Raw genomic sequence first — 101204 nt, 5'->3', positions numbered from 1 at the left:
CGTCTGTCTCTTCTTCCTTCTGAAGCATTTTCCCCAGCCTCCCGGGAAATTCTGTGTTGCCACATGATTGAGCTCTAACTATTGAAATGGGAACAGAAGTTGATAGAGGCCACTGTGAAAGCTGGTGCACAGAAATCTCCCGAAATGATCTCTCTCTTCTCCATCTAATAGCTCAGTGTCAACCCCAAGAGGAAGCCAGAAACCGTCCTCATCCCTTAGGGGAAAGCACTATTGGACTTTACATGAGTGAGAAACACACTTCTTTTGTGTTAAGCGACCAAGATTTGGGTCTTTCTCTCCTGTAGCAGAAGCATCACCTTCACTCACGCAGTGTGGACTCACAGAAGCTAAGGGACGAGACTGTTCCAAAAACGAAGGAGTGTAGTCAGCGGTGTCAAATGACTGCTGAAAAATTCAAGCAAATTAGGTACTGAAAAGAGTCTCTTAGATTTAGCAACATACAGGTCTCGAGTGACCTGCATGTCTCACTCTTTGCAACTGAAGATTTTTAGGATAAATGTAAACATATCTCTGATCTTAATGGTGGTGGTTGTTTTAAGGCATCTACTCACTCATAAATCAATTCAACTGTCTTGACAAATTCTGTGTATAAGTGTTTTAAATGTCATTTTTCAGTCAAATAAGACTTCTGCGATTGGTTGCACAATTGGATTTTGATTTATTGACTTGGTCCTTAGTCTTCAATGGACTGAGTGGATTATTTAATTCTCTTGACTCAATTTGGATGAAGAAACAGAGGCTATCCACAAAGTGTCTGAGCAAAACTTGGGATCTATAATAACCAATCAATCAATGGTTGTTTTGCTCGGCTGAAATAATTACACATATTGTGAAATCTCTGAATTTTCTAAGTCAGTGATTAAAGCTAAATTTTATGTATGTATAAAAGACATAGGTCTTTGTTACAAAGTAGAGGCCTAGAACCCCACATTGACTATTCTAATTCAGTAAGTAGATCTTGGCACCAAGAATTCACATTTTTGTTAACAAGTACTTCAGGTGATTGTGATAGGCACGGACCTCAGCTCACACTTTGCTCAACACTGATCTGCATCTACTGGGATGCTTTCAAATCCAAATTTGTTCTCAAAAGAGGAGCTATCACTAAGCCTCAGGTACTTGGCACCAGAAAGAAAATTTGAAAAAGAAAAAAAAAAAAACCAGAAGAACATTTTCGTTACAAAAGAATGAAAAGTAGAATTATAAAAAGCAATGTCACACTTTTTCTTTATAAATTTATAGGCATTATCTTCTCCATTTTTATACATTCTTGCCTTGTTGTGAAATTTCAAATAAAATGGTAATTCAGTGATGAAATTTGCTCCTTTCAGAGCCCCAGAATGCAATTCGCAGGAGACGCCGTGAGCTCCTATAGTACTCCGTTGCATTATGAACTCGTTATGAAAACAAGAAGGGTGTTTACTAATCTTCAGACAGCACAGAAAGGCAGCTGAGGATAATATCACCTATTACATTCTGCTAGTGACTGAAGCCCGTGCCTTAGGCAGCTTACACAATGCCTGTTTACCATTAAAATTTCATTTACTCTCATTAAATCAATTTCTGAAAGAATTTCTCTATAAGCGGCAATTTCATATGTAGAAAAGTAAGCAACTGAGCCTTTTAAAAGCTTGTGTGCAAGAGGTTTATGGGGTCTCCATTTTCCGTGTCTATTCTGATTTTGTGCTGACCTCTCAGAGGAAGGAAGGAGGGAAGGAGAGAGGGAAGGAGGGAAGGAAGGAGGGAAGGAGGGAGGGAAGGAAGGAGGGAAGGAGGGAAGGAAGGAAAATGGGAAGTTGCACTTAATCAGCTCCTCCCAGAGTAACCAGGGCACTAACTGTAGTCCATTGCACACAGCATGGCATTGCTTCATGTGGAATATCTATTGACAACTTGATTAAATGCTTGAAAAGAGTAATATGTACCTCACTGAGTTAAAGGGGAAATTGGATCTGTATATTAACATACGTGGAAAAGCCTGAAAGCCGGTTCTCATCAAGTAAGGTTATACGCTACCTGTGTATAATAGCCTCATTCTAACAGAATCTGATTTCCCAGCAAACTCACCTTTGGAGACAGCCCTCCCACTGGTATAACTTAAAGAATAGGACCTCTGGACCTCTCCCTCCTACCCCACCCGGATGCGTAGCCACTTGGAACACTCAATATTCCGCTCTCCATTGATTCTCTCTGGATGTCAGTTTCCTCCTTCGTAAAGACAGGATTGTAATAGAACCAACCTCATTAAGTTTGAGAATTAAATGAGATAATGCAAGTAAAATGCGTAGAAAATGTCTGGTGTTTTATAAGTCTTACACAAATGTTGTTCCAGAAAAATACTAGCACAGGTGTTTCTGCCATACGACCGTACATACGCGTTTTTCACTTCCTGCAAAAATCACACACTAAACCTAACAGCTCTCATTGGATAAAACAGGGTTAGGGGCAGATCCTCAAAAGCCATGGCACTTTTTAATGAGGTGCTAACAAAAATGATAAGAATCCTGAGGATACTAAGATGGAGCTAAATCCCCAAGAGCTTTGCCCTGAAAATCTGTCAGCCTGCCCTTTGATGTCTCAAAGCCTGGAACTCAGGCTTCCCCTGGGGAGATACCGGTCTTTAGCAGCAGTCACTTTGATACAGGACAGCTCCATCCAAACTAAAAGTATGACTCAGAAGTTTGTGGGGTTTTTGTAGTTTTGTTTTTTGTTGTTGTCTTGTTTTAATACCTGGGAAAATACCTTCCCACGTTATCAACTTCGCATTTACAGTTTCTTCGGGTAGTTTAGCCTAGTGGACAATATAGCAGGGACTTCAGGCTACTAAGCCAGCCCCTTTCTTCAACTGAAGGAAGATATTTAGAGACTTTCCAGCTTTTTTTTTTTTCAAACTCTTCAAATACCATCAAAGTTTTGTTTTATTTAACTGTGAAAAAGCTTACATGGTGGATCGCTTCAGACAGCGAACACACTGGGAAAAACCATGTTTGGTCCAATTTGTTTTCTGTGCTGTGCTGATATCACTCCCCTAATTACCAATTGCATATGAGTTGATTTGCATTTTAAAACACATGTTGCAGCAGAACAGACTGCAGATGTGATAAAAAGAAATCCAGAGGATTTGAGAACTGAGCTATAATAAACAGGGCCTTAGCGATGCAACGCCCCAGCATTCTTTTCAAAAGTGACTTGAGTCCAATTATTAAGGGCTAGAAACGCTGATCTTGTTAGAAGTCTGGAATAGGGTGAGCATCGGTGCACCCTGGCGGTGAGCAAAGACCATCAGGCTTGATGAATTTGGCTACTACATTAACCAGAGAAGGCAGCTCTACTGTTTAAACTCCGTTTCTATCTCAGCCAGTAGTAAACAGACAACTAAAACTCAGCTCTGAGCTTTCTCACAGGACGTTCTTTGGTTGGTGGTTTTTTCCCTTCCTTTGGTCATTACGCATTGCCTATTTTTTTCTTTTCTCATTTCTCCTTCAGAACAGGTGGAAAGTAAGTCTACTGTTGTGCTAAAAGCAAGAGCTGTTTTCCTGAAAGCCTGGAGGAGCTAGCTGCTTTGAGGGGAGTACTGGGAATGTGCCATTACAACAAGCAGCGTCCTCCAACGCCGCGGACCCGCTTACACTATGGACGCTCCTACGAACTGCTCGACACACCCGCTCTCCGGCGCTTTGTTAGGAGACAGCATCACCAGACAAAAGAGAAACCACAAACCGTTGTGGTTAAGGTGTCAGCTGCAGTGCCAGCAACAAGACGACGAGCCTTGTGATGTCGCCGCCGTTTGTTCTGTATCCACGTGGCGCATAATCACATTCTAAAGAGCCCAGTGGTAGAGAACTCACAATACAAAACCTAGCTCATTTACCCCATCTCTTCGTGGCCCCAGGTGACCCAAGTTCCTTTAAAAGGTGAAGTTTTCTGAAGTCCTGCATCCAGTCTTTGAATATATGAACAGTAATTAAGCGAAGTGGGGACTTGCTAAGTGGTACACTGAGGAAGTCAGTGGAACATTAGCAACGGGGGTTGTGATCATTAATGAAAGAGAAGGCAGCAGATCTCAGAAGAATGCAGAGTTGGATTCTTCCCCAAATTAGGAGAAATATGAAATATGTTTTGAATTCCCTCATCCTTGCGGCCGTCTCCCCCGGTCCCACTGGCTGATAGGATAAGTCATCAGTGTCTGTCATATTTCATTCACCTTGTTTTACACACTCTGTCATCTCAGAACTCCTAATGAGATGTCTAGACTCTGGCCACATGGCCTCTGAGACCGCATTCTTTCTGAGGTCAATAAAATCCAATGGATAAAACCAGGTTCTCACGTGGCTGACATGTCTACCACGTTTGGCCTAACTGTGCAATCCCACGCCCTCCTCTCAGAAATGATCTACCCGTGGCTATTTTCATGGGTCTCTATCTCTCTCTCACTCTCGATTTCATTCTGACTGCCTGCATCTTCATTTCTGCTTCTTTCAGTAGGACAGCTCCATTTTCTCGCCCACAGACTCTGTAAGTCCTGTAGCATTGCTGATGCCTGAGACATTTACTTGCTTGTGGCTCTGGCTTGCCAGGAGGTCAGAGTTGACCCCATGTCTACATAGCTCTTGGATCCAGGGTACGCTCCTTGTGATCAGGCAGAGTCTCCAATCATACCTCTTAAGGCAAATGTCTGAGATAGAGAATTTGCTTGATTACAGTCAAACCAAAGGATGAACTGACTTTGGGCCGGGTGTACGTCTCTGGTCTAATCAGTTGTGGGTGGCGGTGGTCATGCTCCCCACCCAGTAAGTCTCACAGGGAGCCCTGGGTGAAGGCCAATTGACTGTGAGTTCATGGCATAAGAGTTCTTCACTCTGTGCCCCCCACTCCATCTCTATCCATTTTTTATCTTTTGTTAGTCCCCTGCCCTCCCCCATCAGTCCTTTGCTACGTCCACAACAGAAATTTTGCCATTTTTGCCTTATTTTCCTCCCTTTGCAAATGTCATTCTCTCTGCCTGAAATGTCCTTTACCATTTCTTTGTCTGCAATTTTTTTTTCCTTGTCTGAAAAATTTATCTTTTAGCATCCAACTTCACGTTCTCTGGAACTTTCATCCTACTTCGTAGGCACTGCTGCTCATCTCTGAGTTCCCATTCTCCTTCATGCTTACTGCCATTTTAGCACTTTCTCTACCCTGGGGCCCTGTTTAGTAGTGCGCTTGTCTCCCCTGACTGAATGCTTGCCCTTTGAGGTACAGTTCTTCCTCTTAGTCTTCATGGTTTCTTCACCAGCGCTTAGGATCATGTGAGGAAAGCAGTAGGGATTCAGGAAAGGTTTCCCGAAGGAATCCATACATAAGTGAGTAAGGTACTTGAAGTGAATGTGGAAATAATAAATCAGAGATTAGTAAAAGGGAAAAAAAGGAAATGAGGGTACTCATTTTACAAATGACAGTCATTCTCTCTCATGCTTCTTGTCAAACACATACACCTGTGCTACGCCAGGCAGATTTTTACTGTTTCAATTGATTTTTCTATAAAAAGTAGAACTACATTTATGGGGAAAGAAATTGATGCTATAGCTTATATACCATGGATCCCATTAAAATGAACTTCTTTGCTGTAAAATAAACTGTAGCTTTTCTTAACGTTGACATGCTGGGGAAATTCTTACCATAGCAAAACTTCAAATTGCTCGGTACTATTAAATCTTTCTAACCTGTGTTAATCTGGGGTAAGAGTAGGAGGTAAGAAAAGAGTTTCATTTATAGAAAATGTAGAACTATATAACTTTTAAACAAAGAATTCAGTTACTTATCACTGCAAATAAATGACCCCAAGATTAAGTGGCCTAAAACAACAGTCTTTTATTATATCTTAAATTTTATTAGCCACAAATTCAAGTAGGACTCAACTGTGTGATTCTTCTGTTTCATGGGTTATCCACTGTGGTCACTTCGTGATAGTTAGCTGGACGGTTCAAGACTGCTCTCTCACACATCTGGTGACTGGAAGGGGACGCGGAAAGACTGGGCACAGCTGGGCTCCTCTTCTCTCTCTGTCGTCGCAGGACCTTTTCAGCACTGAAGCTGAACTTTATGTATGACAGCTACAGGCTCCAAGAGACCAAGGCAAACACCATCATCATCCTAAAGATCGGGACCAGAACTGACGGAATGTCACTCTCGCTGTGCTCCTTCGGTCAAAACAGTAACAGGCTAGGCTAGATTCAAGGGTGTGGAGAAATAGATTTCATCCTTTGATGACATGTCATACAGGCAAAGAAGAAATAAAGGTGATTGTCAAGGATAACCACAGAAATAGAACTTTATTACTTTTTTTTATCATGTCGTATTATCTTTAATTAAGTATAAAGACTTCTAATTATGTCATCTAGAGACCATTTCACCCACTGCTGTTTGGCTGTCAGTCTCTTGTCTCTCTCTTCAGCAATGGTGAGGCAGATACCCTTTCCACGGGGAAGAGAAGTCCACTGCTGCCTTTGCCAATAAAAAAAAATGTTGGAGAGTTGGGTGGCAAAGCTGTTGCCATTGGCATCTTCCACATGAACTTCATCAAAAGAACCAGGGTGTCTCTCTCTGCTGATGATCACACCAATTCTTTCCAGGTTAGCACGTCTGCTTATCAGATTACCAGTATCAAACTTGATGAAATCAGTGATCTTTCCAATCTCCAAATCAGTCTGAATGGTGTCATTCACCTGGGTGAGGGGATCAGGACAGTGGACGGTGGGAGCATCATGGATCACCAGATGAGAGATTCCTTTTGTCCCCACAAAGTTCTTTCTCACTTTGCACAACTTATACTTGGCCTCCTCAGTGATAATCCAATGAACAGCAAAGCAACCCTTGGTGTCATCAATCAGATAGAAATTCTCTCCAGTCTTGTCAGTGCTGATGACGTCCATAAAACCAGCAGTGTAGGTTGATAAGTTCTGGTAAGTTTGGGCCTTGCCATCAATCTTAATAAAACACTGCATACAGATCTTTACTTCAACCCCTGTTAGGGCATACCTAAGTCTATTCCTTAGGAAAATGATGAGATGAAGACACACTCTCAGCTTATGGGGACCAGCAGATGGGTGAGGGGCAAACACACTGGTCAGTTTATCCAGCATCTATGTTTTGGAGCTGCCGCACACTTCAGATGCTTCTTGGGACCACAAACCATGGCTACTCTAAGCACAAAAAGATAACATTATTACTTTTGAGAAGATATGGTAATTTGATTCAAGTTTAAATCAATTGATGAATAGCTATTGGATATTTATTATGTGTCTTGTTCTCCCTTTAATTTTATTTGGCCTACCTTAAAGTCCTTAAAAGACCTGTTTTCATGGAAAAGATACCATTGCCAATGATACTTTTTGAAAAAAAAAAAAAAACTTTCTCAATTTGGTCTTAAAAGAGAACCAGCCCTCCCTGGATTGGGTCTCAGAAGAGGCAGAAGCTCCAACCTAGCTCCCTGTGGGAGTTCAGGAAGCTTAGCTGACCTTTTCAGAGTTCCTGGTTCTTTATCTGCAAAATTTATTTCATTAATCTTTATTTAGTGTCTACTCTCTATCTGTACTGGTCTAAGTACTGATGATACAAAGAAACACAAGACTATTTCCTCAAAGAATGCACAAGGAAAGGGGCACATTCACAAATAATTATGATGCAGTTTTGTAACAGTTGGTACTGACTGCTAAGATCTCTTTCATATCTAAAGCCACGTGACCCTATGAGTTTTAATTAACTTACAGATAATTTATATGTGAATGAGCATCTTTGAAGAATTTATTGTCTTAAGGACTTAAAATATGTGTCTGTGCAATTTGTTTACATTTTTAAATTGTAATTAACTGCATTTTAATCTCTTCTTACAGAGTCATAAGACTCTAAGGCTGAAAGTGGTTAGGAATACATCCATTCCAATCCCTTCTTCTATAGACAAGGAATCTGGGAAACAGAGAGCCTAAGGGACTTGTCTTCCATCACACAGCTTGTCATTGGCAAAGGCAGGCCAGGCCAACACGCTCCACACTTCACGGACCTGCTTGCCTATAAAGACATTTTAGTCCAGCATCTCTCCCCCGACTGAGGTGCTAAATTCCAGAGCCCTGTCCCATTTATTGCATTTTGTTTATCTTCTGCAGAACTCTTGTGCTGTTTCAATAAAAACAACTTTAATCTGTCTACTTCACAACTTTCAGAAATTATATAGTGATATGTTGACACATACCTCTTTGGCCATGGAGGAAAGTTGAACTAGAGAAACACTAAGACATACTGGTACGAGTTCTATTTCCATTTGCTCTACGATTCTCAATTGGAGTAAGCTTAAAAAACACAATTGTTCACAAAGACAAAAATTTCTTCATTACTCAAACCATGGTATCATCCTAATTTTTTCATGACTTATAATGAACAAGACATGTTCTAGAGACATGGTTTTCTTTCTCTGAGCTGTCTGGAAGAAGCACAGATTTCTAGAATATTGGCACTACAAGGGATCTTAAAATACTTCTAAGTCAAAAGAAAAAAATCCTTCTAAGTGAATCTCCACATTTTATAGATGGGAAAGATGAAGCCAAGGAGTCAACAGCCTTTTCAAGGTCCCAGACGGCCTTACCCAAACTAAACCAGAGTCTAGCGTTCTGATTCCCAGCTCAGTGCCCATGTCTAAACGCAAGAGATTTGCTGAAATACTCTCAGAAAATTGTATTCTCATTTTTGATGAATGCAAGGATGGAATTCAAGCTGTTCTCCAAAAAGAAGTGTTAATGTTTGCTATACGTCAGAGAAAAGCTCCAAAATCTCTCCTGCCCTCTCATTCACAAAGACATTTTCCCCTCAAGCAGTTCAAATGGTCTACATAGAGATGCCCTGGATAATCAGTAAATATTCAATTTGTCTTAACGAAAGTCACACAAAAGGAACAAGACTTCCATGTTTGCCCAGGTGATTTTTGTTGGTAGCAAAATGGTTTGCTATGGCATGCCTTGAGCCATTGTTTTCTGCCCACAGATGTTTTCTTCAAAATTTCCCAAGTTAAGGAAACATCTGTGTAGACGCACTATAAACTAGAGCAGAAACGAGCAGGAGACAGCCACCCCTCACAGCAGCGCTGAGTGCATTGTTGCTGGGTAGTGATGCATCCATCTTTCTGCTGTTTCTCTTCTGTTAGCCCCAAAGACCATCAAATCTTCCTAAGTTTCCTTCATCTCTGTTCACACTCCCCTCTATATACCTACTCCTTATCTTACTGTGGTCTTTCTTGTGTTTTCTTTTTTGTAGGTATTGGTCCAAATCTATTTGAAGACAGAGCAATGTTCAAGCACACAAGCATTTATGTCACAGAAACAAATCATCTGAGGGAAAGAATGGATATTTCACTTTTATTCTTTATGTATTGATGTTATACACACATAGCTTGACTCCAGCTGGACTTTGAGTTGAATAGGAAGCCTTTAGTTTATTTTAAAAATAGGCCCCCACTGAGTAGGCTCACCTCTTTTGACCTAATTATGAAGAAAACTCCTAGACCTTTCAAAAATTTTCTTATTCTGACTCCCAGACAGAACTGATATTGGATTAATTCTGACCTTTGGGGCACAAACCCCTGAGGCTATTCAGTTACTCTTTTCAGTGGGATTTGCTGTTATTTTCCTCTGGTTCTAATGTAGCTTAAAGTCATGTTTTTAAGACAGCTTTTTAAAAATTAGAGCGGAAGCAAAAAGCTAGCCTCAAGGCAAAGGCAAACAGTCCAGACTCATCCCTTTGGCAGGCTGAGAAATCTCCATTTGGTTGTGGCAGCAAGCCTAATGAGAAGAAAGCCGTTCATTAAATAAACAAAACATTGCAGTTTGGTCAGAGGAGGGACATAGGTGGCCGCACATCAGCCAACTCCCGGCCGTTTCCAGGACAGAATTACACACTTTGTAAAGAGTTGGTTTTGTCTAACCTACTGCAGACACTTCCAGAGAAAGAACTTCAGAGTGTATGCTTAGGAATCGTCGAGCTTCTCCTATACTTTGGCTTCATCTCAGAGGCTAACGTTAACTGTAGTGTCTTGGTTGCATCCCTTCCACATGAGGAGAGACTAAAAGAATGATCTCAATGTCCAGGCTTTAGGAGATACATAGCCTAGAGCAGTCCTCTTGGCTCTTTGCTTAGATGACTTCACTTGCTGGCTCCTATACCCTTGGTGTCTCATGACCTACCCTGGGAAATTGGGACCACCCCACTCGGGGTCCTGTCTTCTCTCCACTGCACTAGTCGTGGGGAGCTGTATGATGAAAAAAGCCCTGAGTGCTGTTCTTTCTCTGTTATCTGGTCTCTAGCACAGCTGTGCTACCTCACTGGAACCTGGCCTAATGGTTTTATGCAGTCAGATAATTATTCACAGGACTTATCTTCATTGAGCACATGCTGGGGAGAAAAATAATAGCAGGATACAGGAAACATTATCTGCCTCAGATTCAAAATTGGCTTCCAATGACTTGATTCTGGTTTATGTTATGAGAGGGAAATGAATAGTCTTCCTGTTGTCACTATGAATGTTTTTGCTGAGTCCCTACCCCATAACTTCACAAGCATACGTTAGAAAACACAGGTGTTTCATGCTGTTTTCCAGTGATGGGGATGAATAATAGAACCATCTATATTGCCTCTTTTGGTCCTTGTTGGGAGCAATGGCATGCTTTTGTGCCACGATATTGGAGGAGGGGAGTCCCGTCTGTATTTGACCTTATGTGTTGTGGTTTCAGACGACCTTTGCTAAACATAGGAATATATCCTGGAAATGGGACGTACTGACCCCTAATGAGCACTGTAACAAGTTTGATTAAGATTAGGTAGCTTGGAGTAAAAAAAAAAAAAAAAAAATCAGGTAGCTTGAATCCAAAGCCATAAAGAGAGGCAAGATTTCGATAGAGGAGAAAATTAAGAAAGATTTCTTAGAAGTTGTAGGTCGTAAAATAAGGACACAATACTCTAAGGATCTATCACGCAAGATCTGGATCCCCAGGCAACACTTAGAGAGAAACAGCTGGGAGATCCTGGAGGAGCGGAGCCACGGGTAAAGTTGGGAGGGATGACAGTGATGAGAAATTAGACAAGACAGCGCCAAAGGCAAACCTTGAGGGAAGCTCACCCTTGATTTGAGTGTGAACTTGGAGGAATTCGTATGACCTTAAAACGAGTAAATATTGTTCCGATATATTACCTCAGATTTGTATTTAGACTTTTAAAAAAGTCAAATCATCTTAAAACAGCAAACATCTTGCAGCCAACTTAAAGTTTTGATTCATCCTTCTCAAATGAAACAGTGGGACTACTGGCCTGTACGTTACCAGCGCGCTGTCACTTGTTCTGTTGGTCCTGCCAGAACAACCGGTACTTCCGTGGTCACTGCGGGGGAGGTAACTCCATGAAACCGCCTTCGCTCCACAGCTCCTTTTCCAGCGAGGTCACTTTACTCCCTCGCTAATGACTCCATGCTTCAATTCAACCCCAATTACAAGAACAAAAACCACACTGACTTACATACTCGAACATTTCATATTCCAATAACATTCTTCCTTAGGTTGTGGCCAAGATGAAAACACTTTAGCCAAAATGACTTGAAAGATAAAATGTGTTATTTTACCTCCTGATCCATGGGTAAAGAATCAAGGACATCAGAGGAATATACTTCCATTTGAAGGAATGCTTTTCAGACAGTGGGCATAACTAATTCGGTTTACGTTTACACCTTCTACTGGGCATCCAAACATATTACCTGGTTAAGTCTTTTCACAATACTGTAAGGCCTGTTTTCAGAGTGACTCCAAACAGCAATGACGTATGAGGTTCAGTCATGACCAAATGGGTCACAATATACAGAGAAGTAAAATTTCTAATAATATCCATTGTCCTAAATCAAAGAATGTCTTCCAACTTTTTGGTGATTACCAAGAACGGGAACATAAAAACTGAATTTCATCCGCAAATTGGCAAATGAGTTATATGGGCCCTATCCAGCAGCATGCATGGTCTTTAAAATGGCTTTTTAATTCATCCCAGGAAACTCAAACTTCCTGTTTGCTATGTGTGTGCTCGGAAGTCCTCCAAGAGAGTGAAAGAGTAATAGAATAGAGGCCCTTCCTGAGGAGAAAGGCTGCAGGAAGCAGAATGTGGAACAAATGGAAAGGCAAATTGGATTCTGGTGGTGAAGGCCTTCCTGATTTTCACACCACAGAACAAACCTGGGCTCCTGCTCCATTTCAAATTACTTCAAGCAGCTTCCCATCTTGGGGTGGGAGCGTAGACTATAAATTCTCTGTTTGCTGTGAATCTAGCTCTCTTCATTTTCTGTCTGTAATTTCTTCCTCCTCCCTGTCCACCTTAGTTCTTCAATTCCAGTTTTGTGAAATACACTTTGGGAAAAGTGGAATCTGAGAGAAAGGAAGGACAAGAGAAGAAAGAAAGAAAAAAAAGAAAGGAAAAGAGAGAGGAAGGAAGGAAGAAAAAAGGAGGGAGGGAGGGAGGGAAGGAAGGGAGAGAAGAAGGAAGGAAGAAGGAAGGAAGGAAGGAAGGAAGGAAGGAAAAAGTGGAATCTGCTTGCTCAGTTATCATATATTGACAGGACTTCCCCCCCCCCACCCGGTTGTTTTTCTTGCCCACAAAGAACATGTCTTGCTTGTTACAGGCGTTAGTATGTTTCATTCAGTTGAATTTCTGTATTACCAAAGTCAAAAATAGAATTTGAAAAGTATTTTGAAAGCAGGAAAAGTCACCCTTTCTGGTGTAGTGATATTGCTATTTTTAAAAATCTCATTAAAAATGAAATAAAAGGTCCTGAAACTAATACAACACTGTATGTTAACTACACTGGAATTAAAAATTAAAAATTTAATTAAGAAAAGAAATAACAGATTTAATGATTTTTGGACTGGTAAGCGAGCATTAAACAATTCTTTTTTTTTTTTTTTTTTTTTTTTTTTTTTTTAAGTAGGCTCCACACTGGGTGGGGCAGGGCTTGAACTCACCACCCTGAGAGTTCTGCCCCAGCCAGTGTGGAGCCTACATTAAAAACACTGAGAACTAGAGTGGGACCCTTAAGCAACCAAGCCACCCAGGCACCCTGAGCATCAAACAGCTTTTAAGCTACTGTTTTTTACCATTTGAAAGGTTTTAATTGTAAGATAGATTGTAACTATTCAGACGCAACTCCAATGTTCTTTTCTGAATTCATGATCGTTAAAAATAGAAGTAAAAAGTTATTTCATGTTTAATTTGTATTTGTTGAAAACAGAAGTAAAAATGGTAGACAGAAAACAGAACAACAGAGTTGTGCCTCTGTCTGTATTGCCAAAGGTGCTGTGGGTGCTCTGACTTGTTCCCCTGGTCCAGAGGGACCCAGGGCTGATATAGACCCTCCCCTCCCCCTGCATGGAAGATTCACCTCTGCCCAGGTTTTCCTCACACCCTGTCCTGGAAGGAGAAGGCTGGTGGGGGCTGCTGGGGGGCCGGAATCACACACACAGACAAAACCTGGGCTGGATCTGGCCCATCAAGAGGGACTCGTGTCTTGTTCTCAGTCCTCCTTCCTAATTCTGCTGCTTCTGCTTTAATCACATTTAAAAAGAAAAAAAAAGTTTTAAGAAACTTACGTTGCAGGATTGGGGTGTTCTTGTCTCACGGAGTCAAAGAATGAATCTCGTGGACACAAAATGATGAAGTGAAGTAAAAGTTTATTAAGTGAAGGTGAGAACAGAAAGGAAAGAAAAAGCTCTCTAGACTGAGAAGGGTCCCGAATAGGTTGCCACCGAGGGCTTTCAGTGGCCGGCCGTGATTTACTGAGAAGTGATGGGGGAACTTAAATCCTGCTGACCTCTTTCCCACTGATAGTACTATGTTTACTGTTTCTTTGAAGTTTGGTAATTTTTAGTGGTCCAGCTGCAACTGTCATAGAGAAATCTGGTCTCTGACGTTGAAGACATATCTCTGGTTTTGAACGCCTCAGCATTTCTGCACATCTGGGATTTCTGTGAGCCTGGTCACCGTGCCTCCTGCGTGAGCCTCGTCCCGGGGGAGTCAGGGGCCTCCTAACTCTCCCTGCCTGGACCTTAACCCCTTCCCTACTCACCAGCCAGCACCTGTGGGCAGAAAGAGTATACTGGGATTGTGAGGAGTGACTGACTGTATCCTTTTTAACTAGTGGGGGTGAGGGATAGCGCGAGTTTCCAAGGAATCTGGGGACAAGGTTTTGGGACCCTGAGGGGCCAGCTGCTGCCAAGATAAGGTTACTTTTTAAACATAAAGGCACTAAGGCAGCCACAGTTCCTTGAAGAGGGTCACGCTCTGTATGTTTCAGGTATCTTTCAGTGGGCTGCCCCCCTAAGGAGATTTTAATTTAAGCTACATTTCTTTTGCCTTTGTTTCCCACGTCACTTAAACACGGAGACATTTTACCCAGGTTTAGAGTTTATAGAGATTTCTCGCTAAAATATATGTGAGTCTCTCTTAATTTTATCTTCAACTTAACATATATTAAGTTTTATTTTTTATTTTGTTTTTTTGGGGGTTGTATGTGTGTGTGTGTGTTGTTTTTTGTTTTTGAGAAAGAACATGTGCACGGGGGAGGGGTGGGGAGGAGCCGAGGGAGAAGAGAGAACTTCAAGCAGGCTCCAGGCCCAGCGTGAGGCCCTCCCAGGGCTCCATCTCATGACCCTGAGATCTTGACCAGAGCTGAAATCAAGAGCCCAATGCTTAACCAACTGAACCACCCAGGCGCCCCATTTTAAATTTTATTTTGAAGGCGAGTCTTAAAAACTAGGCTGTTTTTGAAGAGAAGTGCATCTCGCCTAACCATTTCAGGCCGGATTGAGATTCCTGATGAGAACCCATGAGGAACGCGAAGTTTCTTGCGGCTTGGCTGTTGAGCTGAAGTATGTGCTCAATTTCTTGAAGTATTTCTTCAAGTCATAGGTAAATGGTAAGTTCTCCACTTTTTTATTATTCTCTTTCCTGTATTGGTGGGCATCCCTATGAGGTTTGTGTTTCTCAGAATGGCTGGTTAAAAAAAAAAATTCTAGATTTAAATGGATCAAGTCAGTAACCAAGTGTTATAGACTATGTTTTATAGTACATCCGCACATAGCGTCCTTTCTAATACGAGCTGGCTGTGAGACAAGGTCTTACATGAGGGGAGTGGAGATTTTATTTATGCATTTGGGAAGGCAAAACTTCTCGTAGTATCTTGTCATTACTAACTGAAGTGCAATCTTGTTGTCAAATCTAACTTGTTAATATTTTCATTTGTTCACTCCGCTTCCCCTTATTCATGCTGTTCATCTTTAGGACTGGTGTTCGAGACTAGAGAAGCTGTGGAGGGGGGTCGTTTTGCGGTAGTGAACAATTCTGGGTTTACTGAAAGAGGAATTCTGAAAGTACTGATTAAGAGGTTTGATGTCATTATGTTTGTAGGCCAGTTTATCAGTATCCTTTTCCTGCAGAAAATTATGTAACCAAGTCACAAAGCTGTTGTGTGTGTGTGTGTGTGTGTGTGTGTGTGTGTGTGTGTGCGCATGCACACACATGCCAGTTCAGTCGCTTGGTAACCACATGGTAACCACTTCATTTGCCCAGACTGAGATTTAAAATATATCTGAGTTTTAAAATAAAATACATTTGAGTTTTAAAGCTTATATTAAGCTTGTGGTGGATTAAAAACAAAGTATCAGCCTGATACTTTTGAAAAAAATTAAACTATAGGAAACTTTGCCTATAACGTGTGAATAACCTAGAAATCATTATCTGGAAGTGGATAATAAACAGATGCATTAAAAAAAAATCAGTTTTCCTCTGAGGTTTAGGTTTTCAGCTGGGGGTTGCTCCCTAGAGGACATTTGGAAACGTGTAGAGAAGGGTTTTGATTGTCACAAGGACTGGGGACAGCCCTGGGCGTTTAGCGAGTACAAGGCCAGAGATGCCAAATAATCCTCGATGCATACGGGACATTCTGGCTTAATGAAGAACTCTCGCATCATCATTCCAACAGCAGCCCTGTTGAGAACTGATGGTGTCCCTATTCTTAATAGGTATGACATATGGGAAATACTAGGAAACTAGACTGGATAATCTTCTTTTTTTCTTTTCCAGCGCAGACTCGGGCCAGTAAAATGAACTAATTAGGAAACAAATTACCTCTTCCTAAAATTATAGTTAACACCCACTGTAAGCAATTGGTAATTTAAATTCTCAATGTTTGTGCCAAGGGGTTCGATGATTTTATGTAAGGTGGCAATGTACTGGAAACAGTTTAGATCTTATTGTAGGAAAATAGTGCTATTATCTAAGAAAACAAAAGATTTCTTGTAATTTCAAGTGCTCAAAATTGGGACAACTGGAGATTTAATCACTTTGGACCTGAAAAATAGGATTTAAAATTAAAGTTGAACCTGGGAAGAGCCTAGACATCATTGTTTATATCAATGATGGAATAAACATAAGAAACTCGAGAAACCTATACAAATACCAAAGAACAGGGTAAAATAAGCTATGTATTTTGTTCAGCCCTGGCCAACTAAACATTTTTGTCCTTTGTTTTCTCCATCAAGAAGAGCTATGGTTGGATTCATATCTTTTTAAATATTTCATCAAATGTTTAATTTAATAATTTTTAAGTTGAACAAATAATTTTTTTCAAGTCCATTAGAGCACTATTCCCTAAAGACAACATCATTTTATTACATTCTTTTTTCAAGTTTTTAAGATGTCATTCAGCTGTGATAATGACCCAGGCTCCAGTTCTTTCTTACTGAACTAAAACCCATGAACATCTTGGTTAATCTCGTATATGTGTAGATGTGTTTACTTTCATGCAACAAGTCCCTAGCTTTAATACCTGTTTAACATAAAAAGATCTCTTTTGAGCTTTCAAAAAAAATTTTTAATCTTCTGTGGTGCAGCTGGGTTTTAGTTGTGTATTTCTCTGTTTTCAACTTCTTGAGTTATTGCTGGAAAGCAAAGTAGATAATAGTTTTTAATTACAGTTGACCCTTGGGGCACCTGGGTGGTGCAGTAGGCTAAGCATCCAACTCTTGATTTTGGTTCAAGTCATGATCTCAGGGTCCTGAGATCGAGCGGCCTCATGTACTCAGCGGGGAGTCTGCTTCTCTCCCTCTCCCTCTTCCTCTGCCCCTTCCCCCACTCACACTTTCTCTCTTTTTGTCTCTCTCTCTTTCTCTCTAAAATAAATAAAATAAATCTTTAAAAAAATTACAGTTGACCCTTGATACAACATGGAGTTAGGGATGCCAAACCCCCACACAGTTGAAAATCTGTGTATAATTTTTGACTCCCCAAAAACTCCACAACTAACGGCGCACTGTTGACCATTGACCAGAAGCCTTACTGATAACATAAACAGTCAGTTAACACATATTTTGTATGTTATGCATATTATATGCTATATTTTTTCAGTAAAGTAAACTAGAGAAAAGACAATGGTGTTAAGAAAATCGTAAGAGAAAATCTCCAAAAAACTTTCCAATATATTTATTGAAAAAAATCTGCATATAAGTGGACCAGGCAATTATAACACATGTTGTTCAAGGGTCAACTGCATTTGAATTTTGGCTATGTTTAAGCTATTACATTACAGTTAATTGTATTACACTTCAGTTCTGTGTTAGAGAAGTCTTTGACATTATCTTAAATAATCCTCATAACAACCATCTAGGTTCAGTGCTATTATTCCCAAATTACAGCATCAAAGCACTTACATAACTGGGTCCCAAGGTCTAACATGTGGAAAGGAGCCTTCTAGTCAGAAGCTCTTCCTGTAACACTATATATTCTTCCTATTTTCATTTAAATGTGATTGCTTCATATTTTAGCTAATAAAAACATTAAATAAAATCATGAAATTACTACACTGTTGAAACGTGAACCTAAAAAAATTTTAAATAAGGGTCAGAATCCTTTTTCGTTCCATGTAGAATAAAGAAATTCATAAAATTTGACATTATAGGTCTCCTTTGGGACTTTAGGCTCCGCGAGGCAATGTAAAAATAATGGTTTTCAAATTTGTTTTATCTTTCATCTTTTGTTTCTTTTGATAATACATTAGTAAGAACTTTAAATCAAGATTTGGATGATACTATAAATATGTTCTAAAGTGATCAGGAGAATTAAAGCAATTTAATTTTTTGCTTATGAGAACCATCCCTCGTGGTGTTCTTTGTTTTTTAAAAGTCATATTGAATTTTATTTTTTTATTTGTTTTTTGTTTTGGGTTTTTTTTTAATTTCTATTCTTTTATTTTTTAATTTATTTATTTTTATTATGTTCAGTTAGTCAGCATATAGTACCTCATAAGTTTTTGTTGTAGCATATTGAATTTTCTGACTTAGTAGAAACTGTACTTTATAGAAAGAGATGTTAACATCTGTGGTGAAATATTTTCTTTTCTTTTTTTTTTTAAAGAGTTTTTTTATTTATTTATTTGACCGAGAGAGAGAGATAGCCAGCGAGAGAGGGAACACAGGCAGGGGGAGTGGGAGAGGAAGAAGCAGGCTCCTAGCAGAGGAGCCTGATGTGGGGCTCGATCCCAGAATGCCGGGATCACGCCCTGAGCTGAAGGCAGACGCTTAACGACTGAGCCACCCAGAAGCCCCTGTGGTGAAATATTTTCTTACATGAAGTCTTAAATCTGATTTAAAAGTTTTAGGCTGACAGTTTTTATGCTTGTTTCTTTTTTTAAAAAAAATCATTGTATCTGTCACAGATAAAAGATTGACGAAAAAAGAAAAATTGACATGCAAATAGGAGACTTTGTGTTTTGCTGAAAACATAATCAGAGAAATGGGAGGGTAGCTAGAGGTTGAAATAAGGGTAATTGTTTTCTTTTGGTTTGGTTTTAAGATGGGAGAAATGGGAGCACATCTATGTGTTGATAGGAGCCATCCAACCGGGACAGAGAATTTGGTGATTAACAAAGAGAAGGGAGATATGTCAGAGGAATCTTCCTGATTCAGACAGGAGCAGCAGGATCTGGTACACTTAATTCCACTTCGGATTTCTAGGAGACAATGTGGAGCACATCTCAGACTTAGTCCAACTGAGGGGAGAGAAAGTGTGAGTATCTTTTTACCAAATCCCCAGCTGTCCAAGGCTGAGGACTACTCCAGGAGCATTAACTCTCTGGCATTTCTGGCTTGACTCTTGCATTGGCTGATTCTTCCCAGGGTCATCAAAGGGCCTCAGGTAGGGAGTAGCAGAGATTTCATGAAGCAGGATTCTGTGTGTAGAGGTGAGCTATGGGGCTATGGCAGGCCACCCATAGCTATTGTCACACCCACACTCTAGACAGGAGATACACTAAGTAATAGCAGTCATGTCTAGTTCAGTACTAGTCATACTTTTCCCAAAAGAGCTTTATAAATCAAGAAGAACTTAAAATACATATATACCAACTGAATTCAGGACCTTCTATTTAAAAGCTTAATGCATTATTATGAAGTCCTCTATAAGCTTAAAAAGGCCAAGAACAAAAATTTCTTTAACTTAAGTGAATAGTTATTTGTGACATCTGTAATGCCACAAACCAAGAGAAAAACAATGTTCCCATAAATCATAAGATATGTTAACATGAAAACCATCCAATCCGTTTATTTTTTTATGAGACTGACGTGCTACCTACTGTGATAATGAGGCACCTTCCATTTATTATTTTATTTTTTTTTTTTTTAAAGATTTTATTTATTTATTTGACAGAGATAGAGACAGCCAGCGAGAGAGGGAACACAAACAGGGGGAGTGGGAGAGGAAGAAGCAGGCTCCCAGCGGAGAAGCCTGATGTGGGGCTCGATCCCAGGACTCCGGGATCACACCCTGAGCCGAAGGCAGATGCTGAACGACTGCGCCACCCAGGCGCCCCTCCATTTATTTTTTTAAATGACACTTAGTCTAGTTAGTGGTTTGCCTGAAGCTTGAGCAACTTCCGGCTCCATCACTCTTGGATATATTGGACTCAAAGATCATTCCTTTTTCTGTTGTGGGTAAAATATGTTACACTTTAAACAAACCCACTTAACAGCCTTCACACTTCTTTGTCTGCTGTCCTTAATAAAACCAGGCTCTCTCCTGACCTTTCCCCAGTAGTAGCTGCTACTTACCAGGTTTACCAGAAGGTCAGGAAATAGAAGTTGGTGTCCTTCCTCTCCTGCACTCCTGACCTCCTACCTTCTTCTTCTAGACCATAACTCCTGCTTTTCTTCTAAAATTCTATCTTCTTCTGGGGATTAACTCAGCCTCTAATCCCACAGATTAATTTTTAGGCCATTCCTTTTCTCACTTCCCAACGGAAACCTCCCTGATTCCAGACTCTCTGCCCCTGCACCTGCCATCCTGTCCTTTGCCTTCGTTACACTGTTAATGATTGCGATTATAATAAAATTACAAATTTATCTATATATATTTACTGTCGATACTTTAGATGGCCCTCTAAATTCCAGCAATTTACGTTTTTAAATTTGATTCTCATGCAAACTAATTTTATTCCAAGTTTACAAATGAAGAAAGTGAGGCTTGCTACGGTTAAGAAACTTGCCAGTATCATGCAGTTAGAAAGCTGTAAGCCAGTCCAGTGTCAACTCAGGTAGCCCAACTCCAGAATTTGCCCTTCTACCCACACTGCTTTACTGCTTCCAGGGTATTTTAACTTGTTTTCTCATTATTGTTTATCTTCTTGAATGACTCTAGGCTTTTGAAAGAAGGGATCATATGTACATTGCCACCAACCTAGGTCCTAGACTCATGCTCGACAAAAAACTAGCGTCTGATTTACATTTGCTGAGTAAATGAATGAATAAACCAGTTGATACACAATTCTGTATCACAAACTAACTATAGGGGTGGTTGATAGGTTGGTGGTGGGTCAGTCATTTTATTTTCCTGTGATAAAATCAAGCATATTGACTAAAACAGAATCACAAAAATAAACTACTTCATACTAATCCATAGCACCTGCGTGTAGATTTCTATTTTTGAAAATTGTCATTTGCACGTAAACATCTCCATTTAGACTGGATGGAAAAAGGCCAGTTTCAATTAATGCAGTATCCTTAAAGGGATAAAATTGTATTCCCCAAATGTATATTGCAATAAACCAAGACAATAAGATTTGCTTAATGGATGTAAATAAATAAATAGCTTTTTCAATAAATTTTTTCAAGTATTAACACATATGCCAAGTGTTCTAGAGAATGTAAAAGGAGAAGATCTAAACTTTGTTCTTAAGTACTTTACAATCTAGTTTGATATATGAAACATAAGGAACAGACCAAGAAAATGTCTACTCAATGATATTTTATATGATACAGATTATGACGTTATAGATATTCTGAACTAGAACTTGTGCTTGTGGGGTGGAGAGGTCAAGAAAGTTTAGGGGAGGAAATGCGCTTTGGTTGAGAGAATATAGGCTCTTTCTGAGTGGGTTGAAGGGATTTTAGGCCAAGGGCAGGGAAGGATAGAGAAATAAGCAGACAAGTGGGGAGTTGGAGAGTACAGCAGCAAGGCACATTGCTTGCCATGAAAACTGTTTGTGATAGGAAAGAATCACAGTGCTCTGTTAAAAACCAGCTGGCTGATGGAAGAGAGTGACGGCCAAGCTGAACATTTAGACTCAACATAAGAGAGCCATTGTGGATGAAGAGGTTACCAGGAAATGAAACCAGCATTATTTTAGAAGGATGAAGAAAGAGCAGAGGCTGAAAGTAGAAAGATCCACTAGGACACAAACATAGTTACTTAAACATGAGGTAAAAGGAGCCTGGATTCTAGTTAAGACAGGAGGAATCAGAAGGAATAAAGAGATATGAGAAAACCCATGGAGGCAGAATTGAAAGGGCCTGTTGACTGACTGGGCATACGGGTCTGCCAAAAGGAGGAGATAGATGGTGACATCCAGGTTGTAAGTCAGGAGAACTGGAAGCTTTAGACACACTGCTCTAGAGGTGACTGAAAGCATAAACATGGGATTTCTGAAGGCTTTTGTAAACACGAGAAAGAAAATGTAAAATCTTAGCTAGAAATATATTTGGGAATAAAACACAATATACAAATTATTATTTTACATAAATGATTATTGAAAGATTTTTTAAAGATTATAGAGAGGTTTTTGAAAAATTTCTTAAGTAAGGAAACATTCTCGTTGCAGGTATGTGCTGACTATGGAGGAATTGGTATTTACCTGCTAGAACTCAGATGTACCTCAAAAATGTAACTTTGTTTTCTGTGAGTTCTTGCCTTTCTGCCCCAAACTCAATGACTGAGGAAAAACATCTTAAATTATCAAATTAGTATTATTGTGCAAGGTAAACATTCAGTCAGTTCAAAATTTAAATTCCCTATCAATATTGGCTTTTGCTCTGTCATAAGATTTCTATTCTACCTTCTGTGTTTTAAGATTTATCCAAATACTCATAGAGGTGGTGGGGTGGAGCCTCTAATCCAGACTATCATTTCACACCATACTGGCTGCCACTGTGATGGGCTTTGTCGTACTGACTTGCTCAGCGCCTACCACTGGTATTCATTTTGAACTAGTCTTTGCATTTGGTCTTCTAAGGCTTTATGCAGATACTCACTATGAAATGTGTTCCTTGTCATAGTATCTGCTCAAGGCCTTTTCTGTTCTGTCAGTTTTCTTATTATCTTCTTGTTACTCTCTCTAGGCACACAAGAGCTATGGAGACCACAGATAGGCTTCCCACAGCTGGTAAAATGATCCCTACTCCATTTACTTCCTCCAATGCTGCTGCTTTCTTGTTGACCCACCATATTGTTTGTGGCACCATTCTGAATCCAGGGCTTCTCTGCAAGCTTTGTAATCTTTTCAGACCATGTCCAGGGTATCAGAGATCAAGGTCTATTATTTTTGGATTCCCCACAATGTATTTGGATATGTTTTGCTGTTCCCTGGGTTTCAACTCTGGGAGAGAGAGTGGTACGAAGATTTAGTGGTGTACTAGAGTCAATTTATTTATCCCAGCTCATGGAAGTTCAGAAAGGTTGCCGGAGAGTTGTTAAACACAGACTTTATTTAAAATTAAATTCTATGAACTTGCATTTAAGTTAATTAAAAACAAAGGTAATAAATACTCCAAATCATCACATCCTAATGATCTTAGTACATTTTTACTGATTTTATTAGCATTTTACTAATAAAATAGACTTTACAAATACCTATGTCTTTGAAGTCACTTATGTATATTTTCTCTTTCTAACTCTGCACTCAATAATATCAGAGTCATAGCTTGAAATTGTCCGTAATGTGAGTATTTACAAACAGAAACTGACAAATGGTACAATTGTTAAATGTTTACCGGCACACCACTACTCAGGAGGATCTCTTGCCTATTTACTTCCTTAAACTTTTCATCTCTTCTTCTCCTCTTCTTTTCAGTGGTCTAAGGGTTTTATTACTACTGCTTCCTGTGTGACAAGACCTGCTTTTGCATCTTCCTCTTCTACTGGGTCAAAAAATTTAATAATGACGTTTATTATTTATTAATAAAGAAGGGCAGGAGAGAGCCTAGATTTTAAAAACATATATTATCCTTATTGCTTGACTACTAACTTACTTTCCAAACTCTGTCTTTGTAATGACAGATCTCATCCAAGACTCCAAATCATCCCAAACTCCAAATTAATACAGTTGCATTAGTAAGGATTTATTACAGCAACAAGTAGTAATAAATTGTCTATCTTGAGTTCTGAATAATTCACAATTGCAAATGTGCTTCTATATTTTACTACCTTGGCATTCTTGAGTTCTCATAACTTTCCAAGTTTCTCATGGTAATAAAGCTGATTTAACTAGTAATTAATGAACAGAAGTAATTGTATTCACTTGGCATCTTGAACAAATGGAATCACCTTAGTACAGCAATGTCAAAGCAGAGGGAGAAGATTTTCTGTGCTTCTTTTTCCACAAATGGTATGAAGGAGGTAGAAGATTGCTTCATTAGTCACTAATAATCATTTATAAAATTGGAGAAACCACAGGCTAATGAATCTTTCAGCTTCTTCTAGTTTCTACACTCAGTCCTAGACTAAGTCTCTATTTTCTTACTCTGTTGATTAAATGGCCACTTTGCCAGATAGAATTTAAAAGAACAAGCATTTGGGAAATATATTTATTGCCAAATTCTCTGATGAAATGATTCTAGTTCCAGAGTAATGCAACATTTTCCAAACAAAAGAAACTTAGAATTATAAAGTTTCACTCTTGGGAAAATACTAGAACACCCCCCTCCCCAAGAAATTAAGGGAAAGTGGAATTTCTGTTATGGAGACATGGAATCTAGTTACTTTGGTACTATATTGGTACCTTGCAATTATATAGTGGTATTGTTGGGGTTTTTTTACCTTAATTCTTCAAAATAAATAATGTAAAGTTTACCGGAAGGATCATTCTTGAGAGAGGGCATTATGTAGGTGATACTGTTCACCTAGTTTTGCAAACTCTGGCTACCAAAACCTTGACTCTAACGGTTAGGCAGAGCCTACTTATCCAGGTATCACATATAGCAATACTTGAAGGTTTTAATTTAATCTCAAGAATTTATCGAGAAAACAGAAATATTTGTGGTAACAACTGAAGCAATATTCAGTGGGGATAATGCTGCCATATGTGTATGATAACCAAAAGAGAAAAATAAATGAATTTAATGAAAGAATTAACTAAACTGGAAAAGTATACATTGATCAGGTTCTCATACCACCTGCCGATAACCCCGCATAGTTAGAAAAAATGATCTGATCGCATCTGGATTTGTCTCACAGTGATTTTCTTTCAAATCTTGTAAGATACGAGAGCTTTTTTCCTTCTCATCCCTTATTAATAACTGCAATTATTTCTTTTTGCCCATGCACTCACTTAGAAGCAACGGAGTGTTTATTACAGTTCTGCAGATGTTTGCCTCCCTCTAAAGTGCTCTACAAAAAGCTAATTGCCTACTTTTCTGTAATAGAACAAACTGCATCTTGTTTTAGCTCTATGCTGTTTTCTTACCTAATCGCTCTATGACACTCATCCCTCTGCCATGATGTAAACATTCCACGTGGGAAGAACTTCTCTGGCCATGCAGTCAATAGAAAGCATTACATCTTCCTTAGAGACCTGAGGTGAACCTGAATCTATCACATCACATATGGTCCCAGTGGTCTTTTTGTAGACAATTGACCACGCAACAATGGTAGCAATAATTTAATCCCTCATTGCTTAACTATTTCTTGTTCAGTATCTTTTATGCCATAATTTCCCTGCAGATCTGTGGGCTTATTTACTTTTGACAATTCTCCACACGAGTAGGTAGAGCAATTATCATCTCCTTATTTTATAGATGAGGAAACGGAGCCCTAAAAATGTTAAGTGACATGCCGGAGGTCAAATAAGTGGTGACTGAGCTATTATTAGAAGACAATCTTCATATGGAGAAATGGTTATGATATATCATCAAATGAATTTTAAAAATACAGAAAATGGAAAATGCATATCGAGATTATATGCATAATAAAATATTAATTGAAAATATACACATATATACATACAAGAAAGAAATACTGCCAAAAAGCACATTTTATAAATATCAAATAGGCGTTAATAGATACTATGTTTACAGACAGTAGCAGACATGGTCCGTGCCACACTAGAACTAATAATCTAGTGAAAGAAACAAATGCTAATCAAATAAATACAAAAATAAATCTATAATACCACATCGTGGAAAAAAGTGTAAACAAACAACAACAAAAAACCAAGGTGCTATGAATAGCATCTAATTTAATATAAATGAGGGTTGATTAGACTCTGAAGAATTTAATTGAGGCAGAAAACAGAAAGATGACTAGGAAGTAGCCAGGTGAAGATGTTGGAAGATTTTTTTTAATTTATCTTTTTACCTCCTGACTTTCAAATTTCTATAAAACACAGATGTTACTTTACCAAACAGAATCTGTGCCTTTGTGACTTTGATTCTCTCTCTGGCAGAATACTTGCTATCAAACCAAACCTCCTCAAAAAACAACTCTAAATGCTGAAATTACAAAGAATAATAAGGACAAGAAATACTTAAGCAACAAAGGAACCCAAGAAAAGGAAAATCCACTGTAGTAAGAGAAATTCTCTGCCACTTTTCCTTTTAAGGACTTTTCTGATATGTGAGTGCTGTGGGCCAGAGCCCTAAAAAAAGCAGCAGATCAGAGCTTTTGCTACTTTACAGTGCTGGGGGGAGACAAAAGCTCGGAGGATGTTGAAAATAGATGGAAGTCAAGGAATGGGTACTGCCGTTGGAAGATTTTAATGCACTTCTCAACAGTGACAGAACAAGCAACCAAAAAACAGTAAAGACCTGAAAGATTGGAAGGACACTCTTAATAAATTTGGCCTAATTGAAATAGATAAAAGACTACAAAACTTCTTCATACACACTTTTCAAGTGCATGCGAAACATTTACCATATGCTGGTAAATGACCATATATTGAGCCATAATGCAAGTCTCAATAGTTTAGAGGGATGAAGATAGATAAACATAATTGCAAACAGCAGTGGAATTTAGCTGTGCATAAGTATTCTAAAATAGTTGGAAGCAGAGGGCACGCATGCGCAGTGGGGTGGGGAGGAGCAGGGACCTGACCGCAGGATGCGAGGCTGCCAGAGAGCCAAGAACCCAGCGGGCAGCGGGCGTGCGCACCATGCAGGGAAATCAGGCACCAGAGGCTTCAAGAAGTCAAGCCCTAACTGCAAGCTCAAGGTGTACCTGGGCAAGCGGGACTTTGTAGACCACCTGGACAAAGTGGACCTTGTGGATGACATGGTGATTGTGGACCCCGACTACTTAAAGGACCACAAAGTATTTGCGACCCTCACCTGCACCTTCCGCTATGGCCCTGAGGACCGGGATATAATAATATCCCAGAATCTGCCCTGCTCTGTCACTCTGCAGCCAGGCCTAGAGGACACAGGGAAGGCCTGTGGAGTAGACTTTGAGATTCGAGCCTTCTCTGCCAATCACTAAAAGCGAAAAGCCACAAAAGGAGCTCCATGCGTCTGGTGATCTGAAAGGCACAATTTGCCCCAGAGAAACCAGGCCCCAGCCTTCAGCAGAAACCACCCACCACTTCATTTCTGACCAGTCCCTGCACCTTGAGACTTCCTTGGACAAGGAGCTGAACTACCATGGGGAGCCCCTCAGTGTCAACGTCCAGGTCACCAGCATCTCCACCCAGACCGTCAAGATCAAAGTGAGACAGTATGCCGACATCTGCCTCTTCAGTACTGCCCAGGACAAGGGTTCTGTGGCTCAGATAGAAAAAATGACCAGGTGTCACCCACTTCCACGTTCTGAAGGTGAATACCATAACCCTGCTGCTCAGTGACAACCGGAAGAAGCATGGTCTTGCCCTGGATGGGAAGGCTCAAGCACGAGGACACCAACCTGGCTTCCGGCACCGTTGGGAAGGAGGGTGCCAACAAGGACGTGCTGGCAATCCTGATGTCCTACAGGGTCAAGGTGAAGCTGGTGGTGTCTTGTGGTGGGCATGTCTCCGTGGAGCTGCCTTTTGTTCTTATGCACCCCAAGCCCCACGACCCCATCACCCTTCCCGGGCCCCAAGACAGCTGCTCCTGAAACAGACGCCCCTGTGAACACCAACTGTGCCACAGATGATGATATCGTGTCTGAGGAATTTGGCCGGCTGTGGCTGAAGGGGATAAAGGATGAGGACTACAGATCAGTTGTGCTAGAAGGGGGCTGCAAGGAGGGGTGGGGGTGGGGAGAGAGGGAGGGTCTCAGCCTCTCTGCCCTCCCTCCACTCAGCAGCTTCCTCAGCCAACCTCCTTCCCTCCCTCGCCCGTCACCTCCAGACATGCACTGAATCCATCTCCTTGAACGTGGGCATTACTTTTTTGACTCCAGCTGTGCCTCCTCAACCCCCCAATGGGTCGCAAGCTGAGTTCAAACCTATAGTTTTGGAAGGGGATGCTGAAAAGAGGAGTAACTATACAGAAAGTAGGGAGAAAAAACTCCCACTTTCGACCTCACACCAATAGCCACCCCCCCTAACACACACACTTCCTCCCTTTTCCTTCAAGAGGAGATCCTCTGGGGGGGAACAAGGCCAATTCTTTGTTTCTGAGCATAAAGAAGAAAATAAATTTTTAATAGGAAAAATAATAATAAAATATTTGGAAACAAGTAGTACATTTCTAGGTTATCTATGGATCAAAGGCATAATAAAAATAGATATTAGAAAATAATTTAAATAAGAAATGCAACCTATCAAACCTTATAAAATAAAGTGAAATCAGTGTTCGAATGGAAATTTAAGAACTTTAAAATGTATGTGTTAAGGGGGAAAAGGCTGAAGACAAGTGATATAAGTTTATTAAACATTTTTTAAAAATTTAACCTAAACTAAATGAAAAGAAAATGATAAGGTTAAGAGTAGAAATCAATAAAACAGAAGACAAACACACTAAAGAGAAAATACACAGACCAAAAATTAGAGCTTTGAAAAAACTAACAAAATTGAGAAACCTTAAGACACAGAGAATAATTATTAGTTATAAAAATTTTAATAGGAATAATTTTAAAAGATACTAGCTTTGAAAAAACTAACAAAATTGAGAAACCTTAAGACACAGAGAATAATTATTAGTTATAAAAATTTTAATAGGAATAATTTTAAAAGATACTAGCTTTGAAAAAACTAACAAAATTGAGAAAACTTAAGACACAGAGAATAATTATTAGTTATAAAAATTTTAATAGGAATAATTTTAAAAGATACCACTAGAGAGCCTACAGAATCTAAAAATACCTTAGAAGCATATTTTGAGCAACTTTATGCCAAAAAAAGAAGAAGAAGAAATAGACAAATTACTAGGAAAAAAACAAAACTTAACAAAAATGCCACAATTGAAGAAATAGATAATCTAGAAAGTCCTATTTCTATTAAATTGATTGTATATTTTATTAAATCCTTTACTCCTTAAAAACTCAGATTCGTATTGGACTTACTGGTAAATATTTAAAAATAACATCAATCTTAAACAAACTCTTCCACAATATAAAAAAAAGAGCAAACAACCTCTTTAATATGGCCAACCTAAGTTTAACACTGAAATTTGACAAACACATTTCAAGAAAGAAAAATTACAGGCTAATCTTTCTCATGAACATAGAGACAAAAATCCTAAATATATACTAGCAAATCAAATACAGGTATTCCCAAAATGCACTTCCTCTCAAAATGCAATGATGATTTGAGATTCAAAAACCAATTAATGTCATCTCCAGATGCGACACTGTCAGACAAACCCAAAGGGGTGAATATTCTAAAAGTAGCTGGCCTTTATTCTTCAGAATTGTCGATGCCACTAATGACAATGAAAATGTAAAAATCTGTTCTTGTATCAGGGGAGACAATGATGACTAAATGAAACGTGATCCTGGGCTGGATTCTGTACTGGAGAGAAAAAAAAAAGCAATAAAGAATAATATTGAAACAAGAATAATGAAATATGAAAAATGTAAACTATATACTAAATGAAAGCACTATAACAATTGCTTCTCAATTCGGTAACTATATTGGATCAACGGTAGACTGGATACAAACTCATAGAGTAGAATGGTGGTTGTCAGGGACTGAGGGAAGGGGGTAATGGGCAGCTATTAGTCAAAGGGTACAAAGGTTCAGTTATACAAGATGAATAAATCCTAGCGGTCTGTCCTACAAAGTCTACAGCATAATGCCGTAGTGAACAATACAGTATCGTATACTTAAAATTTTGCTAAGAGAGTAGAACTTCTGTCAAGAGTTATTATCACACACAAAAAATAAAAATGAGTGTGGGAGGAAACTTTTGGAGGTGATGAGTATGTTTATGGAATAGATTGTGGTGATAGTTTCACAGGTGTATACTTCCAAACTCATCCAGGTGTAAACATTAAATACATACAACGTTTTGTATATCAATCCTGCTTCAATACATTGGCTTAAAAAAAGAACAGACTCGGTAAAATGTGAAATTCCTATGATGGGATTTATCTTTGTGCTCCTTCATACTTCTAAGCCTGAGACAACACTGTTTTTATTCAAATAGACTGCTTCACCTTTCCTATTAGAAAAGATAGAGCCAATGCAATCGCTCGAAAGGTCAATTAGGCGTATTCCATAGTGTCAATAAATTTTGAAGTCTCTTTTCCTGAAGCGTGGGGCTATGTCCACACCATCTTGAGGGTTTTCCTTGGTAATCTAGCATTGGGCATTGCTTACCCACCCAGCCTATTTTGTAATTTTTGTCCCCCACGATTTCCTCTAGTATCACTGGAAAGAAGAGCAGAAAAAGCACTTTTATTCAAGCACAGTTTCATTCAACCGTCTAGTCCTTGTAGAATAATGAAATCATCACAGTTTTGTAACTAATTTTCTGTTACCCTCTTTGTTTTCCTGCCTCCTCTGACATATATCTCCCCAGTGCCCAGTGGGGTAACAATACCTGTTAATCCCTGAATGTCAGCTTTGGAGAAACCATAAAACCAAAGCATTTGTTTATCATAATAGTACTCCAGGCAAGTTCGGCTCCAAGCCAAATACAAATCTTTCCCTCACAGTCTCATAAATTGTATTCTTTGTATCTGTTATCAAAATAGATTGGGAAGCTTAATTTACAGAAGAAATTCAAAAGGATTTATGCATGTTAAAAATTTTTTAAGATGGGGAAGAAGGCTAGGGAAAGTATCGGTTAAATGAATATGGTTAAAAGATTATATTTGTTCCTATCTAGGAAGCTACATGAATTTCTACTGAACATAGCAATTGGCCATATAAATTTATTTCCTCTATCTCCATTATAACAGGAAAGAAAGACAATATTGTAAATCCAAAAGGACAAGAAGAACAAAGACATCAGTAGACATAATATTTCAATAACTTTTGGAAACAGAAAGCAGATGGACGAATAGTGTCTGACTTAGAACAGAGCAAGCTATATGCTAAAAGGCACCTGGGGTGAACACTCAAGAGTCACTTTTCAACCTGCTGGACACTGTGAGGCAAAGGCTTTGGAGGCATCAGGTTACGTCACTCCAGACAAGCAACCACCTCCTCATCTTCTCCAGGTGAAGACACGAGGCCTGGATAATCAAATCTTACAGATCGAAGATCAGAAATGATAAAATTGTGGATATACATAAAGAAGGAATTATTTTTTCCTTTTAATTTCTTTGAAATGCATATGATAGTTTAAGTTTTACAACCTTTTTTTCATTATCCCTCCCTACGAAACTTTTTCAATTATTTTTTCCAAATCACTCATCCCCTGCAATGAAATTTTAATACCCATGATATATTGTATACCTGCTGATATGTTGTATGCATATCTATACTTTATACATAAAAAGAACTCTTTTTGCTCAACACAGGTTTCAGAATGACTACGCTTTTAAAAGTTAAAGTATTAAAAAGCTAGTATCATGTAACAACTTCAAAACTGTGTGATTATTGTACAGTAAACTTTAATATAACTTTGGTTCTATAAATTATAATGTATGAAATTTATATGCAAATTAGCAACATACACAATACGCAGTAATAAATTTTGAAACTACAATTTTTTTAAGTAATTTATAGTTGACCCTTGAACAATGCAAGGGGTAGGGGTATCGACCCCCTGCACAGTAAAAAATCCATGTAGAACTTTTGATTCCCCTAAAATTAACTACTAGTAGCCTACCATTAACCAAAAACCTTATCAATAACATAAGCATTCAATTAACAGGTATTTTGTATGTTATATGTACTATATACTATTTTCTTATAACAAAGTAAACTAGAGAAGAGGAAATGTTATTAAGACAATCAAAAAGAAGAGAAAATACATTTATAGTACTGTACCGTACTTGTAAAAAATTTTGCATGTAAGTGGACTCATGTAGTTCAAACCCATGTTGTTCAAGAGTTAGCTGTAATTTAAAAATTAAATTTCTTAATTATTTTTAGTGAACTCAACTTTTAGTTTTTGCTTGATATGAGAAAATAACTTTTAAATATTCATTTGGATATTGTCAACATTTTTTATTCTTTTTAGCACTTGGTATAATAGACTGAATAACTCATAGAATTGAATGAAAAGTATAAACTATTTTTATTTCATTCTCAAGACCTAAGTCACAAATTAAAAACACTGAGGATCACACATGAACATCTCATGATGTTGCCTCCTCTTGCAATATGCCTCAAGACAGAGCAAAGAATCAAAGAAAAGAAGTCACCTGCTCACCACAGGTTTTAGCAGTGACCTTGTATACGTTCTTCCATAAACTCCATGTCAGTGCTGCTTGTGTGATTCCCAAAAAACCCAAGGAGAGAAGCTAAATTCTAAGGAATAAGATTCTACCAGGTAGAGCTAACCTTTACAGGGCTACAGACTATTGTAATATCTAAGAATTTTTCACCACCCCCACCAACAATCAATTTCCAACCTCTTGAGGGCAATGTTAGCCCTCTTATGAATGCGTAGTTTACAGCAAAAATTATAACAGTGTATTATGGAGTTTACACGAAAGCTATAACAAAGAGACCTGGGACTGGGAAAAATGGAGTTATATGGGTACTAGTACTAAGAAATACAAAGGCAAAAAACAAAAAAGAGAAGAAAAGAAAAGAAAAACAAACCAGCTCTAATTTGAAAGTGACTGGTCCTGGAGAGAAGACAAGAAGTAGGAAAGGGTAAAGTAGTGGCGTTGTTTTGCTGCCTTAAAACTTTGAATTCTGTTTTTTTAAACAATATAAATAGATTACCTTAATAAAATAAAGAAAATAGTTTAACTAAATATTAAAATTAAACTGCCAAGAATGCTTATTAGATCCTTGTTCTTTTTTTAGATCTAGTTTATAAAAAGGCTTTTTTTCTGATTATACTCAAAACATTAGCAAGTCTATTAAAGTAAAATAAGCGGAACAGAATGGCTTGGGTGGCCATGGGAGTACTGAAAGCTGATAAAAAACAAGGGGAAACAAATTCCACTAGAGAGCAGAAGACCTCCAATTTCCCTTTTACCATTTATTTGTTGTATTAACTTGGCTAATCGCTAACGTTCCGAGAGACTTAGATTCTCCTTTATTAAACATACTTTAACTGCATAAAGACGAGAGCTGTACAAATGACCAACAGACACATGAAAAGGTGTTCAACATACTCAACATCAGGGAAATGCAAATCCGAACCACAATGAGCTAACCACCTCACGCCTGTCAGAATGGCTATTATCAAAAAGATGAGAGATGACAACTGTTGGCAAAGATGTGGAGAAAAGGGAACCTCGTGCACTATTGGTGGGAATGCAAACTGGTGCAGCCCCTCTGAAAAACAGTATGGAGGTTCCCCAAAAAATTAAAAATAGAACTACCCTATGATCCACTAATTCCACTACTGGTTGTATATCCAAAGGAAACGAAAACAGAATCTTGAAGAGATATTTCCACCCCCATATTCTTTGCAGCATTATTCACAATAGTGAACATATGGAAACAACCTATGTCCATCAACAGATCAATGTATAAAGTGGTGTGTGTGTGTGTGTGTGTGTGTGTGTGTGGTGAAATATTATTCAGCCATGAGAAGGAAGGAAATCCTGTCACGTGTGACAACGTGGATGAAACTTGATGGCATTATGCTAAGGGAAACAAGCCAGATAAAGACAAATACTGCATGGTATCACTTATATGTGGAGTAAAAAGAAACAGTCAGACTTTTAGAAGCAGAGAGTAGAAAAATGGCTGCTAGGAGCTATGGAAAGGGAACAGGTGTACCTTACGGAATTCAAGGGAAGGAAGTGTACCTGAGCCTCATCAGGGACAAGATTTATACTCTGGGCACATTTCTTCAAGTCCCCACTTCATTCTTCTGTCCTTTGCAGAGAGGTGTTCTCTGCTTCTCTTTGCATATGGCTGAAGTAAGGTTCACGTTATGTCTCGCTGGAGTTCCCAACCGTAACCTGGGCACATAAGATCCAATTGACTCCTGCTCCATCCTGGGCCATCAGCCTTGCCCAAGAGGCAGAATCATGAGACCTGCAGCAGGTCCTGTAGGATTAGATTTTCTGAGACGACACTGGGCAGATTTCCTCTAAGAAAGCTTAGGGGCAGGAGAATGTATCCTTTTAGAAGGATACAATATTTTAATAAATATTTAAGAAATGCTACTAAAAAACTATATTATTTGCTCATTTAGTTTGTTTTCTCTCTCTTCTGCCCAACAGATTATAAATTCTATGAAGGCAGGATTTTTTCCCCCCGTCTAGTGCCTAGAACAGTGCCTTACAGTAAATTTTTGCTGAATGAGTGAACAAAAAACTTTAAATAATGATGATGGTAATTATAATAAATGCGAGCTAAAGAAAAGAGAATAAATGGCTACATGCAAAAAAGAGTTTATGATTTCTGGGATAAGTTTCTTATAATTTTCAGTACTTCTCATATTCATTTTTTCCATTATCTTAATATAACAAAATATTAAAACTTAATATAACTAAATGTAACTAAAATATATATACAATATACTAATATAAATATAACTAAATATGTGTATATTAATATATATTATACTAATATAAATATTACTAAATATGTTTATATTAATATATTATATATTATAATATATTATATTAATAATATAATACCAATATAAATATAAATACAACTAAAATAAATATAACTAAAATAACTATTATTATCTTTTAACTAAAGTTCTTGAAAAATTAACCAAACTCATTCATCTTTTTCTCTTTAAGTCTCAACGTGTCTGGTGTGTAACAGATGCTAGGTAAATATTTATGCATTAATCAGAATAGGTGAATAGATGTCACTGCTCCTATGGCACTTTGAAAAGTGCTTTGCAAGCCATAAAATGCTACCCAAATATCAAATTGTTATTTTCTATCGTGATGGAGCTTTAGAGTGAATGTTTACATCTCCCCAAATTCATATGTTGAAACCTAATCCCCAGTGTGATGGTATTTGGAGGTGGGGATTTGGGTAGTGATTAGGTTGTAAGAGTGGAGCCCAATGAGTTGGATTAGTGCCTTAAAAGATAAAAGAGATCTTGGAGAGCTCTCTTGCCCCTTCTGCCATTTATGAACCAGGAAGTGGGCCCTCACCAGATTGTGCACCTGCCAGCACCCTGACCTTGGACTTCCCAGCCTCCAGAACCGTGAAGAATAAATCTCTGTTGTTGATAAGCCGCTCAGTCCATGGCAATTTTTGTTTATGACAAAAAACAGATTATGACAGAAAACTTGGTAATAGTGTTCAAGATGCATGGGACAACTGTAGGTCATGGAGCAAACAAGGAAGCCAATTCAAGAGTTTGGTCAAGACTCCTTTGACCTCAGTCACCTTTTTTCTTGCCTTTTCCCCGAACGCCTTGAATTAAAATCGAATCCAGATTTCTCTGTAACCCTAAGAGGGGCAAAAAACTTGCAGAAGTTTGACTTGTTTTATCTCAAACTATATTTCTATTCTGATCTATATTAAACCAATTTTAGATTTAAGAGTCTAAATAGCAGTTCATTTTCTTTGCATTCGAAAGAATCGCCAAAAGGTTTTTTTCAGTTTAATGTCATCATTATGCATTGCTCAACAAGTCAGTAACTATGTAAGTAAAAACAATTTTTGAAGCCCTCTGTTAGGGGAAAGACTGTTGGCTCTTATGCCAGATCAATGGGAACCTGCATAGTGGAATTTAACTAAGGGCATATATGTATAGACATACTGTAAAATTCAGCAATTTTCTTGCAAATTCATTGTGTGTAGACAACTCAATTCAATCAACATTTACTTCTTTTTTACTCAGTTATGAGGATGAATATATTATTCAGGCCCTGTTATTAAAGAAATTTGAACATATCATATGGAGTAAGAGAGTAGGTGATAATACAGCAAACGAATAATCATAATGCCTGGCAATAACACCTTCCATACAAAAGGTAAAAATAAGAGCTATGTAAGCTTGGAGGATAGAAGAATCATGTAGTTTCTGATCTTAAGAGTGAAAGTGTTTATGAAATACAGAAAGGTTTAAGAAAGAAATACATTTGGAATGGCCCTTGAAGAAGAGATACATAATACACTAATATTTCAGAATACAAAACTGGGGAAGAAAACGTTTCAAGAAAGAAGAACAATGACAGAGGATGCTGTAGCCCATTTTGAGCAATTGTCCAATTTGGCTGGCTAATGGAGTATGCAAAAGGAAGGAGAGAAAGTAAGTCTACAGGGATAATATGGGATCAAATTGTTCAGGGTTTCAAATATTAGGCATTAGGACTCTGTTCCTAATTCAGTGGTCTTCAGAAAAGAGCAGCATTGACATTTTGAGTAGATGTGCCACTGAGAGATGAGCTCTAGACTGACTAACCAGCAAGAGTAATTTAGGAGGAACGACAGCACCACTTAGGCCACTGAAGGAATCTTCTAGTTGTGAGTTCATCAGGGCTGGAAGTGGAGCTGTCGCTATAGACATGGGAAGAGGTGGAAAAGATGAACGTGCATAGACAAGAGACACTTCAGAGAGCACGGCACAGGATTTAGCACCTAGTAGAATTCAGGAAGTGGGGGGGGGGGGAAGGATGCCGTTGCCGTGATGTGGTGTTCTATTTGGATACTATTAGTAACATTTGAATATAGTTGACCCTTAAACAGCATGGGTTTGAACTGCACGGGTCCATGATATGTGGACTTTTTACAGCACAGTACTGTGAATGTACTTTCTCTTCCTTATGATTTTGTTAATAACATTTTTTCTTTAGCTTACTTCATTGTAAGAATACAGTATAATAATACATATGACATACAAAATATGTGTTCATTGACTGTGTTATCAGTAAGGCTTCCAGTCAATAGTAGGCTTTTAGTTAAGTTTTTAGGGACTCAGAAGTTATACGTGGATTTTTGACTGCATGGGAGATCCACACACCTGATTCCCATGTCTTTCAAGGGTCAGGTGTACAGACACTGGTGGGCTAGGATGCGATCAACACAAAGGTAAAGGATAAGCCCGTGGAAGTAGATGAAATATCTGGTGAAAGAAAAGAGGCTGAGGATAGAATTCCAGAGAGGAGTAAGAAGAGAACCATAGAAAGAAAGAGGAATTTCCTGAGAAAAACAGGGATCGTAAGATACCCCAGAAGCCAATAGCAGATTGAAAGGTGGTCCTTCGGTCTGACAATTAGGTTCCTGGTGGTCCCTGAGACAATAGTTCGTGTAGGCTGTTGTATTTGTAACTCCAATTGCAAAGAGTGACGTTAAGGAAGAATAGCCATTAGGAAATTAAATAAAGTCATTTAGACTATCCCTGAAATAATTTTAGTCGTAAAGGAAAAGACAAAAAGGGGGTGGCAGCCTGAGGTCCAAAACTAACTTCTCTTTCCTCCATTTGAGAGTTTTGATCTCTGATTCCCTGAGTGAAATAATTCAATTTGTAATTTTACTTTATCTACTCACACACTGACTGACAAAGTACACTCGAAAGGGCTGGGAAAATACATGGGGTCGTTAGCCTTGGCTCTAATGAGAAATTATCGTATTTTTCCTATAATGATAAGTTGGCATGTGAATACTTAGCATATGAAAAAGCCTTCAGATAGTCAGCAGCTTCCACTGTTCATTATCTTATGTTTTGGGGTTATTTTCTTGGCAGAAAATATCATTTGGCTGTGAATCTATCATCATTAAGAAAGGAATAAAGATTTTTAACAGGATACATATTCTCCTTGTGGAAAAATTATAATTGCTCCATTTTAACTTTCCATGTCCTGGCTCTAATTTCCTCTACACCCTTCTGTTCCTTTACAATAAAGGCTTTTTCTGCCGGTCAGTCTACACACTTAAGCTCAGTAGCAAATTTCTGCTTTATACAGATATAGAGCATTTTATTGAAAAAGTATTCCATGTCACCAGCCAAGACTTTAGAAGGCCTGCAGGTGCTGGAACAGTTCAGCTGGCGAATTTCATAGGATGCTTTGTTTCCCCGCAGCAGGTGTCCAGATATTGCTTAGAGAGCACTCGCATTTTGCTCAGAACCATACCTGGGCATCAGCGCACACATGCAGGTCGTAGCGCTGGAGCAATCACCCATTCATCAGTAAAAAACCTATTTCTACCTCTACTTCTCAAAGCCAGTTGGACACTGTGGCTGTATTGATCAGACCAGAAATCTCTCCCTCTGAGTTTCAGGGTTCGGAAAACTTTTTCTGTAAAGGGCCACGCAGTAAATACTTCAGGCTTTGCAGGGTATATGGTCTCTTTTGCAATGACTCAACTCCACTGTTCTTATGCAAAAGGAGCTGTAGACAATGACTGATCGTGTGGCTTTATTCCAATAAAACTTTATTTGCAAAACAGGTCGCAAGCTAGATGCGCCTCTTTGGCTGTAGTTTGCCAGTCACCGCTCTAGAAAAAGACCTTGAGTGCGATGTGTCATTTGGCCATCCCTAGAGACTCAAGATGGAGAACCCGCGTACATCCTTGAAAAGATACCAGCTTCTCAGTTGATGCCGGGTCAGTTCTAGTATTTGAATCACAGACGTTTGCACTCCATCTCAACAATTCCTCCACACCACATTCAACTCTCACCACCTGTGTTTTTCCTGCGCTGTGGCACATGACCTTCTCATTTCTCTGTCCTCCTCAAGGCCCACATTACTTAACAACCCCATTTAGGCTCATCCTATTGGCTTCTGACTTTTATCTCTCAGGTTATGACTGCTAGCGTTTGCCCTTTGCTCCAAATACCATGACCATAAGAAAAACGTATTTAATTTTAGGGCCTCAAAGAACTAACTAGAAAAAGAAATGTATATACTTAAATGGTGTATTTTCTTGCCCACTCACCATATATTTTTTCTCCTACTTATCTTCACAGATACTGAAGGGTGAAACCCCTAAAGTGTGTTCAACAGAGGTCTACAGCACACCACTCTGTTTTCCTTCTTAGCCTGAAATCGCGAGCTTCCAAGTGTCAACACCGTACAGGAGAAAGAAAACAGACTGAACCAGGTACCTGTATTCAGGTTCTAACTTACTGTGGTGTTGGCTAAGTTACCACCGTGCATGTTAAAGCATGTTACCTCGGAGCAGTGGTCTCCCCACTGTACTTCAAAGAATCTTTCGACCTGCTCGGATAATCGTTTTTCACGTGGGAATATAAGTTGTTTGAGAAATATTTATTGTAGGTGTTTTGCATATTTGGGATATAATTAATACTTCTTAAAGTTTTCTACCATTTTGAAAAATTCTTATTTTCAAAAGAGAAAACCATTTCAATGAAGTAAAGTGATTTGCTGAAGATCACAAACTTGCTTATTGAAGAATCAAGAGGAAAATAGAAGTCTCCACATTCTCCATCCCCATGGTTTTCTTTTTTCATTGCACTGTTTTGTGCGTCACCTTAGCATAAACTCCATGTTAGCCCATCTCAAGCTATGCTGTGAACTTCTCGTAGAAGCGTGATCATCCTGATGTAAAGAGTGCGCTTGCCGATGCTCTTTTAAATCTTTGCAGGTTAGATTTTATATTTGCTTTTGCTGGTTTAGAGACATTTTTACTATACTAAACATTTCTATAATAAACTACATCCAGGAATCTTACCAAAGTCATTTATTAACTTCGATATATCTCTATAGAGTCTTTTGAATTTTCTATAGACAGAATCATGTTGTCCATAAGTAATACCATAGGATCTCTAGTACAATATTGAAAAGAAGTATTTACTCCAAATATTGGAGTGATTTTTGTCTGCTTATTAAAAATGATTTTAATCTCACTCTTCACACTTTTCCATATTTTCTAAATCTTCCTCAATAACTATTCTAGAATCAGAAAAAAATAAGAATCAATACATATTTTGGGGCATCTTGGTAGCTCAGTTGGTTGTGTCCGACTCTTGACTTTTGCTCAGGTCATGATGTCAGGGTCGTGAGATGGAGCCCCACATGGAGCTCCATCCTGGGCATGGAATCTGCTTAAGATTCTCTCTCCCCCTCTACCTCTGCCCCCCACCCCCTGTCTTTCTCCTTCTCTCTCTCAAAAAAAAGGGAAAAAAAGAGTCAATACATATTTTAATTAACTGGACACATTCCTAAAGGGGAAGGCAATTTCAAGCAGTTTATTCTAAATAGTTTTTAAAAATGGAGTCAGAGATTTCTTTTCTTTTCAAGAGCAATGCCTATTACAATCCTTTTAATGGGAAAATCATTGAAAATTCAGGACCCTGTGTAATATCTCACTCAGCTTCAGGGTTACTGCTGATTGAAGCAATCCTTTGCAAAATCCAGAGTTTCCACAGAGTGTTTATTTTGACAACACTCTAGGTATTGTTAGATCTCTGGGATAGGGTCATGTGTTAGTTAGCAAGAGGAGGGGAACGCTTGTTTGGATTATCATGTAAACCGTTTTCATTCTGAGAGGGACCTATTGTTTTTTCAGCCATTTGCAGCAAAAACTCTGTTTAAAGGTGACTGATATAATGATTTCATTCATAATCTTAATATTTCAAAGCTGTGGTTCGAGTTTCCAACAATCTTACCCTTTTGTGCATGAAAATACACAACTCAGATTATAGCCATTTATTTGCCTTTTTTTAAAATAAGAAATAACTACTTTGCTTACATCTCAAAAGAACTAAAGTTTCATGTTTCTTAAAGAACTGTCCTTCCAGAGAACTACCTTGCTGAGATCAAGTTTTTTCTATGAGTTAAACTAGAGTTAAAAAGTAAAGCAAACATACCCTTTAACCGAAAGATGAGTCATGTGCCTGGACTCCCCAGCCTGTCCTAGCAATGGTAAATATCATTTTTTGAGACTCTGGGGCATGCGCAGAAGAAAAAAAAAAGAAATAAAGAGATTCAAGAAATGTACAAGGAGATGGAAAGGAAGGACCTGCCTCTGGGGGCAAATGAGAGCGTCCTCTGAACTGTCGGGTAAGAGACGCCCATCTGCCTTACAGACGGACGGTTCCTGTGAGGCAAGTACATCGGAAGGTGACAGATCAGAATGAGATGGACCTCGCTCTACACTAGAATTCTCGAAATGCTCACAAAGCCATCTGCAGTGGGATCCTGATTTCCAGAGTCCAAGAGAGCTGCACAATTGCTGCTCTTCCACGATGGCAGCCCCGCAGAGGAGTCTTCCTACCTTTCCTACTTTTCCTACTTTGTTCCATATTTCTATGAAAACTGTATGGTAATGGGTAAAACGCCCACCTGTCATTGTAGATATTTTCGAGAAGCCTAGAGATGTTGAAAATTAATAAATAAGGAAACATTTGATATTATATGCTGGGTCATGGTAATAACAAAATGAGAGAAATAATTATCTTTATTTAAATGAAAATTATCCTTTTAACATAAAACAATTTTCCTCATAAAATCAAATGATATAAAAGGAGAAGATACCAATTAGTTCTTTTATTAGCATCTCCTCAAATAAGAAGCGTTGGCATTACCATCTTTATTTATAACATTTTCCAAATCGCCTCAGAATAGTTACAGCCAGAGAAGCGATCGGAATAATTTTATGAGGGTTCTGTTCTTGCAGTTTTTGCTGTAAGATGGATTAAAGTCCATCTATGCTTTTCAAACTTTTGGAAGTGGAAGGAGATATTGTTTTCTGAGAACTGAGAACTGGTAGTCTCTTGTAATTCAGCTTCCCCCAGTCATCCACGTGCTGATGCAGCAAAATTCTTTAAGAATTTGTTTTCTCTACAATTGAAGGAACCCTTCTGGAAGAAAAAGATCTCTTCAAAATCTAATAAGAAAAATAAATAAACAAACAAACAACAACAGCAGCAAACCCTCTCCTGTTTAGGCTTCCTCGTTGAAGCAGTTCCTCTATGGGAAGATCCCAGTTTGGGGGTTGGAGGTGGGGAGGGGGTTGGTCTAGTGGCTGCTTACCAGGGAAACTTCACGTTGTGTAGCAGCCTCGCTCCTCAACCAACCCTGAAGCCAGTGAAAAACCACCCAGTCTGGAGTTTGGGTCTGATGTTTAAGACACGCTATTCTGTCTGATTACAGGCTAAATTCTGTCCGGACACTCTTTGTCTCAATGTCCTATGGTTCCGTGCTGCTCAGGAAATCCAGGAAAGGTGAGTTCCTTACCAGTGAATGAAAATCAGCAGTCAAGCTCAGCAATCTTTAATTTTTATGATTCAAATAGCGCAGGGCAGTAGCAGCCTAGAGATAAGTAGCGGCTTATCTATGCATTGCAGAAGAAAAGCTTGGATCAAAAGCAAGGGAAGAAGCTTCAGTTTTTGTCTACCCTCCCCAGACAGCGATAATGGGTTCTGTTCTTTCTATCTCACTCAATGCCTAGCGGTACACAATGGATACTCAAATGTATGTCAATTCCATTTTAAATTGAAGGACATTCAGTCATATGTCAATGGTTTGGTTGCTTTTATTCTAGCATTTTTCTCTGAGTTTGTAGGGAAATGCAAAAATCTCACTGATTTATTAAGAAGGAATGCTGTCAAGTCTGAGCATGTTGGAGAAACAATTTTTATATCTGATCTCATACTCTTGGTTTGAATGAAGACACTCTATTTTGGGGGCGGGGGGGCTGAAGTATTTTTTTTTTTTTTACCCCAACTGTGAAACATAAAATGACCACATTAAAATATAATCAGAAACTTGCCCTCTGGAACATTTGAGGGAGCCATATTTCAGTAGGGCAATTTGGCAATACCTATTAATATTTTAAATTTCATATCATTTGGCTAAGCCATCTACTGCTAGGAACACACCACTGATCCCATGGATATACAACGAAAGTATATGAAGATACAATTCAAAGATGTTTATTGCAGTGTGTGTGCACACTAAATGTTTAAAATTAGGATAATAGTTAAATCCAGTGTAATACATCCAGAGGGTATAAAAATGTGCAGCCATTAAAAGAATGACGAAAGATCTTCAAAGTGTATCAATGTAGAAAGATCTTCAAAGTGTATCCCGCTGATTATGTGACTATGTGTGGGAAGAGTTTCCAGCTACAGGTAGAAGCGAACTCCAGCCTTATATCTTTCTTTCTGTTCTGTTTAAAATTTTCAAATATAGGCATGTGTTATTTTTGCTGTTTTTGAATGTCAGCAGGAATTTTCTGGTTGATGAAATTATAAACCATCTTAATTTTCTTCTTCATACATCTTGATACAGTTTAGAACTTAATAAATGTTATCAAAGAAATAAGAGGAGGACTAACTAAATGACAGGTGTTTTAAAAAGAAATCTGAATCTCAAAAGGTGTAGAAAAATATTTTTTATTTCAATCAACTATTCCAACAAAGCTGAGATAAAGCACTTATGCTACAAACCACCGGTCTTGCTAAAACAATGGAAGACAATCGAACAGACAAGTTCATTTCTAAAGTCTATGAAATACCTTTAATTTGGCGGAAATTTCAAGATAGTTTTACAAAAGTGGCTGTAATTATAGACTCACGTTATGATATTCATATTTCATAAAAACTCATTTCTAAACTATTTCCTAGACTCAATTCAAAAATATTTATTCATTATATGCTATTCTGGCTCTCATTCTTCTAAATGCTGAAATGAATAAAACAGACAAAAGAGATCAAGCACCACCGTGTTTACATTCTAATGAAGAAGGAAAGAGGGAAGAGGAGATATTTATTTGCACTTCAGTAACAAGTTGTATATCAAGAGGGGATATATAATGAAGAAAAATAAAGCAGTGAAGGGGATAAGAAACACTGGTGGGAAATTACAATTTCAAATAAAATGGTCAGAGATCTGATTTTATTTGTAAGATGAAAAGTAACTAAAGCCATATTTCTAAACCGTTTTGAATGTGAATAGCCTTATTTAGTATCAAAACATAACTTTGGCCTCACATGATCCTTGCTTCAACTGAGGAGTCCCTAATTTTGGAAAATGCGTGAGCAACAGCTACACTTAAATTTGTAACACTCTTAAATGTTATTACTAACTTGAAAAACCAATTTTTATTGAGTGATGATTCCATGCCAAGGATTGTTCCAAGCACTTTGCATGGACTTTCTTACTGAATCCTAACAAAAGTCTTATGAAGAAGGTAGAGTGTTGTTGCTGTTTTATAGATAATGAAACTGAGACAGATTATCAAGTGAATGGTGGGCCTTCTGGGCAGCTCAGTCAGTTAAGCGTCCAACTCTTGGTTTCAGCTCAGGTCATGATCTCGGGGTCGTGAGATTGAGCCCCGTGTCTGCTTGTCCCTCTCCCTCAGCTCCTCCCTGCCACTCTAAAATAAATAAATAAATCTTTAAAAAAAAAAAAAGAAGATATTAAGTGAATGTCTTTAAATGAAAGTTACTCTATTAATTACAGCAGCATTTTCTCCGTGTATTTAATCATGTCGCACATTTTGTTAAGCTATAAAGACCAAAATAGCAACACTGGGGGCAGAGGTGGTCTTGCAAATTCCTTTCAGTAGCTCACAGATCCTCAAGGCTCCAAGGCGCACAGAGGGGAACCGCTGGGCAGAGTTTTCTCTGGCAGTCAGCTACATCTGGAAAAACCCTCCTGGGGCCTGCGTGGTGGAGGTCAAGGCATCTAGATGCTCCAGTGACACAATCATTAGTGTGATCAGAAATGCAGTGAAGGGTCACACCTCATCCAAGAATGACGACGCCTGGGCGCCTAGTTGTCATGCAGTCTCAACGTTATTGCCTCTCCTTAAGGCCCGGTTTCATCATCCATAAAATGAGGGGCTTTAACCTGGAGATTTCAAAGGTTCATTTCAGCTCTAACTTCTATGACTCCATAAGCAGAGATAGCTGGGCACTGAACTTTCTCTTTAGCAGTTTCTAAGATACCAGGAAACTGAATACAGCTTCCAGAAAAATGCTCCAAACTCCTTCTCCAGCCCCAATCCCTGAAAAGTATGAAAAACTGCAATGTAATTGAAGTTATTGCCCACACAAAACGAGCAGTTGTTTTGAAAAGTGGAAGATTAGAGCGTCTGGGTGGCTCAGTCGGTTGAGCATCTAACTCTTGATTTTGGCTCAGGTCATGATCTTAGGTCATGAGATCCAGCCCCACATGGAGCCTCACGTGGATTCTGGTGATGGGCTCCATGCTCGCTGTGGAGTCTGCTTGTCCCTCTCCCTCCCTCTGTGCTCCTCCCCCCTGACTTGCAAGCTCGCTGGCTCTCTCAAATAAGAGAGCTTTTTTTTTTTTTTTTAGAAAAAAAAGAAAAGTATAAGATTATATAAGAATTTCCATTTTGGAATGAAATGTGCTACGAATGTACACTACGGTACTTTGTCTTATAGCCTATCACCAATGGTCCAGAGAAACTTACTAGAACTGGGAGCTGTAACTCTGGGAATATCCACTCTAAAAAATTTAAAAGTAGGATTTGTAGTCATGAGTATGTGAATTTATAGATATTAACTAGCCTTAAGGAAGTCAGGGAGATGCAAATGTTCCCTAACGTCGTATCTGATTTTGTAACTGAGAATGACTTGTAAAGTTTTACTCCCAACAAGGGTTTGATATGTATTATATCATTCCTCTTCAGGGCTTAGAGGCTTTCAAGGCATGGCCAGACACTCCATCTTGTATTTTATCCTGCTGAGTGCTCTGATTGACAAGTGCCAACCCTGTTTCTGTGATCATTACCCGTGGGGTCAGTGGTCCAGCTGCTCAAAGAGTTGCAATTCTGGAACCCAGAGCAGACAGAGGTGGGTATGAGCTATGGAGATTGTCTTTGTGCCATGGGAAACCTCACCGACTGACTTAGCAGTATCAAAAATGCCACACTAAGCAGTGGGGCGGGGCGGGGGGGCAGGGGAGAAAGTGTGTGTGTGTGTGTGTGTGTGTGTGTGTGTGTGTCTCAAAGTAAGAAAAAGTCATAGAATTTGATTTGGATGGAATTTGAGGTCTTTTCCACGTAAGGTTGAAACGCAGTCTACATTTGTTCTCTCCATAAAATCAAGGAGCTTCAAAGAAATTTAATTAAGAATATGTGCAATATTTTCTGTTGACTATTCAACTTACTAAGAATCACTACTCAAGTCTTTTTTCAATCAGTGTATAACTCTGCTTGCCTACAGTTAGTGAGTTAATTATAGAGAATTTTCTACTCATTAAACTGAGTCTAACAGGACCTCAATTGAGCAGCACTATTAGCTATTAGCTTGATTGTTGGCAAGTATGAGAAGGCAAAAAAACTGTTTACTTGATAACATTCAATAATTCAGTCTTCTCACCGATTCAGATTATTTATCCCCCCCAGTTTCTTTAAATCTGCTGGATGTTTCTGTTCCATGGAGATGCTCACATAACTTGGGAAGAAAGTCATATATTTAATGTGTTTTAATTATTATAGCTTTTTAGAGACCTATTTTAGAAAACTATTTTTACATGCACAGTGTGAGTCTCATTCAGGTCAACAACTGACTTCCTCAATAAACCATCCACCAACTATGTCAAGACTTTTAAGACTCCTTCACTCAAAAATCCCTCTGTAGCTCTCCACTGCCTACCAAATAAAGCACAGCAATCTATCTGGCTCGTCTCAGCCAGGCCTGCCCAGGCCCATCCCACAAGCTCCACCAGGGACATGTCCTGCTCCTCCGCGTCTGATCTTGACAAATGCCTTTCCTTCCACATGCCCTTCCTTTTGATGCCTGAGGGAGTTACATGAATTTTTCAAGATGTATCTCTTCTATTATTTTCCCTTTGACTCTTTGGCCCCACAGCACTCCGCTCTGTCTCGTTCATGATACTTATCAAACTGTGTTGTCATATTTTAAGGAATTTGCAGGAACTTTCTTTTTTCTTTTCTTTTCCATCCAGTCCCTTCCAGGAATTCCCTGAGGGCCGGCTTCATGGATGTGTGACCTATGCAGTCACACAGGGTCACACTGAGAAGGCTTCCATGCTTGGCTTAATGCTCTGCCATTAGTGTCTTAAAATTCTTAATAATTTTTTAACAAGAGGCCCCTCATTTTCATTTTGCCCTGGGCCCCACAAATGATGAATCCAGTCCCGAGTTCCATTAAGCAGTAAGAACTGCACAGACGCCAGCCTGCCTGATTTTCCATGAAAACCTTCTTTCCTTTTATTCGTTGTGGTTAATGTTCAATGATATTTTTCTTATGGGGCTGGAACCACAGTGAATATATTTGTTCTAAGCAGCTTTCTCCTCACTATTACAGAAAAATAGTAGTTGATCAGTACTATCTGGATAACTTTTGTGACCAGCTTTGCACCAAGCCGGAGACCAGAGAATGTAACTGGCAACATTGTCCCATCAACTGCCTCCTGGGAGATTATGGACCATGGTCAGACTGTGACCCTTGTGTTGAAAAACAGGTGGGTGACCCATAGGCATCTTCAGGAAATCTGAATCACAATGAAAGACTTGGAAAACCTAGCAGAAATGCTCAATTTCTTCAATTTCTAAAAACAATCCATCCAAGCTTCCACTGAGGGTAAATTCCATTTAGCAATCCTTTTTTTTTTTTTTTTTTTTTTTGCGGGGGCAGGGGGAAGACTCATTTACATGTTTTACTATCATATGAGCACCAAAAGGAAATTCTGCCCCAATATTGGCATTGTACTTACTGAGCTCCGAATTCCACTGCCTGTTCCCTCTGAGAGCTCAGAAAGTAAAAGCAGATGCTAGAAAATGGGGATTTCAGTCCAAGGTTTAAAATCAGAAAGGAGGGACATTAATCAAAAGACTGACTCTTGGCCCTGCCTCTATGTTCCCTCTCCCCACAGGAAAGTCCCTCGATTTGTTTATTGTTCCAAGCTGTAGTATTTACCCACCTCAGCTCATTCCTGTAAGGGCATCGGCCCACATAAACCCCAGTCACAGCAGCGCCGAGCGTTCACACATGAGGGGGAAACAGAAAGGAACTCATTATGGACTACCCCCTCTCTGAGGGAAACTGTTCTAGCCCCTTTACTTATATCATCTTATTCAAACTTCACATCAGAGTGTGTTTTCCTACCCTGTTTACAGATGAGGAAGTTATAGCTTCCTGGGGAGTAAGTAATTTTCCCAAGAATATACCTCTGATGAATAGAGGCGCTATATTTTGAACTTGGATTTTCCTGACTTCAAAGTCAGTACTTTTTGATCCTATCCTATTCCTATTCTTCCCTGACTCCCTGTTTTACTGTTCACCATTTAAAATCCTTTAAAATGTGGAGAATGTGTCAACCTTATTTTCCATGCTGACTTCCTCATGCAGAAGCACCCCCGAATCCTTTCAAATTGATCACTTCACACTACCTTTGAGATACGGAAGTGCTAGTGTGGGGTGCCTGGGTGACGCAGTCAGTTAAGTCTCTGACTCTTGGGTTCAGCTCAAGTCATGATCTCAGGGTCGTGGGTCAGGCTCTGTGCTCACAAAGTCTGCTTGAAATTCTCTCTCCCTCTCCCTCGGCTCTTTACACTTGTGCTCTCTCTTTCTCTCTCTCTCTCTCTCTCTCTCTAAAATAAATAAATAAATCTTACAAGTGCTATTGTTACTGCCTGGAATATTTGCTGCATGCATGATACTCAGTAAATATTTGTGCATTTGATTTATTTTCATATGGTTTCAGAGTTAGAAGTCTTAGAAATCTATTGTCCTGCCTTCTCATTTTACAGTTTGGAAAACTGAGGCCCAGAGAGGTGCTGACTTTTCTAAGGACACACAATAATGGAATTGGAAAACTCATTAGTTAATTTAGGAAACATCACTGGAGGAAGAATCACTCCGGTGATTGAAAAGCCCAGTTTTCTTAGATACATTTTGGCTTTGACCCTGCCTCCGAGTTCCTCACTTTTCTCTCCTTTCCTTTCAGTTTAAGGTTAGATCCATCTTGAGGCCCAGTCAGTTTGGAGGACAACCGTGTACTGAGCCCCTGGTGACCTTTCGACCATGCATTCCATCTAAGCTCTGCAAAATAGAAGAGGTTGACTGCAAGAATAAGTTCCGCTGTGACAGTGGTAACGTACACCAGAAGATGTTCAGTCTCCACTAAGAATGACTGGACTAAATAGAGTTATTCCAGTTGACTACCAGTAAAAGCCATGACTGAGAAGTCCCACTATATGTTAAGTATGGGGAGACAAGGGTGTTATGGTACCAACTGCCAAGCCATTCATGTATGAAATTATAGCTTTCAAGCTATAATCATCTTGCCCGTGCACCTGATCCATTTGCTCTTGAAGTACAGGTGCCCAGGTCCCTACGCTGTGATAAAGAAGGATGAAGAGAAAGCAGGAGGAAAAGGAAGAGAAGGCAGATACTCTTAAACATCAGCTATTAATAAGTACAAATCCACAATCAGAACCAGCAGCTGAAAATGAATGACAGATTTAGAAGATCTTCAGTACAGTTTATTAAGATAAGAATATTAATATTAAGGTATTATGTCAGGGGGATACTAGGATAATGTGACGGAGTTTCTTGGGTGGTCCGTTGAATGGTTCCAAAGGTAATTCCAAAGGAAAGATTGAAAATGCTTTAAACAGTGGCGACGCTCCCTTCAAGTCCATTACTCATTCAGTTATTTAAGTTTCATTAGATTATGAATGAATATACTTGAATATACTACTTAATCATATGTAGTCTCTTGCTAATTAATAGCTCTTCAACACCATCCTTTTGAACTCTCTATATCTGACGTCTGCAAACTTTTTCAGTGAAGATCCAGACAGTAAATATTTTAGGCTTTTTGGCCATACGTTCTTTGTCGCAGCTGCTCAGCCCCGGCACTGTAGCCTCAAAGCTGCCATAGACAGTATGTAAACACGCGGGCGAGGCTGTGTTCCAACCAAATTCTACTTACAAAGACAGGCAGCAGGTGAGTTTGGGCCCTGCTTCCTGCCTTCAGCCATAGTTCACTGACCTCTTCTCTAAATAGTCAATTTGATGTTAAAATTGGAATTCAGATTAATAAAATCCATATCATTTTTCGTACTCTGGAATACAATGAAAAGTAAAGTATTTATAGCTAAATAGCAGATTTCAAATTCCATATAAAATTGACCCCAGACTTTAGGTCTAATGCTTCTCTCCTCTTGCTCCTTGTTTCCTGCCTTCAGCTTTGCCGACCTTTTCTGAAAGTGGGACAAGAATGCTGGCATCAGGATTTTCTCTCTGTGGCCCCCACACCTGGGATATGAAGGTGGCACATGGATAGGGAGATGCACTTCATGGCTACGTGCATAAGGTCATGTCACAAGTTGACAGAAGAGGGAATACGAAAACAATCTTGCTGGCAATGCCTGAGTAGAATACAGATGCAGGCGTTAAATCCAGAATATTAAGATAGAGGTTTAGAATTGAGGGGCAACTATTTGAAGCTCGAAGAATAGTTTTGGAACCAATTATGAGAAAAAAACCCTTTATACAATGGATGTTAAATCTATGAAATTTACTACAGAAGGGTTTTGTTTGGCCAAAAATATTCACAAGTTTGAGAAGGCTTCAGATACATCCATGGCCCACCCATTCATAATGAGCGATTTCAGGAAAGCTAGTGGCGTAAGGACAGGTGATCTCTAGTTCATCAGAAAGTGATAAAATATATCTGCTGCATGGGGCACCTGGGTGGCATAGCGGTTAAGCGTCTGCCTTTGGCTCAGGGCGTGATCCCGGCGTCGTGGGATCGAGCCCCACATCAGGCTCTTCCGCTATGAGCCTGCTTCTTCCTCTCCCACTCCCCCTGCTTGTGTTCCCTCTCTCGCTGGCTGTCTCTATCTCTGTCAAATAAATAAATAAATAAATAAATAAATAAATAAATAAAATCTTAAAAAAATATATATGTATATATATATATATATATGCTGCAAGTGATGGGAAAAAAACAAGCCATCTGACTATTGATATGTATATGCAATGTTTGGTAAGCACCTGCTACCCTGAGCTCTCTTAGTGACCCTTGCTCTGCTGTCCAGTTCCCTTCACCAGGAATCCCTAGATCTTCCCATGATCCAGCCTCTAAGTGGCTGATCCCTGGCAAAGATGTGGTTGGCATCCATTTTGATCGGATGGTGACATGACCTATTGATTGTTAAATATGCCACTGAAGATTGTATACTACTTTGTTCTTCTAAAATCACCCATTAATGCCACTCTCAAAAGGAATTAAAGGTTGGATAGACCATTATTTGATTCCATAAGGATGTTTGGCCTTCAATTAGCAAAGAACCATTTATCCTAAAGAGAGTTTCTCTTTTCCCTTTCCTCCCTCATGATTGCTGTTCTAGTCCCCCAAGACTAAATATATGATTTTAATGCATACATGAATCTTTGAGAATTACCCATGAGGCTAATAATCCCCACATGCACTATGCCAACTCCTTTCTCAAAGTCCTAACTTTAAGCATAAAGAGTAGAGAATTTGTAGCTCGTTATAAAGATACCATACCATTGCAGTAACACAAATTAGTTCAAGTAAATGGGAAAAACAGGTACAATTTCTTAATGATACATAGCTCCAGATATAAAAATCTAGATTCATGCATTGGCTAAAACACGGTGACTTCTGTAAATCCTGCACTATCCAAACTGCCCTTACCCTTCTGGTTCCTTCTTTGGTATGGAATATATTTACAGCTTACAATATCTCTCCCCTTGTGATTCCTATTCCATTGAGTTTCTGTGGCCTGGAACCATTCTCAGCTGTGTCCTCTCAGACCTATATCACTCCTGCCACCCATTTCTAAACATCACTCAAAAGACGTCCTTGCTTTCTTCCCTACCCTTGCTAATAGGTCCTCTTCAATATCCCCAGAAGTACCAAATGCATAGAATTTCTTATATCCAAACATATCTGGTACCTTGCTCACAAAGCCAGGCTAATGAGAACTATACCTGGCACGTACATCCCTACCTCTGCCTGATAAAATGGGATTTCCTTTTTTTTTTTTTTAGTGTAACCATATCAAAACTTAGATTTGCTGAAATTTATAAGTGTGAGTTTCAAAACTTTTTTAAAATGTAATATTTGTTCTTTTTTTTTCCTTTGGAAAAAGCATCTGTATTTCAAACTAAATTACACATTCTTTTCTGCCCTGAAAAAAGCAAACAAATGAAACACTAGAGATGTGCTATTTTAAAAACAGAGCATCTTTCAGGTTATATCTTTGGACTCACAGACATCCAATTTCCTCAATATATTCAGTCTTGTTTGATTATGGTGCTCATAACTATAACACTTTATAATCATGGTCCAGATACAATACAAAATTTTGAATAATCAAAGAAGGAGCCTCAATTACTTTCATTTTTCTCTACTTTCTTATTGAAGATTATTTACCCAAAGAGTTGAAACTAACTGCTTTCTAGGAAACTTTCTATTAATAAAAAAAAAAACTTAATTCAGCAGAATACCTAATTTTCCCAAGCATTTTGGTTAGTCAAAATAGTTATGCACAGCTGCAGTGAGATGCTGATCACAAGTTAAAGTACTGAACCAGATAATCTTGAGTAACACATTTAATTCAATCTCCTTGTCAGCGAGACCTGTACGTAATTGTACAATGCCAGCATCTCTGATTATAGACGGGAGGCCGAGGGACAGGAGAGGAGCTGTCATTGTCCATAAGCCATTTCAATTTCTGTAATATATCGATATCCATTGATTCTAAGGATCCTTATGAAATTCAGCAAATTTACAAATAGGAACTATCTAAGTAAATGGGGTTGGTGCTATTTTGCAAATTCACTCACTTAACCTGCTACCTAACACTATAGTGCCTAGTAGTTAAAAAAAAATTGTCTTTTTAACTTGTTCAAAAAACAATTAGATATAATAAATTTATGTTCTTGAACATAAGATTTAAAAAATCGCATAGCATGACTCCTAGGTGTCTGGCTTCTTAATAGAAAATTTTAGAGATGCAATAGATAGTATCATGTGTATCTGTGTGAGTGTATGTATGTGTATATTAAATTATAGTTCTTCTTTTTAAAATTAAAACAATGATCTTGAGTTTGTTGTTCTGAATCAAAACAAAAGTCTGAACCTACTGTTGATTTTTTCCTACAGAACATGATTTCTGCAGCAAGCTCACTGTAATGGGAAGGGATTCTAGAATTACCTCTCCTATTTAAGACAATTGGCCCAATGGTGACTAAATAATTCTACAGTGACTCTTGTAATCCTACAAAAATAGGGGAAAATATTGGTTTGGCATCCATTTCCCTGTTTCCTAAATCTGTATCAAAAATAATGAAAACTTTCCCTCACCCCTCTCCCTTGAAATTTAAAGCACTCGCTCGTTTCAAATCAATAACTATCTTCTCAAATAATCATGTGTCGTTAATGTCCGTTGCTTTTCTTGACCAGGCCGCTGCATTGCCAGCAAGTTAGAATGCAATGGAGAAAACGACTGTGGGGACAATTCGGATGAAAGGAACTGCGGAAGAACGAAAGCCGTGTGCCCAGGAAAGAAGCAGCACCTTCCCATCCCCAGCGTACAGCTGATGGGCGCTGGGTAAGTAATGTCTTTTCATCGTTTGTGGGAGTAAAGTCATCTCAGGAGGAATGAGGGGAAGCAGCTGTGAAGCCACGAGACACATGATTGTCCACATTCCTCATTAACCTCTTGTGACTCCCGCAGCCCAGTCCCCCGCACGTGGCTGCCCGGCTCACGCAGTGTGTAGCCATGAGCCTCACTCCCGGGGAGTAAAAGAACTTGGCCTTTTCACCCTTAGTCTGTACCAGGCAGTGCTAGGGGCGGTTCATAAACGTGGTTTGTTTCCATTCTCATCTGTCCTTCTGACAGCTCGGGAGTGAATCAGGCAAACCAGTGCAAGGGTGGGTTCCTGGGGCTGGGTCTTGAATGGGTGAGTAACCAATCAGAAATGCACAGTTTCTTCATCTGTATGTTGGATGACTGCAAACCGATTTGAAGTTCTGTCCTAAGAATTCCTAATTAGAGTTGATTTCTGTGAAAGTGCTTCAATATCATCTTATCGATGTATAGAAATGGTTTCCTTCTTTTCCTTTCCCTGGAAGAAAACTTCAGCCCCGAACTCCCACTGATAGTGGAGAAACAGGGTATCAGAAAAGTAGGCTTGTGACTATAGTGAAACTCAACACACTGAGGAAGGAAAACCAGTCTGCAAGCAGGAGAGGCAACCCCAGAGTCAATATGGGAGACCAAGCCAGAACAGAGGGGCGAGGCAAACATAAAAACCGAAGGTGATTCGAAAAACAATAGCAAGAAAAGTAAGAGGGTAAGAAGTGAAGCGAACCTGACAAAGGCATTCAAACCTTCTCTCTCACACGGGCCATGTGATGCATGGGTAGGTCAGGACAGTTTAAAAGCAGGAATCAAACCTGCATTACCATCTGGTCTATTTGCTCAACTTACAAACCAGGAAACTTAGACGCAGAAAGGTTAAATAACATGCCTACCAACTAGTAAATGGTAAAACCAGAATTCAAATCTAGATTTCAAAACGCAGGTCATTTCTACCATTACATTCTGGTTTAGGACAATATCCACCGTAGAAATGAGAATATACTGGAAGGAACATCAGCAGACCATGCAAACCTCCTTCCAGGCTTTAAATAGTGCTCAGAAATTCTGACATTCCTGTTTTGGGTCATGAGGACATTGGAGGTTTGGCAAGGGATTCTAAATTCATTGGACTGAGCCAAAGTCTTTGAAAACTTTTGGAAATAAAAAGAGAAGTCAATGAAAACAGAACTAAGCTTTAGTTGGAAGCATGAGAAAAATCAGTAAAGGTAATCTCCTGTACTCTCTTGTTCCCATGATCAAGAATTCTCCCATCAATTTTTGGCCAGAAAGCAAATAGTTTTGCTATAGGCTTTTATTGCTTTGTATCGGACTCTCTTTCTAAGTCTTCACTTATGCTGCCAGACTTGCATAATATGAAACCTTGAGGCACCAAAGATGAACAGCAGCATTGCAAATACAACCTCATTTGAGATTAGAATGAAAACCAGAAGCTATTGAACTAAACTCAAGGACAGCAGTAAAATAGAGCAGCTACTAGTCTGGAAGTAGGGGAGCCAGGTTCTAGAACTAGTTCTGATAAACTCACTACATCATAACTAAGTTATCGAATATTTCTGGGCTACAATTTCCTCATCTGTGCATTGGATGACTACACACTGTTTGAAGTTATGTCCTAAAAATTCCTAGTTAGAGTTGATTTCAATGAGAGTGTTTCAACAACATCTTCTTATCAGTGTACGGAAATGGTTTCCCTGGAAGAAAAACTCACCCCAGAATTCCCACTGATAATCACACGTCCTAACGTTCTGATTGGTGAAGGGTGACATTACAAACTCACCTCTTGCTCGGTTGGTCTAGACTCTAGAGTTGCAGAGGGGGAGGACCACATGCTATGTGTACTTTGGCAGAAAGACCATGTGGCCTTCTGCCAACCAGAGCTGTTATCCCAAGGTTTCTCGGAAATGAGCAAAACCTGCTGGCTCAGGGACACCCAGTCCTCTCCTCGCCTCTCCAGGGACCGAGAATTTTAAGAGCTGCTTACTGGAATCTCTTTCTAATCTGCTGGCCTTAGAATCTCTGCCCCTTCTCTAGTACATTTCTACCCAAAAAAGGTAGCCTCCTGGGTAGCTGTCCCTCTTTTTCATCAGCATCTCTCCAAGAAAGAATTTAACAAGACATACCAGCATCCCTACATGGCCAGCATCAGTCACCAGGTCTTAAACCTAAAGCAAGGATCAGGCAGTAATAGCATGCCTTTTGTTTTTTCTCAGGCTCAACCAAGCTACAAATTTATACACACACGTATACATACAGGCACACACATGCAGATTTGTGTATGTGCGTGTGATTTTTAACGAAATTTTATAAGTCATAAAATATGATACATTAAGCCAAATTACATTTAAAAACACTTTAAACACTTAAAATATGAAAGACCATGATGTATTTGAAAGACCAAAATGTTTAAAATCAACTTAAACACCACAGAGGGGAGGAAAAAGAATAAAGCTGAAAACTGCAACATAGTCGACCTAACTCTTGAAAGACTCCGCAGCCATGCCCTGGTAGAGCTGCTTCCCAAAAACTATCTGCGGGCTCTCTGCTGCCTTCACCCATTCCTCGTGACCTGGGAGCCATTTTTCTCAAGCGCTTTCTTGTTTGTGACAAACTCGTAAGTACATTGTATTAAACAGTGTGAGGTCAACAGTTCTTTTACCTCATAGATCCCTCTCCACTTGGAAAACAAAAATGAATGAGTCTTAAAACACCGGTGTTTGTCATGTTCCCATAAGTAGTTGGGAACACTTTTTCCAGACCAACTCCTCATACTTTCTCCCTCAAATATCCCTTGATACAAATTCAAGAATGGATGAGAAGAAACCTCAAATTGTACTTGCGGCTATTTGAGTATGAGATGTACCTTACAAAACCCACAAGAATTGGGCCTTTTTTTTAAACAGCTTTATTGAGGTAAGTTCCCATACCAGTTCCCCTGTGTACCTCTTTTCCTCACGCACAAGCACCCTTCTCACAATACTCTGACACCAGAAGTCTGGGCCTTTCCCCAAGTCAATCTCTGTGACACCAACTGGGTGTCCTACAGTTTAACTCAATTCTGACACTATCCACCTAAAGGTAGTGTCAGATGCCACAGGTTAAGGGCTCAGTTCTACAAGACCAGCCCCCCTCCAATGCTAATCACAAGTCCACCAAGGAGGTTTTCAGGACCCCCTCCTTTTTGCTTTATTTGCTAGAATGGCTCACAGAACTCAGTAAAACAATTTACTTACTGTTGTTAAAAAACAAAATTCAACTGAGTAAGTGAAGATCTAATTGGCTTTATTCAATGATTCGTGAATCAGGCAGCATCCCATCTAGCAGATAGAAAAGAGCTCCGAGGAGCTATACAAAACTGAAGACTTTTATGGGCAGAAGGAAGCAGAGCAAGGAATTTTCTACAAAGAGTGGATTATTTCAGGCAAGGTCACATTCCTTTGAGGAAAGGCAGGGGTTGATCGGGCAGATTACCTCACTAGTGCTGACCGGGTAATTCCACATTGCTGGTTAAAGGTCACATTCTTGGGAGAGAAAGTTAAGAACTGCAATTAGGTGAAGCATTAAGGCTTGGTTTGCTGACATGAAGCTTAGCCCAAGTGACTCCATTTTGTTCTTTCTTTCTTTTTTTAAACAATGTTTACCAGTTTCTTATAAAACGATATAAAAAAGAATACAGATGAACCTCCATTTGGGACAGATAAGTAAAGCAAGGTGTGTGGGAAGGGGCATGGTGCTTCCACACCCACCCCCAGGCACACCATTTTCCCAGCACTTCTGTGTGTTTACCAACTCAGAAGCAATCTGAACCCCATAGTTGTGGGATTTTTATGGAGGCTCCATCATGTAGGCATGATTGATCATTGACTCCATTCCCAGCCCCTTTCCCCTCTCTGGAGATGGGAGATAAGGCTGAATATTCCAAGCTTCTAAAGATGGGTTGGTCTTTTTGGTGACCAGCCCCCCACGCAGGAGCCTACCAAGAGTCACCTCATTTGAACAAGACCCTCCTATCACCCAGGAAATTCCAAGGGATTTAGGAGCTTTGTGTCAGAAACTAGCGTCAAAGACCAAATATTAGAACAAAAAGATGTTCTTAGTGCTTATCTCTTAGGAACCTACAAGGGTTTTAGGAGTTCTGTGCCAGGAGCTGCGGAGCACAGACCATTATATATATCTTCTATTGTCTTATCATATGTAAGCCAGCATTAACAAACTTTTCACAAAACCTTTTTTCACAGAATACATATTAATATCTATAAGAATTTAGAAATCTACTGCAGCGTCTTGGAAAAGTTTTTCATCTATCACAAAACAGTTTCTTAATTTCCATAATTTCTTAAATATTTGACTTGTGCTAAGCTAATGTCCTTCAGTTTCCTCATTTGCAAAATAGGTAAAATAATTGTATCTATATCTACATCACATGGTTATCATAAATATTAAATAAATATAATAATAATTAAATATAGATCAAACAGAGTTTGATATAGGTATATGTATACATGTATATGTATATGTGTAAATATGAATGTATATTATATATATAATGTATGTAAATATACATATAGTAAATATATGTATAAAAATACACACATAGTAAGTAGTATGTAAGCATTTATTAAATAAATTTAAATATTATTACAGTTACTAATAAAAACAATAATACTACAATTTTATTAAAATACTGCTATTACTATTTAATTATTAGCTCTCTGTAAAAATTCCTTTACTGTATCACACTGAAGAAAGTGAGCCCGGAATGGCATTAATTATGTAGTAATTTATTTTATAATCTGCTTCCAAAGTTTGCACTGGTGTGGTAAGTCATGAAATAAAAATAAACCTAAAATTTATTTTATATTGAAAGCCCAGAACAATTAAGTGAGTGGAATACAGAGAATCTAACAGAGCCAGAGGGGGTGAGTTTTGGCTTCCAGCCCTTTCCGACTGCTTCACCATAAACTAGAAAAAAAATGGGCTTTTCTTTTTTTTTTTTTTTTTTTTTTTTAAGATTTTTTTTTTATTTATTTGACAGAGATAGAGACAGCCAGTGAGAGAGGGAACACAAGCAGGGGGAGTGGGAGAGGAAGAAGCAGGCTCATACCAGAAGAGCCTGATGTGGGGCTCGATCCCAGATCGCCGGGATCACGCCCTGAGCCGAAGGCAGAAGCCCAACCGCTGTGCCACCCAGGCGCCCCAAAATGGGCTTTTCTTCAAGTCATTTGTCATGAGTCAAAAATGTCTAAGAAAGGAATTTCTTTCATATAAGTATGGTAAATTTTAAAGATTGCTCTACATCTATTGAATTCTTGAAAATTACTTTGTTTGCAGGTATCATTTTCTAGCAGGAGAGCCCAGAGGAGAGATCCTTGATAACTCTTTCACTGGAGGCATATGTCAAACTGTCAGAAGCAGTAGAGCAAGTAATCCATACCGTGTTCCAGCCAATTTGGAAAACGTCAACTTTGAGGTATGACAGCCTGTCGTGGCGGCCCTCCAATGCTGATGGTGATTATAAGCTAAACTTCCAAAGAAAAATTATTGATGAATGAAGGGACAGAATACAAAGGTAATGAACATTTTAAATCACCTATTATGGGTTGGTGTTTAATCCTTCCACAACCCAGGGAGGTCAGTGTTATTATTAATCATCACTTTACAGACGAAAAAAAACGAATGTAACCAAATTGCCCATAGTCAAACAGCTCATAAATCAGGGATTAGAAATTCAAGGTCAGGGGCGCCTGGGTGGCACAGCGGTTAAGCGTCTGCCTTCGGCTCAGGGCATGGTCCCGGCGTTGTGGGATCGAGCCCCACATCAGGCTCTTCCGCTATGAGCCTGCTTCTTCCTCTCCCACTCCCCCTGCTTGTGTTCCCTCTCTAGCTGGCTGTCTCTATCTCTGTCGAATAAAAAAAAAAAGAAAAAGAAATTCAAGGTCAGGTTTCCCAAGCTTCAGAGTCCACGCTTTCTCCAATGAACATTTAGCTGTACTTTCTCCCACATAGATAAATGGTTTGCTTGATTCCAAATTTCCTCCTACCATAGCTAGCTAGTTCTCTCAGGTAACCACAACACTTAGACATAAAAGAGTGGCTGGCTTCTTAAAAAATCAAGATGGAGCTAAATGCCATAGGGGTAGTTCTTCTTACGTTTCTTCCTATTTTATTAGTTGATTTGGTTTTCTGTTTGTTTTCCTAAGTGTAACAAGCGATATACTACATACTCCCAGAATCTAGCCCAGGGCCTTACACGCGATAAGTGCTCCAAAATTGTTGAACTGAAGTAAACAATCTATTTCTTTTAATTTGTGATAAGACAAACAGGGAAGACAGGATTTTAATAGTAACATCCAGGCATACAAATTTGACATGCTAGAGAGAATTTCAGGGGGTCCAATGATTTCTGACCCTGCTTTATGGATAATATAAGTTCAGCAAAAATCATTTAATCCTTCCTTTAGAAAACCTGTTACATATATATAAATACAAGCAGTTTTCCAATTTGATCAGCTCAATTTAAAGCCATCTAATCTTTACTAATGGGCATAGGGAATGAATGCCCTTGTGGCCCAAAGGCCAAATTCAAACACCTTCTGGGAGACTGACCCTGAGAAGTCCGCTCTCTGCCTGGAGATAGAAGTGACAAGGGTTAGCAATTGACCTCTGCCCAAGTAAAGAAACTATCCACTATCTCCGCACGGATCCAGGTGCTAATTCCAGAGGGTCAGGCACCACCCAGGGAGGTGGAAAATGTCTCATTGGTATGCTAATTAGGAACGCAGAAGAGTCTTTGTTCCAAAGAAACAGTAATTCTGTCAATAATAGCCTTACTCTGGAGATGTACTGAATAAACTTTGCAGACAGAGCCAACACCCAAACATTTACATATAATACTGTTCTGTTGGAGGATGTCTTCTAGCGCCTAAACCACCAACCCATACGCTTACTTTTATTTATTATTTTTGTTTTGTTTTGTTTTTAATTTTTTATTATGTTATGTTAGTCACCATACAGTACATCCTTAGTTTTTGATGCAATGTTCCAGGATTCATTGTTTGCATATAACACCCAGTGCTCCATGCAATACGTGCCCTCCTTAACGCCCATCACTGGCCTATCCCAGTCCCCCACCCCCCTCCCCTCTGAAGCCCTCAGTTTGTTTCCCAGAGACTATGGACTCTGGGAAACCAAACGCTTACTTTTAAAATACAACAATCCTCCTCCCTCCACAAATGCTGCTTTTATTTTCAGCAAGCATCTATTTTATGCAGTTTTACAAATCACATGTTAAACTCAGCTCATGAGAAGAGGGCAAATTTGGGTAAATTTATTATCCAAACATTTTATACTTAACGGTTTTGAAAGTACTTGCCGATAGTGTTTTACTCAATTCCCATAACAACCTTCCCAGAAAAATAGAAGATTGTTTATATCTGTCATCCAATAGAAGATCCAAGTTAGACAACTTTCTCGGAGTTACGCAACAAGTAAATGGCACATCAGAATTAGAACTCCTGGCTCCTAGTGCAGTGCTGCTTGAGCTAGATGAGACCTTGACAGCGAGAGCAAGAAAGACATTAACAAACACCCCCGTGCAATATGTGCCTTTCGTAAACTGTCATTTAAAAGGTATCACCTGTGAGGTTCACCAGTGGTGTGCTACAGCGAGCTCTTCCAGCTTACGAGAGTCAATTGTTAAATTTCTAGGAAGTTTGCAAGCCAGTTTATGAATGTAGCCATTACTAAATATGAAATATATAATCTTACAATTAAATAAAAATATTAAAAACATAGGTGATAATTATTCAAAATTTGTCAATTCTCCATTATTTTGCTACATTTTCCCATCTATGCCCTTGAGGTTACCTACATCTATTGTATCTATGTTATGAAAATGCTGTATAATAATTTGCTACCGTACATCTCTTTCCAAGTTTGAATTAAGGCACCACGCAGGTAGCTTGAATCAACTGTGGTAGGAATATTACGCCATAGCCAGGGGCAAGCGTTATAGCAAATCATAGGTTTTTCCCCTCCCCGAGAGTTGGTTTTGAAACATTTACTAGCAGACCACTGGATCTACCCACATAACTCAGTAACCCAAGTCTGGGTGGCTCGTTACATCAGGAAATACAGCCCCCAAATCCTCATTCAGAATAAAAGAGACTCTTTTCATTATCAATGTAGATCCAAAATTGTTGAGCCTTCAGAAGCTACCTGAGCTGATCTCGAACCATACGTCATTGAGTTTTAGGTAATATTCAACTGCTGAGGAGGGTCAATAACCAGATCCAAGGTCACAAGAGACTGGTTGACTTTTCCTGATCTCCGTATTTCTCTGTTCTTGCTGTTAGCAGGCAGCTGTGCAAATCTAAGCTGTACCTCAATGAAAACAGTAGAGGAGGAGAAACTCAGCAGGCATCTGACTTCCCTTCTCCTATAGTATTGGAGATCATTAAGACAGATGAAATAACGAGCTGACTGATACACAAAGATGAGAGGGGCTCGTGAAAGGAAGGGAAGGGAAGGCATTGGATAGGAAGTCAGATTAGAAGACCATAGGAAGAATTCTGCCCCTCGGGGATCCCCCAGCTGCTAACTGCAGAGCTCGGTCACCCTATGCTTCCTGCACCAGCCCCCAGAGTTGTACCGCTTACTCAGGAATACTCCTCTCTTTTTCTAGGTGGTGCTGCTTTGCTTCTGGCCGTATGCTAAGCATTTGCTGTGAGCAGCCAAGTGCAGAGTGTGGTTACCACTAGACTTTGATTCTTAGCAATACACTGACCTACCTAGCCATGGCCTCTTGCCGCAGCCCAAAGCCTGAAAATCTTCATAGCTCTGTAATCCCTCAAATCCTCCCCCAAATCTCTTGTGAAATTCACAACTTCAGGTCCTGTCTTTAACCCTCACAGCACAGGAAACTAGGTGCCACCAGTGTCCTCCATTCCCCCAGTCCCTCTTATCTCTCCTCTGCTCCTTTCTACAAACCTATCTTTCTTCAAACTCAAAAGTAAAAGTGTCGACGCCCATCCAGTCCCAGGTCGTCAGCGCACTGGGTCTACAGACAGCGTGCATGGATGGGCTCAGCATGTACGTAATGATATGTAAATGAGGAATACAGCCTTTTCCCCAGACTTTGGTTAACATCTCTTCCCAGGGAAAATCTATACTTTCAAAAGTTGCCTTTGCTTTCTATATTCTCTTTCATGGAACAGCATTTCCATCATCTCTGTCTCTCTCTCTGTCTCCCTCTCTCTCTTCCCCATATCTACTTGGTCAACAACTTCTGTGAACTTACCTCCTAAATATCTTTCAAATGCCCCCCACTTTCTCTCCACCCAACCACCACTCCCCTAGACCTGGCCATTATCCTGTCTCACATGGCTCTTTGCAACAGTTTTTACAACCACTCTCCTCGCCTCCACTTTATTAACCATAGTTAATTTGATCTTTGCAAAACACAAAAGTGATGGTAACACTCTCAATTTTTCATTCACTCAGTTAACATTTTAAAGACCCTATTACATGCAAAATCTTCCTTTAGAAGTCAATCCAAATACTTTCTCAGGGCATGCAAGGCCGCACCCCAGTTTCCCCGTTCAATCTAATTTTTCAGCCCTGCTCACCCGTAAACCTGTTCTTCCACCAAGTTAATATACATGGGCAGATTGTCTCTGAGCTTCTGCCCAGGATACCTGAGCCCTCTTCCTTCCATTCTAATATTTTTTCCTTTAAGCTGACACATCTTTTCTTGTGTAAGAGCTAATTCATAAACAAAATATTTGTAGTCTGAGCTTTTTAGAGAAATGGTAAAGAATGTCAGCAGCTATATTTAAATATGATCGTATTGCTTCATCGTTAACTGAAGAGCTTCATTTGTGGGCCCTTTAAATGCTAACTAGCATGCACCATAGTATCGGAAAGTAGCACTAAACTTTTGACTGTATCTTACTGTTGAGCAAGACTCTTTTGCAGCTGGGTTATTTTGTCTTTCCTTCACTAATTGTACAAGCTATCTGATTGTGACATGCGGTTTGCCTCACAGTGCATTTTAGTACTGAATATTTTAAAACAAGAAAATTTCCCATTGCAAACCAGACAAGCACCTTTAACATGGAGTATTCTTCAATCAATTTACTTTGCAACTTCTTCTTCTTTTTTTTTTTTTATATATATAATTCTTCCATTGTCTCTTTTTACCAGTATAACCATAGCAGGGTTTTAACTTGTACTTGGAAAATTTCTGCTCTACTTCTAGTTCAAGTCAAGCTCCTCTGGTTGTGTTTTTCTCCTCTTCCCAGACCCGGTCAGTGAAGGCTGGTAACCACCTGCCAGGCAGAACCAATCGATTATTTGGCCTCTGCCCACAGACATAGCCAGTAGAGTGCTGATGCCCAACATCTAGAGCAGGCTAAGTGGCGGGAATGGAACCAGAGCAGGGCAGGACAGATCTGTCCTCCCCTTTTATAGGCCTCAGTTTTCTGGAAGATACCTTCAATTAGATTGCAAAGAGCATCACATTCACAGGCAGACTAAAAATAGCCCTTGTTGCTTATTACCCTGTTCAGTTTCAGTGCAGAAGTAGTTTCCGTGATGGAGACCTACCTGGTGTGCCCTGTCTGGGCTTTAGGGTTATTTATGCCAATCCCATTAGCAGCACAACACTTCCCATATTGAATTAAGTGCTGGTGATTGTTTTTCTCCCTAACTAAACTATTGACTTCCTGAGGACAGGGACTAATTTTTCCTTTATTTCTAGCAAAATGGGTCTTTAACAAATATTTATTGAATGCATAAAGGAATGAAGGATCATTGCATTAGATCTTCACAAGTAGCTCTAGTATTTCCTAAGTTATGTCTTATTTCATATGGATTTTTCTCCAGGTAAAAACTGAAGAAGATGATTTGGAAACAGATTTCTACAAGGACTTAATTCCTCTTACAAAGAACGAAAATCAACAAGCTTTATTTTCGAGGGAAGAGCGTGACAGTTTTCATATACCAATTTTTTATTCCTCAAAGAAAACTCAAAGCACCACCCATAACTCTGCCTTCAAACAAGCCATTGAAGCCTCCCACAGAAAGGTAATCAAGATGGTTCCCAATCTTTTTATTCTTTTTGAAAAATTAACACCAATTCCAGCAATCATGCAATGAGAAGGGGAGAGGTTTTGACATCAAATCAGTAAGATTTCTCACACAAATTTAAATAGATTTACCTTGTTACCTCCGATTTCAAAAGTTATAGAGCTAATACATACAATGATGTATATATTTGGCTGTACTTATGGTCGTGTTCTCTTTAAGTTTTCTTTGTCTTAGGGTTTTATGTGTATTGTTTATTAACTACATGTAACAGAACTTTGCTTTTTTAGCATCATCTGACAGGCCTTTGCTAGAGAAATTTTGTCTTCTTTGATTTAATATACTCACTGAAACACTTGATCATATTTCTTCCATTTTTAATTTTTCTTACTCAATTTATTTTGTTGCTGTTTCCTATGTCTTTACTTTTGCTGTCTTTGTCAGATTTCTGTTTACTGCTTTTTGTCCTTGGGGTCATTCTGGAAGTGCTACTAAACTTTTAAATTCTGCTTGTGGTTATCTTTCTGTAATTAACCAGCATAATTAACCTATGTTTTTCTTTTACCACATGAAGTAATATAGCCCCCTAAAGATGTTTTACTTCTCTACACCCCATCCCCATTATCTCCTTGAAGACGGATCTACCTTTCTGTTCCCCCACCACTATCATTACAGGCTTCTTCCAAAACCTCAGTTTTACTGAGATAATTCAAAACCTTTGTGTTCCAAGTCCTTCCTTAGGATTGTTTTGTGTTCATTTTTATATCACATATATTAGTTTGTATTTTATTCTGACTCTTGTCTTCTCTATCTAAAGATTCCTCATGTAACACTTACAAATTCCAAGTTCATAGTATTTTACATTTGTGTTATATTTTACATATTGTGTGTGTGTGTGTGTGTGTGTGTGTGTCTACATTTACTCCCTAAATCCTTATATATCTAAAATGCCTACATTTTCCCTGAGCAATAAAGGAATAGCTTGGCCCAATATAGGAGTATCGGGTCACGGTCTTCTTTTCTTGGTAGTTGGTAGCTGTTATTCTACTATCTTCTTTTCATTGTTGCAAAGGAAAAATCACATGCAGAGCTGATTTTCTTTCTTTTATTTTCTCTCTCTGGAAATTTATAATTTTTATTGTTGTTGTTGAGAATTTAGGTTGTATTTAAGTATTAGACTTCTTCCATTAATCTTGCCAGGAACCAATGAAACTCTTTCAATATGTAAAGAGACATCTCCACCCATTAACCTTTCTGCTTCTGTTCCTTTTTCTTTTATTATTCGTAGATGAAAACTCCTGGACATGTTTTCCAATTTAGGAGATAGATTTCTTTCTTTTTTTTTTTTTTTTAATTTTATTTATTTATTTGACAGAGAGAGAGGCAGCGAGAGAGGGACCACAAGCAGGGGGAGTGGGAGAGAGAGAAGCAGGCTCCCAGCTGAGCAGGGAACCCCGTGCGGGGCTCTATCCTAGAATCCTGGGATCATGACCTGAGCCGAAGGCAGACGCTTAATCACTGAGCCACCCAGGCGCCCCTAGGGGATAGGTTTCTAGTGGACATTTTTAGGCATTTACAAATGTCTTTTAAAATTGTATCTGTTCTTCACTACAACCACTACTGTGTACTATTTGTTTTTTCCAAAGAGATGAATGGGAAAACTGAGCCCTAAATCATAGAACCTGAGGGGGGGAGGTATAATGAGTTACCCACACTGGAACAAATGGGACCCGCAGCTGGAGGGCGCCATTTTATGGTTCCTCCTGCCTTTACAACATAGTGCCTCTCATATTTTTATTTATTCATCCATTCATACACTTTCATAAATAAGAGATTTTAAGCACTTTATAGACAATTTTCCTAGGCATTTCATTTATCTTCAAAAGAACGCTAATAGGGAATCAGAATAGATATTTTTAATAACATTTTACAGATGAGTAAGTTAAAGTCCATACATTTATTTTTAATGCAATAAATATTTATCAGATATCTTCCATCTGTCAAGTACTACACTGAAGTCCAAGAAGCTAAGTGATTCCTGTGATCTTACAGTGAGTAAATGCCAGAGTTGGGCATTGAAATCAGTTTGTCTGAGTTTGCCCACTCTTCATATCTACTACATTACACTTCAGGCTATCTGCTTATTCACTCATTCATTTATTCATAATTTCAACGAACTGTGAGAAGAGTAGAGCTCTGGTGATATGAACACATAAAAGAAAAAAGGAGAATAAAATAGATTCCTTTTATAACATAAATTGTTAGTGCATTTTAGAATGGGCTATAGGTAGCATAGTCTCCCTCAAACTTACCAAATTATATGCTTTTACCTTTTAAGTTTTTATTTTAATTCCAGTTCGTTAACATACAGGTTATATTCATTTCAGGTGTTCGACACTTCCATACATCACCCATACATCACCCTGTGCTCCTCACAAGTGCACTCCTTAATCCCTATCACCTATTTCACCCATCCCCCTACCCATCCATCCCATCCCACCCCCCCACCCCCCACCCTGCAACATAAACTTGTTCTCTGTAATTAAGTGTCTGGTTTTTGATTTGTCTCTCTTTTTTCCCCTTTGCTCATTTGTTTCGTTTCTTAAATTTCACATATGAGTGAAATCATTTGGTATTTGTCTTTCTTGGACTGACTTATTTCGCTTAGCATTATACTCTTCTAGCTCCTTCCATGTCATTGCTAATGGCAAGATTTCATTCCATTTTATAGTTGAGTAATGCAAATTATATATTTTTTCCTTCCAAGATTTTATTTAAATTCAAGTTAGTTAACGTATAATATAGTATTGGTTTCGGGAGTAGAATATAGTGAGTCATCACTTACATATAACACCCAATGCTCATCACAACATATGCCCTCCTTAATGTCCATCACCCATTTAGCCAATTCCACCTCCCCCCACTCCGCAAATTATATGCTTAAAACAAGTTAGAATCAGAATTGCTAGGGAGTAAAAATATATATCTCATGGCCCTTCTCTTAACTTACTGATTTGGAATATCTGGGGTTGGGCATGTGATTCTGGCTTTTTTTTTTTTTTTTAAGTCCCCCAGCTTGCTCTAATATCATACCCAGGATTGGAAACAACTGCTTAAAAATATAGTCCATAATGAGCAAGGAAATGGAGATGTTGAAAGAGACATGGATATATACATGAGTCTCAACGCTAAGATTTGCTTCACAGAACTGGTTTATAAATGTTTCAGATAAATGTGTTAAAGGCAAGAAGGGGGCCAGGGTGGAAAGGAGTAGGGGAGAGAGAAAGGAAAGAGAGAGGGAAAAGTGTGAATGGTGACTCTTTTTTAATCTTTGTGATTATTTCTTTTCTTTTGTGTTAGCAGCCATTTTATGCCATAATTATAGCACACAGGAACATAGCTATTTAATAATTTACAGCTGCGATAAAGTTCTTTTGCTAAAATACGCTCCTCTCTCTGCTATTACTCAAACACTACAATTTGCTAAAATTGAGAGGTAGGTAAAGTATGTGAAATTTTTTAAAAGAACGGTATATGTGGATATACTCATAAAACTCAGTGGATATGTGGAAGGACAATTTAATGGAATGAGACTTGGGTATAATACCAACCAACAAATCATAAATTAACCTGACATAACAAGAAACAATTAAAAAAAAAAACCAAAAAACTCTCAAACAAATATTCCAGTTTATGGGTAAAGGAGAGAGAATATAAATAACGTTGATTCATTTTAACCCTAAGTAATTTTGAATCAGCATTTTAGAGTTGAAAAGGGTGTGGTGTGTCACCCACTGCAGGGCCTTCATCTGTGCCCCAGGTGACATTGCACAGACACCTCGGACCTCAGAACTACAAATGCCTTTTCTCAGTTAGGGACAAAGCTGTGACTTGAATCTCAGTTGCATAACTTCCAATGAAAAATTTATGCACTCCTTTCTCAATGTCCCGCATTAGCAAGGCTTTCTAAATAAACACTAGGGACACAACCATGACTGACAATCAAGAGTGAAAGGTTTACTTTTCCGATCACTGATCTCTTTTTGGTAGATCTTGCTACCAAACCTAAGCCTCGGTCACACAGTTCACATTACTGAGATAGTCTTACCTGTTCAGCACTTTGACCTTCTCAGGAAAAAGTCCTGAGAAATAAAACAAAAATTCTAATTGTGTGTGTGAGTGCGCGGCACGGAGAGTGGAAGTTGCCGTGCTGTGGCTGGGATGAGAAATAAAACAAAAATTCTAATTGTGTGTGTGAGTGCGTGGCACGGAGAGTGGAAGTTGCCGTGCTGTGGCTGGGATGAAGCTCGGGGTAACTAGATGACATTTAAAAGCTTAACACTTCAAACTGCCATTACCTTTAATCATCTTGGTTTTTTTCTTTTCCTTTTTTCTTGTTTTATTCTTTTCTCCTCTTCCATTTAGGATTCTAGTTTTACTAGGGTCCATAAAGTGATAAAAGTCTTAAACTTCACCATGAAAACTGAAGATCTGCAGCTTTCTGATGTCTTTTTGAAAGCACTTAACCACCTGCCTCTGGAATACAACTTTGCTTTGTATAGCCGGATATTTGATGACTTTGGGACTCACTATTTCACCTCTGGCTCCCTGGGTGGTGTGTATGACCTCCTCTACCAGTTTAGCCTGGAGGAACTCAGGAACTCAGGTAGGCTTTTTGCAGCCCTCTTTTTTTTTTTTTCAACTAGATTCTATTGCCTGCAATTCACTTTTCTGTTACTCTTTCATTTTAATTCTTCTTTATCAACTTTTAGACTCCGCTTTTTTCCAAAATGATATGAAGAACAACCAAAAGGTACACACTCAAGCAAATAAAGTAAAAATAGAAAATTAGGACCAAAAACGAAGGAAAAATAAATATACATAACCTCTTTGATTGGACATGAGGTTTGTTTCTGAATTTCCTGACATCTGGGACCATCATAAGCTACACAGTAGTGGTAACCTAAAAGAGAGATGCATGCTATTATCTCAAGAAAAATGAAATTTGTCGTGGAATTAAACTCTAAAAGATAATTTACTTATAGCATTTTTATAGGAGATAATAATTTTGTAGAAAATAATTATAGGAAATTCTCTAGCAGTCTTTTTCTTTTAATGGTTTTTAAGTAAAAGCCAAGGGCATAAGATAAAAGAACAATTAAGGACTTGACAAGGTACTAAGTTAATGTGGGCTAGATATGCACCTACTGGTGATAAAACTTGAAGCCAGATGAGAAGCACTTTTTGGGAGGAAAGTTTACAGCTTTATATTTTGGGATATAATCAGGGGTATTTAGCTTCTTACATGTAAAATAACAATATAAGCCTTGGTTTATAAATAAGCCTTGGTTTCTTAACTATTATCTTGAATTGCCAATAGTAATTATTATACAGCTTAAGCACCTTTGGATAAATTTGTTTTCAGACTCTTTTGTGAAATGACACAAGGCCCTTGGGATGATTCTATCATGAGTATCTTAAGGACGTGGTTAGGAAACTGTAGGGTAACCAGAACTCAACTGACCAATTACCCCAGATAAATAAGACTTCTCGATCATGTGACTTTTATACAAAAGAAACCAGGATGTGCCTGAGTGGTGCAGTCAGTCGAGCAGCCGACTCTTGGTTCAGGTTCAGGTCATGATCTCAGCGTCCTGGCATAGAACCATGACTGGCTCCTTGCTCAGCCTGGAGTCTGCTTCAGGATTCTCTTTATCTCCCTCTGCTCCGCCCCATCCCATCCCACTTTCTCTCTCTCTCTCTCTCTCTCTCTCTCTTAAATAAATAAATCAATCTTTAAAAAGAAAGAAGGAAAGAAAGAAAGCAGGAATTTAATTAAAAAAACAACATCAGGCCAACCGTGGGGTCAGTAGAGTGTCAATTCCTCTCTTCTATCTCATGATGGCAAATGCTAATGTTTAATGTGGCTGCCCTCAGTTATTCCAAATTTTAAGTGACCAGCTATCCATCATGATCTACTTACCTAAGAGAGAAGATGAGCTAAATGTCGTTGAGAAGGACTTTCAGTAAGAGGGCCTAAAAATTGTACGTGACGGAGTTACTGAAATCCGAAAGATTTATGCTGTGCTGGGCTCTCCACATTGCCTAACCCTCGTGCTCCAGTTTGGTTATCCTTCCTACTGGAGCAATGTCCGTATGATGAATTTGATACCTTCTGCCACGAGGTTACCACATTAATGCTGAGCAAAAATGGTTGGGGGAAATCTCTGGCCCTTAACTGGTTTCATCTCACCCCTGGGATGAAATTATTTTGGTCCCTTGCTGCTATAGCCCAGAGAATAATTTCTCACTTGATCAGCTATACTCATCATGCATTCTGAGCAAAGCCTCTAAAGGCTTAGAGATCAGATCAAATAAAGAACCATGTGAATCTTTAATCAACCATCCAACATTTTAATAGTTGAAGACCCATGACCGAAATGGAGCGATGAGCTATACTTTCCTACCAAAACATTCTCATCTTCCATCTTTTTCTCTATAGAGGTAGAAACAGGTGCACATAATAAGGGAAAGAAAGGAGTTTGAGATGTGATAGGAAAAACTGGAAATAAATGACCATATACACCTATGTACTCATACACCCATTTATATATAGTATGTACATATAATACTTATATACATTTATAGTACATATAGGTATATTCAATTAAGTGTATTTCTATATTTAATATTATTATATGTAATACATGTTCTTATATTCAATAAGTGTGTGTGTGTGTGTGTGTATATATACAATAATAATATTGGTGCACAGTTTTAATTGTGGTTAAGATGAAGCACACCCAGGGGCGCCTGGGTGGCTCAGTCGTTGGGCATCTGCCTTCGGCTCAGGGCGTGATCCCGACGTTCTGGGATCGAGCCCCACATCAGGCTCCTCCGCTGGGAGCCTGCTTCTTCCTCTCCCACTCCCCCTGCTTGTGTTCCCTCTCTCGCTGACTGTCTTTCTCTGTCAAATAAATAAATAAATAAAATCTTAAAAAAAAAAAAAAAGATGAAGCACACCCAGACAGAAACACATCTCAATAAAATGGAATTCTCTGGTGGGTACGTGTACCTGTTTTTGCCCACTCTCTAGATGAATATATTTTCTGGCGGCCTCCTCTCTTTTTTCCATTTCTTCTCTCTTTGCTTAGCCATAACATGGAACTAGAGTATAGGCTTAGTTTAATTTGTGTTATTCAGGAAGAATTGTATCCCTTGTCATTAATTTCAAAAACATGACCTGAATATTTCATAGTACCTTTTCTCCCTCAAGAAGAGGAAAACAAAATTAAATTGCTTTTTATTTGCATCCTTCATTTATTCCTCTATTGTTCAGTGTCCCATAGTCAATTTAAGACCTTGAATAAAAGTTGACATTGCTTCTTTGTGCTAGTTGAAAAGAATTTCAGAAATAAAGTAAAAACATTAAACAATTAAAATATCGTAATACGCAAGATGGTAATTTTAAACTCCTTTTGTTGAGAAGTCACTTCTTACTCCAAACTGGAGAACAATTATAGGCCCCCTCATTTATCCGTATGACATTTTTGACTAACAGTGTTGACCTTCACCCCATCAGAGTAGTGGAGGACATTTCTGAAATACTTGTCCCCTGTGCTACATCAGAGGGACACTCAGGTTTAAGAGGCCAAGTGCTGCAGGATCCAGCAACTGGGTAGGGGTCAGGCAGCAAGCTACAGGAAATGCAGGGGAAGAAAGGCGTGCACAGAAATTCACTGCTAAAGCCTTGATATTTTAATCACTGTGTGACCGACACCATGGCTCATAAGAGGGATTCATCATTCAAATCTTTTAAGATTCTCCATTAGCCCTCAGAAAATGAAATTAACTAAGTAGATAGTCGATTAATTATGTTATGGTTAATGAATTGGACACATCAAATTTAATTTTCATTTATAAATAATAAAAACCTAATGAAAAAATTTAAAAAGGGTGGGAACTATGCATGAAATTCCTAACATGGCCTAAACATTTGACTGACCTACTTGTTAGAACAACGCTACCAGAATTTTTCACCACCAACTTATAATGCCTCTCTTCAAAGGTGTCAAACTATTGAAAATACTGGGAAGTAGGCAGACCCCATCCTCTTCTACTTGGCCTCGTGTCTCAGTGATCTGTACCTTTAGAATTCAATTTCAGTAGCACACCCACACTGCACCTGAAGCTCTAAAAATACTCCTCTGCTGATTGTAATCTACAACCGCCCATATCAGGATTTGATGAACTTCTTTGCTTCAGGTGCTTAGGGGCTGATATTAACAGCTCTGTCTCTCGTGTGCTTGTGTTTTGCAAGGTAATTTTTAACTAACAATCAAAAAAACTGCATTCTTGTGTCAGCTATATTTTGATTTAAATAAATTCCATTAAAAACAAAAACCAAAATCTGGATTCTAATTTTGGTGTTTCAGGTAGCAGGTCAGGAGGCTTTGGAAGCTGTTAAGGAAAAAGAAACATTGATTCTCTTCCAGTTACCCCAGACAGGCAGCAGCAGCTCAGCCTACAGATAGCCAGACCCGTTTCCCTGCACTGTGTCCCCCTTCATCCCCGACGTGGCATCGATTTTGAAGTCATTGAGAATACAGGCAAGGATGGGAGTGGGGAAGAGTGACTCAGAGGCCAAGTTCTTCAACAAGTGATGCTTGGGAGTTTGGTAAAAGGCGAGAACAATGAGGACTAAAGATGTTAGAACCGAATGGCCTGAGCTTTGGAGCATCAGGTTTTGACAAGACTCCCTGTCCGATGGCAGCACTGGGAAGCTAGGAGGAAATCCAGCCCAGCTCTCCAGGGCTGTGAATGACGCGGTATCCACCTCCCTCGGAGACAACAGGAGAAACAAGGAGTGCAGGCTCGAATGAAGATAAGGAAGAGAACAGGCAGGGAGGACACTGAGAAGAGTTCTTAGGTCAGCAAGTCAGAATTTCTGAGAGAAAACAAAAGGGGTTTGGAGGTACAGGTGGAATGAGCATCTGAGTCAGGGAGACTAGTATGAGAATGAGTGTTCAGGGAAGGAGGGATGGGCAACAAGATTTCCATTTTAGGTGTTGACTGGGAGATAAATGAGGAGGACTCAGGCCTCACAGAATCAGCCGTGGCCCAGAAAGAAGGCCTGACAGGGGCACCACACAGAACATGTGTTCCTCTCTTGAGCTTCAGGGCTACAGAGTGGCTGTGGCCAGTAGGACAGGCAAGCTTTGAGGCTCCTTGTGTGTAGGCAACAGGGAGAGACCGACCTGAGTCCCATGGGATGGGCCACAGCCACCTTGAATTTGCCTCTTAGGGCCAGTGCTGAAGGGAGAGACAGCAGGGACTCTTAAATACTTCCTCTGCTCAGGATCATCCCAGGGCCTGTAAAGGACTGAATCTGGAGGTGAGAGCTGTTCCTCATTCCGCCTTACAGGAGTTGGAGAAGATGGGAGCTGATACGGAGTATCCGGCCCTCTTGTCTGAATTCTCAGTGGTGCGTTCTCAGGACGTTTTGTTTGTACTCCATTTCCTAGGTTTAACAGAGGAAGAAATCCGAAACTGTGTGAGGATCGAAACAAAGAAACGCCGTTTCGGTTTCAAGAGAACAAAGGTGGAACACCGATGCACCACTAACAAGATGTCAGAGAAATACGAAGGTACGAGTCCTTACTGTCTCCTAGCAGCTTACCCGTCCGGCGGGGTCAGTGGTTGGAGACCACGTTACACTGGACTGTGCTGCGTTTAGCTTTCCTTTATTTCATTTATCTACCTCAGAGCCCTCTGTGTGGTGGGGGGAAAGGGGAACGTAAAATATCATTAGCACTACTCACAAGGGAAATAGTTAAGGTTTTCTTGATTGTATACTTAGGCTGTTAACATTTATCAATTTTTCCCATGGGTGGAACTCAGTATTGGGGACTGTGATGTAACGATGAGTGTCAAGCAGGCCTTCCTATCAAGGAGCTTACAAAGTATACGTCTAAATAACCATTAAGAGTCTTCCAAGAGACGTATGTAAATAAGACTCCAGCAACCACACCAGAAACCTGAGTGTTGTCTTCAAGTTCTCCCTCTTTCTAGCCTCCGTATCCAGTCGGTAATCACTCTACGTCCTTGATATTTCTCCCAGTTACCCCCATCTCTTCGTTTGCATGGGCATGCTCTCTGCTCATTACTCCAACCCGGATTACCACAGAAGCCTCCTAACTGGTCCCCTTGCCTCTCCCGATGCCTTCTGCCAATCTATTCTACACATTTCCTGTGACAGGAGACTTTTCCAAGGCAAACCTTATCATGCAGTTCTCATGCTTAAACATGTCTTGGTTTCACATAGCCTTAAAGATACATTCCTGCCTCTCTCTCTCTCTCCCTCTCTGCCTAGCGAAACTATATAGTCTCCTACATAAGTCTTGCTCTCTCTTGTGCCTTGCCATTATAAATAACTCCTTCCTCTGAATAAAGTTCTCTTGCTCACTGGACTTTGCCTGACTGATGGCTACTCATTCTGACAACGAGGGGAAGCAGAATCACAGAAACTCCTAAAATAGGAAGCTTATATTCTCCTGGGGAGACAGACAAGGAACCAATAAAAATATTTCCTATAATAATAGATAGATAATTTTGAATATCAGACCATATAGATGGTCTACATGTATACGCCCATGTTAAGCATAAGCAAAAGAAGAAGAATTGGTTTGAAAACTACGTGTTCATATTACAGCAGAAAAAAGGAAAAAGGAAAAAGAGAACACGCAAAACAGACAAATAACCTAGTAATATAAACCAAAGAATGGATGTAGGGTCTATACCAGTTTTTCATGCAATAAATTAAACAACAATGTGAATTCAATAAATCAAGTGCTCAGGACAAAAAGATTATAAGAATTAATTGAAAAGGCAAATTTCAAAGCTAAGGTACAAAGACACACAAACATTGAAAAATATCACCATTATAGTTCTAAATAAATTAGGTACTGCAAGAACAAAATATAATTGCCTGAAAATAAAAACAAGAAAGTTAATCACATATAGGAAGGATATAAAGTAATTCATAGTAAGTGCACGGGAAATTTAGGTGTTAACAGTTATTAAGGAAAATCTGGTGGAAATGGAATGACAAATATCATTTCATCTGTGGGAATTTGTGTTCCTGAAATAGAGATCCCAAGAAATCAAACAGGAAAACTGTTAAGAAAAAAAAAACACAAAAGACAAACAAACAAACAAAAAAACCCCACAACTATGTATGAATATATCCCTGAAATAAGAGAACAAATTTATTTCATTATATGCATCAGAAATAGTGTTCAAATACACAACTTCAAGACAAAACCTCATTAATTTACTAAATACAGAGATTTTAAAAATGAATTCTTCAACTATCTTGACTGAAAGAGCAAGTCTCCCACAGAAGAACAAATACAACAAAATCTGACTGGCCGCAGACTCCATAACTAAATTCAATGCTATACCACAATAATGTCCACAAATTTCTGAAAGGAAAAAAAGTAATCTCCTATATAAAGGTAACAAGAAGACATCTCAAAACATGACAGAATTCTGAGAATATACATTCTTGAGTACTTACTCAAAAGAAAAACTGTTCAATTATCAATTATAAAATTCATCCAACAAAGAGATGAGAAAATGTCCCACAATTTTTGGTTTGTAGGCATAAGGTGAGACACTGCAGATTACAATGGTCTCCACACTTATTTATCAATTATCCATCGCTGCCCAGGTGACATGTTGCTAATACTCCTGAATTGTGTGAACTCTCCAAACTCAAAATGAAATGTTTCTAGGGAATGTAGTCATTTCTAAACCTGCAGAATGAAGTCCAGTCTCCTTGGCTTCACATCCAGATTCTCTCTTTTTCGCTGCTGTTCCCCTACCTGAAACTTCAGCTTCAACTCAAGCAGATGGCCATGTGCATGGTCTCCAGAACATGGCAGCAGCTGCCCCTCATTCCAGGTCTTTGCCCATGCTGGGAGGGCATTGCCCCCTCCCATGTCTTAGCTTTGCCTCAAAGTCCTTTCATAGTAGCACCCCCCCAAGTGCCTAAAATTGCAGAATTCTTCCACGGCCCTAACGTAGGAATCCTGAACTACCACTCTGTCACACTAAGCCGAACTGTTTTGTTGGTCTTTCTGTGCACCTTTCTTTTCCTTCCCTACCCTCCCTTCTTATCTTCCTTCCTTCTTTCTTTCCTTTTTTATTTCTCTATAGTTTTGCTAATATCATTTATGTACCTATTTTGTCTCCTCATTGAGAGTCTAGGTCCTTCAGATACAAAAGGCATATTTGACATTTCTCTCAGTCTTCAACCTGTCATATAGCAGATTCGCAACAAATGTTTATTAATCATGATGAAAATTTGCCTAAAATCTAAGCACATTTAAGAGTAAAGCACACACGAAAACATAATTTGTCTATGTCTAATCCTGAGCTCATTTGATTAAATCACCGGACTCCAAATTTTTAGATCTGTAATGATATCATTAAAATTTTTTTACTATATATCCCTAATATATTTACTAAGACAATACTAACAAACTTTATAAACGTAGTATTCTAAAAATATATTATGCACACAAAATATATACAAATGTGGAAAAGAGAAAATTTTAAAAGATACCCTATATGAAATGAACAGAATTTTTCATTGTCTTGCTCATATTATAATGACGAATAAATATTTCATTAAAAACTCCTTGAAATTTTTGATACGTTTTGGGCAAAAACTCATTTCTCTCCTTTTTTATACGAAAAATAAATACAAAAACCTCTAAAATGTTTTCTTATACCCCGCTGTGTTTTCTTATGCAACGTCACTTTGAAAAGGAGATACTACTTTCTTCACAGAGAGAGTATTTCACCCATTGTTCGGATCATTCTAGACTCTTATTATAGAATTTCTAAACAGCGGAGGCATGGCTAATCCATACTGCAGAATTAGACACCAGATTCATGCCATTAACTCTCACCCGTATTACTAACCTCCTCTTCATTTGCTTTTATTTCTATGATTCCCTATTACTCAGTTCCTGCCCTTATTAGTTAAAGACACCGTTAGTTGACAGGAATTGTTTTTGAACTTTTGTGTAAAAGATCTGTGCTGGGTACGTTAATGTCATTGCTTCTAAAGAAACATTGTGCCAACTCTTAACGTGAGGTTTAACTTTTTCTTTCTCTTTGGTTAGTTGTGCTTTTACACCTGTCTTTAAGTTTAAAAGCATTTTATCCATTGTTTACTCTAAATGGAAATCTCCAGCCTGACAGTCAACTGATTGGCTATCAGAAGCCAGGTGGTTTATGTTATTCTGAAAGGCCAAGACCCGTGCTGATATACATCAAAAGTGGGAGCTTTGGCACCCAAGAGCAGGGAGCAGAGTAGCCTGGATTCGGCCTGCATTTACATCCCAGCCTCCTACCTCTTCCCCACCCAGTTAACTGTGCATGTGTTCCAGGCTAAATTACCTCTGGCTTCAGTGCCCGCGTTTATAATAATACCTACCTCTCAAAATTGTTGGGAGAGTAACTTAAGACAATCAGTGCAGTGCCTGGCATATACAAGTTGCTTAATAAATGTAACTGTGAACACTGTTACCATTTCTTTACTAAACTCCCTGTAGGGATGAGGAGGAGTGTTCTCTTGCTTTTCACTAGCTTATTTAATGGAGCTACGGACTACCATCTACTTCTCCTCCTGTGCAAATAGGCTTTTCTTTCAAGTTTGAATGTGCAGTAAAGTTAAATGAGTCATTTTCTTGAAACTCCTTGCAGGGTCGGTTTTGCAGGGAGCAGAGAAATCCATATCTCTGACTCGAGGCGGGAGGAGTAAGTATGCTGCCGCCTTGGTGTGGGAGAAGGGGAACTCTGGTCCTGCGGAGAAGGAATTTTCTGAGTGGTTAGAATCAGTGAAGGAAAATCCTGCTGTGATTGACTTTGAGGTAAGAGTCAGAAATATTATGGTAAGGGGCGCCTGGGTAGTGCAGTTGTTAAAGCGTCTGCCTTCGGCTCAGGGCGTGATCCTGGCGTACCGGGATCGAGTCCCACATCAGGCTCCTCCGCTAGGAGCCTGCTTCTTCCTCTCCCACTCCCCCTGCTGTGTTCCCTCTCTCACTGGCTGTCTCTCTGTCACATAAATAAATAAATAAAATCTTTAAAAAAAAAAAAAAGAAATATTATGGTAAGAGAGCTAAAGTGGTTCTCTAGCAGCCCAAATTGTGCACCATGCAATTCCTTTCCCGTTGTCCTTGCAAATGATAAAGAAAATAACTCTTTAGTGTGCATGCACAGTGTACCTTTTTAAAAATGTTAAATTACACACCAATTGTGTTTGCTATTCAAATGAGCATTCTCTGGTACAGTATTTAGAATTCTTAGCATACGTAAAATACCAAGAAGGGGAATTTATCTTTTTAAAATATTTTATTTAGGGGTGCCTGGGTGGCTCAGTTGCTAAGCGTCTGCCTTCGGCTCAGGGCGTGATCCTGGCGTTCTGGGATCGAGCCCCACATCAGGCTCCTCCGCTGGGAGCCTGCTTCTTCTTTTCCCACTCCCCCTGCTTGTGTTCCCTCTCTCTCTGGCTGTCTCTCTCTCTATCAAATAAAGAATTAAATCTTTAAAAAAAATAAAAATAAAAGATTTTATTTATTTATTTGACACAGAGAGAGAGAACGCGTGCACAAGCAGGGGGGAGTGGCAGGCAGAGGGAGAAGGAGAAGCAGGCTCTCCACCCAGCAGGGAGCCTGAGCAGGGAGCCCAATGCTGGGCTCAATCCCAGGACCCTGGGATCATGACCTGAGCCAAAGGCAGACACTTAACCAACTGAGCCACCCAACCCCCCCCAAGGGGAATTTAGTGAATACAACTGCTCGAACTTGCCATAAGTAGGGCTCTTCAGCTCCCCATCTATACAATAAATCTGATCTGTGTACCTTTCGTGCAGCTTTTTATTCGATGAGCATGCCTAAATCTTCATTTATAGCTCTGTGGGATACATGGGATCTTAGACCCATTTGGCTCTCTGTTTCTATCACCATTGATTAAAATGACCTGTCCTGTATTTGTTGTGATTACATAAAAATGTGATTTTTTTTATTATTTATGGAATACTTTGCCCACGTATCAGTCATATGCCATTTAGAACCAGTTTTGACTAAAACATAAGCACATTTTTAAAGCCCTCAAAGAAGCTATTCTGCTCATTTCATTTAAATGAAGATAAAGGAGTTCAATCATCATGAAGTAGAATAATTTACATGCAACGTGAAGATACATTGAGCTCTACGGGCTATGATGGGAAAATGAGATCTGGCCGCCCATCTGGGCACCTGTGACTCATACATTGCACTACATAATCACTCCTTTGAGGTTTTCAAATGTTAATAAAACGAGCCCTGATTTTGTGTTAGCTCCATTATCTGTTGCCGTAATTCTTCCATTCATCGTACGGACAAGTTCATCTCTCCCACTCCATATTTTCTCATCTGGTCCCACCAAAAGCCAATCCTGTCCCTGGAAAAAAAGAACACAGAAAGCCTCTCTTCGCCTTCTCTGGATTTTTCTGCTTGAATCAAACCTAATGAGGTTTCGGCAGAATGTGCATGAGCCGCCCGACTCCTGGTCACCGCTCTCAGTGACTCGAGGCATGCATTTGATGCTTACTGAATTCCCTGATGTAAGTCCAAGGGAGCGACACGTCCCGTGAAGCTTCCTTCCTAGCCGAATTCCAGGGAGCGTGAGCTCCAGAGGCATCACATTAGGGACAAGAGAAGCCAGCTAATCCTGCTGCTAGCTGCTCTACCCTCTCCAGAAGGGAAAGAAAAGAAACTCCCCTGCCCACATAGGCTATATTACACAATAATCCCTTTGAAGTGTGGGATTTTCCAGACCTTTCCTCTCAGTCCCTGAGAATTGAGCAGTGAGGGCAACATATGCGCGAGTGAGGTGGTGGACGTAACTCTCTACCCTCTGCTCCTAGCTCGCTCCCATCACGGACTTGGTGAGAAACATCCCCTGCGCGGTGACAAGACGGAGCAACCTCAAGAAAGCTTTTCGAGAATACGCGGCCAAGTTTGACCCTTGCCGGTGCGCTCCGTGCCCTAATAATGGCCGCCCCACGCTGTCGGGGACCGAGTGCCTGTGCGTGTGCCAGAGTGGCACCTACGGAGACAACTGTGAGAGACGCTCCCCGGACTACAAATCTAGTGAGTATCCGTGACTTCCCCTCCAACAGGTGTTCTGGGTTGGTCAGAGGTTTCGTTTTCCACCTTACGCAAACTCACAAGGAAGAGAAGCCTGTAAAAAATTAGACTCTGAAGTCCAACAGCCCTGGTGAGAGTGAGGCTCTGCCATAACCTACCGGCTGTGTTACCATGAGAAAGTGACCCAACCCGTCTACGCCTCAAACCGTTCACCCATCAGATGGGGACAATGCCAGTATGTACTTGAAGATTTTATATATATATATGATAGGCAGCACAAAACCTGTAACATAAACTAAATAAAATAATAAACCATGCTATAAAATAAAAAATGTGATACTGTTGTTATAAGCCTCTTCTGTACTATAATGTAGGATGACGATGGCTTTGTAATCAGAGATAGGTTAAGCCCCCACCAAAGGTTTCATACAGGGCTAAATAATGTTAGAAAAGGGATGTGTCCTGGGGGTAAGAATGTATTCTATTACCATTAAGAAAGTAATTTGATATATATTCTATTCAGAAGAAGTCCGTATTTATGCATATACGTGTGCATATACATATGTGCGTGATATGTTGCCGATAGTTGAAAATGATTCGGAATTGTTGCCATTTTATTCAGGCTGTGGGAACAGGAAAGGGAAATCAGGCAAGGTGTCCGGCGCTTTGCAAAGGTAGTTTCTTTTATTCCTTACGCTGACCCTGTGATAGTCCTCAAAGAACCACACAGCTAAAAAACGAGGAGACCGTGTCGGCCTGGCTTCACACCCCCAGCTCCCTCAGCTGCACCAGGATGGGTGGGGGGCTTCCTGTGTTCCAGATGCTGTGGATGGGAGCTGGAGCTGCTGGTCTTCCTGGAGCACGTGTGATGCTACTTATAAGAGATCCAGAACCCGGGAATGCAACAACCCTGCCCCCCAACAAGGAGGGAAACCCTGTGAGGGGGAGAAGCGGCAAGAGGAGCACTGCACATTTTCAATCATGGAGAACAAGTAAGGATGGTGACAGGGAATGTTTAGTTTCTTACGGCTAAGTAAAGAAATAATCAGACTTTTACCTGTTCCAATACAGTGTATCGGTGGGGTATTGGCGGATCTGGTGCTACTCATTTCTCTCTAGAGGTTTCTCTCTTTATATATATGTGTACACATACACATGTAAGTGGATTGTGTGTGTGTGTGTGTATACACACATTTGTTACACTATGCACACATATTTACTTTTCCCTTTTAGTGGACAACCATGTGTCAGTGATGATGAAGAAGTGAAAGAAATAGACCTGCCCGAGACAGAATCAGATTCAGGGTGTCCTCGGCCAGTTCCTCCGGAAAATGGATTTATCCGGGTAAGCATCCCGACCTTCACTTCAAGTTTGGAATCCAAAACATAGAACTTAAAAAGTATGCATTTTTCTTTTATTTAAGGTTATTGTTTTCCCAGTTTAATCATCTTCTGTTGACTTAAAAATTAATACTTAAAAACACCCTACCACGCCTCTGTCTCGAATTCCCTGAAGAGGTCTTCATACCTGGTTGTTAGACCAAAGACAGCAGGTTGCCTGCGTTCTTGGCGTCACTAGTTCCCAAACTAACGGTCCACTTACGTGAGTGGAGAGTGGAGCGTGACCACAATATAGGTTCGGATGACTTGTGAGAATCTGCAACTAAGATCTGACTGTTTATTTCTGAGTTTGAGCAAACTAATCCCCACCTAAGACTGTTTTCAGAGAGACAACCTCGTCACAGGAGGTGTGGAGCCTGTGATGCCTCGGGTTAGAAACCTGCAGAATTCTTAAGCAGCCCATATGTTTTCATACCTTTTCATTTTATCTTTTTTCATTGAGCCACAATGTTTCTATGATTTAAAATAACTAAATATGCTTATCAGACAGGTCCGTGGCTTTAGATATAAATGAGAGACATATAATATTTAAAATTGATCACAGAAGGCATGTTCCCTAATCAGTGTTAACTTAAAAAAAATTTTTTTAGCTTTCTTAAACTCAGTAAAGCCTTTAATCTTTTTCCAATGGTATCATATTTATGATCAAAGATCAATAACCCTCAATTCTCCAATGCCAGCAGATAAATATCAATGGAGCATAGTCCAAGCTAATGTGCCTGCCACATTCACTTGTCTTCTGCCTACAGGTTTACGGGGAGGAAATATTTTGGAGGGAGGTAATGTCAGTTAGTCTTTAGAACAGAGATTCTCAAACTCTACAGTGTACCAGGGGGCTTGTGAAAACCCAGAGTGCTGGGTCTCGTGCCTGGAGTTTCTGATTCAACAGGTCTCGGGCAGGGCCTGGAAACTGCCCTATGGAACGAGTTTCCAGGTAATACTGATTCTGGTAGTTTCAGAGCCACGCTGTGGGGATGAGTCCTTTAGAACAAGGGTCAGCAAAATGTGGTCCACTGCCCAAATCTGGCCTGCCATCTGTTTTCCTTTCTTTTCTTTTCTTTTCTTTTCTTTTCTTTTTTTTTTTTTAACAAAGTTGCATTGGAATACAGTCACACTCGTTGATTTACATATAATCTGTGGTGGCAACAATGGCAGAGGTGAGAAGTTACAGCGAACACCGTGTGGCCTGCTCTGACTGCGGCGGCCCTTTATAGAGGACCTGTGCTAGGCCCTGACCTAGAACATAATCCTCAAAATTACATTTTGGCAGATCCGGATAGCCAAGTAATTTTAACCTGTTTTTGCCAGCTGCTCACAAAAACTGTTAAAATGATCAGCATTCTAATTTTAAAAGCACACAAAGGGTTTAAACAGTGATTCATTATTCGAATGAGTCTTTTTATAAAATTAGATGATCTGTTTCCATTCCTATGAATAAATTTACTTTTTGTTCTGTTTTGCTCTTTATTAAAGACCTCATCTCTACTGACAGTAGTTTTTACTCAAAAGTAATACAATTTTGATTTTTCCTAACGAGTACCTTCTGGGAGTCCAGGTAGCAAAATATCACTTGTTCTGAGACAGAGGCAGATAACGCTTCATTCTAGGCTACAGCAACCATGTCATTGCACAGAAAGGTAATTGCCTACCTTTGTAGGCAAGCGACAGTGACTTTAGGTAAAGTTTCCTTGTTCAGTCAGTCTAGCAGATGTGTTGGTGGAAACTTGATGGTTGCAACATACACTTACAGGTTACAGCCTTGTAAGATAAAAAGAAGCAGAAGCTTAAGACCATAATTTATTTGAGGAGGAATGCAAGAAGAAATGTGTAGCTTTTGAATAAAACATCCAAATCATTAATGCTACTCATTAGTCCATTTCCCTTAGAAACAAAGACACACCCAAAATAACCAATAGTAGAATAATCTTTTTGTAGTCAGGAGATTAATCATCTTCTAGGAAACAAGCTGAATCATGTGGCCAAGTCATAACAAAAGTTGACAGTCGAAATTTTTTTTCACCTCCCTCAAAATTCACGATTTCAGTTTGCAGAGAATGACTTCCTAGTCAATTCTTTGCATTTTTCTTCCACCGAGTATGGAAAAATAGTGTTACATTACTGCCCCCTAAGAAGAATGGTGTTTTGCATTCTTTCAGCAGAGTTATTAAGCCTTTGTAAAGATGTGTGAGAAATCTGGGAGGTGCCACTCATGGGTCGGGAATGAAACCGCAATGCAGCACACATTCGAAAAATAGGGCTGAGAGGATGGTGCACCTCATGAAGCTGGGAAAGTGAAGGGTTTCACAGAGGAAATTCTAGTTGAGTTGGAGCCTGAGAGAAGGCTTGTCCAAGCTTCCCCCAGAGTTGAGAGGATGGTGCACCTCATGAAGCTGGGAAAGTGAAGGGTTTCACAGAGGAAATTCTAGTTGAGTTGGGGCCTGAGAGAAGGCTTCCCTTCTCTCAGGGAAGGCGTGGAGCATAGAGGGAACAGCCCGATAAAGACATGGTAGCATGAGTGAGATTATTATGTTCAAAGAATGGCAGATGGTTTTGTTTTGTGAGAGGTAGGCTGATAAAATGGACGAAAACTAATACTCCACACTAAGAAGTGTGAAACCCATTTTATCTTGAAGATTTTAGTGAACTCCCCCACATGACAGTAGTTGTACTTTAATTACACATAATTGGGAAAATACATAATGACCCATGGGTTACTAGGAATTGAGTAACACTTCTAAACGATTTGTAGCCAATTAGCCACCCCAGCAAATCCATATATTTTCTGCGTATGTAGAATACATTATGTATTCAGTTTATAGCCACTATAGGGTACATATGTAGATTTTTAACTTTTGCAGTAGAAGGCCATGCCATATCCAGAGGAAATTTCTAAACCAAAATATATATAGATATATAGATATAGATAGATAGATAGATAGATAGATAGATAGATAGATAGACCAATTTAGAGCAACAATATGGTGGATTAGAAGAAGGCCCAGTTAGAAAGTTGTCCTTATAAGAGATCATAAATGCCATGAACGAACTCAGTGATGATGGCAAAAGAAAGGAGAGAGCTTTGAGAGATGTTTAGAAGTAGAAATTGAGAGGACTCCGTGACTGAGTAGATCCAGGAGTGAAGGAATGGAAAGAATCCAGGACTACCCCGAGGTGTTTAGAGATATCATTTGTGGCATCGATGATTTGCTGGTTTCCATTTTAATTCTTTTTTTTTTCCATTTTAATTCTAGAATGAAAAGAAACTGTACTCCATTGGGGAAGAAGTGGAAATTTCCTGCTTTACTGGGTTCACATCTATTGGATACCAGTACTTCAGATGTCTACCAGACGGGACCTGGAGACGAGGAGACGTGGAATGCCAACGTGAGACCCGGGCAGACTTCTTGTGTGACTGCTCTGAAGAATGAGTGTGCCCCATAAAGCTAGAGCAAAATCACACCCTTAAATTACTACTTTGTATGATTTTTTCGTAACTCTGGTGAAAAGGTCTAGTGAAGCAGAAAATAGGATTCATCATGTAAAATTCAATTTCAAAATGTCTTCTTATTTCAGTTCTCGTGCCCCTGTATCTTAGCCTCATAGACGCAGGACTACAAAGCAAGTGCTTACAAGGAAATCCCGAAAGTCCACTAACTACATCGAACCTCAGACGTCTGCCTTGCCTGATGTCCAAATTAATACAAATTGATGAGTCCCAGGAAGATACTCTTTATGTATCAGAAATGGGATTTTATGTGAAATGCAGTTTTCTCCTTGGAGCACGTTCACATCCTCTACTGAGGAAGAGAGGAGAAGTTTGTAGACTCCCCACATACCCATTTGTAGGCTACAGTCAAGTCAAAATAAGGTTCCCAGAAGGCTCAAGTAGGGACCCCAAAGACTTATTAGGGAGTCCCGTGAAGCAGAGTTAAGACCTGGTTATCCACACTGTGGGGACTTGCTGTTGGGAACACCTCCTAAGGAGAAGAGGGGGGAAAATATATATATTTTTAAAGATTTTATTTATTCATTCGACAGAGAGACAGCCAGCGAGAGAGGGAACACAAGCAGGGGGAGTGGGAGAGGAAGAAGCAGGCTCCCAGCGGAGGAGCCTGATGTGGGGCTCGATCCCAGAACGCCGGGATCACGCCCTGAGCCGAAGGCAGACGCTTAACGACTGCGCTACCCAGGTGCCCCGGAAAAAATATTTTTTTGAGAAGCAAAAGTCCCAATCATGTAATGAAAGTGGGAAGTTTCTGGAGCCACTTCCTTAGCAAGGGAACCTCAGATAATGGAATTAAAGGGAATGTCTCAGTGGAGGAGTCTCTCAGGGGAAGCCTGGGATCCTCTACCCCCCCTCCAGTTTTCTGATCAAAACATGGCATTAAATCTGCGTCAATGCAGTAAATCGCACCAAAATCACCTCTTGGGTTGCCTACAATCTGCTTATGTTTGTTGAGTATTCTGCTCCACCAAGCAAACCTGACATGTTTCTGTGCCTCCAGATACACAGTGCCTCAAGCCAGTTGTGCAGGAAATTCTGACGATCTCACCGTTTCAGAGATTATATGAAATTGGTGAATCCATTGAGCTCACCTGCCCCAGAGGCTTTGCTGTTGCTGGGCCATCAAGGTACACATGCAGTGAGGATTCCTGGACGCCGCCCATTTCAGACTCACTCACCTGTGAAGAAGGTGAGTAGCAGCTCGGGATTCTGGGGTCGGCTAAGATGATGCCCCCCAAGATTGGTGGTGTAGCATCCACAGTGGTGCTATTTCCTGAGTGTATTTTGGGGAGAGAAAGCAGGAGATTCCACTACGGGCTGGGTTTTATATTTCAACCCGTGTCAGGATGAGGTCAGGCAGCAAATAAGAAGTTATTGGTCCAATAGATATCTTCAAACTTTAGAGAGTGAGGTCAATTTTCTTTTCCAATAGAATGCTTCAGTATTTTGACGGAGTGCAAGCCCTCTTATCTAACAAAATAGGAATTTTTTTAAAAAGATCTTGTTTATTTATTTGACAGAGAGCACAAGCAAGGGGAGCGGCAGGCAGAGGGAGAGGGAGAAGCAGCTTCCCTGGTGAGCAGGGAGCCCAATGTGGAGCTCGATCCCAGGATCCTGGGATCATGACCTGAGCCGAAGGCAGACACTTAACTGACTGAGCCACCCAGGCGTCTTAACAAAATCAGAATTAATGGTAAACTGAAAATGTGGTTAAAGTGGAGAGCCATAAAAAAGTAGTGCATACTACTTTTTAATTACCTAAGCATTTTGTTTTAACTTAAAATATAGAAATGTACGATTATTCACTCATTTTCCGATGTAGGACCAAGCCCTTATTTTCTAAAGGGTCTTCTGATTTGAGTTCCAAGACTTCTTCCTCAAATAAAACAAATACGTAATTCATCATCTACGTAATCCCATATCTGTTCCCCTAAAACAATGTTTATTTTAACTCCGGGTAGAGCATTTCTGGTAGAGCATTTAACTCCTGGAGGAGCAGTTAAGGGCTCCTACTAATTCATATCTTCCAACTTTTTTAGCACGCTTTTTCAAATCATGTCTCATTTTTATTGAGAGAATCCTGGAAGATATATCTGAGATCAGTTATGATTGGGCCCATTTTGCTTATGCAAAAGCAGAAGGTGTGGAGAGGCTAAATTAAACCCAAGATCGGGCAGTTTGGGTCAACGGGAACTGAGCAACAGCTGTCCTCCTTCCCCAAGCTCACTGCCATCTGGCCTTCTGTATCCTCTTCTAGGCTGTCATAATGCATGAAGAAAAAGGGAAAAGTTAACCTGTTAAAATAACCTTAAAACTATTGATAAAGAGATATCATGGAACTTTGTGAGACCTTCAAGTTGATATTGTGGCTGGATTGCACTTGACTCCTGATCATACGTACCAGAGGGAACCACAGGCTTCAGATGGTTAAGATCCTTTGGGCATCTTAGGTAGTATCTTCTCTACACAGAAAACAGCACTGTCCGCACGCACACACACACACACACACACACACGTACACGCATGCACACCCATGACTGTGTTTGGAGAAGAAATTGAAATTATAATCCAATCTGAGAGAGAATGAATTGTTCTACATCCAGATAAAGTAAATAAACATCCTATCTCATATATTTTCTCTCCAGCAACATTGGCAAAAAGATCAATGAGCGAAGTCAGAAAGAAAGGGAAAATCATCAATAAAACTGAACACTCTTTCCTCTCAATGTGTGGGGAGCTGTGAGACAAAGAGGCTTTCAGGCCATCCTTGGTTAGGAAAAGATTTTTAATTATTTCAGCGTTAAAAAAGCTTTGGCTTCCTGAGGAAATGAGATGGTGCGTGCCTCTACAGTTCCTTTTTCCTCCTCTGAGAGATTGACACCTCCCGAAGACCCCCTCAACCCCAGCACTCTGAGATCACAGTGTTCTCATTTCCAGGTCCTTCACTAACTGTGCCGGGCGGTGTGGGTAGCTGAGAGCCGGTTCTGACTTCCACCTGACACACTGAGGGGCAGACTCCTTACATGTGATCAATGACAACTTTGAATCAGTAGTGCCAAGTGCTTGAAAGTTGATTCTCTTTGGAAGCAATGTACAGCTCGGGATCCTTCCCTGACCCAAATGTGGATTTATTTCCAAAGGGCAAAGACATATAGCTCTACAGCAAAGAAAACCCAATGTCAATGGAAAAGCTTAGCATCTGAGGCCTTCCCAGCAGCTGTAGGTCTCCAAATTCAGGAGAGTTATGGGCCAGATTTCACCAGAAGGAATGAGGTTCCTGACAGAGGATGAGAGTAGGAAATGCTATGACATTCATTGCTATAATGAAAACCTACTGATTTTTAAAAACTTTATTTTTACCTCTAACATAAACCTTCCCTCGTCAAACCTCTTACCTGGTAGGCTAAAAGGAGCAACCGTGATCTCAGTCTCCTGTTCCGCCATCTAACGTGGCAGAATATCTGGCTATAGCTGCCTACTGCCATTCTTCGATGATTACTTGCTTCCGGAAGCCATTGTCGTTCTGTGGATGGATGGGTGGTCAGATTCAGTCCTGGGAAGTTTGTTTCACACAATAGGCTCAGTCAGCTCCAGGTCCAGTTCAACCAGTCTAAAGGTCCTCTGGTTGGATCTTCATGTAAGCCAAGACAGCCAAGACTTCCCCTTCCATGTAATATACACAAGTGTTACTCCCTCTCCTTTAACCCCCCTTGCTCACATACACACTATTCAATTGCTCTTCTTAGATCAAGCCTCATTTCCTCATGGATCTTTCCTTGTATTTCTCAGTTGGGGTCTTTGTTATATGGTTCCTTTCTTCAAAATAACCTATCACGGCCTTTACATATAAACCCTTTACTATGATTACCTGATTAATGTCTGTTTTCACAGTGTCCTTTACATTCATGCAAAAAAAGGAACCACTGCTGTTTTCATTCTTTTTATCTTTTTCCCCACCATAATATCCTAGTGCCTAGAATATCATGCAGGGATAAATAACTCTAGGAGCTGCATTTCTCTATTGATTCTTCTTATAAGAAAATCTGACTTCCAAGGCATTAACCCAAAAGAACCATTTTCACCATTGTCACTAACCTCTATGCTGCTAAAAGTAATGGATGTTATTTTGATCCTCATCTCCTTTGACCTCTTAGCAACATCCAACAGTGCTGACCTTCCTCATCCTGTTCTGCCTGTGGCTTCCAATATACGACATCATCTTGTTTAGCTTCTACCTTTCTGGCTGTTGCTCTCTGTTTTTGGCAGCCTCCTGCCTGTGCTTAGCCATTAAATGCTGGAGTTCCTCAAGGCTCGTATCCGTCCCCTTACCTTATGCTGCATTGTCCTGCTGAAGAATCTCACCCACACCCTTGGCTTCAACGATTCCCCATAGAATAATAACAAATTTAAATCATTAGCACAGACTTTTGCACTGAACCTAAACCCAAATAGCCACATTTTTATGGATCAAGTTTGATCTAGTTTGTTTGAGTGTCTTAAGGATACCATAAATTTAGGGATGCCTGGGTGGCTCAGTCGGTTAAGCGTCTGCCTGTGGTTCAGGTCATGGTCCCAGGGTCCTGGGATCGAGTCCCACATCAGGCTCCTTGCATAGCAGGGAGCTTGCTTCTTCCTCTGCCTGCTGCCCCCCCTACTTGTGCTCTCTCTCTCTCTCTCCCTCTCAAATAAATAAATAAAATCTTTAAAAAAAAAAGAAAGAAATTAAAGATACCATGAATTTAACATATGCAGAGAAGAATTCTTGAGTCATTACCCTCCCCTCCGTAAAACTAAGCAACTAAGTATCTTATAATATTTTCTATTTCAGTGAAGGCACCAAAGTCTATTGTCTAATGCAAGCCAGAAACGTAAGAATCATACTTCACAGCTCTCACAGCTTACCCACAATAAGCAATTTCATCCATTTAACCTGCTAAATATATCACTGGCTTATCTACTTCTCTCCGTTTCCAACTCAACATTTTGTTCCAAATTACCATCCTCTCTCACCTGAACTACTATAATCATCTCATAGATTGTCTACCTGTAGCCTTCTTGGCCACCGTGCCTCTTCAAATCCATTCTCCACGCAGAAGCCAGAATTAATTTCTTTTTCAGAATCCAGACCTGATTTTGTCATATGACCCCCTGCTTAAAACCCACCAAAGACTTTCCATTGTTTATAAAATAAAGGCAAAACTCTTTCAAAAGCCCCATCAGCCCCCACACAGCCTGACACACACTCACCTCTCTGGCCTCATCTCATTCCATGCTCTTGTTTTTCTGCACTTAAACCACACGGGTCTTCTTGCAGTTCCAGAAAAATCACATGCTGCCTCTCTTTCGAACTTCCGTACCTGATGGTTCCTCTGCTGTGAACACTTTCCCTTTCTTCTTTCTGTTTTGCCAGTCCTACCTTCCTTATGACGTCAATTTTCTCGATTACATACTTTCTCTCTACTAGCAGGAATAACATGAACAATTCTGTTTGTATTCATGTGTTTCATGTCACTCTGCCCTCACAAAAGTCTAAGCTCTGTGAGCATAGAATCTGGGTGAAATTTTACTCAATCCACTATTTCCAGAACCTAACACAGTGCTGAGAGTATTGTAGTCGCCCAGTAAATATTTGAAGAACAAATGAACAGAAATTTCACCAATTTCATTTTCCTCAGTTCTCTGAACTTAACAGCAATTTTAGGTTGGAAAATGACAGCTCATGAGAGCTAGAAAGGACCTTTGAGATGGAATATTTCATGACAACATATTTGAAAAAGGCAAAATGAATGCCCTAACTGCAGGTGATAAGTGAGAACTTTTCACCACTGCCTTTCCTCCTAGGTCCAAACTTACCACTTGGAATCCATATTGTGCACTGTTCTTTACCCCTTTTCTTTTGTTTCAGATGTTTTGACAAAATTAAAGGGCCGTTGTCAACCAGGACAAAAACAGTTGGGATCTGAATGCATTTGCATGTCTCCAGAAGAAGACTGTAGGTGAGAGATACTCTATGGACTGTATTTGGAAAATGGGAAAATCAGTCTAGTGTAACCAGCTTGATAGGGGAGCTGAGCTTCTTGAAGCACAAACACAAAACATATTAATTTTTCACATAACTGATACCCCCTGTGCTGTGTTGATTTCTTCCCCACTGGGTAGCAAGCTTTCTTAATTATCTCTCAGCCCTGTTCCCTAAGTTTGCTTGGCATTTGTTTATTAAGAAACTTTCAGTTTTGTTTATGAAGACTTATTCCTGTCCATAATGGGTTTCAGACTCAATTATCTCAAAGCCTTCCTCTTCCCCCTAACCACAGGGCGAGGTTGTGACTCCAAAAGCTTAGAATAGAGACAGTGATATGAGCATGGAAGGGAGAAGACCAAAAATGGACATTTTTCCTTCTTTTTAAGGAGATTTCTTGGAAGACCCATCACTCACTTCCATCTCATTAACCTTTGCTTATTCATATGGCCACATGTACTTGCAAAGGAGGCTATGAAGTGCAGTTCTTTGGCTGGATGCAGAAACCCTATGAATAGAGTTAGAGTCAAATGACTGAGGAGGAGAAAGACTGAACATTGGGATAGGAAGCCAACAGACTGAGCCGAGTTGTTATCCTTGACTTTTAACACGAAGTACCTCTCATGTTCCTCTGTGCTGCAAGTGGAAAAGCACTTATAGGGACTTCTTATTTATTTAGGAACACTCTAGGGTCTTTTTGTGTATAATTCCACAAACATAATTCAGCACGAAGGTGGTCCTCTCTACCCGCCTCGATCTTCACCAGAAGTGTCCACTGTGTAGCTTCTTGTTGCTGGAGTCTCCCCATCCGGTAGATGGCCTTCTGGGGAATACATGCAACATTCATATTGCCCATTTAACATAGAGGAAACTTCTGTCTTTATCTTTGCAATACCAAGTCATGAGAACACAGACTATCCTCTGGAACTGTCTGAGTTTCAGCTCTTCCCTACCTCTCTAGCCTCTTTCTGTAGTCCTCGGTTCTCCTTCACATGGCATTGAAGGTGTTTGTGAGAAGTGACTGAACTACAGCTTAAGTTCTCTGCCCATAGAGATTGGCCTTTACTTCCTGGAGATAAATTTATACACTGATGCCCTGATTGTGAACTCTAAAACTGACATCCGAGAAGAAACTCAAATTTAGAGTAATCAAGGACCTCTATCCTCTCAACAAAAGAAGGACTGTGGCCACTGGTTACCCCTTGGGAGGAGGACCCATCATCTCCTTAGGGAGATTATGCAAGTTACACAGGGAATGCCATAAAGGTTCATGTACTCAGTCACAGTGCAAACACACTTGCAAAGCTATGTAATGATATAAGATCCTGCTGTTGCAATTACTGAGTGATAGTTCTGAGGCAGTCCAGACTACATGGGCCAGGTTGATCAGGGTTAGCTTCAAAACGTAGCCAGGAATGGAACTGGACACAGATAGGCAAGAAGAAAGGCAATGCAACGCTGATTGAGCAGAGCATGGGATGCCAGCAAAGGAGAAGTAACCTTATCATTTTCAAAAATGATCAATACAATTGTCAGGTGATAGAGATCAGGAAGGAAAAGAAAATAATCCTAGAAAGGAAAGTTAATTGGAGTCAAATTATGGAGGATCTTGATGACCAGAATTTAAGAATTTAGACTTTGACTCGAAGACAATTGGGAGTAACACCAAGATTAAGATGAAATTTTAGAACGATGAATTGCAGAGCATGCAAGATGAGATGAAGGACTGAAAGAAGAGAAGCTGGGGACAGGTGGGGGGGCAGGGGGAAGAAAACTGGCTGGTAAGTTTACATATTATATTGGCTGCCTGCCATCTCTTTTATTCTAATCTTCCTATATAAACGTTTGCTTTCCTCTCTTGGGCAGCCATTATTCAGAAGATCTCTGTGTGTTTGATACAGACACCAGCCATTACTTTACTTCATCTGCTTGTAAGTTTTTGGCCGAGAAATGTTTAAATAATCAGCACCTCGATTTTCTACATATTGGTTCCTGCCAAGATGGTCCACAGCTAGAATGGGGTCTTGAAAGGAGAAAACTTTCATCCAATAGCACAAAGAAAGAATCCTGTGGCTATGACACCTGCTACGACTGGGAAAAATGCTCAGGTACGCTCCAGTGGTGACCACATACTAGAAATGCTCGCACATAACCTTCATCGCAACTGGTTCATCTTATTTGCATTTATACTCTTTCTAAAAACAAACAAAAAAACCTTTCCTTAATCAAAAATAATTCCTTTACATTGTAAAAAATTTTATAAAGTTATTTAAATAGAAAGAAAAAAACATAACCCACCCACTGTTAGAAATAACTACTTTCAGGGGCACCTGGGTGGCTCAGTCGTTAAGTGTCTGCCTTCGGCTCAGGTAATGATCCCAGGGGCCTGGGATCGAGCCCCACATCGGGCTCCCTGATCAATGGGAAGCCTGCTTCTCCCTCTCCCTCTGCCCCTGCTTGTGTTCCCTCTCTCGCTGTCTCTCTCTCTCTCTCTCTGTCAAATATATAAATAAATTCTAAGAAAGAAAGAAAGAAAGAAAGAAAGAAAGAAAGAAAGAAAGAAGAAAGAAAGAAAGAAAGAAAGAAAGAAAGAAAGAAAGAAAGAGAGAGAGAAAGAGAGAAAGAGAGAACTTTCATAATTTTAGGGTGAATCTTCCTAATTATTGTTCAATGCATATACAATCGGTACTACCCTTAGACTCCAGTAGAAAATTACCTGTCCCAGTCTTATGCTTCAGGCACCATTCCCCACCCCCAGCTTTGGAGGGCCTTCATCAGAATTGTCTAAGTTTTCCTCTGGCATTTGGACTGGCTAGGACAATATAGCTAGAGTGACCTGACCTAAGACCAAGTTCCTTATGGATACTAATTGCCAGAAGCATCTTCTTCAAAATTTTTTAAGTCCTCTTGCAGTGCCTAGGACTAGCCAAGGCTAATAGTGTTAATCACATAGGATACTCTGAGCCCAGACAGGGTTTCTCATGGGCTCAGGCACTGTTTCTCCCTTGTGGAACATTCTCTGACCTTCTACTGCTTCTCTCTCACATGCATGGGGTCAACCAAATGCTCCAAGGAGCTCTGGGACTCATGCTTGTAGAGTCATCTATGGCTCCTCAGAGTTAGACCCTCATTCTCAGAAAGCAGCCTGGTGGGCCACCAGCCAGCAGGGGATTCTTTGCCAAGATTGCTTGAGATTGGACTGCTAGTATGGTCCTAATTCAGAGTGAATTCAGAGTCACTAATTCGGAGCGACTGTAATTGTTTATATAGAGAGGAATCTGTAAAAAAAAAAAAAAAAATTCCCCAGGGCCTTATACATCTCAGGGGTGGCTCTGATTACATTACAGTTTTTTTTTTTAAGTATCATCCTTCACATCTTATTTTATATATTGCCGTTTTTCACTTAATATATCATGAAACTATTTTCATGTCATTATATATTATTCTGCTACATAGTTTTCAGTGTCTGCCAAAGCCTATATGGACATTCTGTAATTTATTTAACCAATCTTCTGCTAAGTGTTTAGATTTTTCCCAATATTTTGCTATTATAAACAGTGCTGTAATAGACAAATCTATCATAGATAAATCTTTAATCTAAGATTATTTCCTTAGGATATACCTTAGAAAATGAAATTTCTAAGTAAATATTATTTCCAAATATAGTCTTTGTTGTTACTATGTATCAACTTGCTTTCCAGAAATGTTTTTACCATATTATATTCCGATCTACAATGCTTAATTAAGACTGCCTTTCCATACTTTCACCAAACCTTGGAGTTATTACTTCTTTATTTCTCTGTTAATTTGATACTTAAGAAGTGGCATTACATTTCATTTTCTGTAAGTGAATTGGCTATTGGCATTTTGTTTGTGAATTGCTTGGGAGCAGAAACTTCACAGCAGTGAGTGTGTTTGCTCTAAGATCAAGTTTGACCCTGAAATAGTTCAGCCAAGCTTATTGGTTGGTTGGGCTGAAGATTAGGATTTAGCAGAACTCAAATAGGCAGCTAGATTTTCCTTGTGACACGTCTTCAAAAAACTATCTTAGATCAAGACATGAAGTATGCAATGGAAACTTGTTGAATTGTTACATCTAACTTTTGCTAAAACCACCTTACTTTTGCAAAAACAAACACAAAACCTTATTGTTCCCCTTGGATCTTTAATTCAGTCCTGGATAAGGGGAGAGGTCTTATTACCCAAATCTACTTCCTTCCTGATCACTTACAGCTGTTTATCAAGATCCAGCTCCCTTGGGAGGTGGCAGGATTGAATTTATGACAGAAGATAGACACAAATGGCATAGTCCCTAGGCCATCTGATGGTAGCAACTCAGGAGGTCAATATCTGAGGCTTCTGAACTTTGTGCCATATCTGAACAAGGCAATTCCACATAAGAGACAGCAGACCAAGGCCTGATACATACATTGCATAATTCTGATCAGTATCAAATCATCTTATAGATAAACACTACTACTAATTTTTCATTGCCAGACCAACACCATTACCCAACTGACATGTCTTTCAGAAATAATAATTGTGGTAGAAAAGAGCTGAAAGTATTATGGAATATCATTTCATATTTAAAATATAACCTTTTTCTTTGAAAATTGTAGTGTAGGAACATTATTGTCAAAAATACACACACAGAAGATAAAAGGAAGCAGAAAGGACAAAATGGTTCCTGTCTATACTACAACAAGCAGAGCAGGTATTTGGGGATGTGTTTAGTGTTAACTTCTATCCTTCCATATTTATCACGGACAAAAGATCTTCATGGAACCCTCTATTGCAATGAATTTTTTTTTTTTTTGCTATTTTTCCATGAATTATTCTTTTCAGATCTGTCTGTGTAGCAAATAATTTCTGGCTTACAATTTCATCAAAATCTGCCGTTATTATTAGCTCTTTGCTGTACATATATCTGAATCACACAGTCTCCAAGAGTCTAAGTGTGTCTAAAAAAAGAACACTGAAAAGTTTGAATATTTAACCAATATTGCTCAAGTTAACAGAATGTCTTGGGATAGTTAAAATAATACTGAACATTTTATTATAAGAGATTTAAGTCATTTAAAAAATATCCTGCTCACAATCAGAATACTGAAAGCATTTTTCCCCCTAAAGATATGGTCTGCCTGGGCCAGTCGTCTCTAATTGGTGAGCAAAAGTCAATGTCACAGAGAATCCTGTTCAGTAGCACATAGAACAGCATCAGTGTACAAATCACAGCATTTATGAAAAAAGAAAAAGCTAAAAATGTATTTTGTACCCAACCCACTCTTGGCAAGTTGGGATATTATTAATTTTGAGTTGAATTGAAGGTCACCTTGGTTAAACTGTGTTCTTGAATACATTGTGTACTTTGCTACTCTTTTCCTTCTCTATCTCTCTATCTCTATCTCTAAAAATGAAATAAGAAAAAGTTTAAAATGGAACTTCAAAATAACATAAAGTTCACTTTTCAAAAGTTAGAATATTAATGGCTTCTTAAGGAGCCAATTTTTATGGACATTAAATGTTTTGCCTAAATTTCAAAAATATCCACCATCAACTAATAGAAGGGGAAAATTTATTTGGCACACATCCCTTTAGTATCAAGATGTGGAAGTCACTGAACAAGGTATGATGAAGATTCTGAAGATAAAGGAGCTTTGTACCTTCAAACTGTTCATAGTAGCTGAAGGAGTGACTTTTCATGATAATTCCATGAATAACTTTAATGCAAGCCAGTATGTAATAAGAACTGTGAAAGAGATAGAAATCTTCTGGCCTGGAAGGGTTTCATAAGGATGGTAGCATGAGAATTGAGTGTTGGAGGATGCATTAGTAGAGGTGGTGGGAAGGGCCTGTTGGTGTGGTAGTCTAAAGATAATCTTGCTAAGAGATTTAAGCCATAACCATCCTAAAAGAATGGTGACCATGGCCTTTCCACAAGCCTGGGGAACAGACATCCTCTCCAGAGGTGGAGCAGTCTTCTGTCCTTCACTAAACCCTATTGTTCACAATGGGCAAGACCTTCCGCAACTAGAATCTTCTCTAGCTGGTTGACAGAGGGCTTAAAAGGGAACGCATGCTTTTTCATGAAATGGTTTCTACCAAAGACAGGAAGTCTACGTGCCCGTGAGTATCTCCCCACTTCCTTTCCCTATTTTCTCCCATTGGTTGAGACACATGGGAAAGAACTGATATCTGCCTAAAAGAAACTACTTCTTAATAACATCACTGCTGATTCTCAGTCTGACTCAGATATTTTGGCAACATGAATTATCCCAGATTCAATAGACTTCTTTTTGAATACTTATACCTATACCCCAAACTCAGAATTGAAATCAGTTGATGAAGCAGAATTAATTAAGCACCTCATTAAGAGCTAAGTGGGACATAGAGATGAATGAGCTCTCAAACAAACCACTTAGAACTGTCTTAGGAGAAAGACAAACATGAAAAGCTAACTTACAAAGTATAAAAATGTCAGATATAGTACTAACAAATTTACAGTATTAAAGTTTAGTTAAAACTTTAAAGGTTAGTTGGTATGAAGGTAAGGGGCTATGAAATGCTTCATGGAGGAGGTGAGACCTGTAGAAACTGGACATGTGGGGGAAAGTAGGAGAGAGCACATCAGTGTAGCAAAAGAACGGGTTAGCATGGATGAGAGCACAAAAACTAGAACACCACTGAGGTCTTGTTCCAGAAGCAGAGAGGGGCTTACTCCACCTGGAATGGAGAAAGCAGAGAAGACAATATTGCAAAGGGATTTTGAAGTCAAACTGTAGAGGACCTTGACTTTGATTAAAACATGTGTGTATATAAATGAGCCTATATCCCCTTACTCAAAATTTATTTAATATTTTGGCTTTGGTAAGTTTATCCCAAGTGATCATTTAAAATGATTTCATGAATGCAAGATTTATATGAATTATAAAGTGACTGGGTGGTTTTGAAACCAGGCCTCGTAAAAGAATCACCCACCCAGAAATATTCTAGAAAGAAATCAATAACTGTGGTGTAGAGTTACGTTAAAGAATTAAGACCTATGAGTCTTAATTAGTCTACCACTTACTAATTGTGGAACCATGGGCCAATCACTTAAGCTCTCTGAGCTCACTCCCAAGCTCATGTGTAGAATTAGCATGGTAACATAGAGTTCGTATGTCTGTTGTGAAGATTAAATGAAATAAAGCATGTAAAGCACTTGGCTTATTATGTGGTTTCATAGCACCTTCTCAACAGAACGTAAATGTCCTCGGGTGGTGCCAATGAGAAGTAACAGTGAGGACAGACTGAAGACATTGTGGAAATGGATTGACGGGAGGTAGCGACCGACTGGCTGTGGGCAGTGAGTGAGAGGGGGGTGTCAGAGACAACCTAACTCCTGAATCTTACTGGTTTACCAGTGCATTCTAGTCTCTTCCATCCAGATCACTCCATTCAACCACAGTTGGGTCTCTTGGGTCATTGCCTTTGCTCCAGCTGTCTAATACCTTGCCACCAAAGTGCCTGCTGCTCTGGGGACAAACTGAAGTACTGTGGGGAGTCATACTGTCTCCCTCTCATTTCAGCCTCCATTTCCAAATGCGTCTGCCTGTTGCCTCCCCAGTGCTTCAAGGGTGGAAGCCAACTCTACTGTGTCAAAATGGGATCATCAACGAGTGAGAAAACAGTGAGCATCTGTGAAGTAGGAGCTATACGATGTGCCAACAAGAAAGTGGAAATACTGTATCCTGGGAGGTGTTCAGCCTAAAGCGATTACTGATAAACAGATTTACTGTCCAGAAATAAATCCTACAAAAGGCATCCCCCTACAAACAGAAGACTGGTGTGCCCAGAGGTTAGACATCAATTCGTTTGTGTTACTTTCATATAGTTAGTCACTCTGCCTCTCCTGTCTTAGCCTCTCCTATCCAGTTCCAGCCCATGATGTTCTGTAGTGAACACCCAGGTAATCCCTTTCACATCAATCCGGTACATTCTTCTGTTCCCATTGCACTAAGATGATGGGAATTCTGAGGACCTTATGAAGCCTATAGTATAAGCATTCTCACAAATAGAATTGAGAACAAAAACCATAATTGTCTTTAATTAATCAATAAACAGAAACCTATAAAAACTTGTAAAACACATTCTTGAAACTCAACCTTCTTTCATGCACTCATTCAACAGAGAATTCTGAATGTCTACAATGTGCCAAGTACTGTTTAAGATGCTGGGGGAATTAGCAGTGATTAAAAGACACGATCCGTTGCCTTCATGAAGCTCACATACATGTGGAGGAAGACACACAAAAAATAAAATTAGCATATAAAATATATAGTATGTTTGATGATGATAGTTGCTATGGAGAACATAAGGCAAGGAGAGTGAGTCCCATCATCTTAGGCCAAGAAACACTCCATAGTAACAAACACTACAGTAAGTATGGTTGAAAACAAGTGTAAGTCACCTCATTTAAGGCAGTGAATTTCTGGAGTTCCATACTCTTAGGAAAAAAGATCCTCCTTGCCTCAGCTAAAGTGCATCCCAAAGCTTTTGACTAAAGTATATGATGGATGGAAAATAAAATCATCAGGGAACTGTGAAGGAACAATTTTTAAATTAAATGATGTCTTCTGTGTTAGGCCAAACCAAGTAGACACCCATTTCTTAGGCTAGGGGGTCATTTCATTGGGGAAGAGGAGCGTCTTTGGAACAGCGATTCTCAATGCTGGTGTGCCTCAGAATCTTCTGGAGGGCTTGCAAATTAATACACATGCCTGCCACCCATGCCCAGTTTCTGGTTCAGTGGGTCTGGGTGGGGCCTGAGAATTTCTAACAATTTCCCAGGTGTACTTGATCATCAGGTGGGTGACATTTTGAAAGCAGTTTAGAAACGGAGTCATTCAACAGCTCATTCTATTTGATTTACTAACTGATTTCAAAACCTTAGCCGCCAATCTCCAAGCCTGTGAGTGGAAGGAGATTCCCTTTCTCTAAAACTCAGTGGCACTCCTACCTAGTGGAAGGGGGCTATGAGCCCCAGCCACCCGCAGCAGCCTCATTAGACCTGGCACATTAAATGTCACCCCTCCTCCACCTCATTCATCATAACATGTTAGCGAAATCCGAAACATCTTGCAATATCAAAGGAGAAGCACAAGGAAGGAAAAAAAAACCTAGGGACAGAAACATTTTCCTGGTATAACAGCAATTGAGTGGGAATTTTTATTTTCCCAGGAGTGAGTAACCCATCTTTTCCCGTCATGCCATCCTCTCCCATCTCACAAAAGGGGCGCCACCTTGTCAGCAACATGCCTTCAGCGCTCCCAAAACCAAGAGTGAGGGCAGAGGCACGGCCCCCTTCCACTAGGTGGGAATCGC

General features: G+C 39.5%; 2 protein-coding genes and 1 pseudogene across 4 annotated transcripts; 2 read left to right on the top strand and 1 right to left on the bottom strand.

Annotated features, from left to right (window-relative positions):
• Window positions 1–6371: 6371 nt before the first annotated feature.
• Window positions 6372–7198, bottom strand: LOC113260750 (40S ribosomal protein S4-like). Its single transcript, XM_026506605.3, is given in 2 exon segments — window positions 6372–7147; window positions 7150–7198. Coding segments are annotated over 2 exon segments (825 nt in total).
• A 19511-nt stretch (window positions 7199–26709) lies between these two features.
• On the top strand, window positions 26710–29506 carry LOC113260758 (beta-arrestin-2-like; annotated as a pseudogene).
• Window positions 29507–40861: 11355 nt separating this feature from the next.
• C6 (complement C6) lies at window positions 40862–99957 on the top strand. 3 transcript variants are annotated; one of them, XM_044387056.3, is made up of 19 exons: window positions 40862–41049; window positions 42142–42212; window positions 45650–45812; window positions 47292–47448; window positions 48934–49078; window positions 53431–53578; window positions 58961–59099; window positions 64514–64714; window positions 69140–69380; window positions 74239–74361; window positions 78491–78657; window positions 80694–80919; window positions 81737–81908; window positions 82150–82261; window positions 85569–85701; window positions 86823–87011; window positions 91728–91818; window positions 93708–93949; window positions 99410–99957. In XM_044387056.3, the coding sequence occupies exons 2-19, from the start codon at window positions 42173–42175 to the stop codon at window positions 99589–99591; spliced, it is 2871 nt and encodes a 956-aa protein (XP_044242991.1). In that variant the 5' UTR covers window positions 40862–41049; window positions 42142–42172; the 3' UTR covers window positions 99592–99957. The 3 variants fall into 3 exon arrangements, with proteins under 3 accessions (XP_044242991.1, XP_044242992.1, XP_026362671.1); XM_044387057.3 differs by having other exon boundaries at window positions 40891–41093; XM_026506886.4 differs by having other exon boundaries at window positions 40952–42212.
• Window positions 99958–101204: the final 1247 nt, after the last annotated feature.

Source organism: Ursus arctos, unplaced genomic scaffold, assembly GCF_023065955.2.
Source record: "Ursus arctos isolate Adak ecotype North America unplaced genomic scaffold, UrsArc2.0 scaffold_15, whole genome shotgun sequence".
NCBI lineage: Eukaryota > Metazoa > Chordata > Mammalia > Carnivora > Ursidae > Ursus > Ursus arctos.
The sequence above is the reverse complement of the archived record's forward strand: the minus strand, read 5'-3'. Positions and strand labels throughout refer to the sequence as shown.

What these genes read in the sequence shown, in the direction of transcription:
- C6 (XM_044387056.3), top strand. Translation starts at nt 42,173, where the DNA reads ATGTCCTATGGTTCCGTGCTGCTCAGGAAATCCAGGAAAG. An exon ending in CTCCCCGGACTACAAATCTA is followed by an intron (nt 80,920 to 81,736) that starts GTGAGTATCCGT and finishes CCTGTGTTCCAG; the next exon opens with ATGCTGTGGATGGGAGCTGG. An exon ending in TTTTCAATCATGGAGAACAA is followed by an intron (nt 81,909 to 82,149) that starts GTAAGGATGGTG and finishes TTTCCCTTTTAG; the next exon opens with TGGACAACCATGTGTCAGTG.